The following is a 144179-nucleotide window of genomic DNA, read 5'->3' on the forward strand; positions in this document are numbered from 1 at the left end:
ATCCACCCGATAACGTGACAGGACATCTAAAACAAGGACTTGCCACGGATATCCCTCGCAAGTACTCAAAGGTGTTAGGATATTTGGCTATGATTCGGATATCTCTGGGACCTGGTGTTGTTACTGGGTATGTACTACCAGTACGCTCCATACGACGCTTGGGACAGTTCGGGTGTACATAATACACGGTAGCAGTATATACGCTATATGCTAAAACGTTCACCTTATCGAAAATAGGCAACCTCAGACAGACATGCTGCGGTGCCAGATTTTTCCCGGTAGCAAGATGGGGTGACACTGCCCAGCCCAACTCCTGTTGGATTACTGCAAACGAGGCTTTCAGGAAGGTTAGAAACTATGCAAAAGGACGAGGACAGGAGGTACAGAAACGAATACGACACCACGGACGCGCGTATTGGTTTGTTTACCTCCTGTGCTCGTCCTTTTGCGCAGTTTCTTCCTCTAAAATGAACCAACTTGCCTGAAAGAAGTCCTGCTAAAGGCTTTCAGGCTGGCCTACGTGTTCCTGTTTTCCCTGTCTCCTCCCGCTAGCGCGACTCGTTGATTTGACAGTATCGTGCGCAAAAGTGGAGAGACCACGGCTTCGCCGGCAGGAGCGGCTGCGGGGCCGCACTGCGGCGCTGCTATCTCGCGCTCGCTAGCTCTCGCTAGGGCTCGCTAGCGTGCCTCGCGAGGCAGGAGAGGGCGCGCATCGAGGCACCCTAGCGCTCGCTGCGAGATTGCCTCGCGTGACGCACAACTTTTCCCTCGCTCTCGGGCTGGTTCTTATCATGACTGACAAACTTCTAGTGCGACGTTCGGCTCTTCTGCTGCTGACGATCGCGTCGAACGGGAGCGCGCATCGCAAGGAATTCAGGAATAGCGCAGTGGCGCTTTAGTGGAGCAAGCGGGCGGTGACGTTGCGTCCACTCACTTCACTCCTCAGCGGCAAAGGCCATTCTAATTGTAGTTGCAGCGACGTTTCGTATTTTCTCCCCACAGAAAGAAGAGTTGTGTGTTTTTATGTTGATTTGCGAACACGACTGCCCGATATTTTCCCCTTCTAATCGAGGTGTTAGCTTAGTCAAATCGGAGATGTGGAACAAGCTTTTTCTCCATGAACCGGAAAGCACATTTCAAAAGATGATTTCTATTAGGGTCTTCAGTCATGAATGGCTACCGTGAGGCAGTGTTGCATTTTGCGCTGTGTCATTCGGTGGGTGAGTTCCTGCCGTCCAATGCTGCTTGTCTTGCACAAAGTTCAGTCGCTGAAGCCGTTGCCTGCTGGTCAAATACGGCTTCTGAGCGCAGTTGCTGAGCCCTGCTTCCTTTAGGCGTCGTCGTATTGCCGGTGGCGAGCAAGGGCGTCCGCAGAACTTTTTCCAGGGGCGGAGGTGCACCCGATGTCCGGGGATGGCGGCTGCGGTAGGTTAGCATCAAAAAGGAACTAGTGCATAAATAATATCCGTAATTCCAGGGGGGGGGGGGGGGGGGCTACCGCCTCCCCTTGCCCCCCCCCCCCCCCCCCCTTTCGGACGCCCATGGTGGCGAGACCTCAAGGCCCAAGGCATCCCGTATCTCCCGCGAATTCAGGAACGGGCCGGCGACAACAGCGGCGACGATCAGCCTGTGTGTTTCCTCATCTGTAGACCTAGGTCGACCGCTGCGCTCCGCGTCTTCAAGTCGACCACCTTCATCACGGTATGCGCGAATAATGCGACTGACCGCATTACGTGAACGGCCAGTTAACTGACAGATTGCGCTTTGAAAAGTGCCTTGAAGACTGAGCTCAACAATCCTTTTCCTTTCGGCGAATGGTACAGGCGGCGACATTTTTTCAAATGGCTGATCCAGACATGTGAAAGTGATTGATAAAGCTTGCAGAAAGCAGCCTTATCAGGAGGGAATGACTACCATTAAGGCAGCAGTCGTGCGGTTGTTCAGACAGCTAGTAGAAACCTGCGCGCAGATTCGTCGCGATAACGGCTCACGATAAAGATGGATTGAAAAACGGCTCGCACGCTCAAACTCGCTTGCCAAGCTAGCCTCACACCTCAAAAGCGAAGAGCTGTCCCTGCCGCTTCTGCATACAAAATTTCGTGCCTTATATAAACGTGTCGGTGAACAAGCCAGCATCATTAACAAGATGACACTGGGCATTCAGGCCCGCGTCGTCATATGGCACTAACAAGCAGTTCATCATACTTCGCGTGGTCTCCATTTTTTCGTACCTGCGCTCTGGAGGAGCTCAGTGGCTGAGCGATACAGCACAGAATACATCACGGCGTCGCGGTTGCCATTCAAAACTCAGCATCTTAATCCAGATCATCCTTTCAACTGCCCTCTCCTGTTTATGGAGCAAGAAATCTTGTTCCGAATCTTCGATTGGAATGAGCTATCAGCTCCTTTAAAAGGGGAAACTATCGTGCAGGTGACTTCTCAAATTAAGTAAAGAATTATCAGACGATCAATTGCATTCATATCACACATACGCGAGAGTGCTATTTTTCTGTATCATGCTACATGGATACGTTATCCTCTATGCAAGGAAATGACAGCGATGTTATTGCTTGTTTCTGACTCATTTCGTGTGTGGTGGAGATTTCTTTTTGGGTGACCTATACCACATGGGATATCATGTCACCGTCGAAATTTCAGGTGAAGCTTTCGAGCTCAATGGGATCATCATAGCCTTATGGTAACAGAAGTGGGGATTTCCACACCATCTCCCAGAGACATGCTGGTGATTTTACGAGGCTGCGACGCTTCGAACGGGGGACGTGGGGGTGCAAAGGTACCGGCGTTGGTAAATTTTTCAAGGCTGCGAGGCTTGAAGCGCTCGACGCCGACGACCATTATTTTCGACGTGCGGTTATTAACGCTATTGCGTTAAAATAAACAACTCTTCTTTCTATGGGGAGAAAATACGAAACGTCGCTGCAACTACAATTAGAATGGCCTTTGCCGCTGAGGAGTGAAGTGAGTGGACGCAACGTCACCGCCCGCTTGCTCCACTAAAGCGCCACTGCGCTATTCCTGAATTCCTTGCGATGCGCGCTCCCCGTTCGACGCGATCGTCAGCAGCAGAAGAGCCGAACGTCGCACTAGAAGTTTGTCAGTCATGATAAGCACCAGCCCGAGAGCGAGGGAAAAGTTTTGCGTCACGCGAGGCAATCTCGCAGCGAGCGCTAGCGAGCGCGAGATAGCAGCGCCGCAGTGCGGCCCCGCAGCCGCTCCTGCCGGCGAAGCCGTGGTCTCTCCACTTTTGCGCACGATTACATGTGCACCTTGCCAAGCAGGTCGGGCCGAGTACACCTACCCCTGCAATCACGCTAACTCGGCCTGGCACGGTAGTTAAAAATGTAAAATGAAGCGACACACGGGCTACGGGGGACGTCTCGGTGGAAGGCTCCGAAGTAATTTCGGCCAACTATATTTACTAAGGTTCGGAAAAACGCACGAGCGATTGTTATTCCATCGCTCATCACCGCACCGCGAACGAGTTAAGCTTGCTTTATAACACCGAAGGCATCGGCGAATAAAATGCTCCCCCTCTCTCCTTATTCCCAACCACGTGACCTAAGAGGAATAGAGTACACTCTGAATAGAATACACGGCCTTTTATACAGTTTTCACCATGGAGGAAGGTTTTCACTGACGTCATAGCGGCTGCCATCTTTGGGCCAGAAAGGTCAGCGAAAACCTGGGCGTTTTGCTAGTCCGCTTATCGCCGAACCAGTTCCCGGGTACACTGTATTTATAGAAGCTACAATACTGAAATAAGCTGCGCAAACAGGTTCGCCTCAGTCTTTATTCCATCTGAATTCAGATATACATACTGCAAAGAGCCGACTATGCTGCGTTGGTCGTAAAACTCACTAGAGCAGGAGTAATTTTTTTACCTATGCCCCTTGCACCTCTTCCTTCACGGTACGGTAGTCTACAAATCGCAAGACCTACCACGCTTTTCAATCACTTTTCGCCTCTACGCACACGCGGAAGGGGTGCTCACGTGTTTGTGAGCGGACGTACGCATCGGAATCGGGGAATGTCGCAGATGCAACCACACTGTACCACGGTGGATGGCAACTCTCGCTGCCTAGGTTGCAGCAAATAATACTTGCTTCCATGATCGAAGTATTCAGCTACCCCGCGATCTACCTAGCTGCTACCTGCGAAACTCATTGGAATGCAAGGAGAATGAAACAGCTGCTACGCAAATTTGAAGATTGCTGCAAGGAAACATCACCAGGAATTCAGGAAAAGCACTTCCAATTCTCTTGACTGCCATCAGGTATTGCATGCTGTAACATTAAAAATAGCGCGCTGACATCATGCGATTGATTGAATGAACTTTATTGTCCAAAAGAGAAGAATGGAGTTACCCATCCGCTTAGACGATGGCAAGAAGCTCTTGGGTCCGGGCGGCGTCTTCAGCCAGTTGGATGATAGCAAATTGAGTGGTTGGGTCCGAGCTGAGCATCTTCCCCAAAAGGCCCTTTTCTTACTGATGCGTTTGCTTTATGTTTAGGCATGTACAGATCATTATAACCATGTCTGCTGTGTTTTTGCAATTTTTACATATGGCTTTATATTGTCCTGGGTACCACTGCGACATCATGCGAAAAAAATTGACGATTTAACCATTTGTAAATGCGTTATATGTGCGATAGCAGTTTTCCGCCCCTGTGGAGCCCCGTCAGGCTACGAACTCTGTTGAGATCCACGGCATAAGCATGCGTTTTGAAACCAAGTCCGAAAAGTAGGAAGTTTTGCTAACCATCTTCCGCTTAATGTCTACCAGGTCGGCCTCGATTTTACGTGGCAAAGCCTTGAGCATGGTTTCTGTCTCTATCGGAAGACTTACAACAGGTCTCTTGATCCCTTACGGACCAGAGTTGTACAAGAGTGGGCGAACCTGCATGAACGGGATTCGGGGGAAGATCAGCCGTTCCGTAGGTTTGGGGGGATAGACACCCAGGTAGCACCGAAACATTACATTTTTGTTTCGGTGAAACATTGTTTGAATATTCTTAATGTCCTTTTTTGCAACATTTATTGTAATGTTAAAAATAAATGTTAAAATAATCTTTTCCTAATATTAAACGACATAAATGCAACATCATCGAAAATTTTGAAGCAACCCTGCACGAGCATACAGGCCAACCAGTGTAACAGTACGCAATTTTATCAGCGCTTTCCAAAGACCAGCAACGCTCGAGGGTGGCACTTCATCTGCGCAATAAAGCACAACATGCAATTCGTACACAGTGTACTCGCTTCGAAAGGATGCAATGGAGTCAAGCTTATGTACTGATTACTGAGGGATGTACCGTGGTAGTGGCGAACGGGTAATAAGCAGTTTTCTTACAAAGCAGTGGGGCTGTGCAACATGCTCGCTGTCACTGGAGTTAGGTGCCGCTTGTGCCAGAGTCGGTCACACACAGAACATGCACGGACACAAATGGATTGTCAGCGATATCCTGCTTGGAGATGTTTCCTGTTCTTACTCGCAGTTCCGGCACTGCGTGCGCAGCTTTCCGGTGTTTTCAGGCAGCGGAAGGCTCCAGCGAGCACTTCAAAAAAAAAAAAAATAATAAGGTACTCCCACTTATGGCCAGTGAACGCGCTGAAAAACGCAGCCTTTGGCGCATGTGCACACGGAAGCAGCCCCCCCCCCCCCCCCCCCCCCCCCTTTTTTTTTGCGTACCACAGTCCAAACGTCACCACCACACATCGAAACTTCCGTAGCGCTATCGAGAAGAGTGCCTCCGCGCGTATTGCGATTTACCGCTCGGGTGGTGGTGGTGTAAAACATTTATTTGTACTATTTACAAGAGAGCTATTGCTTTGACCGCGGTTTGATACAGGTAAGTGATCTCCCGAAAAGTAATCGCCGGATTGAAATCAGTAGCCGGATCAGGCAGCGAGAGAGGCGATGCCTGGCGGTTAAGCGCGCGGGTGGTAGCGTCCACTGCCGCAATTCCCTCTATCCCCGCATGTGCTGGGGTCCAGATGATGGTGCGCCGGGTTGGGAAACCCCGGTACTCACATCTATGTAAAATTTCGAAGGCACGATCTGGAATTTGCCCTGTTCAAAACTGCGGCAAGCTCCCCTTTAGTCGGTGATGACTCGGGACGCTGCATCCGCGGAAGGTGAGGCCCTGAACTGGGTTGTTTTGGTGGACGACGGCAGCCGTGTACCAAACCCCATGGTGTGGACCGGCCGCGTCCATGTAAAATATCCCTGGTCGAGCATCATACTGCTCGGAAATGGCCTCCGCTCGCGCGATGCGGCGGCCATCATGGGCATCCTTTGTCATGTTGTTGGGGTGGGGGCGAACCTGCAGGGCGAAGCGCCTGGCCTCGGGCAGGGATACCCGCTCCTCCTGTTGGGTTGTGTAAATGATGTGGAGGGAGGTAAGACGGCTACCAGCACGTGCTTAACCGCAAGTATGAATCGTCGTGATGAGGTGCCGGATACAGGATTCGGCTGGTTATGAATGCATTGGCCAGCCCGTCATGCAAAGAACTGCGACAAGCCTGACACGAGATGCAACACCTATCCCTTTAGAGACTGCTTATGTTTTAAGACACCAAGTACAGCCTTGAATTTTTTCCAGTCTGCAGTTCTTAGCACCCCTTTACTACACAATAACACACACCCCACCATATATTTTCTCTGCTAACCCATCTCAATATTTTGCCACTGGCAAAGCCACAACGATGTCAGATTCTGCAGCCCCATCACCAGAGACGGCAGAAATCCCCCATCCCTACTAAGGGGTGCTTGTGATAACCAGTTACATCAATTTCTTCTGGCTGCTTGTAATGGTACCTCTCATTCCACTAAAATGGTCTATGGGGGTTGTAACGTCCCAACGCGACTCAGGCAATGCGGGACGCCATAGTGAAGGGTTCCGGAAATTTCGACCACCTGGGGTTCTTTAATGTGCACTGACATCGCACAGTACACAGGCCTCCATCGAAATTAAACCGTCGCGGCCGGGATCGAACCCGAATCTTTTGGGTCAGTAGCCGAGTGCCATAACCACTGAGCCACCACAGCGACCGACTGAAATAGCATACAGAGCTGACAGACACTTCATGAAGTGGCCAGTCCATCAAGCAATGTTTCTTGAGAATCCCCCAACAGTGATTATGCACGAAGCAGCCTTGAATTCGCGAAGAGCATGTGGCTGTTACTTGGAGGGCAGCGAAAGGATGCTTAAAAAAAATGTAAGAAAAGAAACTTAAGAAAAAAACGGGAGCAGCTCTGCATTTTTTTATTACTTTTTTTTAGCATCGAGCCTTTATTACTTGGGTGCTCCTTTCTTGGCCTTCTCCTGATCTTTCTTGCCAGCCTTCTTGGCAACAGACTTCAATTTCAAAAATCTGAGTCGAACAACCTTGTTAAACTGCGGACAAGAAACAGCAACAAGTCAGGCATTTGTACAATCACAGCAAACTGGCAAATCATTACAGCACCAAGAGTAAAGCAGCCATGCAATGAAATTTTGGATTGCACATGCAAGTACCCACGTGCTCTTTCTGGACTGCCTAGTGCCTGGATAGAACATGATGACTATGACATCCAAAGCACAGCATGAGAGGCTGGCAGACTAACATGCGGGATGGCAAGCTATGGTGACGGCGGAGTGGCCCAATGAGAATTTTGCTTGCGACCAATTGTTTTATTTCACACATCAGGGCCACAATTGACATGAGAAGGAGATGCCGCCAAATGGCCAACAAATGGCCATCATTACGCTACCACATCAAACAGCTATGACTCACAAGAACACACAAGCCACTGTGTGCACCAGAAAAAACCCAAGGTTACAATCCTTGAAGATACTCATGACAGAAAGAAAAAAATTGGAGGACGCTTAAGCTTCGCCTTTAGGAGTGGAACACAACCGCGTGTTGAAGCACTGCCAGGGAGTCCACGGAATGCCATCGCCTGCTGCCCCCAATTCCTGCCACAAGCTAGGCTCTAACTTAACTGCAAGTTTATGCTGCTCGAAACATGACACCATCTAGAACTTTCTGCGGCAAATGGGTGGCATGACACGATTTTTTTTCCCGACGCGTGGTGCCTACAACAGCTTTTTGGACCGAACGAGCTGTATACGCTGTAGCTTAATAAATTTGCTAAGTTCCAAACAGTGTAAAATCAGAACCTTATAATGTCAGCATGCAGCAATATTAGCAGTGAATTCAGAATGCTCAAAACAATGCAGTGAGGAAACAGAACCACTAGTGTGTACTATCATGAGCAATATGAGGAAGAACTCGGGGGCATGTGGCAGATAGCCTCAAACCCTCCTTGTGGCAACACAGGGCGGCCGCTTTCAGCAAATAAGCGGGAGGGTTGGTCCATTGGACATTCTGCCTGCACACCCTGCCGCGCATCTTTTTCTGGAAACGTGGGAACATTATGTCTGCACCTGAACTGATAATGCTTAAACATCGCTTCAAACACCGATAGCGGTACCGCGAAAAAGGAACCACTTCCAGTGCTTTCATTTATCTGCGCCTGCTTCAGAAATAAACTTCCTTTCAAGCTCGGCCTGCATGCAGCGCTTCTTGCATGCGAAATCAAGCCGCCTGTGAAAAGCCTTGCCAAGCCTCGGAACTCGCGCTGTCATGGCCATTCATCGCGCCCACATCTTCCGGCTGCAATTATGAAGAGCTGTGTAAGGCGCATTGCCAAACCCTACGATGATTAAGCATTATCAGTTCAGGTGCAGACATAATGTTTCACGTTTGCAGAGAGATGCGCGCGGCAGGGGGTGCAGGCAGAATGCCCAACAGGCGAACCGTCTCCATGCATTTGCTGAAAGAGTGTGTCACCACAAGGAGGGTTAGAGGCTATTTGCCACGTGCTCCCGCATTCTTGCTCATGATAGTACATGCTGCCATAGCCATGGGCTTCAGTGTAGTTCTTGAAAACTAGTTGACATTCATTTTGAATGTGATACTTACCGACTGTTTTGCCCGCCTAAGCTTAAACCTGTCAAAGTCATTCATGTTGGCCTTCTGTTGGGAAAAAACAAAGACTAGACTTAGACACAACAGAGCATCAAAGCACACAGAAAGTAATAACAGTGCTAATCAGCATCCAGATATCGTCAAGTACGAGTCAGACGGCACTTCCTGGATGCGTTCATCATATGTTGTATATTACACATTCACTATCACCTCAAGTGATGTCGCGCCAAATTAACAACAAACTGTTCTACAGATAATCTTGTGTTGTCTACCACTAACCATAAAGTCACTATTCGTCAGCCAGAAGGATTGCAAAATAATGCCAACTTGAAATTAATGAACGTCAAACTAATTAGTGCACATCAGATGCTAAGACATGATAAATCAGCACAAAATGAAGGATAATTCAATGCAAACTTGAAATTAATGAATGTCAAACTAATCAGTGCACATCAGATGCTAAGACATGATAATCAGCACAAAATGAAGGATAATTCTTGAGTTGCAGGACGTACCAAGCGACGAGCAGCCAGCTTCTTGGCGAGTGCCGACTCGTTCCACTTCTGGGACACTTCATTTTTTTTCCATGCTTTGCGCACAACCTTTGTGGATGTGCCCATTGGTACTCTGATTTTTTGCCTGGTAAGCCTCATGTGCTTAAATGCCACTGCGTGGCGAGGCACTCCTGTCTCAGGGCCATCAACAACAGCCTGAAATCGAAACAGAGGCTCAGACAACTGAAAGCCCTCTTCACACCTCTTGTAACTACAATAGTGCATGGACACAAACACAGCACCACAGCTCATATCTCAGCATGTACTCTGCTTCAACTGCAAAATATATATTCAAGGTGGAATGTCACATCCAACTGCAGTTGTTACAATTACCCCATACAAACTCATTAAAGCTGCTATTTCTTTGTCTCCAATACTTTTCCATCATTTCAGCATGCCCATGTTGGAAGCTACGAGGCGACACTACCAGTGCAAATTTTACAGATGTATGTCCAACATGCATGCACCAGATCAACCATGATGTGATACATTTTCCTTTTCTGTCCGGCCACATGCAAAAATGCTGACCAATAGTGGGATGTTACAGTGATGCTACAGATGACAGAATGACGCAAGGGCCAACAAAACCGTAAAATTGGCAGGAATGTGGAAAACTTTGTACCAAATTTGTCACAGGTGAACACAAAAAATTTTAACTGTCACAGGAGGGCTTAACTTCAGCACTTCCTAAAACTAAGAACACTGATGTTGCCACATAGTGTACTAATGGGGACAAAAATAACTAACCACCTTTTAACAGGTTTAAAGGTCTGTAGACACCATTGAGTGTTTCCTCCCTTCAAACGATGTGTTAGAGATTAGAATACATGGATCAGGACCCCCTTCCAGCCAATCCAATTCTCATGACCTTGCTAGCATGACAAAGCAGGGAGTGGTAGAAGGGGATAATCCCTTTGAGGTTAGACCCCTCACTCCATTGTATCAGACTATAGTAACCCTTTATCATTTCAACCATAACATTTTGCTCTGTAAACAAAACTCAATGTTCGGGGCACAAAGCCCATATAGGGATATGTAGAGATTTTTGGCCATCAACATAAGGACCGACAGAGAGTGGCAATACCAAGCTTTAAAGGGACCCTGAAATGGTTTCTTCAATCATATTTTATTGCAACAACTCTGTAGAGGTGGTCTCTGCGAGTATTCTAGTCTGATTCAGAAAGCTGCGCGTGGAACCAATAATTTACAAACAATTTTTCAAACTTGCCGCTCACAGCCGATCAGGGCGACACCTCACCGCGCGTTTTTACCTGCCCCTACCACTTGACGTAAACTGGGCAGCCTTGGGCATGGACTGGGCGACCCTTCTCATTGGCTCTGCCAATTGACGTCACGCGCAATTTTTGCAACATTTCATTTGAAACTGAGCACTGATGCTCCTTGAAATATTATTTTATTGGTTGCTTATTATTTTTTAAAAACATACGTATACAGAGGTAAGAATCCAGCGCATTTCTTGAAATTAATGTGGCACTTCCGGTAAAGAAGGAAATCCGTCTGCTCACAAAAGCATGTGTTTTCGTCAAATCTCGGCGCCCGCCTTTGCGAGTTTCCTAGCTGCGCCGACGAGTCGCTGCTATAGTGTACTAGAATTATATATATCGCTGCTGTGGTCGCCCTGTGGGTCTCGGTATGGCGTGTACTGAAAGGCTCGAAGCCCATCTCAGCGGTGGTTGCACGCAGCCGCGCTTCGAGCTCCGGATCCATGCTGTTCGAGCAGCAATCAGGAGACAGATGTGCGAAAACTTGGACGGCGCGGCACCGATCGTCATCAGAAAGACTGCCAGCTATACTCGAGCAGCGACAAAGCATGCCTGCTTATGTTGGGAGCTTTCGGCAACGGCACCGCTCGCGGGCTCTCCGAGCGACGAGCTCTGCTGCTGCCTGGCTGTCGTGGTCGTCGCTAGGCCTATAGCTCGTTTCGCGTCGAAGAGGCAGCGGCCGGCGCTTCGGAAGTCGCCTGAGCTATAATAAAAGGCTTACTCTACACATCGCTTTACAGTCAACAGCATCATCTCACAATAAAGTAATAGTATGGTCACTTTCCGCGACGCCTTCAGCCGCGAAGCGAGCGGGCGCCAGGCGAGCCGGACCCCAACGTCAGGCCAGCGGCAGCTGCAAGGCCGGTTGTGGCCAGAAATTTGCTCGTATCACAGTTGTTACCTTTACCAGCAGCTCAGTATTGGTCAGCGATCCTCAAAAATGACACATTTTTCACATTTCTTGGCCTAGGGTTTATTATTTACGTCAAGAACACTCTTTAGCTCATTTTTTTATGACGCCGGCAGACCTGATCCAGGCCGGTCGGCCGGCCGGCATGCTCGGCGTACTTGACATTCGCACAAGGAAATACAAAACAGCCATTCTACCAGAGATGCTGCTTTCTAGATTCGAGCAACGACAACATGTCTGTTAAAAAGTGGATCTTTCGGCAACGACACCGACTGCGGCAACGCCGGGCGACGAACTGCGCGCTGGTCCCAGGCCTAATGGTTTCGCATCGCTGACGGCGCTTCGGAAGTCGCTTGCGCTATATCAAAAGACCTACTCTTCACATCGCTTTACTGCGAACTCGTCCCATAATAGAATATATATTCGATTTCCACGACGCCTTCAGCAACGGAGCTAGCAGGCGGCAGGCGAAGCGCCAAAGCGGCTATGGGATAAAATTTGCTAGTATCGCATTCATCACTTGTACGATCAGCTCGGTATTGGCCAACGACCGTCAGAAGTGATGCATTTTTGACATGCATCTATCCCAGGGCTTGCTATAAACGTGACAAACAATACTAGCGCGTTTTTCACTTGCCGGCGGCCGGCGTCAAGGCTGGCAGGCCGGCCCGGTGTGGCTCGGCCCCGAGCGCCCTGAGGAGCGCGCTGTACGTCATCACGACGCTGCCGCTCTCCGTGCTCGCTTTCGCTCCCGCTTCCCGTCGTTGCGTCTGCCGCGCGCGGCTTGTCGTTGACATCTAGCAAGTTGCACGCAGGCGACGAGCTGCGATCGGACGTTGCGACGCCGTTCGCAACAGCGCACCGCAGTGAATCGCACTCACTTTCGCACATGTGTCTGCGACCGCCGGAAGTAAACAAGCAGAGCGCCATTGCCTGACGTATGCATGGGCGGAGCATCGGCCCGTCTTTTTTTTTTTCGGAGCGAGCCCCGCGTGTGTGAGTTGAGGGTGGTATGTGGGGGAGAGGAGGAACATCATTTTTAATCGGCGATATCTTCGGTGTTGATGGAGTTCGCTTAACAATTTTTGCGGTGCGGCGACAAGTGATGGAATACCGATCTCTCGTGGGCTTTTGCTAACCTTGGCAAAGAGCTTTTCAGGGTCCCTTTAACATCTCTTTTGAGGTGCAAGAACCTTGCCCTGCCCCCTCTGAACGAACAGCGACAGATATAGAGCACTGGGATCTGCTGAGGAGGATGGACGAGTGGATGAGAAAAGCATGGCATTGACGAAAGGGAGGTTAGAAAACTGATGAGGAAGTCAAGGGAGGGGTAAATTTGGAGAGAAAAATATAGTCAAATTAGACATTTTAAAATCAAAATAGGGGAAAAAAAAACTAATAAGGGAGAATTTATAAGGCTAGGTGCCACAAGCTGCCGCATGATACAAATGGTAAAGCCATTATCCATCCATTCATCCGTAATACTGGGCATTACTAATACCATGAGGATCTGAGATGACCACAGCACAGTAGTAGTAGTTCAACTCATTGATTGCCCATTACAAGGGAATGGGCCACATATATCCATCATTTGATTAAGCACTACAGTAAAAAAACGCCACCAACTTTCCCCAATAACAGATATTCAGCACCTTCAGCCTATTTAAACTTGCCACAGAAGATGTAGTGCATTGAAGAAAAGACAATTTTGAATCAGCGGCATTGACCTGCCAAAGAGGTTTGGCTTAGTTTATGGGGGTTAACGTCTCAAAGTGTCTCAGGCTATGAGGAAAGCCGTAGTGAAGGGCTTCAGAAATCCAACATCACACAGTACACGGGCCTCTAGAATTTCGGTGGAGGCGAAATTCGACCGCCACAGCCGGATCGAACCCGCGTCTTTCGGGTCAGCAGCAGAGTGCCATAACCACTGAGCCACTGCAGTGGCTGACCTACCAAAGAGGCTCTGTGGTTACTGATTAGCTACTGAACACAAGATGCAGGACAAAAGCCCGCCTGAAGCAGACATGGTTCAATGTAGACAAAACTCTATAGAGAAGGAATCTGCATATTGTGCAGTGTCAGAGCTTGTTGAGGAACCCCAAGTGGTCAAAATTAATCTGGAGTCCACCATTACAGCATCTTTTTTTTCACCCCCTCCATCTTTACTCAGTGCACAATTCAAATGTCCAAAGTAAGACGATAACCCCACCATACCCCACAACCAATTATAATTAAGCAATAGCACTGAAATATTTTACACACTATTGAACAAATAACATTTTGAATATACTAAGAGCTGTACTGATTAGCTTCACTGGTAGTCAAATGTTGCTGTTTAAGGAGTGCAAACCAAATCTCGCATAACAATGAAGTTATAAAGACAAAAGTAACCTTGAAATGAAACTTCAGCCTGAACAGTGAGTATGGCTCAAAGAAGTTCCTTATACTTTGCACCATTTGCATCCCAATGGAAAATACAAGTTGCATTGCCTGTTTGCTGTTAGCTGCTTACACACACTTCAGCCTTAACTGCCACATTAAGTGAATTAGCGAAAGGCAGGCGAAGGGCTTGATCAGAACCAACAAAGCCATCTTCAAGTACGTATCAGACGGCTATTCCTATCATGGATACAGGTTCATCACCTCAGCCTCCCCCTTACCTGCCCATTTCTACTATGCCTCTACCCTAAATCAAGAAAAATCGAAGGGCACAAAAGTGCCTGTTTAGGTGTCATGGTGATTAAAGCAGTATCTATTCCAAATGGCTGGTAGCTGGGAGAATAAGGCCAAAATTATACTGACACTTGCCTTTGATTGGCTATTTAGACCAAGTGAGATTAACTTGTTCGCTATAGATAACACGGACTCTATGAGTAGCATATTAGACATGTACAGACGTGTAATATGGCAGCTACGACATCAGTGCAAGCCAGGCAAACAAAGTAAGAGGCTGACCCTACACTTGCCAATCGAAACGAGCAACCACCAAGTACATGGAATCACCAACTATACCACCTGAAACTGCCAAAAGCAGAAGCAATGAACAGGAGCTGTTGCCCAAATGCCCCACAAACCACTCGGCAGTGGTTTGCAGCCTGCACGCTACTACTGAAACTCTTGTGAACTGAACCTGTCCACTGTGCACACTGCTCCCTGTACTCATTTAGTACTAAAAAAAAAAAAAAAAAGTCAATGTGACATGGTTTGATGTTAAATGTGCTGAAATTCCATGCCACACTTTCATCAGTGTTTCAAACTCAGTCTGCACAATCCAGGAGAAGCAGCTGAGTTTACTGAAAGTTCTCACCCCAAACCACGGAACCCCAGAATTACTGCAAGGTTGAATGTTATTTGGCTGTTCTAACATGAAGACCACTTCCAAAGCATCACCTAAACATATCCCTTGCCTGTAGGCTTGCCTGCAAATTTAGCAGCGGTCAAGTTTCTGTTATCAAAATTACTTTGGTGTTGCACAGAACACCTAGAGCAAGTTTCTCCTTAAAAGACGACTATAATACGAAATCCCTTTTCATGGCGAAAAGTTTTGCGGGTCTCTGTAGTCAAGAGGAAAGTTTTGGAATGTAAGACTGGTGATCCCCCGGCTGCCAGCACAATACCCACAGCCTTAAGGTATGGTTTATTGGGGTTTAACGTCGCAAAGCAACTCAGGCTATGTGGGGTTCTTTAACGTGCACTGACATCGCACAGTACATGGGCCTCTAGAATTTCGCCTCCATCGAAATTCGGCTGGGAATGAACCCGCGTCTTTCGGGTCAGCAGCAGAGCGCCATAACCCCTGAGCCACCGCAGTGGGGCCCACAGCCTTAAATGTGTTCATCACTAAGTACAGAACAATGAATGCTTGCAGCCCACGTGCTCTTATTACAGAAACGAAGCAGTGGTCAGACTCTGCTTCATTCAGCAATAAAAGCAGAGTACAGCATGCATTCAAACTTCATGCTTTGCACATATAGTGCTCACAAAAATTGGACACCAAATAATGTTTTGCTAAAGTGTTAATAAAGTTCAAATCATTCAAATCAATGAACTTAAAGGCGCACTAAAGAGGAATCGCAACTCGTCTTTTACCGCGGGAATTCGATCTGCACGTTCCGAGCATTCTTAGAAACTTCGAGTTATTAATTATTCTCCTGAGCGGCCAATTTCCATAATTTAAACCGCATTAAACGTCCAGGCTCCCGCTTTTTTTTTAGCTCACCGCAGACGGTAAGAGTCAACCAACCTTTCAGACAGTTCCATGGCGGCTTGCCGCTGTGCCATCGGCGGAGTGATACGTGGCGATCGCCAAACAAAAAGTCCACGCGCATTTTTTTTCCTTGGGCCTAATTTGCGGCTATGTAGCCGCTGAGTGGATGTATTTATTCACGGAAACCCCAAAAAACAAAAAAGTGAAAGCGAAGCCGCCACGCGACTGCTTGAACGGCACTCCACGAATTAGTCGACTCCTGCTACCGTCTGCGGTGAATAAAAAAAAAAAAAACGAAAAAAAAAACCCGCGGGAGCCGGGACGTTTAATCTTATTTAAATTATGGAAATCGGCCGCACGGGACATCCAAGAATGCTCGGAAAGTGTAGATCGAGTTCCCGCGGTAAAAAGACGAGTGGGTTCCGATTCCTCTTTAGTGCACCTTTAATAAAAAAAATGGCCTAATACCCCGGTCAAGCGCACAAGTTTACGGGGAGTGCGCTTCGGCATCCAGAGTGACACTATGGCCTACGCGGTGCTAAACGGGAAAGCAAAGTGCACTCGTTGTAAAAAAAAAAAAAAAAAAAAAATGGCGTCAGGAAATGAGCGGAATTTCTGAAGAGGTCGATGGAAAAGAAAAAAAAAAGGACTCATAATAATTGATAGCTTAACGTGTTACCGCAAATAAAACAAGGTTCAACAGTTTTTCACGACAAAAAAAAAAAAAAAAACAAGCAAAGCCAAAACCAGCCAGGACTATCCAGAATTGCGGCAACAAACAAGATGGCGACGGGCAGCGATCATGTTTCCTTGTTTTGTTGCTTTGCTTGTAGTTATAACGACCGAATTTTTTTCTGAAAACAGTGTTATAGCACGTAAAATAAAACTAAGGAATTTTTGATGAACTATACATACTTTGCCTTTGAAGTCGCTGGTGGCGACGCTACGCACTCAGCCCTCCAAGTGTGGTCCGTAAACGCACTCCTAGCAGAGTGCACTCTTCCGCGAGTGACACTCCACTTGCGTCGTTTAGATGTGGCAAAGTGTATGTACAGGTGCGGCCAGAATAATACGGAGCACGCGAAAGGCGGCCAAGCTAGCAGAAACTGCATCTAAGCGCCACCTATCAGCACAACAAAGACACCCTGGCTATCCGCGCGCAGCGAGAGTGCCTGCCGCCGAGCCCCCCTCTTTGCTGCAACCCTGCCGTTATCACTGTTCGAAAGATGCTGAGCTGATTCGGGCAACACCGCCAGGTGCTGCCTGCATCAAGGCGTGCTCACTTCAGCCTCGGTGTCGCGCGCCGTCGACTAAACTGCAAAGCGGTGGCTGCGCGGACTGAAGGGCCGAGATATGCCAAAACGGCCGTCTTGCGCCCGTTTACAGCGCGCGCCGCTCCTCGATGCGAGAAACGGGGCAACGAAGCGCATGGCGCTGTCAGCAGAGTATCAGTCGATCATAGAGCAAGGGATTGCATGTTATATGCTGTGATGTTGATAGGCCTGCGGAAAAAGTGTGTCCGTGCTACCGGCGCCATCTCGCCGCGTCCAAATTATGATAGTTCCTGTCGCCACTGCTAGGCAGCGCGCATAAGCATGTTTCCGCTGCTCCGCGACCCTTCCTGTGCTCCGTATTATTCTGGCCGCACCTGTACTTGCAGCGAGTGACTCTCCGTAAGTGCACTTAACTTGCCCGCTTGACAGGGGTATGAGAACCGAACTCACTAGATGTACACACGTGAACAGACTTGTCAAGAGCGCTCGTGCGGTGTTCTGCGGAGCAAAGAAAGATTTCTAACGCAGATATCGGATTTCGCTCGCAATGATAGCACTCGAACGCAGCCGCATTGACAAACATGCTCACGTGTGTCGTACAGCCTCGATTCATGGGACTAGTTCATGCACAATATTCGTCGTACACGCACCCTGTTCTGGTCGACTATATTGACGATACTGCAGAGCCGTCCCCTGTACTTGCCGTGGCTTAGGTAGGCCACGCGGCCGACCTCCACGAATGTCCGCAGCGTCTGGCGGGAAATGAAGCGATCATGTTCACGCGCTCTCAAAGCTGCCAGCCATGCCGTGCCCATGCAGCGTCACAAGGGTCCTGGTCTCCCATTTAAAATTCGTAAGCGAACTCTTCTTTTACAATGCGATCTAACAATCAAGTGCATTCAAAATTAAAACGCGCCCTCCCACAAATGTAATGGGGAACAGACTAATTACAGCAGACCGTGCGAGAGCAACACTCAGAACTCAAGTCGTCATCAAGTACGAATCTGACGGCAATTCCTATCAAGGTATGCGGGTTCATCACATGTTGCTCAACAGCCGCTATATACAGCAATCAATAGACTATTTCCGGCTAAACGAACGAAACGCTGCGCTGTATGTAATCGGCGGCCCAATGCTCGCACAAAGGAGTAAGGCTGTTACACGTGTGGCTGAACAGCCAACAAACTAGCCCCTCACCGCACCCTCCTAGATTTCAGTAAGGAAATGTTCAAGTAACAATACACCCATTATAAGAATAAACGTAAGGTAAAGCAAACCAACTGTGCCCAGCCCTTATATGCACCATGTTAATGCTTCCTGGCGGCGAGGTCGACAACGGATTCAGGGTTAACATGCGCGGCTCATTACCGTTCCAATTGACTCACTCCTGAACATCGTTCTTAAAACTGAAAAAGAGAGCCATACTTAGATTTATAACATCAATATACGCCATAACACATCATAACACTTAATTACACTCATAGTAACACACGAAATGTTCTCATAGTATCACGACAGAAACCAGATGCGACACGTACCATCCTCGGCGGAGTACAGAAAAGGGAGGCCTAGCACCTGGCAACGCCTGAGGAGATCTCACTGCGCGCGCTCTAGTGGACAAAGATCAAACAAGAAATTGAACCATTAAATCAACCAAATAATAACTGTGTCATCAACTTAAATTAGGCGCATTACATTAGAGCTTATTTTTATATGCATATTTGAATAAATTAAATGCAGCAGAGGAAATGTGAACGGTAGCGCTAAATGAGTTTGCAGAGGTAGCGGAGGCATTGCTGTCAGGAGTCAGGTCAAGCCACTATAGGCCAAGCCGAACCCGACCAAGCCAGTAAGGCCACGTAAAATTGCGGAGGTTTTGTGGGTTCCGTTGCCTTCGGGGTGAGGCTCCTTGATGGGGCCGATTTTCCCTTCGCGACCGACGTTTTGACGGAAGTTACCCAAGGAAAGTAGGTGCTGCGTTTTGATCTGGCCTCCGCGGTACTCTGCTGACCTGCAAGATGCCGTACATCAACGAACGTAAGCTTGAAACTCTGGGGGGGAAGATGCTCTTCTACGGTGCATTGAAAACTCCCGTCTCATCATGGTGTCGATGGTATTCCTACGTTTATAGGGGGCGAAATCTTGGAGTCTCGACCTCTGTGGAGAATAGGAACCATCACCGAATTCTTTCAAGGATTGGCACGGATGGTCGCCTTGTTGTGAGTCATTTAGACAAGCTTTGAAAGTTGACATCGCGAAGTATTACTCTTAGAAACAAGTTCATAAAAGCGTCATAAAAGTGCGATTTTTGGTGGCGTTGTTTGCATCTCTGCACTTGATAAGTAATATCACCAATGGCGTATCATCGTTGGTATGGATTTTGGCGTTTAACAAACTAGGCTTTCATCCCTTCTTTGACCCGTGACACATCTGCGGCTCACAGAGGACTACGCCTCAGTTTACCACTTCGCGTCCAACTCCTTGCATGAGATTTGAAGATTTGCAGTGAAACCTTGAGAATGTAAACGCCGATGATGATGATGCCCTCAGGCTGAATGGCACATACCCACGGCGGGGGATTGGCCAGGGTGCATAGCGGATACAAACGCACTCATGTACAGGGAATGGAGTAAATTTAAAATTTTGGGACGCAGAGCTAGAATTTTTACAAAACAAAAAATACGGAGAAATAAAAGTTGTGAATTCACATTCTAGCAGAGGAATCTACCAGATGAAATTATATAATCGTGAATAGAATCGAACATTGGTTTCAGGGCATATCCCTTGGCGCTCGCCCCGAAGGATAAGAGAATCGGAATAGATAGAGGAAGCCCAAGCCGAGCGACGGGGATCTCCAAGTAAATTCTACGGAGAGCAGCGAGCCACCGGCAGGAGAGGAAAAAATGTTCTATAGACTCAATTTCGCCACAAGACTCACAAAGGTTGGATATCGAAAGCCCCGATCGGCATAAATAAAGATTTAGCCGCGGTATCCTGCAGCGCAAAAGGGTCATGGACACCTCACATTGCCTCGAACTGCACATCCGCACACTCCAAGGAAATGCCAGGTGTTGAAAATCCGCTGCAGCGAGGAGAGGCTCATGGCTCAAGGTGTGGAAACGCTGGAATCGCTGAAAGCGTGCTAGAGTCAAGTAAACAGTATTTGGGACGAAAGGGACAATAGGACCATCAAGGGCAGACTTTGCTAAAAAATCAGCCCCGTCATTAGAAACAATGCCACAGTGCCCAGGGACCCAGTGAAAGCGTACTTCTGTAACATGTGGAGGAATAAAAAATTGAAGGGAACGGCTCATAGGAGTATCACTCGAGGTTTCAAGCGCTGTCAAAACAGAAAGGTTGTCTGAGAGTATAATAACCCGAGTGATACTGCAGGGAATCCTTATTAAGGCCAACTAAATGGCCAGAAACTCAGCTACAAAAATAGGGGTATAGTCAGGGGCCCGAAATGAGTAGCTCCAATCAAGAGCCCTTGAGTAAATACCAATAGCGGCCTTTTCATTTTGCTGGGAGGCATCTGTATAGACGGCAATATGGTTAGAAAAATTGTCTAGGTACTCCTCTATGAGCCCATTTAACATATTGGCGGGCAGGTTCTTAGCATTCCTTGGGAGGGTGTTGTCAAAGAAGACTGCTGTGTCAGCCCGCCTGTGGTTGACTAGTACTAAAGATCTCATTGATACAGAAATATTTGACAGCAGGGAGTTAATGAACACCACCTGAGGGAGCTTATACCGAGGCCAGGGAGTACCAAAGAAGAGAGTTGGGTTTCGTTGAAGAATGAAGTATTTTCCTTATTGTCTTCCGGTTTCAAGCTAGACTTACATTGCTTGGATTTTTGAAATATTAAATTCTACTGCACGGAAAGTTGTTCTAGGGTCCCCTCTAAATTTTAAGCTCGCTCACTTGTTTATGCATTGCATAATAGAGGATGTTATGAGGCCTTAGTGCTGTCGAAATCTGCGCGTTTGGCATCTTAACCGCAGAGTATATTATATGGCGAAGTGCAAAAGGCGCCTGTGTGCTGTGCGATGCCAGCACACGTTAAACAACCCCGGGTGGGCTTCCGGAGTCCCCCCCCACACACACACATACACCACACTACGGCGGCCCTCATAGCCCATGTGTCGCTTCACGATGTTAAATGCCACAACTTAATTTAGCATCTCTTAAAGGGGCCCAGAAACACAATCTTAGTTAACTGTTTTGCCTGTTGATTGTATACAGTGAGTTATAATGGTGCTATTAGCGTCGGTAACACCGCGTATATTCCGTTTTTTAAATATTTTAATGTCCTCCCAAAAACAACTTCATGGCTCTGATGGTGTCGCCACACAGTGGCGGGTTTTTAGCAGCGGATATGACATCACCTGGCGCGAGCTTGATGATCGGACAAACAGTAAATATACTGCAAATTGTATGAATAAATAGAGACACATTTTGTCACTTGTCTGCGTTTTATATTAGATCAACAAAAACAACTTGTCTTAGATAAAAGCCCTGCAAAGCAAGTAAAAAAAATACACCACCAGGGGCGCTCTGGCATGGAAACGACGCTGCCAGTCTCAGCAAGAACGAGTTACAGCGAGCAGGCAACCATGGAGTACAAACATCCGCGACGTGCTCTGGCTGGCTGTTTTGATTGGTTGCGCCAGGTGCCGTCATTGGGAGAGCGAAATAGAAGTGGGAAGCCCCGCCAAAATCGAGTTGAGGGCAGCGTTTTGTTTGCTTGTATTTTGAATTTTCTTCTCTGAATAACTTCCGTTCCTGTGCATCGATTCCTGTAATTCTTTTTAAGTCAGCATCTGTGTGGCATAAAGAACCCACCTGAAGTATAGCCGGTATCCCCCCAAGCAGTGTTTCGCAGCCCCTTTAACAGCCAGATACAAGTTGCTTAGTGTTGTGGAGTGGGGCACTGGCAGCTGGATGAAAATGCTGCCTAGTATGTACAGTCTTTTTCAAAAGTAACCAGGCTGCATGGTTTGCTTGTCATTCGTATAACAAAGCCCTCACGGCTTCCCTAAAGATCAAAAAGTTCTTTGAAGGTGAGAACAGGGGTTTTTCTTACCATACAGAGATTTATAGCTTGAGGGCTGGCATAATAACTTTGTAGGATGGGGTTGTGGCTGAGCAGAACCTAGGTCGCTTTGCAACGTTCAGCAAAGGTGCAGGCCTAGCGTTCGGGCTGCGAGCGAGCGTCACACCTCAGGATCGTCGTCTTCTTTCACTACTACAGTTCACCACAGTGAGCGAGCACGGCTGCTACACTACAACTTTAATATACGACTGAGAAGAAAAACGTGCAGCCTGGTTACTTTTGACAAAGACTGTACATGTTGTAAATCAGTATCGTTATGGCTTGCAGTATTTCATTACAACTTGTACAGAAAGACACGCTACAAAAAGAACTTACCACTTGGCGCTGGCTGCTGCTTTAGTTCTGGTGCTATTTGGCGCAATTTATTTTTCTTAGACTTGCTTCAAGCTGTTGTGTTTCTCATTTAAACCTATAATTTGTTGAAATGTACATGTTAATTTTTCAGACACAACAAGGTTAGGTTTAGGTTTGTGATACTGTGCAAGACCTGTACGGTATATGCAAAGCACTATACTATGTTGTTGTGCAGCCTAGCTGGCAATGACAGCACTTGCTGAACAGTGTTGTGAAGGAAGCAGTATCACTGTTGAAAAGCTGACACTGCTGAGAAGGAGACAAAGGCACAGCCACTATTAGCCATTATTGTTTAACAACTTCCTCTGCATGCTGAGGACACCTTTAATTTACATGCCACTTGGAGTTAGTTTCTCTAGTTTCTTTTACATTTATCTCCAGAGAACTTGAACAGACTTGAAGCAATATCGTAGGGTCTTTGTAGGGCTCATTTAAGGCACATTATTTGGCATTCTCTCGTTTAGTGAATTTTCCTGATGCTTCACTGGTGTCGCATTATGTTTCACCACTCTGGAGTTGCCTGGCGTTTAATGATTCATTGTCAGTTGTAATTAATGCTTATCAAGGGCTTGCTGGATTCCTTAACAATATCCCTCTGTGACAAATTTTATGTGCTGAACTTAGCAAATGCAAAGTGTGCATGCAGGTTATTTGATGCGATTGAAGTAGCCAGGCTTACCATATTTACTGAGATTGTAACGTGCACCTTTAAAAAAAAAAATGCCATGCACATTAGGATCGGTTATGGAAATGAAACTATTGCAGTCTATTCATTGCTGCAGCAGTTTTATTTTCGTACTCGCTTCTAATGTGCATGTCATTTTTAGACTATTTTTTTCCGGAAAAAGGTGCACGTCAGAATAGAGTAAATACGGTATATGCTCTCTGCATTATAGTGGTTATGACAAAGAAGCAAGGCATTCGTTAACTGCGATAGCCTGTGCCCTCCATGCTTGTGTGACCAAGTGGGCCACTGGTTCATCTGTTGCATACAGAGCTTCTCTGTCTTGGTGTTGTGCCTGTGTTATCTATTTTGTGCCTGCTTATCTATTTTTTTTTTCCTTGCAGCTTCCAGACCTTGTTCATGGTAAGTGCCTTTGATACGTGCACCAGAAATACCGTAAAATTGATTAGAATGCCTGAGCTTACCACAATAAATGTGCTGCGCAGATGGATTCCGGCAGCTCAAGCAGATCATCGGTGTCAAGATCTGGAGGGACAAATTCAAGAAGGTATGTGCACAGAGATGCAAAACAGAGTTCCAGTTTCTAACTGATTGTGTGCTGGCCAAATGAAACCATTTATACAAGGCATGTCAGAATACTTGCACAAATATGGGTGATTGGAATGTAAATGCTGAATCCCCTAACTTAAAAACCTGTGATCCCTTTGGCTATGGTGCATTGAATGAAATAATTCATGGCTGGCAGATTAGGGATTGATTTGCATTCCACAGAAATGTACCATTCATGCCAAAAGTAAATGGAACATGGTCCCATCGTCAAAATATGCTAGTGTCCAGTATGTACTACCATAGCCTGTGTCGATATTAAGCCCATACTTAGAAAGGTTTGATTCTAAGCGGTGTAGTGGTGCTCTTGTAGTATCTTGGAAAGCCTTAAGTTTTGGAGGGGTGACAGTAAGAGGTTCTCACACCACAAAGAGATTTGGAAAACTGGTGGTGCATAATGAGTCACATGGCGTGGCCCAGAAGCAAACCCTTAGGGCTCAAAAATTTTGACAAAGGCCGTATGTATGGTATTTGAAATTTGGGGTGGTGGTATGTTGACACACAAATGTGACAGTGAAACGCTCATGCATAAACACAGTATATCCATCAGTTTCACAAGAAGTACATTTTGACTTCATGTTTCGTTTACTTCTGACATCACTTATACCTTTAACCTTTCGCTATAGGCACTCGTGGAGGGGTCTGTTGCATAGAGCTGAACATTAAAAGAAGTGCCTGCCGCCACGATGGCTCAGTAGTTATGGTGCTTGGCTGCTGACCCAAATGATGCGGGTTCGATCCCAGCCGCGGCAGTTGCATTTCGATGGAGGCGAAATGCTAGTGGTCCGTGTACTGCGCAATGTCAGGTCAGTGCATGTTAAAGAACCCGAGGTGGTCGAAATTATCCTGAGCCCTCCACTATGGTGTCCCTCATAGCGTGAGTTGTTTTGGGTCGTTACCTCATAAAAGCCGGAGTCAAAAAGAAGTGCCATTGCCCAGAAATGCTGTGCATTGGTAGTGCCTGCTGTTGATGGTATGAAGGTGACATGTACTTGTGACCTAAAGCTAAAATTGCCTTTCATTGACTGTGGTAAAGAGACCATGAGACTGACTTTACGACGTAGGTCTGTTTCAAGACATTTATACTTGGACATGCGTTTCTTGCGCAGGGTACGGTGGCTGTAAGGGGAAATGTGACAGGCACAGGAGTGGGTCTGCACAAGTTTGAGATGACAATGTCAAATGGCACCAGAGGCGTCAGGGGAGCTATGTCAGTATGCTGTAGCTATGCAGCATACATTGAGTGCAGGCATTTTGGTGGCTAGTGCTGTGTTAGTGGTTCTCTTCTTGGCAGACATTTGATTTTCATATATAATGCAAAAAGCTGATGGGCAGCTATTCCTCATGAGAGCAAGAACTATGGAGGTAGCACTGATATTTGGCGAGTGCATGCAGACTGCCCCATTGTTTTCTCACACCTTGCCATGCCTAGAGCCATAGCAATTGAAGTGAAGAAAAAAGTCAGCACCTCGAATGAACAAATATATGTAAGGTTCTGCCACTTCCAGAAATTCTCCATTCTGTACTATTGTTCAGTGCAATTATTTAGCTGCACTGCAAACTACGGTTGAAAATAGTCTGGCATGTTTTGAGGTGGGTAGTTTTCGTGTTTATGCATACAAACTTACGATGGCAGTATTCACACACTACTAGCCCTTTTGTTTCTTGTTTGTTTTTAGTGTGCACTTCTTTCAGAGCATTCGTTCGGCACACGAGGACATTTGTATCTATCAGAAACAGAAATGAACTTCAGAGCAATTATGTTGCCTTCAGTTTTTCAATCTGCAGAGGTTTGATTACAAACTGTAAATTAAATGCACACAGGGTGAACCTGCAAGCCCTAGTTCAATTTATTTGTAGCCTGCACTTAAAAAAAAATGATCAAAATTTATTCCAGAGTTGTACATAACACATTACAAGTAATTTAATATTTGTGATCAGTTACATTTTTTTGTAGTTATTCGATTACCTTTTCCTAGCGGTAGCATTCCGGGTAATCGAGTTATTTTTCTGTAATTGCTTACATGGTAATCGGTTATTTTTTTCTAAAGACAAGTTGTAAGCAGTGATATATAGCTTTGAGAACCTCAACCTGACTGCAAACACTGGTGCTAGCGGGGATGTTTCTTCGTGACAGAGTGACAACAGAGATGCTGTGAGGAGGCATCACATGCTATGTATCATGTCTGGACCACAAACGGGTGACCGCAGTCTTCTACGGACGTTCTTATCCCAAGAAATATCACGTGACCACTCTGTAGGGACCCCTGTCCCGTGAGGTGGCGTTTACCTTCCACGACATCCAACTCGGAGGCCACACAAAGCACAGCGCAAAAATGAAGTCTGGTGCTTCATAGAGGATTTGGACCCTAGCAACAAAAAGTTGCGTGAATACGAGCTGGTGCGTGAGGTATTCATACCACATACATTAAGGGAGTGTTCAGTGTAGGTTCTGATCTCTTCACGAGGGCATGCAAGAAAATTAGATATGAGAACTTTGAACAACTCCTCTTGAAAATTATAATGTGTAACAAATTGCCAAGCAAGCCATAGTAGTTCATTGTAGTCTCAGTAAATTTGTGTTATGGCAATAAAAGTTGGGAAAAAAATAGCGCAGTAGTAATCAATTAATTTCCTGTAATTGTTCAGTTAATTTTCTAGGGCTGTAATTGACCACTGATTTCAGATTAATTGTGATCATAATCGGTTACATACTTTCTCTAATGTGTACAAGACTGCTTTAGCCTTCTCAAGAAACTGATAGTACAGTTCAGTGTGAAATCAAGAAGCTTTTCCTTTGCGGTGAAGTAATGCCAAAGATTGTTCAGAAACCACGCAGTTACTTAAAAGCCCATTGTTGTCTTGGCAGACATAATGTGTCCACTGCGAACTTTTGCACTGCAGTTTGGTGATTGAAAAAGTGAGCCATTTATCACACGAGATTTGTACCCGGTTTGACAGCCAGCCACAAGGTGTTTGTTATTCCGACGACGTCACCTATTTGAAGAGTTTGCTGCATTGCATACCACTTTGAGCTACAGAAAAAAACTAGCAATGATCCGGCAAAGCAGTCAAAAGCAGCACTTGCACAGCCTCTGCGTGCAACAACATAGATGAAGAGGAATGAAAGCCGCGAATTCATTCATCACCATTTATACGGCGGCTCCTCTCCCAACGGCAGCAGCCCCTACTACAGCAAAAAAATTTCCCCGCTCTTTGCGCGCCTCTCTCTCATGGCATTCTAGAGTGCCCATCACACTTACCCTTCCAGCCACTGTACTTAGGGCACCAGCCTTTGTGTTTGCCTTGGTCGCCAGAATTTGATTCCAGTACAAAAACAGAAAACGATCTGCATTTGCTTTCTGTGTAGACCTCCTGGGCCTCCACGTAGGCGCCAGATTGGCGGGCTTGGAGGCATCAGTTCGGGTAAGTTTCATTGAAGATTGAACTTTATAGCTCTCAGAAACTTTCTATGGTAGCATTGAACACATTTGCATAGTGTGTATCCTAGGCAGCCAGTGTTACGCCTTACAAAGCAGGCTTTGTATTATCTGCTTTGTACAAGTACATAAGTTTCTAGTCTTGAATATATATTTTCAGTGTGACAGTAGGTATATGTGGAAAAAGATTTTTTTTTTTTTTTTCAGTCCTCGTTGAAATAGCTATGGAAAGCCATATAGGACCATAATTACCCAATTCTAAGATGCACCTTAATTTCGTGTCGTGAAAACCGAAAACTAAAAATTTGTGCATAGTTTTGAAGCAATGCATTAGTGCTAGTCACTCTGTTCATTAAGATTGTGTAAAATTAGAGCATAATGCACCAAGCATTGACATTCGTCTTTTTTTTTCCTTCAAATGTCAGGTACAATGGACTGCCCTCTTCCTGGAGGAGGATGAGGCTAAAGGGTCTTCTGTGCACAGAAGACCCGTGAACCACACTGCATGCCTTGAAGCACACTCCTCAGGCAACATTATGATGCTAGCTCTTTAAACTCTACTGAGAGTGGGGTGAAGCTGAAGCCTTGTTGAAGAGTTGCTTCTAATTGTATCAAATTATATATTCATACGGCATCACAAGATTGCTGTGCGTATCTACAGTAAAGTTCAGCTGACTTTACACATGGTTTAATAAAGCGCATGACCAAGCCTCAGATTGCCTTTAACTTGCTGTTACCTAATAACTTGGAATTTTGACATTTGTATTACACTTTTCAATGTTATTAGTATTGCTGAAGTTTGAAATGTAAATTTTTGCATGACTCCTTCAGGTACTGCATCCACATTTTTGGATGCGACTATGAAGTCCTCGTATACAAGGCGCAATGTCCGCAAATGTGTGCAATAAAAATGTGCTGGAATATATAAATGTTTATTTTTTTTTTTCACAAATTCACAGAATCGTTTTATGCATAAACAATTTTCCTCTCAAAAGATCTGACACCTCAAGATGTTAATTTTAGTTACTGCACACCAAGAGCATTTTGCACTACAAAGGGCAGGAATTAAACAACAAAAGTAATAGTAGCATAAAAATAAGCAAATACAAAACAGAAGAAAATACTGCAGCTACAGAAAGCATAGAAACCTTGTTAATGGTATGCAGATATTTGAATACAAAAGTAGAAAAGCAAGAAACGCTTTAGAACTCCATATCGTCATGGCAACATGCCTTTGGAGATTCATAAATGTGTAGCGCACCAGTCACAGATGTCCTGAGAATGAGCGAATCGTGAAGCACTGGAGGTAAAAGAGCCTACTGTGTGTGTGAAAACGCTTTACCGTGGTTGCATTTTTGGGTGCCTGTTAAACACTTGTGCTATCGTCGAGTGTCTCGTGTGCCAAAGCACATTGCAGTGTTGTACCTTTTCTGAGCTGGCACACACACAGTGTCGCAAGAATGCAACAAGAAAAAAATTTCCCACCGCAAATATGCAATATGCGCTGGCTGTGTGTGCATTTTTTTTATCCCATCTGCTTCCACTCTACATACAAATAGGACTGCCATCACTTGCCAAATGGGGCCAATTGGTTCTCGGGTAAGACTGTTCAATCACACTTGAAGCCTTTTGCTCTCAATTGACTCCAGGTTGTCTGCAGCAAGCAGGTGCTCATCAATGAGGGCACTGCCGATTGCTTAAAGGATGTGGTGCTTGTGACTACAGCCAATAGGTTTGCAACTGGTGGCAGCAGCTCCTGCTCTTCAATTTCTCCCTCCGATTCTAGATGTTTTACATATCTTTTAAGCTTCCCAAACAGTGCTTTGTAGGAGCATGGTGTAGGTATCAGCACTGCCAGCTGAATGGTCAAAGCATTGCGATAGATGTCAGCAGGGCCTGTATTCTGGACGTGTCCACCAGGTGTGGTCATGTCCAACTGAGGGATGCCTTAAACTGGCCACATTCGCTTGCTTTAGAAAGCACCAAATGCCACTACAGCCATCTGAACCACATCAGTTGTGTAGAAGCTCTCTCCATCCTTAAACACAGCCACCTGTTTCTCCTTTTGAATGCTTTAATGTAAATTTGCAAATATTTGCAGCACAAGTTTTGCAACTTTAACTTTTGCACCACACTTACTGATATATGATGGCAAATGCAGTTTCAGCTGAGATGATGTAACTGACATAGGGGTCAGCTGTCTTCATGCAACCATCGCATCTCTTCCACATTTGGTGCTCCAGCCAGTTGGCATGGACCAAGTGGACATTTTCTTTTGCGGACACTGACCCAGGAAGCAACAGCATGAGGTACCCACATCGCTGCTCCAGTCACGTAACGACACAATTCTCTCTTCTTCTTGGGGTGCAAGTGATATGGGCATGCTGGCATTTTGACAAGGGGGAGAGCGAGGCTAGAGCACTTGCAGTGAGAGAAGCATGCCCTAAAATGTGCAGTGTGCATATGAATACAGCGGAACTGGAGAACCGAGATGTGAAGTGGGTGTATGAAAAGTTGCTTTCAGAATGAAAAGCACGAGACCACACTCAATACTGAGACTGCAACAAGTGCTTTGCAGTGACTTTATAACATGGCTGTGGTAGAGTGCAGTAGACATACATCATGCTAAGGTAGCTTGTGACCGTAGGCGATAGTCTGCAATTGTAGCTTGCACGTTGCTGCGTTAAAAAGAAAAAATGAAACCATGCCCTCTGCTAATCACAGAAGCATATTATGTATGTCCAATGAACAATGGTGCAGAAAAATGTCCAGAGCAGGACCTGTATGAGAACTATGAACAAGTGAAATGTTGGGTGTTATTCCCATTCTGTCTTTGGTCCAAGCCTTTTTTTTTTTTTTTTAAACCTCAATAATTTCATCTTTCATCACTGATGGCACGGATTAATTTAGCCTGCATTCAGCTAGGAGCAACATGGGTGGGCACATTTTTTAGTGTGACCGTTTTCTCTTTGTTTCCGAGAACTTCATTTGCACCTTTCAGTACACAAATTTGATCTGAATCCAGATTTTTTTCACCACTATTTGGCATAATTTGATGCTGGCAAAAATTTTGCTGTCAGCACATGCCTGTTAAGAACACATAAAGACAGGGTTCATGTATTTCACACGGATGGTCCACTCAGAGGTACTGGCGAGCCATGACCCGCAGAAAGTCTCCACGGCGCACATTGGCTGCCTCTCGCTGGATCTCCTCATTGTTGCTAGCGTTGAGCTCAAGCAGGCCTATGCACTGCAGTGCCTTCTGGCGGGACTCCAGCTCACCGCGCCGCGTGTGCAGGTTCACCAGGAACTCCAGCAGTGTTATGTCAAACACATGCTCGTACAGCGAGTCACAGCTGTCCTGGCACTGGCGCTCGTTTAAGGCTTTGAATGCTGCATTGTAGTCTGGCTCCTCCATCAACTGGCAGAAAAGGGCAGCCTGCAGGGTGTGAGACCACATTATTAAACGGCACACCTGGACTGGCAATTTTCAACAGCACTACCATTTCTGTGCACCACAGAATCCTTTGCAGTGCCTTGCCACAGTGGTGACTGCTTCCCGTAACGACCTTTCCACCTAGGTGTATTCAAATGGTGACAGTCATAATGGTGCAATGGCCAATTTTTGAAGTGAACTTTAACCTAAGACAGAGAAGAACTGTTTCCGTAAATGGATGAACCTCAGTTTTGTAATGAAAGGTGTCGTTTTACTAGTAAAACTGGAATTTAATATATTCACACACCTATAGCATTCGCGTGTGAATATATTAAATTTTTCGTTGCGAAGCGAAGCAAATATTTTCGAATATCAGTACTGCTAGTTGATGCTTCTCCACAACTATGAAAAGAAACAGAGATTGCAAACAAATTTTGTTGCCACCAATCAGCATAATTTACTATAGTTGTAAGGCCTACCAGGTGTTAAACAATGAAGGGGGAATTATGTAGTAGTAACAGTAATAAACTTTATTTTACAGACTAATGCTCTGCTTTTAATTCTTTGGATAATTGAACTGAAGCATTGCAAGGTGGTCAGATACCTCCTTACTTGAGGAGCGACGTTAGCGGTGGATTATCACAGCAAGGCCGCCATGGTGGCTCAGTGGTTATGGTGCTTGGCTGCTGACCTGAAAGACGCTGATTCAATCCTGACTGCAGCGGTCGCATTTCGATGGAGGCGAAATTCTAGAAGCCCGCGTACTGTGCAATGTCCGTACACGTTAAAGAACCCAGGTGGTCGAAATCATCCGGAGCCTTCCACTACGGCGCCCCTCATAGCCAGGGTCGCTTGGGGATGTTAAACCCTATAAAACATGTCGCAGCAAGATGCAACAACCTGAGCTGCAACGCGAGTTGCGCCAACCCTTCCACACTTCCTCAAGATGGCTGAAAACACAGCACAGGGTGTGCAAAGCCGCCCCAAACGCAGTGTTCACGATGACATGTAACCCGCTTTGTCCACGTGTACTGCTTCTGCAGGATTGCAAGCCCCATGACAGGCACAAACGCTGTTGCGAACCGAAGGACTGACACTGAAACCACGCTGTTAAATGCCCCAGTGTGCGGGCTGCACCTTACACGGTGTAGTTACGTGGGCCATACATTGTTCACGGGCCTTATATGTGGTTCGTGCACACAGGTCGTACAGTTTTCCTATCGTCTGCAGCTTAAAATATGCAGTCTTTAGATTGTACCTAAATGATGAAAACTGGGAAAATCAACGTGGTCGCCATGAAATAACCGGAGCACCTCAGGCGGGTCACAACTCTACTCCTTTTGCTATCCTCCACAAGCCGGGCCGCTTCTGTGCATGCCACATTCGAGCACAAAGATCAGGAAGTTCGGTGAGAGCTCTGTAAATGCCCCATCCATTTCTATCTCAGACAGAATATAATTTCTTGCATTGTACTATCTGTAGTTGTTGTCTTGTGGGGGTGTCTGTGTGGCAGTGTTTACCATGTTCCTATGTATATACTGCTGGTCAAAATGTTCCACAAGTACAATGTGCGGTGTATTTTTCTGCGCAGTGCTAATGCTGGAATGCCATTTGAAACCATGAGCTGAATGGGAAAGTCAAACTGTCAACATCTGCTAAAAATAAACCTGAGTGCCTTTATCTGTATCTTCTCTAAATGTTCGATACTCTTTTTTTTAAATGTGGGTCCCACATGATGGACGCATATTCATGATCTGATAAAGGTGTGATAAGCAGGCATAAATGAATAGTGTTTTTTTGGTTCAAAGCGAATAAGTAATTTTCTATGAATAATTTCTAAGCAAATATTTTGAATACTTCTGGCACAAAAAAATTTGAACAACACAATCGCATTTTTCGAACACTAAAGTCCATTACATAAAAAAAAGAGAATGCATTGAAGCCTTGTCATGCTCATGGAAGCTGTGTTGATGTCCTGCAAAAATGGCCATCAGAAATTGGAGAAGTTGACCTACATGCACAGCTGACGTATGTGTAGGGTGTGAAACCTATCTATGAGACCCCTGACTGCTGGCCTTAACTGTGATTGTGTTGTAGAGCAACTACTTCTTTTAAGCGACGATTCCATGAACACCTGCTAGGCGTACACACCACGCACCCAACACCCTGCACCACACGGAGTCGGGCGTCGGAAAGGGGCACCCATCTCCATGTGGCTCGTGCTAGCTCCCCTCAGTGCTTGCGCCACTGCACCTGATCAGCGAATTTCACGCTGAGAAAAATGGCTGCAACACCTGCAGTCAGCTCAGACTCATTCTGCAGACATCAAGGGAGCCACGTGTCCTCCAATTAGAAATTTAGCACAGTGTAATATGCTTCTACAGGAAGCCACTAGGCATGCGCAGATCTCCCTGAGGATGCCCCAAGGCGCGAGGCGCTGGCCAGCTGTTTGCATGCCTGCCCCATCAGGGCCAATCAGCGTGTGCACAACGGCGGCGCGTGGAAGCGCATCACACTATGCTAAATCTCTCTACTGATGCACGCCGCCGTGCTGGTTATGGCATATGCGCACTACGGGTAGCGCAGCCGCGGACACCTGGCAAGAGCAGATCTGGGTGTCGCACTTTTGCCTGCCCGCATCTGTTGCCATGAGCATATGCAGACTGGCTCTGGCATATGCGCAGAAGCACAGGCAGATGTCGCAGAGTTGGGGCTCTGGTTGCGCGTACGCTGCGGTGCCATCCCCGAAGAGGTATGCTAAACAGAAACCACATGAAACAAGAGTTCCAGAAATGTTATTCGCTCGAGATGAATACTTCAAGATTTCGAATACAAAATATTCGGATCGAATCAAATATCGAATGCTTTACTATTTGTTCAAATATTTGAAACAAATGTTCAAGCGTGTCTAATGAAAATCTAGAAGTTTAACCTTCACAGGGGTGTCCAATACTTTTCTATTTAAGAAACAGAGCTTTCCAAATGCTAAAGAGCAGATCTGTATGATGTGTGCTCCCTACGAAAGGCCACTGGTGAGAGCGGCACCCAGGTATTTATACATCTCTACTTTCATGTGGGAGTTTTCAACCTTATACTACTGCCACGAGCTACATTTCTTTTTTCCGTGTGATCATTAAGAGGGCCGTTTTAATTGCATGCCCAATATTCTGCACCACTTTGCTACCTTTATTACTGCACTTTGCATTTGTTTGTATCTCTGCCACAACTAATGTTTTTGAAGACAATATAGTTGGTTGTCAGCGAAGAGCTTTACCGATACCAATTCCGGGATTCCTTCAGTTAAGTTGTTTATAAAAATTTTTAAAATGGTGGATGATTTAGCAAGGTTAGGTGAAATGCGTATCAGCGCGCAAGCACTTTGGTTTTCACTTTGGCTTCGTTTTCAAGGTGAAGCAGGCTTCAGACAAAGATCGGTGAAATCCAGTGTTAGCACTGCACAGAAAAATACACCGCACATTGTACTTGTGGAACATTTTGACCAGCAGTATATACATAGGAACATGGTAAACACTCCCACACCGACACCCCCACAAGACAACAACAACTATAGATAGTACAATGCAAGAAATTATATTCTGTCTGAGATAGAAATGGATGGGACATTTACAGAGCTCTCACCAAACTTCCTGATCTGTGCTTGAATGCGGCATGCACGGAAGCGACCCGGCTTGTGGAGGATAGCAAAAGGAGTAGAGTTGCGACCTGCCTGAGGTGCTGCGGTTATTTCATGGCGACCACACCGACGTTCCCAGTTTTCATATCGTAGGCCGCAGACGATAGGAAAACTGTGTACGACCTGCGTGTACGGACCACGTATAAAGCCTATCAACAATGTATGGCCCGCGTTACTGCACCGTGTAAGGCACAGCCCGCACACTGGGGCATTTAACAGCGTGGTTTCAGTGTCGGTCCTTCGTTTTGTGACAGCGTTTGTGCCCGTGATGGGGCTTGCAATCCGGCAGAAGCAGTACACGTGGACAAAGCGGGTTACATGTCATCGTGAACACTGCGTTTGGGGCGGCTTTGCACACCCTGCGCTTTGTTTTCAGCTGTCTTGAGGAAGTGTGGAAGGGTTGGCCCCACTCGCGTTGCAGCTCAGGTTGTTGCATCTTGCTGGGACATGTTTTATAGGGTTTAATGTCCCCAAGCGACCCATCAATTTTGACTGCTTTAACTACTTCTTTGCTTTGCCGCAGAAAAATCCAGAATTTTGGAGGGCCATCTTTATTGAACACGGGAATAGCAACATTAAAATAGTGGGATCTTGCGTCCTTTACTTTAGCCGTTAAACTCTGTACAAACTCCACAGTGGCAGATTTTCTGTTTCCTGAGCCATTTCAGTTTGTGTTTTAAATGAATGATATTGCGACTAACCCAAGGATTACGGCAGCTAGTCTGAACATTCCTAGATGGAACAAAATGCCCATCTGAGTATATAACAGCTAGCTTAAAATGAGCCCAGAGAAAATGGCTGTCGTCAGCACAGTCATTGCCTCACGCAGATTCCAAATGGTCTAAGACAAGGGTATCGTTAGTGTGACTAAAGTCTTTGACATGTAATGCTGTGTTAGAAAAAACATTTTTACAATTGTCACAGTTCCAGGAAAAGAACACCACTATCAGCATCTCCAACTGTAATGATCTAAAATGAGAGGATCGCTGCCAGTCAGGTTCACAGGCAGTCGTTGACTGCATCGTGGCACGATGCAATGATGCGCCGTGTGGTGCTGCACTTTGTTTTCCAAGCCTCGATGCGCAGCAGCGGCTCTAGATGACTGTCAGCACACTGATTTTATGCACACATGCTTTTGGAGTGTCCTGGCAGTCTGTTCTGTGTGAAACAGCAAGTTAACTCACAAGACAACAGCAAGATACTGCCATTTGGAAATGTGATGTTTCGCTGCGAGTTTTGACAAACAAGAAATTTGTAATTTCTGAATGTTTAGGAAGTTCGAATAGTGAAAATACGGTGTGAATCAAATCGAATAATAAAGACTACTCGCAAACTATTGGAAAATTTCAATATTCACACACTCATGATGAATGCTAAAAGCATGATATGTCACAAGAGGTGGAGAGTGGCACTTCATGACTGCTGCAACTCTGACAACCTCTTGTTAACACATGCAAACTCTCTAGTTGCAGAAACTGACCTATTATACATTTGAAAAGAAACAACTGGGCACCAATTTGAGAGCAATCCCACTTCTTCAGTGCACGTTAAAGAACCTCAGGTGGTCGTAATTTCCGGAGCCCTCCACTACGGTGTCTCTCATAGGCTTAGTTGCTTTGGGACGTTAAACCCCATAAACCATAAACTTCTTTCTTTGCTACCTTATGTTCGTTTCTGAGAACTCCATGTGCACTGTGTCATTCCATACTTGTCACATACAACTAAGTTAATTATCGCAAAACTGAGACCGGTTTTTTTCCATGAACACTTTCTCTATCTCATATTTTACAGGTTTGGTTTGGTTTTATGGGTTTAATGTCCCAAAGCGACTGAGGCTATGAGAGACGCCGTAGTGGAGGGCTCCGGAAATTTCGACCACCTGGGGTTCTTTAACGTGCACTGACATCGCACAGTACACGGGCCTCGAATTTCTCCTCCAAAGAAATTCAACCGCCGCAGCCGGGATCGAACCCGCGTCTTTCGGGTCAGTAGCCGAGCACCATAGCCACTGAGCCACCGCGGCGGCTTCATATTTTACACTCGCAGTTAAAGACCAAAAGATAAAGAAAAGAACAAAAACAGAAACAAGTACCTCTAAATTGCACAAAAAAAACTTGAGGATGAATGTACTTTAATTCAGGATTCTCACTGCTTTTCACACTGTCTGCAAAAGAGCAATGATTTCAAAGTGGTCACTTCATTCTAAAGACAATGCTGATATTGCCTGGAGTTCGAAACTTCACAACTTGCTCACCTTTTAGCATGTATTAAACAACCACCTTCAACTTTCTTCACAGTTACGAAACACTGCTACACATACAACTGCGAAAATATGTTGGATCATTTTGTTTCAAGTGCAAAACAAGAAAAAGAAAAATGACCAAGTACGCAGTTTACCTCTGAAACATTACAAAGGGCACACACTCTTTGTAAAGGATAATAACTTTACAGACACCTCGAAACACCATCACAAGAAATGCCTTGAAATGGTAGGCCACATTATGAGCAACATTATTCTGAAATAATTTTTTGTTAAGCGTTCAGTGGTTTCGTCCAGACAACATCCACAATAACAGCCAGTGGTGGATGTACAATATTTCATGGGCATTGATAAATTTCATATGGCTGAATTTGACCAGATAAAGTGTTTTTGCTGTTGCGGTAGACACGTCAGATAGAAATACCCCATAATGCTCTGCAGTGCCAACAAAGAAGCAAGAGGAAAACAGTCAAACCAGTGTATGCTAGCTAACCTGTGTGTGGCACTGCAACTTGCTGCAACAGTGGGACATCTTCTTATACATGAGGTCATCGGCAAGGGACCTTGGGGGTGGTTGAGTGAAGTAGTCGGTGCTCATGAGCAAAGCAGCCAGATAGTGCTTGAGCGCAGCCGAATGGTGGCCCTGAGCTGTTAAAGAGAGAAAAAGAGACAGACAGGGCGAAATTGAGATATCGCCTGCACCACGAGGATAACCAGGAGCTATGTGAGCGCAGTGGTTGCACTCTTTTACTCAACACCCTACAAGCCTCCAGGAAAAGGTGAGTGAGTGTGTATATTTATTTTCCTGGCCACTGACACAATTTGCAGCTTTTCTTTCTGCTTTTATTTTTGCCCTCTAATGACTATGCACATATTTGATGCAAAAATCTTGACAACTTTCATCTGTATAGGAACACCTTTCAGTACCACAAATGATGTGTCAAACAGCTTCAGAAGATTTTCCGTTCAGAGTGAATCTAAAGCAGGTTTCACACAGGAGAAGCAATGCTACAAGAAATGACCTGCAATGTGTCACATGGAATGCAATGTGTTACAGTGCAGGCACACTGCATCACTAAGAAAATATTCATGTGAATAACAGAAAGTACAGCCTTTGAAGAAGCACAGTAAGCATGTAGTGATTTCGTAGCCCATGCCAAAGATATGTCAACAGCTAACTCTGACCTGTCAAAAATGCTATTTAACAATTCAACAGCTCTGTTATCGAATTCCTCATACAGACTTGCATGAGCTGAAAGTACCAGACGCATGATGCACTTTCATTTCTGACAATTCCACCCCAAAGAGTGCGCTCCATGTGTGCAAAAAAAGTGGTAGGGTTTTAACGTAATTAAACTGAGTAGATGTGTGAAAGCACGCATTTAGCCTGATTGGCTCATGGTTTTGCTTAGCTGGGTCATCGACACGTCTGGTGACGATAGTTCGATAGTAGTATTAGTTAATGAGGACGACGACGTGCAATGCACAGCACGAGTATGTGTTGCAGTTTAACATAAGGAATGATTGGCTGCAGCGATAGCATAGCACTCTTCTGCATAGGCCAACGAAGCTGATCTGTTCACGCCACTGCGGGTTTGAAACCTAGTCACAGCAATATTTACTGTATTTATATATTCACTTACTTTGTTTAGGCTCACAAGGTCAATTCAAGGTCAGGCTTTAGCGGTGAAATGGCTTTTGCAGCTTTGGTCGTGAAGTAGAGCTTTTGCTCTAAAAGAGAGCGACGCGACAAGGTGGTGTAACAAGGACTGCCACCATATACTCTGTCACTTAGCCGCAAAAATTCATGCATGCGACGGTGATAATCGCGGGGTGCACCAGTGGAGATGTGCTTTCATTCAATGCCTGCTTACTTCGGCTCAGTAAACACTCCAGTAATGTGTCGCATTGATCTGCTTGTAAGTGAGCAAACTATGCAAGTGAACATATGCGCTGCAAGTGATTCTGCCCTGAACACTGAAGCACAGCAGCACTGGGGATGGAGCACCCGTGCCGAACTCAACACACATCTTGCCCTGCTGTGTGCCTACTCATAGCTCGCTCCAAGTGTGGTTAGCCCTCCGTCACCGACAAGCAGATAGATCGTTCTTTTTATTTAAAAGAACATTGAGGAAAAATTGAAGTTGGCTTGTATCCATAGGATACCAGCTCCTAACCTTTAAAAGACCACTCTTACTGAGAACAAAGCTCTTAGAGGGTAGAAAAAGAGCAAGAACTGAAATACAGGCATCGCCGACACAGGCCAGTCTCGCAAGTACACGCATGATGACGAAATATCCGAATACCACCACGGATCTCAGGCTGACAAACGTACATGAAGGTTATGTATTTGATCAATATTGAAGTATATATAAACTCAAACGAAAACATTTGAAAATTAATTTAGAAGGAAGATTACTGACGCCAACCAAGTTAATTTTGGAAGAACTTGACGTTTCGGGACTGGCTCGGTCCCTTCTTCATGGTGTGACTATGGGCGAGGCGCAGCTTGGCTTTTTAAGCTCTGGTGTGGAAGACTTCCGGGTCAGCGGCCGCAAACCATGGATGTAAGAAGAAGAAAGTGTCCCCAGGGAGCGATTAACATTCTTCCGAGTCTGTTGGATGTGCCAAGACTCGAGTAGAAGCCTCCTGCGCGGGTTAGCCTCGGTTTCCAGTACAATAGTGCCGTCAAGGTCATTTCGGTGGTCACATGTCTCGCAACGACCAAACAGTGCGAGACATGTGACCACCGAAATGACCTTGACGGCTATTTTACTGGAAACCGAGGCTAACCCGCGCAGGAGGCTTCTACTCGAGTCTTGGCACATCCAACAGACTCGGAAGAATGTTAATCGCTCCCTGGGGACACTTTCTTCTTCTTACATCCATGGTTTGCGGCCGCTGACCCGGAAGTCTTCCACACCAGAGCTTAAAAAGCCAAGCTGCGCCTCGCCCATAGTCACATCATGAAGAAGGGACCGAGCCAGTCCCGAAACATCAAGCTCTTCCAAAATTAACTTTGTTGGCGTCAGTAATCTTTCTCCTAAGTATACATAAATTTTGTTTTGAAACCGCTAGTGCACTTTTATCACATCAGGAAGACAGGAAAAAAAAAAAAAGACAACCTGAATGTTGGAAGCCAAAGAAAAACAGGCGGCCAGCTGAGTCTCGGTACGTTTTGGTGCTTTGCGGCTAAGCACTTTGCGTGCCCACATGATTTCATTTTTGACACGCCTTGATTTACAACACATCGACCGCCAAGCGCCCCTCTAAGTGCTCCTTGGACGAAGCTCATGCCTCGACAAGCACCTGCGATGAGAAAAACACCCTGAATAGCTAATTTTGCATGAGCCTCCATGTTAGCAAGCGCAGTGTTCACTTCGTCAATGTACTAAGAAACTGGGTTGCATCTACTAGGGCTATTATTACAGAATTTAAATGTCCATACATACCAGTCTCCATATATACTCATTAGTCGTGAATGGTGCTTCGGCACTGACAGCGACAGTGTTGGCAGCTACACTTGGCTTGCTGCCGACGCTGCCGTCCTGCCAGACCTGCCGCTTTAGCCCTAAAAAGCATCACACACTGTGCCGCATCTCTTTGTAAGAACTTTGTTGTTGGAATCGAGAATGGGATCCACCGTAACGCTGGTGCAAATGTAATGAGCAGCATCCCATGAATAAAACTCTTTGCACGATGGCACCACTTGTTGCTTGCCACTGTTGCTTGGGCCTTTGCGCACATGGAGCTCAGCCTTAATGCCCATGGAAAACCATTTACAACTGACAATGTGATTTCGAAAAAGCACCCGAAATCAATTTTAATGAAGAAAGCAAAATACAGAAATACCTTCTAAAGAAAGCTATTAAGAAAATACCTAATCTATTATTAAAATATGCTCCAATTCTGACTTTTTGCCTGTCCATACATAACTTCTTGTTACACAATTTGCAACTGCCTAGTGATGAATTCTCCGAAAGCTAATATATAACTAAATAAAGTGTCACCACTTATGCCAACAGAAAGGGTGCCTCATGGTAGTCATTCCTTCCTGCGTTCTTTCTCATCATTAACTTTTCTTTTCTCACTCATACCCTTTCTTTTTCATTATTCTGTTTTTCTCTGTTCCATTTCATTCTAAAGCTACGACATGAGTCAGTGACAGTACAAAGTTCATCTCATGCCTTAACTGCCTGGTTCACTGTGCTTCTACCCTGACAAAGAGCCATGCTAGACCTTAATACAAACTGAGCACTAAACATACCATAGCAAAAGTCTGCCAGAACCTTGACCCATCCAGCGTGGGAGTTGTTGGTGGCAAGGCAGTGCTGCAGTGTGGCATGGAACACATCTGTCGCTGTTGCCCTACAGTAGTTTGATGGGCTGCGTGAACCAAGGAGAAAGCATGCACCACAAGACCACCAGCAAATATGAGAACTAATTACTTCACATGTTCCTTTCTCCACAGAAACATAAAAACACAGATAAAGCACCATGATAGTCACAGGGATCATGCCCTGTGGCCCAAGCTAGAAGTTGAAGAGGCAAACTGTATGCCTCCCAAACAGGCAAGTTCACACTCCCTGGCATTAGCATTGGTGAGGCAGAAGCTAAACTAAAATTCACAGCGTTTCCGAAATCTAGTCACAAAACTTTTCACACATGTGGAATGAAGTGGAAATGTTGGTAGTACATACAACGAAACACCGGTGAGAAAAATGCTACCATGTGAATGTGTTGCAATGCCATAAAAAAATAACAAAATGAAGGTGGCGTAGGCTCATCAGCAAAACAGATTTTATCTAATTATAATGTATCAACATACATATCTTAACTGAGGCAGCGGTCTCATTTTGCGGGCTATTGTGGCTTCTGCAATATCCTTTTTTTCCTTCTTTTGGAATTATCGAAACACACAAAAAGAAAGAAGTGTTCACTAAATGGTACTGTGAGCAGGACACAACTTCAGATAGTGCTGCTGTTCACCAATGCTCACGTGCTCCGATTTTAAGAGCAAAAGCAGTTCTCAGTTGCTTTTATTCATTTGGGCACAGAAAATGCAGTATGAAACGACTGGCTTGGTAGCCTACCAGCTAGGGCTTTTGCATAGCCTTCCCGGCAGTGCTCGCTGAAAGTGACGCAGCACAACAGGAGCAGCACTGTACATACTGTCATGTCTGTGATGCGAGGCACGAATGGTGTTGTGTACAAGAGCAGGGCAAGCGGGGGGGGGGGGGCACTCAAATGAGTTCTTTACTGAGTGAACTTGTGCCCTCAAAAACGGAGCTTGGCAAAGGCAGAGATCATCAGAAAGCTGGCTGTTCTCAATTTAAACGTGGCAATGAACTTTTGAGAGACAGTGCTTAAAAAAACCCATGAAACTCTCGAACATCGCAGAAATTGAAGCACGTGCTTACGGCGGTTACAGAGCAATCTGGTCAAGTCTTGCATGGCAAACAAAGTGATAAGGCCACAAGCTGCTGGCAGTAAGCAAAACGTAGAAAAGCAAACAAGGCTTCGTGACACTAACAAAAGAGAAACATCATTTCTCCTCTCTATGCTGTGTCTTTTCTTATGCAACAGTTCAAAGGGCCTTTGCATTAGCCATGACAAAATTCCTTGCAGACAGAATATGCAAATAACTATTATTATTATTACTATTACTACTATGTGTGCAAGCAAACTTCAGGAGAGCCAGCAGCTATGTCACCCAACACACTTCAGCCTCAGATGGGCCTGACTGCGCACATATTAAGAGCCTACCTGCTTATTGCTGTTGGCCACAACTGTGGGTACTCCAGGCACACCTCAGATCCACTGTCGTCCTGAAAAACAATTTTCCACTGCTAAAGCTTTGCGTGCTGGGATGGATGGTCATGAGGAAAGGAAAGGCACAATAACCGTTCCAATCATAGTGGACACCTGCACTGTGCCTCACAGAAAGGGATGAAGAAAGGAGGAGGAAGAGAAAGAGACACTACAGTGAAACACTCCAGATTAACTCTGACCATCTAGGGTTCTTTAATGTGCACAAGTGCTTTTCGACTTGGCCTTTTTTCCAAATGCAACCGGAAATCAATTACATGACCTTGTGCTCAGCAGCCGAAAACCACAGGCGTTAAGTCACTGCAGCAGGTGTTAAAGCGTAAATCATTATAATGCCTCCTTTAGACTCAACCAGGCATGCAAAAAAAAAAAAAAAGTACTGGTTTCATGGGTACAGATTTTTTAAAAACCTGACTTTTTTAAACTGATGATTTTAACAAGTCATGTCATGCACACTGCAATAAAACAAAATCTGCTACAATTTCAATTGAAAACTAACACAAACAATGCTACCAAGAAAAGTATGGCCATTCACAGTTGCATCTACAAGGTTTAATGTCGGTGCTGCAGAGTTGCGAGAACACTGCCATTGATAAGCAGGGTTGGTACGACGTAAGGACACCACATTGGACTCCATGCTCACCGCGATTGCTCTGTGTTAACAGCTTTCACGGGAAGTTTAAAAATACTCCCCTCGTACAGCTGCCGAATAAACTGAATCCAAAACTGAAGTACAGTTCATCTGTAACAAACTGGATGTCGCTACTTGTCCAGAAGCAGCCCATTTCACGTCATCGTTCAAACTGACTGATTTGAATAGGCACGGTAAGGAAAGAGTCAAGCTCTCCCAGTGTCAGGGAACACAAGTGTTGCTTCTTCATTCTTTTAAAGAAAAGTTCTCTTTCAAGCTTTGCAAGCACAAAAATAACACTGTGCAGACGGTGAACTAAATCAAGTCCTGGTTACAATGACAGATTTTCCCTAGACTTAGTATAAGGAGCCGCAAGACAGCGGTAGGAATAGCCAAGAGCTTTTTGGAGAGGGCTGTGAGTGTGTAGTAGGAGAAAATTCTATAGTGGTGCAGGGTTGTAGAAAGCCATCTTGGTCAGCTTTGCATATTGTTTTAAATGCACCCAAATTCACTTAATATCTAACAAATGAAAATAAGCAAAATTTTGCACTCTTAAAATTTGTGCACATTTTTCTGCGCAAAAGCCACAGAGAATGCTGAGAAACGGCCATTTTATTCGCTTTCTGTTATGTCACTCAAGCGTGGTTTCTTTCTTAAAACCTGAAAAATAGCCCCTGAAATTTAAAACAGGCATTTGACTGCACTCCAATTGCACCAACTCTGTTATGAAAGCCAGAATGAGCAGAGAGGCCACTGCGGTCACAGCAATCGTTCCGGGAGGAGCGTGGCCACTTTGCTTCGTTGAAGTGATGATGCTGCATCATGAGTGCAACCACGCCATCGCCGTTTCACGGCATAGCACAGGTTAGTAGGAGGCCATGGCAGGTTTCTAATTTTTGCAGTCCAACATAGCTGCACTTCTTGCGACAAAGTGTGTTCTCATATGTTCTCATATTTGCATGGTCCTCTTCTCAAGGAGCACAGCTACTTTCCTCCGCTGATGGGTTGGTGTTTCTGTGTGCTTCCCATGTGCTCTGCTGCTTCCTCTTCAAGTGTTTGCGATGAAGAGCCTCGGTTCAGACTTCCTCGAATCGTAACATGCAACTCAGGCTCGTGTGGTGAAAGACATCTGGCAACGACAACAAGCTCGATATCACGTGTGCACAATATGGTTACCATATGCCAGCCCACAGAGAATGACGCCCTATCATTGGAAGCGGCTAAATTTAGTCGTAACTCCAATTTACTATATTTAACTAGTGTAATGAACCAACTTGCACAACGAACTCACCCTCACTTTTGTCAATGAGAATTTACTTCTTTTTTTTTTTTTTTAACTTCACGCAAAAAACGCCCACCTGACCATCAGGGGCAGTGTTCAGCATGTCTGCTTTGTCTCGTTGTGATTGGTCGCCGCTGCTGACTATCGCAAAATTGTCTGACCACATCGTGATACAGCAAACACCTTTTGCAGCAAATGATGTTAAACACTGGCCATCCACGAATGCGAATGATGCGGGGATGCAACTTGTTCACTGTGTGCTTTTGTTGATGGATGGATGGAGAGGCGGGCGAGTGGGCAGGCGCCCATATACGAAATTTCGACTCTTACAAAAAAATCTGTAGACACTTTTTTTCCTGTGTAATGAACCCTCCCCCAAACTGATGTAAATTTTTCTGGAAAAAAAAAAAAAGTTGGTGCATTACGCGAGTACAAACAAAAAAGCGACTGATTATCTTTGTCAGTCCCTACAACACCTGCTTTCATTTCATCTGAATGATTATGAAAAGAGGGAAATATACTTTGAGACCTTCAATAGAAAGCAATTGCAACAGTGTTTTGTAACCTATAAAACTGCCTATGTACAGTGACAATGTTCAGGATTAGAGTCAGATTGACATGTACGAATACCGCAATGTTTTCTAGTCTTACTGAATTGAAGCAGAACGCTTACTTAGAATTTTCATGTATAACTATTGTTTCGTTAATTATTGTATTTTGGATTTGTTTAAAATTTTGTTTGAAGACATGAACTTGCACTGTAACTTATTCTGTGGCCACTGCTGCCTTGTATGGACCGCCAGGCACTTTTCAAGCTGTCATAAAACAGCTTTTTTGCCTGAGCTGGCCTTCAACCTCGAGCTGAAAATAAATGAATTGAACTGAATTGAACTGAGTAAATATGGTATATGAGCCAACTCTCTATGCTGAAGTTTCGAATGAATGGGGTCTACTGTACAAACAAATCAGAAGCTCGGATGTTGATGGCTTTGTTACAGCTAGTGAGCACGAATGAGGTCCGTGGAATTGAACTACATCAGCTGGAGCGCATCCGAAACCTACCTTTTTCGTGGCCTTACACTGACCTCATGGGACATGTGACGGTGCTGCACAAAAGCCCTATAAATCTAGCTAGACCCAAATTTAGAATTATTTGAGCCTCTTAAAAGAAATTTTTCTTTTTGCATGTGCATTCGCCACAGAACAAGATGGGGTTGGATTCCATTGATCATCTTTCTTGTCACATATTGTCAGAAGGAACCACTGCCATGCCTCTGCACATAAGGCGGTAGCAGCTGTGCACAGTGGGCAGGAGCCTCTTCAGATTCGCTGTGGTTCTTGGTTGCTGGAATAGTAATTTAGTGCAGCCTTGGCGCAAGTTCATCAAAAACTACTAATTTGTAGCAGCAGGTAGCAAGTTTAATGCAATGGTGCAGGTTGACGCAATTGGTGCGCCATTCCCACCACTGCACAAGGGCATCGAAAGCAAACTTTTTTTTAGGGTAGTATAGACGCCAAATTTTCAGGTTCAATTTTTTGCCGATACAGTACACAGGGCTTGAGGAACAAAGTATGGGAGGAGATATGACCGTGTGTGCTTCAGATATTTCATTACAGCACTGTCTTTCTCCTGGAGTTGCGATTTCAGTTTGCGCACTGTCAAAGTTTGCTTCAAAGTTCAATACACAAGTCACCTGCTCTCAATAAACAGTGACACATTCGCCACTGTACTGTTTGCTGTGAAACTATCACTGTTCTGTGATGTTCTGTGAAAACAGAGCAGTGAAACTATCACTGCTCTGTGAGTGCGCATGACTTGGGCAAGGAACTTCAATGTCATAGCCTGTGGAAACTGAAATACTAGGAGGAAAGCAGTGCTGCAATAAATTAACTAAAACGCACTCTGACATACAGCAAAACCTCGATAACTTGAACTTGATTACTTCGAAATCCTGAATAACTTAAACAATTTCTGTGGTCCCTTGATTTCTAATGTGAATTTTACTGGATTATTCAAGCCAGTGGCCTGCACCAGCCTGAACAATTCGAAGATCAAGGGTGCTATGCAGGAATGCCCAATCCCAATTTTGCCGCAAACCCGGTGAAGCGGCGGCCGTTTGGAGCCACAAGGTGGTGCCGGCAAGGCGAGGCGCCCCCACCACTACTCCTAGCGCAAAAACCGGCCCACGATAGGGCTCAGACAGCCGAAGCTCCCACGTACTCAGAAGACATACTTCACCGCAACGCCACAGGGGATACTGGTTTCAATGTCACGTGCTCACGGTGCTTAGTCAAGGCAGCATCTAGTGGAGGTGCGGGCATCAAAGCACCCCCACGCCTAGCAGCGCCAGTATGTGTCCCACGAAGCAACCATTCTTGCTACGTGCCTGTGGCGGGTTGAGTGTGCACCACACCATCCTGCGTCATTTCTTTGTGTGGCACGCCATGATTAGAGGGTTACGTTAACAGCATTTCTGATTATTTTAAGTAATCGCAAAGTTTGCCCAATAAAACATGTACACAAAAAGAAATCTTTTGCCTGTGCCATTTTTTTTTCACTATGCTTGGTTAATGCAAAAGCTGTTTAATTCAACTATTTTTTGCGGATGTAATGACTTTGAATTGACGACGGTTTACTGTACCCTCTTCTGTTTGGTTGTTTCTAAGACCCCGAGTGTTGTTAGCAGCAAAAAACAAAAAAGACAGCAAAAAAAAAAGCCTGAAAAATTTGTCTATACGACTTTAAGATTCCTATACAGATGCTCACAGAGGTGTTCCCAACATGGAAGCCACAATAAAGACAAATGTTCTTGCTTTGTGGAGGTGCAGTCTGCAGTTGAGGGGTGTACGGTGCAGGTCATGTAGGGGAGTGCGGAGCACACCCTTCAGTTTTTGGCTGCATGCTTAGACTGCCAAGAAATCCTGGCTTCTGTGTTCTGAAAACTTTTGAGACCATCTGTACTTCCCGCACTTCCCATGCAAAGCTGATCAAATGCCACACTGGCAGCTCCAGAAGACAGCAGTGCCAGGCTTCCCTCTTGTATTATGGCATAAAACTCTGAGGACACAAGGTAATTATAAGCCTCCTCCACAATGATATAACAGACACCCCCAAACTGCTATCCTACAAACTGCAACGTGCAACATGTCAAAGCATGTCACCCAAGCTCACAAGAAAAGCAGAGTTCGTCAAATTTAAAATCAAAACAATGACCAGGGATAACGCTATGCACCTTAGACAATTTAAGATGCCATTACAAGATGACACAAAGAACTAAGGACAAAATAGTCAGCTATCAAACTCAAAGTAGACTGATAATATGTTCTATCGAATTACACAGAGCTTGAAGTGAAGGGAGCCTGTTTGACAGGGCCTAACCCAAGCTAAGCGAACACAAGTTCAAACTACACGAGTTTGGCTTAACAAGAGTCCACTATGCGCTACTTTGGTCTAGATGAGTGCCAATTTGACAGAAAATCAGGACAGAGAAAATGTACTCACCCTCAAAATATTATACATCTTGGCAAGACATGACAATAGGATCGTCAAAGCCATGTTGTCCTTGCCCAGACGTTGCAAGAGAGGGAAAAAAGAAAGAGAGGTCAAATGAATTGTGTGCACGGATAAAACAGTGTATAATAGCTAAAAGACAGTGCAATATCTAGCAGCATTTGTATCACAGTTATGCACGCATGGTACAAAAGATACCGCACAAGGCTGTGAGATGTATTAAAGCTGAGAAAAAGAGCAGTGGGAATAATAACTTTCGTTTGGTTAGTTAGTTTATTGGGGCTTAACGTCTAAAAGCAACTCAGGCTATGAGGGACGCCGTAGTGAAGGGCACCGGAAATTTCGACCACCTGGGGTTCTTTAACGCGCACTGACATCGCACAGCACATGGGCCTCTAGATTTCGCCTCCATTGAAATTTGGCTGCCGCGGCCGGGATCGAACCCACGTCTTTCCGGTCAGCAGCCGAGTGCCATAACCACCGAGCCACCGTGGCGGGGTAATACTAATAACTTTCATAACAATACTAATCATTCAGTGAAATTGGGCTCATTATCTTGGGAGAGTAGAGAAAAAGACACCTCTTTTAGTAAGCACTTTTAACAGACACGCTTCAGCAAGTGCCTGCTGCAGCTATTTGGGCGCTATGCATCACATAGGGAACGTGCTGAAAATGCTGCTGCTTTCTGTAGTTGTTTGTGCCCGAAACCTTTTGAGCTTTAATCTGATCCATGCAGCTGCCGGACCTACCAAGGAGGGGGGGTACTGTTCCACTCAAGGTTTTAACAGCAGTGCAGCGGGGCGGCAGGGACACACCATGTTGTGCCTTTCTGAAAGATGCTAAGCTTAGAACAATATGGACCCATGTAGCGCAGTGTTCACGACAAACCTTCTGGGTCAGATTTTTTTATCAGGGCCATTTTGTTAATAGCAACTACGGAACTAATCTTGCTCTTGCGAATCCTCAGCATGTCACTGAAATGACAGTGGCTCAAACCTGATGCTCTGCCGTACATATTATCTATAAAATGCAAGACAGAAAGCCCGACAGCCATGCTTTAGAGATGAGGGGAATGAAACTACATAAAAATTACAGGTCACATAAAAAGAGAGCAGAGTACAGTGAGAAAAACTTGCACTCTGTAGCACATGTTGAGAGCACGCAATTGCACAGAGCATGAAGGATGAAAACATTGCAGCACTTATTATATGTGCATTTTCTTGTCAAGAGACAGTTTGGGAGTATTTTCATTGGTTTCAATTTTTTCATTCATTCAAATAAACTCCAACAGAAAATCATCTCGGATGCGATGCAGACAGGAACTAAATTAGAAACGAACTCATCTCTCTTATTCTGCATTGGCAGCACTTTCACCAAACAAATTGCACGCAGGCAGTATAGATAAATATTTAAACTAGGAAAAAAATAAATATGTAGTGTACTAGTGTTTTCACGCCAGCATGCGCAAATATAAGGAAAACTGAGCAGACAGCTTCTTTGCTCAGGTTCGAGACAGTCGGAAAATAACATTGGCAGTGTCATTTACGTAACAACATTCACGATCTACTAATGAGGCCCATGCCAAAAAGAACTGCATGCTAAGCCGCGTTTACATGAATGCAACAGAAGTAGACTGCAGTCCCCTTTTTGAGGGAAGAGTAGGTTTTGAGAAGGAATGCAATTTCTGAATGCAATTTCAGCGATTTCACAGAATGCCACAATTCTGCTTCAGTATATCTTTGTAAAGCCATCAGGTACAAAAAAAAAAAAAAAAAATCTGCACCTAGCAAATACTGACTTCAGTATATGCAAAAAGCTACCACTGAGTGTACCTTCTTGCAGCTAAAAAATATTTGGCAGAAGAAGTGATTTGTTAACTCAGCTCTACCACACATTTGCTAGAAATTTGCTAGAAATTTCTACTTTGTTTTTGTTTCTTGATAACTGTATCCTTGTATTCTCAATTGTTTCTTTGTCTTTTCACAACGCTGTATTTTGTACAATATTATTTATAGTGGGTTGTTATTCTTGTTTTGCTTGTCTGTTTGTTTTTGCCCTGCTAATCTATTTCATTCTCATTATATAAATGTTACTTATTTAAAATACCATTCTTATTACTGCTAATTGTACCTGTCTGTGATGCTGCTTGTTTTTTAATCAAGTTAGTATTAATCTACCGGGGGTCCCGTGACAGTCGCTTGACTTTGGGACCCTCGCCTGTATACTGAATTTATGTAACCGATTTGTACACAATAAATTCTTATCTTAAAAAACCCTAATGCAAGAGAAAAGCGCACTAAAGACTAAACAACAACCTGGATGTCAGCATTTGTAACTACAGCAGAATTGCCCATTACCACCACACAACCACCCGAATTAAATCTGAAAATGCTGAATGTGCTAATAGTGCCACTGCCAGGGCAAGGCTGCTGTTACACTTAATTCTCACCCTTGTGATGCCTAAAACCAAAGACAAGGCAGAACTGGTCTCATTCACGACAAAAAAAGAAAAAGAGAGAAAAGCCACGTATTACTCTAAGACACTTTATGTTCAATTAGCAGACAGCAATGTTATAGTACTTACAGCAAAAAGTTAGCTACTATTACAGCAGCAGCTCTCTGGGGGCATAGCTGGTAGAAGCACATGCAGCAATATTTTAAGCATGCAATATGGCACGCTGCATTACTCAAACAAAATTAAGACAGCAATCAGCCATGCCACAACAACCACTCATGATTATAAGAAACACTACACTGCTGCTCCTAAAAAAACCAAGAATTAACTGTCTTACCTTCAGTTGTTGCAGAAAAGAATGAAACGTATGCCTGTAAGAGAAAGTGGAGCAAAACATTTTAAGAATACCAGTCTTAAAGTTTCTGCTACAGTGATACAAGTTCTGTCACACATATGAATTGTGCTCATGAATAGAACAGCTTACTCCTTCTTATCCAGCAAAACTACTTGATATTGTGCATGGCATCCCACTTGGACGAGATCAACCTTTTTAAAAAGCTTGTGGCCCTTTTCTGGTCGAAAGTGCTGTAGTACTTAAGCAGGTGTGAGAAACTTGCTGCCAAAATAATTTTTGCAGTGCCATTAAAGCACAGCTACCATATTTACTCTATTCTAACGTGCCCTTGATTGTAATGCGCACCAAATTTTCATGCTTCGATAAAGAAATACACACGTGCGGCCGCCCTACTGCCACTTGCCTCCGTACATAAGTCATCCTATTTTAAAGTGTTAGCTTTTCTTAGCTCGCTCCTTCACGCCCTCGTCGGCGTCCGCAGTGCAGACCTTGGCAGCGCGCCAAGGTGCTGCGCTCCACGTTTATCTTTCAACGGGAGCTCCGGCAGTAGTGGCACACTTGGCGAACTTGGTAGTGCACCCTAGACGGGAGTGCCAGTGGCGGTTGTGTGCTCGGCCAGCATCTTCTAGAAATAGATAAGGTACTGCCTCGGTGCGGGGCTGCCCAGCTGTGCCAGTGTGCACTCAGAAAGCCTCTGCATGCAAGGTCGCCGCACTTTTAAACCCAGCGTCTTAGTGAACTTGGTGCGCCTTCGCAACCAATGTTTCCATGTTGGCTCAAGTCCAGGTCGACGCCTTCGGGACACTTCAGATGCTTGTGAGGTCTCTTAGTATCCAAGACTGCGGTAGGCGATATCGATAATATTGATACGTAAGAAGTACCAAGCCACCATTTTGTGATGCTGAAGACAATAGGGTGTTGCTGATGCAGTTTCATTTTCGTACTCGATTATAAAGTGCATATCATTTTGGGTGATTTTTCCTGGAAAAAAGGCGTGCGTTAGAATCCAGTAAATATTGTCACGCAGTGGTGACTGCAGTACGGTAAACAGGAAACCAGCGAGGATGTCTTCGAAACGTAACTCTTTATTCGGGCTGACTTGCGCCCGCAAAGAACTGAATCACTCGGTGGCGGCGTAGCAACAAGCGTGCTCGGCGGTCGTCGAACAGAATGCCCGCCACTGTCGGCCGTGCTCTTTTTAAAGCCGATAGCGAATCTTCGAGATAAAGCTTTAGAAGTTACTAGAACATTCTGGCACAAACTAGGGTCGGCTCCGTCTGGATGCGATCCACCGAGATAATTCTAGGCGCGTCTTGCGTCACAAACGAAGCGATAAAGCGGCGTGCCGGCAGCCTTGAAGCATGAACAAATAAACACAACAAACAAACGCTACAAAGACTCGCGGCAATATGGTACAGCTATTGAAATCAAACAACTTTGTTCCACTTCTTTTTGTCTCAGCGATACCCCTCCTATATGTTTTCTCTTGCACTGATTGGCAATTACCTAGCCTCTGCGAGTGTTATTCCCCTATTGTCTGCTTTCCAATCATTTTAGTGACATGTCATTCGTCTGATTTCTAAAGCCACCAAATTCCTTAGTGTGTAGTTTTGCCACTTGAGTTGCACTTTTTTCACTCTTTCTCCCACTCTCCTCTACAATGCCACAGCACTTTACAACAAGTCAACCAAACCTCCTCTTTCTCCTTCTCTTTGTATGAGAGGGCGGCAAAAACCATCAGAACTGCAAGTCATATGCGCTGTCTGAGTGGTGCTATGTGTATGTTTTTAATCATGCAGTGCCACATTAGCCATGGTACAATAACAAAACAGTAGGGGTGTGCGAATATTGGAATTTTTGAATATGAATCAAATACGAATATGAAGAAAAACTGGCCTTGAATATCAAACAGAATATCAAACATCTGTTCAGTACAAAAAAAATATTTCAGAAAATGATAAACAAGCAAATGTTGTTCCCCTTATATTTTTCAAAATAGTCTATGGTCTTTTCAACTGAAATAAGCAAAACTAGACTGCCTCAGCATCGTATAAAAAAATATGATGTGAACAAAAATGTATACTACTCGATTAGACAGCATAACAGTATCCAACCTGTAATAAGGTCACGCAAAACGAAATTCATAAAATGACAAGACTGGCAACAGAAAATAACATGATGGCTGGTAAAACCTCATTAATTCTTAGTTCAAGGGATAGAAAGAAATGTCTGGGTTATCGGAAGGTCGATTTATAAAATGCATTAGGTCAAAATGCCCCGTGGCCCCCGAAAAAAAAAAGAACAATACAAAAAAAAAAACTGCAGCAAATGCGAAAATGCGGTAAAGCCTTACGAGGCAGTTCCATCGCGCAAACGCCTATCGTGACGAGTGCATAGTTTCGGTGTGCTGGAAGAACAATGCGAACGCAAGCGAGGAGGAAATGCACAATGGTGCCAGAACAGCGAGACTGCTTCTAAAAAGAAAGAAGACGTGCCAGTCAGCATCCAAAAGCAACGCGGAGCTGGGATTGGGCTACTGGCAAATGTCTGGACCGATACCCGCAGTTGCTGCTTGCCCATGGAGAAGCTCAGAAAGTGAAACTACGCGGCCAGACTATATTTTGGCCTAGCGACAGGGGCGTTTTCACGCCTGCCATTACACCCACTTAATGGGACACTGAGGAGAAATTGAAGTTGACTTGCATCGACAGAATACCAGCTCCTGATTACAAAAACGCCATTCATACTGACAACAAAGCTCCTGTAACATAGAAAAGAGCAAGAACCAAAATACAGGTATCGCCGCCACAGGCCAAACTCGCAAGTACAAGCTTCATGGCGTCATAGCACAAAACAGTGTTGCTAGAACCAATAGTTCTAGCAACACTAGGACACGAGAAGCTACGAATCACTGAGGCGCAGCAAATGCATGCGCAAATCTCCTTGACGTCGCCAGATGGCGCCACGTACCCGATAGCTATGCGCGCTCCTGAGCGCCGGGACCAATCAGCGCTTGCTCTCAGCGGTGTGGGGGCTCCCGGTATTCCGCTAACGGTAACAAGGTACACGTACGGTATGCTAAAGGCGTCTATTTGCGAGAACTTCGTTGACGACTTCGAGAACGGGATCCATTGTAACGCTGGCAAAACGCCGGTGCAAATGTAAACGAAGCGACGGTCGCAATAGCCGATAGATGCCTTCAACGTGCGGCTGGCGGTAGCTTTCTTTTCAGCTGCTGCTGGGCCGCACTGCTGGCCGCCAGAAATCACGGAGTCTGCGTTACGTCATGTGAATGTCATGTTTCACGTCACTTAGTTCTGTGTCGTCATAGCAGAACCCCAAGTTTGAATCAGAGCGGCGCGAAAAACTATTTCAACTTCGAATCCAAATTTCTTAGAAATAAATGCATCTTTCGCTGCCGGCCAAGTGGCAACAAAGCCATGAAATGCCGAACTATCGGATTTTTCTATAAAAAAAAATATTAATAGTGCTCTCCTCAGTGTCCCTTTAAGAGGTGCACTGGTTACAATGCACCATGCAAGAGGTGGGATTTTTACACGACCGCTTGCCCTGTTGTGACGTCTCGACTCACCCCTTCAGGAGCCTTACGCGAAATTCCGCAAGTAGGCTTTCCCGTATGTCGTAGTTGACCAAAACAAGATGGTAGAGGTCACGCTAAGAGAGTTATGAAGGCAATAGGACGGGCATTAAGTACGTAACATATTACGGAAGGGTAAAAAAAAAAAAAAAAAAACGCGGTTTCGCGTAGCGATTGCTCAAAGAGGGTCGTCGGCCTCCTTGTCCGCAGAGTGTGATATATGGGAAAGCCCACTTGTGGAATTTCGCACGAGGTCTGGCCTAGTGGCATCAAAATGCGAGCGGTCCATGCGATAAATGACGGAGAAGGAAGAGAACATGACCTTCGTATTGTTGTCCTGGAGCTCTAAACTCGATCATCAGATAATTTTCCCAGACACTGCGGTTCTGCCATGGTCAAATTTACGAAAGTCGGTGCGGTATACGACCACTGGCGAGTATTCGGGAATTTTTGAATATTTGGAAATTCTCGAATACGAATCGAATATCAAACATATTTGATCCGTATTAGAAATTTCAAATATTTGCACACCTCTAGTCTTTGTCAGACCATTCAGACAGACGCTTGTGGGTGGTGACCAAGAAAATGACCCCTTTTAATGTTCCGTCGCGCAATATATAGTACATATATTAGTGTGGGCAGAGAAAAAGAAAAAAAAAAATGTTGCCCAGATGCAATATATACAGCCAGAACGGTCACATGACTTTTGTGAGAACTGGGTGAGGAAACTAAAGATATAGCGCGTATCTCAGTGCATATCTGTGGGACGGCCGCACGCGCAGTGCTTATCAGGATGACTGTCACAGTTTTCACCTGTCGCCTAGACGTGGTGAATCACAACAGCGGAGTAAATTAACGCACTCGCAGAAAACTTAACATTGTGCTTGGGTTGCACTTGCTACAGAGAGAGTGCATCAGCAAACTTGAGATAAAGTCGTGACATGAGGTGAAAGAAACAAATGCCCAAAGTGAAAGGATGACACCATGCACACCCCTTACAGAAGACTAAATGGACTTGAAGCTAAAATGGTTGCCTTGTGTTTTAATGAGAAAGGCACAGTGAAAAGGTGGCCACATGCCAGGATACATGTTACCTGTCAACTGAGATGCTGGATCAATGCAATGCTTAAGGCCCTTTAGGTATCGCGAATGCCCTTTTTGCCCACAGTGTATACTCAGTTTCATACATCAGATGCAATGCTGTCAAAGCTGGTGCTCTTGTTGGCGCTGAGTACATCCAGAATTCTTTGTTTGCAGGCTTGTCACACGATAAATTTGTCATGACCTTGATAAAACACACTCTTACTGCTGACAAAACACTTGAAATCTGTAAATGTACACCACAAGCCTGTCACAATTTATCACCGTACACCCGCCCACCGCTCATGTAAAGTCCCACATTGGGACCTTTGAGGTATTAATAAATAAATAAATAAATATTGCTTGTGTTGCATGAAGAGTCTTTAAAAATACAGCTCTACAGCTCATCAGTCAGTTGAAAGCAAACAAAGGAAAAAAAAAAAGAGAGGAATCCAGTGCCTCAGAACAGGACCGTGACATCACCTGCTAAGGGTAGGCATGGAAGTTGCATCTCGCTGGGCACCATCTTTGCCAGCCCCTGTGGAAGCCTTTTTGCTCTGGGGGGTTCCCGGTGTGACCAGCATTGACAGCACTGCACAACAGCACAAACAGCAATGGTCATTTCAAGCTGCAGTGTACTTTCCTGCACAGCCTTTGTTGTGTGTTTTAGTAAATGCTAACATGGCACAAGGGAGAGCCAAAAACAGGGCCCATATTCCAACTTCGAATCACTCAGACACTGGCTAAAGAAGCAAAAGTGGCTCCGGAATAATCATTTGAGGTGCCAAAGCAACATAAATTTTCTTGTGTATTTGCATTGCAGCTGTGCTAAAAAGCAGCAATAAAAAATTGTCCTTCTTGCTAATGAGTAAACTTATATTCCCAAATATACTTTACAAGCAAGAAGATGACCTTATTATAAAACATGTAACTTTGTTTTTGCTATTGTTCAGCTTTTAGTGTGAAAAAGATGTTTATGCAACTGCGCTCCAAGTCAGGCTTTATATCCCATGGGTGCACAGTGCTCCTGCACCATTCCACTTTTCTCTGCAACTGAAAGTGACAAACACTTCTTTAGCTTCAGCCAACCGGTGAGTGCTTCAAATTCCTTGAGAATGAAGTTCAAATGTGGGCCCAGAAATGCTGACACCAGGCACTGAAATGTGAACATTATAAAAACAAAGTGTATGCTAAAAGAATCATCACCAATGAAATAGCTGAATATCTCATAATGATTTCCTTTTGCTTATTTTTTTAGTTTTTTTTTTAAAGCGACAATTATTGCCCCAGGTCATAAATGGTGTATGTAATGATGTTTGAAGAAAAGGATGGTTAAATGAGTGAAAAAAGGCTTGCCGCAATGACGTCGAGGAGTGAGCGATAATACGGTTCATTTAATGCACTCTGAATGTCACAAGTAAAATAAAAAAAAACTTGAGCAGAACTTGAACGACAAACTAATGAAGAGTAAAACTAATAGACCTAAGAGGTTAATGAGATCAAAATTTAAGGCACGAGGTCTGCTGCTCAAAAACAGCCTTTGGGAACAGGGATACCCTTGGCACCTCAGTACAGAAAAACCAGCCACATCACTATGGACAGATTCTTGCACACCTTAAGCATCTTTCAACCACATTTTTTTTTGCAACTACACACAAGCAATTTTGATAAGGACATACAGGTGTAGCTTTCAGATTTTTCTCTCACCACAGGCTTGCACAGCTGCATTACTTCACCAAAAATAACCATGCTCACTACCATATTAGAAGATTTTGCAACCATCCTCCTAAAAATATGTGATACATGTACCACAACCAATTTTCCACAGCAGTATACCTCACAGACCATATTTTTTCTCATGAGCACTTGAGTACATTTTATCCAATTAAAGACAGGTGACAGAAAACACAAATATCAATGGCACTCACACAAATCCCAAAGCTCCTGGGCAATTGAACGAGTCAACTTGTTCATGCTGATGTCCTTGCAGACTGCAGCCAAAGCCTTGGACAACTGCAGCATGATGTGAAGTGTCAGTCTACGCACAATCTCCTTTAATCTGATATATTTAAGTAAATAAAATTACAGCAACATAAACTGAAACTTGTATAAACTGTAAAGAGACTTTAATGCAGAGAAATTTTTATTGGCCTAACGGCAGTACAGTAAACCAACTACCGTATTTACTCGCATATAGGTCGACCACGAATATAAGTCGACCCAGCCATATTGGGCTCACCGAGAAATAAAAAAAAATTATTTGAATATAAGTCGACCATATCTTTTGAAAAACATGCACATCCAACCTAGGTCAAGCGCACACTTCATCTGACTTTAATCTCTGAAAAGCGAGCAAATATACAGAAACCTAGGCATGTGCAGAAAAAAAACCTGATGTGCTATCAACAGAACCGTTTAAGATATGAAATCTCAGCTTTAAAAAGGTTCACAGATGTATTGCTGACACAACTTTTTCCTCTTTTTCTTATGTGGTACGCCTCCAAAACCTCCCGTGCTTTACTATCACCGCTCCTGCCCAGGACGCCGAAATATACTGCTTCCTAAGCTGTCTACCACGATAAGACTACAGAAATGAGCGAAAGAGCAATGCGGGTACACACAGCAATTCACTGTGTGCACCCGCATGATGATGATGAAGACCTGCATCACGAATATAGGTCGAGGTTCTTTGGTCACGAATATAGGTCGATAACTAATTATGGGCAGCATTTCTGAAAAAGAAAGGTCGACCTAAATGCGAGTAAATACGGTAATAATAATATTCAAGTGCCAAGGAAATATCACTGTCATGACCTGGTTAGCAAAAAAAAAAAAAAAAAAAAACTCAAGACAAAGATTCAAACATTTTAATCAAATAGGAAGCTGTTTACTGGTTCACAGAAAAGCCACAGTCTGCCAGCTTTGCTTGCTTCACGCAAAGGTGACTGACATTTTTCCCAAGAGCACCTAATTGCTCCACATGGTCAAGTGGAAGGTCTTTTGTGAAAACAAAACCCTGAAAGGATCGAACCATCTGTAGGGCCCCCCAGCTCAGCACACAACTTGGGCAGGCTTAGGGGCACTCCCTTAGCATTAGTGGGGGCAGTCGACTTACAATTATGAAAGGTGGAAGTAAGTCCCACGTGAAGCAACGTGCACCTGGCCTGCGGTCTACTGCGGATGCTAGTATTTTTGTTAGAATCTCACATTTTTTTTTTTTCTGTTAAAGCTGGCTCACAACAGTCAGTTTTAATTGTTATAACAGATAACACGTCAATGAAACATTGTAGTAAGTGGATCTTTTACTATAGGATCAAGAGTAAATTTGACAGTGCTATGGTTGTTCATTGTTATAGCCGATATACTAACAGAACTGGTATTGTTTAAGTGGGTTTGCCCGTATAGTTACATCACATCTTCAACTTTGAACAGAACTGATGCTTTCTGGGTGACCAGTTATACTGCCAACTTTGTTGAAGATATAAGGCATAACTCTACTTGACCAATACATAATGCGTAAAGTGAAGTGATTTAAACACAATGTCCTACACATTGTTTTTTGTCCCTTTTGTTGACTGAAATGTATCTAAAAATTCTAATATGCATTCAGGAAAAATAAATGTGCATCACATATGCTCTACTACAGTCTGTAAGGTCCACACAAACTGTGGGTGAACACAGACAACACATATCAGTGCTTCAAGTAAGCAAGAAAAATGGATACTATCAACACTAATGATACCAGACACATGGACACTTCAGACTGAGAATCAGGTCTCTTTGTGTAAAGGCTCATGACGCGAGGCTACATAGAACAAGAGCTGTGCCTTTGACACAAAGGGCATTGGAGGTAAAATGGTCCATCCAAGACCTTTGAAGCCTAAAGGAGCAGCCTGAGAAGCAGTGATCATAGTGGCATCCAAAGTGGAAGCTAAAAGCAAGTGAGAGGAAATCTAAACAAGCTACAATATTGAAGATCAGTTTAATAAATATAAAGAAAGCCTCTCTAGTCCGGCTGTTTGGTCAGGTTTTTGCACTTCTCTTTTTTCTCATATCTTAAGACTAAAAATTCAGGGGCACTTTGACTGTCTAAAGTGCGTAGAGGCGAAAGCGTTTGCCGCACCACTTTGGCTGCTTCTGTGGCACTGGTGGCGTCACATGTAATTGAGTACTAATTACTAAGTGATGACAAATCACTAATTAATGGTTAATTACTGATTTACGGCAGAATACTAATTAGCTGCTAATTAATGGCGCTTAAGCTTCGCCTTTAGGAGTGGAACACGACAGCGTGTTGTAGCACTGCCACGGAACGCCACCACCCGTTCGGCGCGATACCTTGCCGTTTGAGCGCAACGCTTTTTTCAGAAAAGGAAATGGCGCAGTAATTCCCTGTCATCTCGGTGGACACCTGAACCGCACCGTAGAGGAAGGGAGGAAGTGGGAGTGAAAGCAGAAAGACAAAGATGGCCCGTAATGAAGAAAATGAAAATTGTATTTGAGGAAAGGAAATTAAGCAGTAACTGTCTCACATATCTCGGTGGACACCCGTCAAAATTCAGGAGGGGGGTGCACTTTTTTGACCTAAAGTGCGGTCACTGATGTGTGGTTAAGATGTTAAGCTTCGTTCTAAGAGTGGAACGCGACAGCGTCTTGCAACGCTACCAGAGAGTCCATAGAACGCCATCGCCCATTCGGTTCTACGCCTCGCTCGTCGGTAAATTGGTTTTTGAGGAAAGGAAATCTATCTGTCTCTCATATATCGGTGGACACCTAAACCTCGCCGGAAGGGAAGGGAGGAGGATGGCAGAGAGCGAAGACACCGTATTCACTAGACGCGCCTTTGTTCATTCCAAACCATCGAGCTGGCATGGCGGAGTGGATAGCATGCTCGTCTCGCACTCCGAAGACCGGAGTTCGATCCCGAGCTCGACCAATTTCCTACTCGGTTTTATTTATTCATATGGCCTGACTAGAAAAGTTAATTAGGCTAATCGGGTAATTAAGCAATTAACTAAGCTCAGTCCCACTTTCTTGGAGCATCACTATATGATCCCTTCAATTGGTTGCATGGTTGCTAGCCAAAGTACAATTGGCCCCGTTTGAAATTGGCGCACTGTGACGTCACGGCCGTTTCGACCAACTGAAAAGCGTGACATTTCTGTCGACAACTGCTGCTTACAACGATGAGACATTAAAGGCTTTCGCCTTAAAATGTAGCAGCAATGAGTGCCCATGGTGGCCAGGACAATAAGCACTATTCGTGGGTGCTGACCAGAGTAGCTGTTTGCATTTCTCTTACAGAGGTAATAAAAGGGAATAATTTCTCGGCTCAACCAACGAATAATATAGTACTCCAATCCTGAAACCTCCACTTCCGGCACCTAAACGGCTTAACAGCCATGTAGCTGCATTGTTGCTCCTTTCAGGTGCTGCTCCTTTGGTGAAATGAGATGCCTTTCTAGGAAAGGCCTCTGATGACTGCCATGTGATAGGAGCATAGAATTCTTTCTGTATGAACATCTCAGTGCTCAAAAGTAGATGTAACTGGTCACCTTCACTACATGAACTTTCTCGATCATCTGCACATCTTGGCTAACTAAGCACACATTGGACGCTCTTGTCAAACAGCTGGATAAACTCACCTCAAACACGCCTACTGATGCTCGCTGTTTGTTTTCAATCTCAGAAAAGATGTCCCATTCAGACAAGTTCAGAAGCAGTGTGCAGCACAGCTCTGCCATTTCTTGACATGGTCGATAATCTGAGCACCAGAAATAACAGTAACCAGAAAAGCAGGCAAAAATGATTAGAAATGATTCTTAGAACTGTAAAGAGAGAATAAAACTAGTGCTGAGGGGCACAGCCACTTCAACATACCGTATAATGGTCGCACTTTTTTTTTTATTAAATTGACGCAAATTTAGGGGTGCGATCATTACGTGGGGTAAATTAAAAATAAAAAAATTTGAGCCCCGAAAACGCAAACAAGTTGCAGGTCAGACTACCCTTGTCACTCGGGCAACTAGGGCGTGCTACCCGCGGTTACGCCGCTAAACGCGGCTATCGCGAACCAACCTCGGCGATCTTGGCTTACGTCGTTAACCGAGAAGATAAAAGGGCAATTTCGCGGCGCTTAAGCGCCCGCGCAGCGGGCTACCGCCGAGCGCGAACAATTCGCGACTCTTAAGAGTACGAAAAGCGCACGAGCTAGCCCGCTTCAAGAACGTACTTTCTTCGAACTAAATCACGTTCCAAGAGCAACGCATCAAAATAGGCAGTGTGTATAGTGCTGCGCGACGGCGCTTTTATGCAGCCTTCGATCTCCTCTGATGGCGCAGCAACACCGTACGAGAGCAACGTCCCGCGGCACTCAAGCTACGCATTTTACTGCCGTTACGCCGAAAAATGTCCGGTCCCTGCCGCATCGTTAAAGTAGGCGACAAATTCTGTACGCTCGCAGCACCAGATTCCGCGACCTTACCGCAATGATGCGCCCGCGAGCGCGGCGGACGACGGCGCTCTATACTCCCTAGTCGTCGCTAGGCCTAACTTGTTTCGTATCGAAGCCACAGTGGACGGCGCTTTTGAACTGACCAACGCTATAATGAATGTTCTACTTATAGTGCTGCTTTACTGACAACCTAATTGTTTCGTATTGAAAGAAATATATACGATCGATTTCAGCGATGCCTTCGCAGCGGAGCTGGCACATGCAAGCAGATCGGGTCACTCGCGCTGCAACAGCGGCAGCTGCTACGCGGCTGCGAACGTAAAACTAGCCAGTATCGCAGTTATTACTCCTACCAGCAACTCGGTACAGGCCAGCGATCCTCAAGGAGGATTCATTTTATTGCGAAAGCAATACTGCTCACAGTTTGAGCCTTCAGCGTCGTCCTGGCGGATCCACCATTGACCTTTAGCATGTCCTCTATTATGACGTCACGCCAGACCGAGAGAGACAGGGCCCGTGTGCTTCCGCGATGCAACCGCGAGGCGGCGCTGGCGATTGCTTACACGTCACTTCATATGGGCGTGCTATGCGTTTCGCGCTAGAAATGCGGGTTTGCAGTGGTTCTTTCGGTTCATAAAGGATATCTTTCTACTGTCTTCCTTGCACTATAAACTCTGTCTTCAGATAATATGCCCAGATAATGTGGTTTTGTCACAGTCGGATCTAAGAAAGTCGAAGCGGTGTTCAAATGTTCCTGAATATGTGGATATTTTCGAACATTCTGACATTTTCGAATATCAATTTCTCGAACCAAATATGAACCACACATGAAACATACTCGATTCATATTTGAAATTTTGAATATATTCGGACACCCCTAAAAAGGAAGCATAAATGCAGAGCCTCATATGGCATCAATGACATTGCTGGGGCTCAAGTTGAAAACATGTCGTATTTCACCTTTTTATACATCACTGTCAGACTCTTCAGCATTTTCACTTTGTCAACAATGTAAATTACTAATCCTAACTCTGGAGCTCTTAATTCTGCAGGTTACACAGGTAGAGCTTAACAATCCATGCCTATGTAAACAGTCTGATATGGTTGCTGTAGTCTGATATGGTTACTGTGGTCATGTGGCATCCTGACATGGATGTGGCAGTGTGCTAGAGATTGCATTACTCTCTGCTGAGGCTAGCCTTGACATCCAGGCTGCACCTGCCAGTGGCCTGCCAGTTTGTAGCATCCACCACAATCCAATAAACCAATCACTTCAGAAATAATTGTACCGTACTAAACACCATGCCTCTGGCCAGCACTGATAAAAATTTGAATCATCCCCAAACTTAGATCAACCACGACCATATTACAGAAGCTCTACTACCTCCTAAAACGGCACTCCAAAAGAGTAATACCTCCTAAAAGGGCACTCAGACACAAGTATACTTTCCAGCAGACACTGAGAAGTAAGCACTGGAGCGATATAGAAATGGGAAGCAGCTTAAAAACATTGTTTTGCCCGCAAGCAGGGAAAATTTCCACTGCAGTGCCACTAAAAAGCAGTCACCTTTGTCATCTTCAGCATAGTATGCAAGCAGGGAGGTGTGGGCCAGCTGAATAAAGTCTGTGGGCCGGCGCTGAGTGCCAGCTGGCAGTGGCAGAGTGTCGGCTGCCTGCAGGGCCTCTGTGTAGCGCATCTCCGCCACCAACAGGGCTGCTAGGCGACGCCACTGGGGCAGACGAAGTTCTGCCTCCACCGCATGGAACAGCAGCAGTGAGGGTCCGTACAACTGGAGCAGGGAGAGAGACAGGCGAGGGTGCTCATTACTGCAGCTGCCACTAGACAGACAATGCCTCACAATAATTAGGAGGTGAATTCACTAGGACATGCCCCTGAGCAGGTTTAGTCCATTTTAAAATTTTGGCGAAGGATGTCATGTGGTATGAGTGCCCCTGTTATTACACATGTGAGAATGATATGAAAACTCGCAGATAGCCACAAACATGCTCGCTTTGGATGATGATATATGCAGAGAAAAAGAAAACAATAGACGATGAGCATTTAGGTACAAAAGAACCAGGGCTCAATTGTCTGAGAAAAGTTGTAGTGCAAGCTAATGCTAGTTCAAGTGTTGCAAAAAGCAGTCATCTCGCAGGCATAAATGGCAAGCCACTGCTGTGAGTACAACTAAATGGAAGTGTTCCTTGGAGAATCCCCCCAGGATTTTCTCAAAGCTAATCCTGTGAGTGCAAGCTTGAAAAAAAAATGCATAAATACTACTTTTGAGCCTTTCCTGAATTCAGAAAATAGTCTACTTGCAGAATACTTATCTAAAGGGACACTGGGGAGGAATTGAAGTTGGCTTGTATCGATAGAATACCAGCTCCTAAACACAAAAACATCACTCTTTCTGAAAACCAACCTCTTGTAATGTAGAAAAGAGCAAGAACTAAAATACAGGTATCGTCGCCACAGGCCAATCTCGCAAGTACAAGCGTAATGATGAAATAGGAGAAAAGACACCACAGATTTCTGAGGCTGACAAGCGTGCCTGAAGGTTACGTGTTTGATTGATATTGAAGAATGTAAGTTTTGTTTTGAAACCACCAGTGCACTTTTATCACAGAGGAAGACAGAAAAAAAGACAACCCAAATGTTGGAAGTCAAAGAAAACTTGCAACTGGCGGTGCAACAGGTGGCCAGCTGAGTTTCGGTATGTTTTGGGGTGCTTCACGACTATGTGTTCTGCATGCCCACATGGTTTCGTTCGCGCCTCGATTTATAAGGGCAAAGTGCCTCTAAGTGCTCCACGGACGAAGTTCGTGCAACGGCACGGAACTGCGACAAAGAAATAAAGCTGTGTATAGCCAATGTTCAATGTGCCTCCATGTTACCAAACGCACCGCTCAACGCATTCACTTTATCAAAGTACCAAAACGCTGGGCTGCACAACCAGCCCTATGAGGACTATTATTACAGAATTTAAATATGCTCGCACATACCAGTCATTACACATCAGTCGTGACGGTGGTGACAGCGATGCTGCCGACTCCTTGGCACTAGGACTTCCTTGCCAGACTCGCCGCTTCAGCCCTTAAAAGCATCGCACGCTGTGTGCGGTTGAGGTCACTGAATGCAGGCCGCAGTTCTTTGTGAGAACTTCATTGTCAGAATTGGAAACGGGATCCATCGTAACGTTGGTGCAAACGTAAACAAAGCGACGACGGCTGATAGAGGTCTTCAACGTCTGGCTGGGAGTTTTCATTCCGCCTGCTGCTAGGTGGGAGTGCAGCGCTCACTGCCAGTAATTACGTCACAGAGTCCTCGTTTCCATTTTCTGTTGCTTGACGTCCCTCTTCTCCTATTTCGTCATCAGAGAGTCCAGAGTTTGAATCATAGTGGCGGGAGAAAGTTTTTCAACTTCGAATACAAATCGCCTAGCAATAAATGCACCTTTCACTGCTGGACAAGTGGCAACAAAGCCGTGAAATGCCAAACTATCGGATTCTCCTAACAAAAATATTTGTGATAGCATTGCCCTCAGTGTCCCTTCAATGACACCAAACAATGTGAAAGCTGTGCACTTTAAAAACTACCTAACAAAAAGTGACATTTCCCAATGCTTGCTTTGGTTGCAGTGACTGTTCAATTCTTTCGTATGTATCACTTTAATAAAGGCACTGCTGGAATGCTAGAACACTCAAGGCTCCGAAAACACCAGTGATTACTACCTTGAGTGAACGCAGCTCAAGGGCTTTGGCCAGAAGAACAAACATGCGCTCTTGCCACTGCTGTGGGAGGCCCCGATGAAACTCCCGCAAGTTGGGAGTCAGCTGCCACTGTAAAGGCAAAAAAACTTATTTCTAGCACACTGCTTTTATTTGCTTCACCCAATGGATTCTTGTTAAAGCTCATGCTTCTTTATTGCTTGCACGGAAAATGAAATCCAAAATAACTTCAAATGTGCACATGAATAAAGCGTATTACTACAGTCGATTCCCAATACATTGAAATCGAAGGGGATTGTGAAATAGTTTGATATACTGATAATTTAATACATAAAAAACTGCAACAGATAAGCTTATCTATAACCCTGAAGTGTGAATACGGTGCACCCATGCTAGCGGTGCGCTTCCTGCAGTGACGTGGAGACTGCTGGGTGTCGCTAGGCCTAGCTGACTTTGCATCGAAGCTGCAGCAGACGGTGCTGTGCTTTGGATGAAGCCACCGTGATCATAAGAAGTCCAATTCTGTTAATAATATAATATCTCAGTTGAAATTTGGGTGCAGTTGATTTCTGTGTTGCTTTCAGCAGCGAAGCAGGTCACACAGAAGCCGCCGCAAGCCTTCAGTCAGCTAAACTGGCTTCACCATGTGACAACCGGAGCACTGAACGCTGACTACCCCGCATGACAGCAGTGTCGTGTCGAACATAAGCCTGTCAGACTGAAGGCCATCATCAGGCACATCCCACATCCCCCTCGTCACGTGGTTTCACAGCACTAGTGGGGCCCAAGGCCGCGCAGCAGACCCGGCTCTGCGCGTGAAAAGCTATCGCAAGGGCGCCATTAGGAGAACTATTGCTACTTGCTACTAGCAGGGCTGCTTGCAGAGCTACTTGCAGGGGTGCAGAACGGAGTTTGATATGAATGTTCTGCTTAACGGGAGTTTGATCAACATGAACACTGCTACACTTTTGCATTATGATATTCTGACATATAAGCAATAATTCGGCATATCTAGGATTGACTGCATTCAGACTACACAAAAACATGTGATACAGCTTTATGAACTTTACACTGATACAAGTAACAAACAACAACCACACAACAGAACCTGCTTTTTGGGGTTCTTTCTGACACATAGACACTAACGCTCAATTCAAGCATGCTGCTTTCAAAAACATAAAGCCTCAGTATAAGTGCAAGCAGGTTTACTCAAATTGTTTAAACAACATTATGAAACTTGGGAAAGACAAAACCTGCAACGACTGGCCAATAATAACACAATGAAACCTCGTTAATTTGAGCTGTATGGGAGAGAAAAAAGAACGCTCAAATTATCTAAAGGTTGAATTACAAAATGGCCCCAAAAAAACTGCTGCACATCTGCATCCCGGTAGCTTCATTAGAGGAAAAGCTTAGCTTTGGTCATCTGCTGCTGAGAAGAGAACTGCATGGCAGTGACAATTGAAACAGTTCCACCAAATGCTTTACTGCATGCACACTGCAGGCGATGCCGACAAGCATGCAGCTATGTGGAAAGATCAGATGCAGTGCTGCTACACTAGAAGAACTGAAGAACCACGTGGACTGAAACTCGATGTGTTGTAGACGCTTGTAAAAAGAATAAGTTACATACCAATCAGCATCCGAAATGGTGCACAGCTAGGCTGGCTAGTTCGTTGATGTTTGGTCAATAGTCATCACTGCCGCAGGCAGGCGGTGAAGCTCAGAAAGTGAAACCATGTGGCCAGACTATTTTTCGGCCTACTGTCGAGTCCACTGACCACCGCCATACCAACCATTGCATGCATGTCTGAGTAGTGTGGGTAACAATGCATCATGCAAATCAGTATAAAGGACGCATATTTGGACAATTGCTTGCAGCATCTGAATTAGTGAGCATTCTATGCCACAGACTTACATGCCCATCGGCTGGGACTACGCTCAGTTCAAATTATCTGAACTTCTGCATTAATACAGGTTGAATTAATGAGGCTTTGCTGTATCCAGAACAAGCACTGGACCGGAAATCAGAACAAAAAAAAAACTTACATGTGAGCTCAGCGATGTTAATCGGACAGGAGGTGAAACGCCCTGGAGTAATTTGATGAGAGAGACAATCTCCTCTGGATCATGAGAAGCCACAAGTGCTCGCTCCATTCTTCCTATGTTTGTGGCCGCATTTTCTAGCCATGCAAAAAAACACAAAACTTAATTTTACTTGCAGTTCCATGGTAAGCATCGGTTTCACAAGAAAAATAATATGATAAATGTGAAAAAAACAACAACAAAGTATTCGTGCTGCTTGCATTTACAGAGGCTCGCACGCTGCACAAGTACTAACACTGACAAGTAAATAAACTGAAACAGGAAAAGAAGCAAAAACAAGGTGACTATTTCTGGAATAGGTCATAGCATTCAAGAAGGTGTGCACATAACAAATTCAGCAATACACTTTCCCCTTTCCACTTTAATAATTTGCCAGGCTTCAAGAATAAACAGTACTATTCATGCGGACTACTGCTAAGAACAATGGCTCAGCAAGCTGCTGTAGAAGAAAAATTGCAGTGCGACCTCTGCAGACAAACAGCGAGAGACTTACAGGAAAGCTGAAATGGTTTTTTGAGCACTCAAGGTGATTCAAGGATTCAAATGTATGAAGCTTCTAAGTGAAGCATGCCAAGGTGCTTTGTGCTAGCATTGCCGATTAAAACAGTGACAATGTTCAGGCTTCTCTTCACTGCGTCAAAGCAGTACGGAAAAACTCCTCATGATGTCACTGCAGCTAAAATTTTTTAGCTTGAAAAAAAAATAATCTAGAAAGCATCAAATTTGGCACTTAAAGATTTTTTTAATCATACCCCAAAAAATTTTCCTCTGAGAGCAGCTAAGAAATGACTTTAAAAAATGTTTTTGTGACTGCAAGTACCAAAAAAGTGGCTGCTGATGCAGCTATAGCGCTAGTTTTCTCAAAAATGTTTTTACGGCCAGACTTCCTGATTGCAGAAAGCATAACATGACAATGGCATCACGGATTTTCATGTGGTATATTGCAGTGTGCTCCTTGGTAAATAAATTATGCAGTGGCATTCCTACATTTTTGAATGACTTTTCCGTTTTTTTCCCTCTGCAACTATTCTGATGTGACAATAATTAGTGCATTATGCAAGCATGGATATAATGTTCGGCGTAGAAAAAAATCAGGCCGATAAAAATATATGGAGAATGTCACTGCATGAACCATTCCTTTGGTTAAAATTTAACAGCGACCGCAGGCTATGTTTTGTTCTAATGCCAGGCTTTCTACAAGTTTGGTATAGCAATGAAGCACATAAAAAATTATAACGTAAAAACCACTGAAGATATACCATTGAAAACTTGTAGCTAATAATTTGGTGAACTTCTAAAAAAGGCTGCCAAATTTCATCATTCTACGACAAAAAATAAAAAAAGTCCCCCCCCCCCCCCCCTCCACTTTCCCCCGGAACACGTGTGCCCCTCCCATTTAATTCCAACTGCCTTCACCCACACGCTGCCGCGTGTCGTCCGACACCACACCACCATGCCTCGTGAGCTTTACCTTTGGAGGCTTTGATTTTCTTCCTTCAAGCAACTGTTTCTTCCCTGTAAACGTTGGTTGGTTGATGGGGTTTAACATCCCAAAGCGACTCAGGCTGTGACAGATGCTGTAGTGAAGGGATCTGGAAATTTCGACCGCCTAGGGTTCCTTAACGTGCACTGACATCGCACAGTACATGACGCCATCCTTGCAGCCCCTGCCTAGTGCTGTACACTACGGAGAAGCCTGAATGGCTATGTGGCTTCATTCGGAGATTACATCACATTTTAAAACGCTAGCACAAAAGGACTTTGCATTCTTTACATGCAAGTTCCACACATTCAGCTCCTTTAAGATCACTGAATTCTCAAACCTCTTCAGTTGCCCTTTAATGAAGGGAAAGGCAGAAACATTGGCCTGAGGCAGACTGCTTTTACCAGTCGCTCTAAATTGAGGTTTGGAGAAAAAGTCACTCTGGGTGATGACAAGCGCAGATAGAGAATGGGTGCGAAAATGCAACACAAAAGCTGGTTACTAGTGGACCTGTTCCTAGCCAGTAGACAGGTACTGCACTGTGTAAAAAGCCACAGACTGTGCACAGACTGACCAGCAAAAGAGACTCTTTCCAAAGGAATCTTGGGTGGAACTTCAGCTGGTGGCGTCACTTGCTCAGAGGGAAAGCACTTGCGCAGCACACCTGAGCAGGACAGCACCTTGGCAACATCTGCTGAGGCATTGCACACGTACCTGGAAAGTGAGGTGCAAATGCAAGGCAGCATGCGGCTCGTATGTGGGGTACGAAATTGTAGTATTTACTCGAATCTAGGCTGGCCTCGATTCTAAGCTGACGCCTGAAAGTTGAAGGCGAAATAAAAAAAACTTTCCTCGAAGGTAAGCTGAGCGAAAAAATAACTGAGAATGATAGCATGGACAGCATGCAAATGGAATTTATTTCCATGATCCTGCTCCCGCTCACTCGTCCTCGTCATCGCTGACCTCCTCATCACAGTCCTCTCCTTACAGTGTACAATACTCTGATGCGGTACCGTCAAAGTTGCTTGGCAGCCTCCACATGCGCGCGATGCGCTCTAAAACATTACAAGTCTCAGGACTCCGTTTCGTCTGCGAGTGATTTAATCCGAGACTCGTGCAGCAACGAGTCTGAAGATGCTGCAAAATGCTGAAGATGACTCAGTTTTGACATAAGTGATTATGGAAGCCAGCCTGAAACACAGGCGGCCACACTCCGATGCACAACTATATAGTGTTCCCAGTTTTGTAGCAAGAATACTATTCAAGATAGAACTGATTTTTTTGCAGACAGTGGCCGATAGAATAACAAACATTTTGCACATTACAGAAAATTTTAAAATGTTTTCTTTTTAAATACAAGCATGTCCTCACAAATTTTTTAGAATTTTTTCCTAAAATGTCGTTTTTAGCAAATAAATTTTTTGTTGCAACAAGTAATTTGTTGTTTAAACTTATATGCCTAGAAAGCACCTTTATTTAGCTTTGTTTCTGGGTATTGCATTAAATTTTGAATGCAACAGTTTTTATAGAAAGAAAAATGCACTGGAACCTTCAGAAAAACGGTCATCTTCCCCAAGGCAAGGAAAGAGTTAACAGAACCACTCCACTGGATGAAAAGACCGATTAGAGAACCATATAAAATGCAGGGAGGAGTAAACTTAGGGGCATGCGAATAGTGAAATTTGTACTCAAAAATAACTTTGAATGAATACTGTTTAATAGTGGCAAAAAAAGTCGAATCTGAATCAAATTTGGATTATAAAAATTGCACATGAACATCTGAATGAAGAAACATGTAAACCAAAAAAAAAGCAGCTTACTCTACCAAAGGTGCTCACCCATTTCCTTGTTAGTAGTACATCCATTAAATCAATCACTTCCGTCAACGATTCACAGCCAGAATCATGGGGGACATAAAAAATGGCCCAGCTCTAAGGCCACAGTCTGGGGACAGTGTGCCTGACATTACACTTAGTCACCAAGGCATACTAAGTACATTGTAGCAGTTCACTTTCAATGTTCTGTGCAGTAAAGTAACAGCAGAAACATGTCTTAACTCACAAAAGTGTGAGCTGTAATTGCAAACTGCCCTGACACAACACAAGCCACTTCGTCATTTCCATGGCAAACAAGCAACAGAGTTTAAACAGACAAATATCATATGGCATGCAGCTGCAAGGTGTCCCAACACTGCATAACACTACTGACACTTAAGTAGCTATTTTGCAAAACGATACACTGACATCCTGCACGACACTATTTCGCGCACAAATCTTGCATCAAAATTTGCTCAGTGATACATTCTTGCTTAAAGTGGCATTTTTGAGCGCGGCCTGCATCATGCGTGGGTGTGGAAAAAAAAGAGAGAAAGGAAAACACACAATGCAAGTGTGTCGAGAACAAAAGCACTATAAAATAAATGACGCATACAGGGCCTTTTCAATGCACTCCAAATCCAGGTTGCTTCGCCTTCTGGGCTTATTGCTGGTACGTGCTTTTAACAACCAATTTAAAATGTAACACATTACAGCAATAATGCCTACCACTTTTTATTTTTTTCAAGGTACATTCTTTGCCCAGACCTGAGGTAGCCGTAGCGGCAAGCACGTTGACTAGCGTCGAATGCAAAATTGATTGCCATGTCAACTGCCATACCAAATGCAAGACACACAATGCATCAGGCAGGCACACTCAACAGACTGCACGAAGGAACCTGTGCCACTGATGCACGTGCAGCAACCTTTCAGACATAAAATGTAAGAAAAAACTTACCATATTTACTCGCATAGTTGGCACATCCCTAAATTACGACCCTCATTTATATATATATATAAAAAAAAAAACCTTTCCTCGCACTTTTTACGCTCCCTGCTGTGCCAGACCACCAGCACGCAAGCTGGTGCGTGCAAGGCAGGCTTGGGAAGATCGGCACGGCCGTATCACATGCAGCTGCAAAAGGTGTGAGTGGCGAGAAGACACCGCCGTGTCACCCCTCCACTAAAAATTGGAATTGCATGCTGTTTACCCAGCTCGTTCGCGCCGGCAGTCGCTTTCCCGGATGAACAGTTGCGAGAGCAAACTGCTGGTAACCTCAAGAGTTTGCTGTTCATTACACAGCTAGTCAGCCAGGCCACATGCGAGAGCACTGTGTTATCACCTTTTATCTCCATTTGCCCCTGACTGGTGGCTTTGTGACTGTATCGATTTTTTTGACCAACGAGGGGAGGCATGTTGGAGAGTCAACATACAAGCAGCACTATAGCACTTTAAAGACGTGTTCGTGAAATCTCCATGCAATTTGCGCACCCCATTTATGAAGTTGATTAAAAAAAAACAAGAAACAATGGAAACACTCATATTACACGAGTAAATAAGGTAATAATAAATTATGCAGTACAGAGCAGATTAACATTGGCACAGCGATACGGTCTCAAAAGATTTGAAATGGGAAGCAACAATCTCGACGGCAACACATGCATGGCCAACAGTTTGGGGCTCACATTAGTTGAGAATTAAAATATCAAATATATGAAAGTACTAGCACTACTGCATTATTCGACCGATTATCATTCTATTCAGATTCAAAGTTGGGATGTTAGCACGAATCTAGTGAAAGAAAAAATGGGGGGAAATTAAGATGGACAAATAACAATGGCAACATACCCAACGAAATTCCTCATGAAGCCCATTTCTTTTTCGTCCAGAGTTGGTATAACAGCATTTAGTGCCTGGTAACAGAACACAAATGAACAAAAGTAGGCAGCAAAGTTATTTCCAATAAATAATAACACTGAAGGCAAAAATGACCTCTTACGATGAACAGCGTTCCAGTCAAAAAATTATGAAAATATACTGGCAAGTTCCTACGATTTCAAGTCTGAATTTTTTGTATCAGAAGCCTGAATTTATTTCATGAAAAGTTCCAAATGTATTAAATAGTGTAATGCTAAGGAACTGCCCAGGGTACCTTTAATCGATGCAGCTTAAGAAAAGAAAGAATGACCCATATCTGGAGTTTTCTAAGATGAAAAAGTGTTTTTCAGCAGCTGCAAACAACCATTCACAAGTTGTGAAAGGATGTCAATACGTATAACCCGATAAGGCCATTTTCTGAATATTGCTTCAGGGCCTAATCTATTGGCTTGTGTGAAATTTTAGCCTATCCTTAACTCTAAATGCCATAAAAATGAAGAGGCTGTGGCATCAAAACACTGTAAAGTGCACTCAACTGATAATGACCTGGGCTTGCCATGCGCAACTATGGTGCTCTTGACAAACCAATAAGGGCCCGACAAAGGCTACAGCCAGTAAGCAGTTAGTCAACAAGAGTAAAAAAAAAAGAACCTACAATGAACACAGTAATGATGAATTCCACTAATCAGTTTTGGAGCAGAGAGCTGAATTCATGCCAGAGCGACTGAATCTGCCACACGGCAACCCAATCCTGACCGTTCATTGAAACACAAGCATGCTCCAGCAGGGAGCCAGATGGAAGTTCTCATTCGCAACCTTTTCCCAAGAGCTGGGCCTGGCACCCATCTGCACATCCTCGCCTGACGATGACCGGTAATGATTACACAGTATCTTGCACTGAGCTTGTGAGGTGCGGCGCATTTTTCCATGTTGAATGGTCAACGACAACCCGGGCTAAACACTGGGAATGAAAGTATTCTCTGTGTCTGTGTGTACAACATTTGGTTGAATAGTTATGTGCTGCGATATTGATGTGGCTGAAAATTTTTGGCTGCTTGCGAGGCAATTCAGGAAACATTATTTTAGAGGACTATGGACAACAAATTTTTGCTTGCGTATTTTCTTCTTTCAAACTATGCGGTAGGCACTGGTATAAATGGGGCACCCCGTGGGATTCATCAACGACTGCTAAGTAATTTACGATTGAATTTCTTCTTTACGCTGTTTCAGCTTTGGTTTCACCAAACCAAAGATAGCTGTGAGGTGTAGCTGAACTTTAAGTCACATGAGGCACCAAAAAAATGGCAATATAACTGCTGATATGTTGTTTGTTGTAATTCTAGCTCGTGAAGCAGGCTGGTTTAAGTGCTGTTGTGAAATAAAACTAAACATATCAGCGTTTATATTGCAGTTTTTCTGTGCCACGCGTGACCTAAAGTTCAACTGCACGTCACAGCCATTGTCCGGTTGATGAAACCGAAGCTGAAACACCATAAGAGAAAAAATTCGATTATAGATTATTTATCGGTCATAGGCAAATACCATGCACTGATCCATGTATTCTAATGCGTCATTTGAAAAAAGAAAACACGCAATAAAATTAGGTGTCAACAGTCCTTTAATAAGCATCTCTCTAGGCATACATTTCGCCATCGTTGCTGATCTTTGAGCTCCACCAACTACTTTTTGAATTAATCAGGGTGAGAAGTGCAATTGCTCAACCTGACAACGCACTATGATGCCGTAAAAATATAAACAAACGCCCAGGGTTAACTGATGATGTCTCAAGCTGTGCTGAGAACGGGCAAACACAGCCCTGCCATTCCAGAAGTGGTGGCGCCGCACCCCTGGATTTCCGGCTAAAACTGCCTCTGCTTGGAGGATCAAGAACGTGCGTTCTGCCGCGAAGCAGGCTGCTCCAAAATGACAAGTGGAAGCCACACACTCGATACAGATCAACCAGTGGAACATGCTTTTGCCACTGTGGAGCAAGGAATGTTGCTCTAGATTGACCAGTGGAATTTGTCTTAAGCACCGAGACTAGATTGCAACAAAACAATGACCAATGACTTGTTTGAAAGTAAAATCAGTTTGATAACATCCCTGTTACACAGTTTCATCTGCCGGTCAGCCAATGGAAACTGGCTTCAGTCACAGCTGAGCCATCTAAGATGGTGTTACACACTACTAATGCCAATCTCCAGCTTCAACTGTTGTTGACCTAAATGGCAGCAGACTGCACTTACCTGGCACTTTTAGTGGAACCCTAGTGAAGAGGGGCAGTTAATCTCAAGTGAACTTTAGGCACATGCGAATAGTGGTTTTTTGGTTCAAAGCATATATTTTGAATACTTCAGGCATACAAAAAAGGTTGAATGGCATAATAAGCATTTCCAGTATCATGTGCTTTATGAACACACAAGGCCATTACATGAAAAAAAAAAAAAAAAGGAGTACACTGAAGCTTTGTCACACTCACTGAAGCTGTATAGACTTTCTGCAAAAATGGCGATCAGAAATTGGGGGAGCTGAACTGCATGCGGTGCCAATATATCTGCGGGGTGTGAGACCTATATGTGGGGCCTCCGAAGTGCTGCTCTTAACTGTGATTCTGCCGTCGTGCAGCGGTTGCTTCTAAGCGGTGACTCCATGATATCTGCTAGACGTATTAAACACAAATATGCTAAACGGCATCAAAAAAATTACATGCAAGTGCAAAAGAAAAAATATGCCTTACTGAACTGTCCTGGCTCTGCACATTGTTCAGTTGTGGCAAACATGAAGTGCAGAGCTTGCACAGAAATTGCAATTTAGTAAAATAAAATATGATATGATCAAAATCAACAGAATAACAAGAATAGTATCCTTACTTATTAATGCATCTCACATGGTACAATTACATGATGAAGAAGTTCAACTTGGCTTAGCAAAAAGTGCTGTGCTAACAGTTTAGTTCAGCAGCAGTTGGAAAGCTCAACTGCCAATCACTAGAGTGGCAGCTGACAGGTGTTAGCATTGCCAATTCCACTGCAATTTCCACTGCCAAAGTGCCCTAGCAACATGCTGCAATATAAATAGAAAATGCCCAGTAGGCAATAGAGTTGCAGAGCTCAGCATAGTCTTGAGGAAATGAGGAAAAAAAACAAACTTCAAGGCACATTCTGCTGCTGCATTACTCCCATTTCATACTGGAGCCTATATCTTAATGTTTAGTGCAGCTCTGTGAGCTCCTTATCACATTTCTAAGCATGAAAAGGTTTAGCTCTTGTTATCAGCAATCCCCTCCGAGCTTCAACCACGGCCTTATCTGAGGCCCATCTGCCTGCATCAAGCCAGTTTCAAACCAATGACACAAACGTCCTTACACAAGCTACAAATATGGTCAAATTATGCCAGTTGCTTGTACAAATAAAATTAGCCATCAGACTCTTTAAAATTTCAAAATGCCTATTGCACAGAGTTTGGCATGTTAGCTAATGTCAGTATTTCATTAAAAAATCCATGGAAATGTGTCGTTTTTTGTTAGCGCCTGGATTTTTCACAATGGAAGTAGACAGCTACAAAAGTTAGCAGTGCAAGCAAAGGTAGCACCAGTGTGTGCAAGTTGCCATAAATCTTCCTTGCAGTCATAGCAGTATTCACAACAACAGGCAATTCCGCTAAAGAATAATCTCCTACTGTTACCTGTTTGAATTTCAAGAAATAAATAAACCACTGCTAAGCTGCATGAGGGATTAATTGCTTGCCATTCATGTTTCCTTATCTACGGCAGAAATAGTGTTTCAAACAACAGCTCGCCTTCAACCTGCCTTCAAAACATACAGTAGTAATTTCTCTAGTACTAAGCAATCAGAAAAGGTAAAAATATCCACACTGCACCTGGTGCTAACAAGCAATGAATCCAGTTCAAACTGCTTTCTTTTGTGCAACACATGACAACCTGTGAATCAGGTGCCTTAGCATTTTTCTTACCTCATTAAGGAACATGATGCAGCCTTTGTCAAGAGTGGCAAAGTTCACCTGTGCTCCAGATATGAACAGCTCACCACTGATTATGCGGCGCACAGCATTGCACAGAAACACCTGTGCAGCCACCTCAGTGCTGTAGCCAAAAAGAAAAAAGGAGGGGGATGCAAACATAACCATGTGCGAATAATCATAAAAAAAGGCAGGTGTTAAAAACGGTTGAATACATTCATTAAGCATGGAACTGTACTTGCAGGGGATGTGAAAACAGCCTCAAGTACAGAGTATCACAAGTGCTGTTGCAAGCGAATTGTAAGGATAAATACTGGTTAGTTCTCAAATAAGCATTTCTTACTGCCAAATCAGATAACACAATAACAATATAGAGAAACTGAAATTGCTCCCCATGAGATAAATGACCAGTACTAAGGATGAACACATACGAATATACCCTACACACATTTCACTCAATAGAAAATCAAAACTAACTGCATCTGCTCCCCATGCGGTGACAGGAAGAAGAGAGGAGGAATTGTTACCCTGCAACGTTTTGCTGAACATAGAGTTCAGCCATCTCCCTCTCCCACAGAGGGATCTCCCGCTTGACATTGTCCTCCAGCAGTACGGGCACTGTTGACTGCAAAAGAGAGTCAAGGCCGGTTCCATTACTGCACAGTATGGAGCCACACAGCTTTCAAATACTATAGGTTGATCACAGCATATACACTTAAATAGCTATTGTCTGAAATTCTAAGCAATCTGTTTGTTTGATGCCATTTAAAAATGGGCCGCCCTTAATTACACCTCTGCTTCTTTGCTACAGAAAACTGCTTTCTTTTAGCTCAGGAACTTGTAATAATTAAAGCGGCTCTGAAACACCGTCTGAGGAGAGCACATCTACTCACTCAATCACTACATTGTGTTACCATCAAAACCTGAGCCAAATAATAAACTTCTGCACACAGTCGAGAACCTACAACCGCACGCAAAAGTTGGTGACACATTTGCAGCAATTTTTTCATGCTTGCACACCCTCCTCCAAGAGATGGCTATTGGTTAGATTCTTCCAGATGTCAGGCAGTCAGCCTCAGCCTCATTGTTCCAGTGGGTCAGAAAGCTTCCCGAAAATCCCCGTGCGCTTCGGTGGAGGGGCTGGCAGAGGAGCGCCGACCTTTCAGTGTGCAAAAAGTGACGAAAGAAGACGGAAAGGCCCCCAGACACTTGAATTCAAATTTTGACTGCGATAACTCAGCCTCTACAAAGCGCATTAAAAAAATTCTTGCTGGAGGATATTCACGGAGCGGCATGCTTTAACATCCCAGGAATACCACAGCTTTATTGAGAGCCCGTTTCAGAGCCCCTTGAAATGAACAAATTCGTATTTTATGCCATGGTGGCTCATATCGTGACACCAAGCCTGACGACATCCAGATGTGCAGGCCATGACTTGGCTGTCCATGTGCAGTGATCTCAATGAAGGCTTCTTTTTTCATCATTTTCATGCATGTGTTCGAATGATTTCCAAATTAACAAGGATCGAATAAGTTGCAGTGAATGTTGAGAAATGCCCATTTCAGTTGTTTTATTCAATATCACTTTAGCCAGTTTTTTTAAACTTATTAAATAAAGCCCGTGACATTTAAAAATTGGCACGTGATTGCGCTTCTGCGTTGCGAAGTTAGCACACTCGAATGCACTCCAATTGAAGAAACTCTGCTAGGGAAAGCCAGGATGAATAAACAGGCCACTTGTCACAGGGATCGTACCTGGGTTAGAGCGACCACTTTGCTTCGTTAAGAGTTAATTATGACACTGCAACAGGAGCATGACCATGCTACCACCATTTCATGACGCAGCACAGGTTGCTTGCAGTCGAACATGGCCACACCTCGAGCAACAAAGCGTATTGTTGCATGTGCTTGGTCCTCCAATGCTTGATCCTTAAGAAGCACTGCTACTTTCCTTTGCTGATGGGTTCAGTGTTGCCGTGTGTTTCTGCCATGCTTCACTGCTTTGGAAGAGATGCTGTTCAGACTTCCTTGCACCGCAACATAATTCAAGCTCGGATTGTGGGAGATGTCCAGCACCTACACAAGTTCGAGCTCACGCTTGCACATGCGAATGTGTGATCTGGTCACCGTATGACGACCCACGGAGAATGCTGCTCCGAGAATGCTGCTCGTAGAAAAAGTTGCACACCTGACAGACAAGTACATTCCTATACGCACAATAATTAACAAACCGGACGCTCCTTGGTATAATGCTCACATAAGACGACTATCAAACAAAAAGAAGCGATTGTACAGGTCAGCCAAGCTTTCTTCGAGCGAAGCTCGTTGGAGTGCCTATAAATTAGTTTCCAGCGAATACCTATCAGCACTAAAGATCGCTAAGAATAACTACCTATGCCACACGCTGCCGTCAATGTTAACAAACGATACTAAGAAATTCTGGCGCGTTATAAACCAAAAAGATGATGACACTATAACCCTCGTTGACAACTCTGGAATTGTTATACCTCATAATCAGATCGTGTCCGTTCTTAATGACACATTCGCCCAAAACTTTTCTGTAACCCGCAATGTCCCGCTACTCACTGCACCTTGTTACGACTACCATGATATGTTCCCGCTTACAATTGAACCGTGTGGCGTCGAAACTGTGATTAAATCTTTGCGTCTCTCCTCTGCTCCCGGTCGTGACCTAATTACCGTGAAATTTTTGCACAGCACTGTTGCTTATTCATCCATTGTATTAGCAAAAATTTTTCAGCAATCACTTGAGACGGGATGCCTGCCCCTTGACTGGAAAGTCGGTAAGGTGATTCCACTCTATAAATCAGGCGACAAGCATTGTCCTCTCAATTACCGACCTATATCTCTAACCAGTATCCCGTGCAAAATATTAGAACATATCCTACATTCATATATTGCAAACTTTCTTGAATCTAACTCATTTTTCTCGAACTCACAGCACGGCTTTCGTAAAACGTATTCCTGCGAAACTCAACTCGCCTCTTTCACACACAAGCTAAACATTATTCTTGATAATCGTTCATTGGCAGATTGTATTTTTCTTGACTATTCTAAGGCTTTCGACAAAGTGTGTCATAAACTGTTACTTTACAAATTACAGCTAATGAACATGGACCTCAAACTTCTTACTTGGATTGAATATTTTTTCACTAACCGTTCGCAGTACGTATCAGCCAATAATCAGAACTCTCAGTCAAATCCCGTTCACTCCGGCGTCCCGCAAGGCTCTGTCCTTGGTCCTCTTCTTTTTATAATTTACATTAACGACTTGCCTCCTTCTGTTTCCTCACATATCCATTTATTTGCTGACGACTGTGTAATCTTCCGGGAAATAACATGCAGCGACGACATAACTACCCTTCAATCAGACTTAAACGCTGTTTCTTCGTGGTGTAAAACATGGCTAATGGAACTTAACATCAATAAGTGTAAATCTCTTCGCATATCCAGGACTGACAGAAGTATCCCCACTTATTTTCTGAATCATATTCCCTTAGAATCAGTACACTCATACAAGTACCTTGGTGTGCACATCACTTCCACTCTCACTTGGTCTCTACATATCACATACATCGTTAACAACGCCAATCGTATGCTGGGTTACATCCGCCGCAACTTCGCCAGAGCTCCTTCATCCCTCAAACTGCTATTGTACAAGACATTAATACGTCCAAAACTAGAATATGCCGCATCCATCTGGGACCCTCATCATGAAAACCTTATTCATTCACTCGAAATGGTCCAACATAACGCAGCCCGCTTCATTCTCTCCCACTATAACAGGACCGCTAGCATATCTTCAATGAAATCAAGCCTTAATCTGCCATCCTTAGCTTCACGTTGCAAAATGTTTCGTATCTGCCTATTCCATAAGATCTTTCATCATCCACACCTGCGCAGTGAATTACTCTCTTCCCCGCATCACCTATCATCAAGATTAGATCATGCCTACAAAGTCGGTGTCCCATTTTGCAGAACTAATGCTTTCTTTCAGTCATTTTTACCTCGAACAGCAGCAGAGTGGAATCACCTTCCCACACCAACAGCAACCATCAAAGATTACCAGCTTTTCAAGAACGCCTTAGCTAACATTGTATGATTAGACACATCTGTAACTTTTTTGATAATAGCCCCATATCGTTTATTGTATTGTTATGTTTTTTTTTTCACCTGTAACCACTCCCCTCTATAATGCCAATGGCCCTGAGGGTATATGAAATAAATAAATAAATAAATAAATAAATAAATAAATAAATAAATAAATAAATAAATAAGTCAAGCCCATTTATAACAATACTACTGGTTATAACAATATATCGGATATAACAATGGTCAGTCATGGCACCATCAGCTTTACCATGTGTTCTATGGTAAAATAAACTGCTTACACCAATGCTGTCAAGGCACATTATTGGTTATAACAATTAAACCTGGTAATTGAGTGTCAACCATTATAGAAAAAAAACAAGGAAATGCTACAACCACACCAGCAAAACCATGCTTACAACATAAAAGCGTGCGTGTGTGGGGCCAACCAATGGACTAAGCCGACGCAGTGACGCCACGAAAGCAAAAGAACCCGTGAATGCGTTCTTCTGAGCAAAAGGCCCATGCGGAGAAGAAAGTAGGCAGCATGGTAGGGAGCCTTGGCGGAGCAGTCTATAATAAACGTTTCTGAGGGGTGCGCCGCTTGCAGAAAAAAATGTGCAGACGCGTTTTTCTTCGTTTTTACACTCCGAGCTATGGCTGGCACCGGCAGCGCATACATTGTCTCATTTTCCGCTGTTTTTCGCTAACTTCCCCACGGTCCCCGCTTCACAAATTTCCCGTGTCCCAGGGGCAGGCGTCATCGCGTCAGGCGAGCTGCTGCATTGCCACATTGGCTACACGCACCATGCGTACCCCCAATCAGTTGGTGCAGTGCGCGTGCAGCCAACGCAGTTTTTCTCTTATCAGCTGTCACCGCACCCTTAGTTCTGCATGCTTCTTGAATTCCCCGTAAGAATCACTTCCGGAAAGCCGGCTTGATTCCCGTGACATGGAGGTGCGCGAAGCTCCTGGTGGTGCAGTGATGGCGGTGCATGAGTCGTCGGTGAACGGTGAACATTGTTCCGGTTCCCTGAAGCTCAAATTAACGAGCTTTTACAGGCATTAGAACAATCAAACCCCTCCGGGTATTTACTGTCAATAAATGCTCTGAAGTTTGTCGTCTTTTCCTTTTTTCGGTGCAACCCTGTTATAACAATTATTGGTTATAACAATGGTATTTCCATGGCACTTGAAAATTGTTATAAGTGGGCTTGACTGTAATTGGAAGTGGCTCAATTTATTTACAATTCTTATTTACACAAACCAACTTTCTACACTGAAAGTTTGAATTAACGTGGTTCTACTGCACAAACAAACAACAAGCTTGGATGTTGGCGGCACTGTTAAAGCAAATGTGGATGATGTCCGTGGAAACGAGCTATCAGTTGGAGTGCATCCGAAACAGTTCTTCCAGCCTTGTATTACGCTGAACTTATAAGACACGTTACGGCGCTGCGCAAAAGCCCGATTAAGCTAAGAGCACCCAAATTCCGTCCTGCTTGAGGCCCTTAAAGGCAAATTTTTTTTTTCTGCATGCGCATTTGTCATGTTCGTATGGCACAGTGTTGACAACGCCACCAAAGAAGTGCGAAACATGTGCACACTGTGTACTAAAAGTAGACGGCAAAGGGCTAGAAAGTAAAATGGGATGGGGTTGGGTTTTGTCAACCATCTTTTCAGCTGCACATTCTCAGCCCCTTCACATTTGCCGCAGCTCTCGGTTGCTGGAATAGTATTTTGGTGCAATCTCATCAAAAAGCACAAATCTGTCACAGCACGTTGCAGCTTCACAGTAAGCTCAGCATAAACAAGAACCTTACACGTTATTCAGAAGACTGCACATATGTCAATTCCTTTCAGGCAGATGGCACTTGCAGATGGAAGTGCCACCACTGAATGACTGAAAGAGGAAGCCCAATTTCGCTACTGGAAACTCAGAAAGCTATGCCACTCCAACCTGTGAATTCCGATAATGACTTCGGTGTTCACTTGATGCCAAACACAAATGTCTGGAGAGGCCAGTTGCTTAATGAAGCTGCTGAGCAACACTGCGCTAGATTCATCTCATGGAGCTCACTGTCTTCTGACAACTTGTCTCATACTGTAGTGACTGGAGTCTGCGTTCACTGGATGGAAACCTGTCCTTCAGGAATCAGCTCCAACAGTGTCACTGATGGCCATCAACCTTTTTGCAGCTTGTTGCGCTGCATTACCTGTACCTAATTCCTTTGAGTTGTGTGACCACAGTACAAACAACACAGTGGCTATGCACATGAAGTGAAGATATGGTTCAGCCCACATCCCTTCCCTCATTTTAAAGGGACACTAAAGAGGAATACGAAGCTAAACTATACTGATAGGCTAGAGTTGCCCTTGACAGCAAATATGTCACCGTTACCAAAAACACCGTTACCAAAAACACCATTACCAAAAACACCGTTACCAATGTGTGAGGAATGCAACGCTGGAAGCAGTTTTCAGTTTTTTGTCCGTGTGGACAAATGGGCTTAATAGTTAGTTTTCAAGTGAGTTAACCAGACATACAGTGCCAGAAAACACATGACACACTTGAAAACTAACTATTAAGCCCATTTGTCCACACGGACAAAAAACTGAAAACTGCTTCCAGCGTTGCATTCCTCACACATTGTGGTATCAACCCACATATTAAAATTAAATTTCTGTTGGCCCATTTTCTTTCGATTGTTTGAGCAGACAATGGCATGATATATATTAATATCTCAGGAACTAATAGGCCTATAAATAAACAAATTGCATATTTGAAATCAGCAGAAAAAACTGAATAAGTCTGTGCAGTTTGATTGCATTTGGTCTGTAAATAAAAAAAATTCTCTAAGACCCATGTCCCCCCTTAAATCTTAACTAAACTATGCTACCCTATAAGGGGTTGAATAGACAGGCAACTACAACTAGACCTTACTGATGTGCTTAAAAGTTGAAATGAGAATGGCCCACTGCTAACAATTTCAATCTTTTGCATGCAATGCTTAGATAGACTCAATGCACATCACAACTACCACTGTGCAAAGCCTAACCTTGCAGGTGCCATGCAGGGTAGCCTTGAGCTTGTCCAGCAGGGAGCCGCTCTTTTTAGTGGCAGTCAGCCTGCACGCCATGCTGAAGCCCTTCAGCCGCTCCATGTCCAGATGGCAGACCACCTTCTTCTTTACCTGTCAAAACAGCAACAATAAACCATGGTGTAAGTTTACAAACAACATCACAAGCCATAAAAATAGCTTGCAGCCTGCATGGCGTTCCGAATGACATTAACCCTTTCAAGCCCAGTGTTTCCAATTGGAATCACCAAATTTACGAGTTCACCACCAGTCTTGAACTGAGCAAGAAAGTCCTGTTTTTTGCAGTAGTTTCAACATTTAGCAATTCATCAACATACATTAATGGCCTTTCATCTGGCCGACATATACTAGTCGGCAGGAAAGGGATATAGAAACTGCATATGCTTTGCTGTCACCATTGGCTGGCGTCATTTCCTCTCTTGCACTGTGTTGAAGAAAGAAAACCATCTCTTGGAAAAGTGCAAGTAATACCCCTGTTAAGTGCGCAAAATAAAGTGCACTTAGGAAAAGTGTCACTTGCTAAAAGTACACTTTGCATTCTAGCGCAGCTAATAGGTAGTTTTAGCTGAGCGTTTTTACGGCCAGCGGGGCGGAGCGGGCGAGCGGATACACCAGCAGAGACGCGCGCGAGAAAACAGTTTTAGCCGGGCGGATCGCTCGTCCTCTCGAGCGGACTAGAGTCGAATTGCTCTGCTGCTCCACCTATTGGTCCCAATTCGAGTTAGAGTGAAAAGAATATCAATTAAGGCAGCTAATAATGCGCTGAAACTGTTTAGTAAAGGTAGATTCTGTGTTTTAGTTAATTATTTGGCAAGTGTTGCGTTTTAGATGTACAAAAGAGGCTGCCATGTTGAATACCCATACACGCCCGCGCGCTCTTACGCACGCTCGCGCACTGCCTATCGCTCCGCTGGAGAGGGCTTCCCAGCGGGCGTAAGCTTCGCTCCGTAAAAACGCTGGCTGGCCCAGCGACGTGCGCATGCGCAGTGGCGTCTGCGCTCGTCCGCTCCTCTCCGCTGACCGTAAAAACGCTCAGCTAAAACTGTCTAATAGCGTAACACCAGTGCATTCACCGAAGCGCATGCTCAGGTCAGAGTGCGCACACAGAACACACTTTGCGGTCAAAGTACATAGCCTCGACGGCAGTGACTTTTTGGGGCATAAAAAGTAATTTATAACAAAATGCGCATACAAGATGATTTTACCTGTTACATATATTTTTTTATTTGTGCGACGGTTTTATGACAGTGACCAGCAAAACAACACATCACTAAAACACTCTCTAGTCTGCCATGTTGATTGCTGTTCGGATTCTGGATGTGCTAGGAACTTGCCTCGACCTGCTACACTAATACCATAAAACAAATTTAACGCGTCCATGGCCGAAAATAAGTAAAGTTCATTTTTATGTGCTCTACTGCTCTAAACGAGCATAATTCTGAAAGTTATGCTTACAGATCCCCATTTCGGAAATTTTATTTTTAGCCGGCTGCCATTTTTGCATCTACGAGTGTACTCCCCATAAGTACACTTTGTTTTGCGTGCTTGACAGGGGTATAAGCTTCGCGTTACTCCTTCGAAATAAATTATTTCAGCAAAACAGATTTAAAAGCACCAAAATATTTGGCAAATAATAATGATTCCAAAAGGAATCACTGAGACCTAGAAGCCTTATTGAAGAATAAACAGCTTGGTCTTTTATGAGTTACCTGTGACTGCTTATGCCATGTAAATATCGCTTCTTCCGCAGTCTATATGTACCAATAAATGTTCTTTCCTCCAAAGAATTCTACATTCAGCACAAGCACTTTTCATGCGGAAAACAAAAAGTTTCAAGAGCGGCCCACCACACCTGTTGGTCTCAATTCATTCAATGAAGAAGAAATAGCATTCATCGCAACAACCCAAAGACAATGTGTGAGAAGAAACCATTGAACCTCTATAGAATATTGCCCATGGCATCAAATTAAAAACTGCAGGACGACGTAGAACCGAGTGGTAGCATAACAGTGTCGAATGTTGAAACCCATCCAGCTTTCAACCTCTTAAAAGCCAACTAACTTGCCAAAACAGACCATGCTGTGCATCCGAAAAAATCATCATACGAAATATTGCTGAGAAATCAAGAACACGAACTCCCCACTGGAAGGAGCTCCTTCACCATATGAATACTTGAAAGGTTTCTGCACTGGCTCAATCTTCGAGAATAGCGCATTAAAAATTTTTAGCTAGTGAGCGAGCTCAAGGCTGGATATCTGGATACTGGGAATGCAGTCGCCCCGACTCTCACACGCCACCTCTCACATTAGCCAGTGCTCGTCTTCAACTCACTCAAGAATTCCACTTGCATAGGACCGCACACTGGCTCCTGCACACGGTGAAAAAATAACAAGAGAGGTACAAGCTGTGTGTCATGCCATTCTCGCATATTCTTTGTAAGACCTGTGATATGCACCTATACTTCAGAAAAGAGAAGCGCTGTTTCAATGTACTAGTCGATATTAAATTAAATTCTCAAAGAAAATGCCCAACTAAGCAGTTTACACCTGTAAGTCCAAACGATTCCATTTAGAATCATGCAAAAAGAATGATAAAGAACTAATGAAACTTAAGATTTTTTGATTTTGTTGAATTATCCTCTTCCTACATGCGGTAGTCTTGGGATATCTATTTTTTATATTGAACAAGTTTACAGTATTTACTCGCATAATTTTCTCACCTTTTTCCTCTAAATTAGGACTTCAAAAAGGAGGTGCACAAATTACGCAAATATTTTCTGAACCCCTCCCAAAAAACTCTACAAAGGTCATATATACTGTATATTGCGGTCTTATACGTAGACCCCCCTATCTTGTATCCCTCGCTGGGCAAAAAAAAAAAGACTCCAAATATAAGATGCATAATCCCCCCCCCCCCCCCCCCCCGTCATGTAGTTCCCTGCAGGATGGTGTGACAGTGTGTGCACAAAGCAATAAATGCACAACGATACAATCACGAAGCCAGTGGTGGGAGGCAAAGGAGATAACGGGCAATAAAATGGACCCACGGAGGAAGGAAATGAAACAGAGCCTTTGTGTGCGGCCTGGCTAACTAGCGGCAAACCGGTCAGCAAACGGTTCGGTAGTTTTGAATTTGGGCGCGCATGCAACGGCTCATCGGGAAAAGTGACTGTCAGCATGAGTAAGCTGGGTAAACGGCGCACAATTCGTGCCTTTGCCACTCATGCCTTTCGGAACAGCAGACAGCGACGCGGCCGTGCCAACCTTCCCAAGCCTGCCAGCGCACCAGCATACATGTGGTGGTCTGACACAGCAGAGTGTGCAAAATATGCAAGTTTTTTTTTTTTCAATCCAGGTAAAAAGCTGGGGGGTGAAAATTATGCAAGTAAATGCGGTAAATAGGTCTGCAAAGGGTTAAGGGGCTCGCTAATGCCCTCCGACAGCATGCATAAAAAAGTCGAAGCGCTGTCCACGGAATAAGACACCAGTTTTAGCATCAGCTGTATGTATAACAAGGATGTGGATTATTGGGTCACATAACAATTAATGGTTCACATGACCCATGAGTGTGAACAATGGGTGTATGGGTCACATTTGAATATTTAACTGAACTTCTGGTGCAATATATTCCACATGCTGATGTAAGCAGGTGATGCAGGTGCATGTTGACAAGGTAAGCATATAAGACAGAGGGGAACAACAGGCAGATAGAGCAAAGATAAGACCACACAAGTGCAAACTATCAAATGAAGTCTACTAGAAGGTGAATACACAATAAGCAGTCTTGAGAGGACTTATCTGCTGAGCCAACATCAGTGATGGTGTAAAGGGCTTACTGATAAAAATCGATAAATTTCAACAAGATTCCAGGGTTTAAAACTGTAGTATGAGTAAAGGTTTAAAAGAGAATGACAAAGTACAAGCATGGGCAGTGAATCTGAAGATTTGAAAATGCAGTAAAAAGGCTGAAAAAAAAAAGGGGTGGCTAAAAAAACTAGGCGACCACACTGAAAAGTTGCTGGATGGAAGACATGGTTACTTCATTTCCAAGTAGACTGTCTCTTCTGTAGGTAGGTCAGCTGACAAGTTATTGACACACGTGGCACCACGGTTTCTCATGACAAAGGCTTCATCTATCGCTCATGTGTGTATTTCACTGTGTCTTCTTAAAATCTTCGTCCTGTCGAGGACGGAAAGGAAAGAGATGGAAAGGCATTTCCCCTTCATTTAAGAAGTGCTCTTGCCTTCCCATATCCACCCTCAATGATCATGGGGAAACCACTCCAGAAACCAGTGTCCACTCATAAATGCAGTGCTTAAATACACAAGCCATCATGACAGTGACCATATTGTGAAAGGTCTCAGGTATAGTTTCAGTAGCAATAACACACAGTAGCCCACCTTGGAGTGGAGAGAGAGAGCAGTTTCAAAAAGCTCCCCAGCCCGCCTGTAGTTCTCCTTGTAGAAATGAAATGCACCAAGTTCATATGACACCTGAGGGAGTAAAAATGCATACATTAAGCTGTTTACCAACAAAACACTACTGTGACTGGAAATATAGTGACTCGCGAGAGGATTCCTCAGTAAAACCAAGACAGCATACACCAGACTGTTTTGATCAGCCAAGACAGAATCATTTCCACTTTTAAATTGTGTCGATTACTTGTGCTATTTTATCAGTGTAAAACATCTTGTATTGATCAAATGCTCAGTTTTAGAGGATGCAAAAGAGTGAAGAACAGGATGAAATGTTTGCCCTGCACTGACAAAAATTCACCATGCATGCAGAGTGGCAAGAGAATGTTGCCAATTGGTGGCAACAACTACAGTCGAGTCCACTTATAACGAACTTGATCGTCACGCGGCATTTGTTCGTTGTATCCAAAGTTCGTAGTAAGTGGACCACCTATAATACGGGCAAAAAGAGCAAGCGAGACGAAAGTTAACTTTATTTTTGAAAAAAGTCCGTGATGCATGTCTGCTTCTTCAAAGCTGATCGCATCACTGCCGTTTCTAATTTTTCCAGCGCGGTAATATGTTCATCGCCAAGGCCTCTGCTGCACACGAGTTCCTTAAGCGACGCGATGTAACCGATCGCGGTTGAAGCGTTCACAGCAACCGAACCGGCGGTAGAGCAGCATCTTAGTCATCGTCCTCGTCGGTCTCTGGGCAGTCAGGAAGGGCTCGCACCAGGGGACGCTTTGTGCGCTCTGTGTTCGCGTCGTGTCAGGGGAACACAAAGTGCGCGAAATTCGCCTGCCGCGGGTTCGCAGTCAAGCGAAACCGCGCCAAACACCGCCGGCTCGGTCAACTACGGGGGCCCGACAGCTTTGCGTTCGCTCTAACCGAGTGTTGAGGCCACAACAGTTCGTTCTATGTGAGACACTGTGCCATTGCCCCAATATATATTTTGACGGTAGCACCGCCCTCGTTCGTACTAAGCGAGCGTTCGTTATATCTGCGGCTGTTATAAGTGGGCTCAACTGTAACTGCCAAATGGCCAGTGGAAAAAGCCAAAATATAGTCAGAAGAGTAAAAGAAGAGTCATGAAAAGTGAAACACAACCGAAACATTTCTAGGCTTCCTTACTCACGATTCCTGTCATCAAAAGATTCACTCTTTTTGTGTACATGACACTGCTTGGCAGCTTCTCAAAAAAAGCACCCCATGACAGTTGAAAATCGAAATAAGAGCATCCACCAGCCCAAGTGGCAAATGAGCGGCCTCAGGTGTGCATTTCTTTATTGAAGTTGAAAATCTGGTGCATGTTACAATCAAAGTAATTGCATTTTTTTTTTCTGACCTTGAGAAACAAGTGCAAGTTATAATCGAGGGCACATTAGAATCAAGTAAACATGGTATCTGAACACTTGTGGAAATGGCAAAAGTTATGCTGAGTCAGCACAGTGCCGACTCTTCCATCCCTTACATAGCCCCATCGGATCTCAAAGAACTGGTAGAACTCATTAGATGAGGCACAGCAAAATTTGTACATAAGCCAGCATGCAAGGCAACTCCTTACGGTGGAGGGTACAGGTTGCCAAGGCTACTCCCTTTCTTTTCTTCAAGATGCTAAATTTGCGACTGAAAGTTCTGTAGCATGCTCGTTAACTGTCATTGGCCCATGTTCAAACATGTGACATAGATCATAAACATTATAATTCTTAAAAACCAAGTCTTAAGGTGACACAACACACATAACACTTGCCAGTGGCATATGGCATCTTGTCTCGCAAAAATACATGTGAGCACACCACTGCAGTAGCCATTACTTGACCGCTCACCTCAGCTTCGTCTAGTTTCCAAAGTTCTTATCTTGCTAATATTGCTCTCATTAATGCAGTCGTGAAATGATACTTAGCAGCTGTTCTCTTACACTGTCATGCAGATATTGTAAAGAGCTGAAATAAGGCTAGTAGCAAGTTAGCCATCAAAACAAGGCAGGCTCTGCTCACCTGACAGCAGACATCATCTGCAGTGGCAATTACACCCTTCTCCCAATCATGCTCTGGCTCCATAAGTTCTGCTTTGACAACAGAGAAGCTCTGGGATGTAGGCACTCGCAAGCTCAATCCGCCTGTCGCTCGCCGAGACAGAAGTTTCTCCAAGAAAGCTACTGCTTCTTCCACTTCCTCTTCACACTGCACGCATGCGAAGAAAAAGGAACATCAACAGCCTGATACACCGCACTACCAGCAAACAGCTTAACTCTCTTCTTGCTACACCCATACTGATCAATTTTGAGTGACGGTGTAAAATCCTGCATTTAACATATTAGTGGCACTTTCGTGTAATGCAGTTGTGGTCCAGCTAACTCAAATTTTTGAACAATTTTTGGAGCAGTTTTGTATCTGGGAAAGTCCCAATTTTGAGCAACTTCGCATAAGAACTAAAATTTTGGAGCAGCCCTGGAGTAGCATAACCATGGTAATGGAGCCATTCAGAAGAGCTTTTTAGCAATGGCATTAAAGGTGCACTAAAGAAGAATCTGAAATCATCTCTTTAGTGCAGGAACTTGATCTACACTCTCTGAGCATTCCTAGAAACTGTGATTTATTGTCCTGTGCGACCGATTTTCCTATTAAATCAAACTAAATGTCCCGGCTCCCGCCTTTTTTTTTAAAAATTCGTCTCTGAAAAGAGGAGGAGTCAGCCAACCCGCGGAGTTCCTTTCAGTCAGTTGCGTGGCTTTCCCTTTTATTTTGTTTCTTAGGTTTCTGTGAGTAAACAGTTTCAGTTGCAGACTACATAGCCGCAAATTAGGCTCACGGAAATAAAAATACACATGGACCTTTTCCTTTCGCCGATTGCTATGTATCACTGTGCCACTGGCAGAGCGGCAAGCCGCCACATGGCTGGCTGAACCAGTTGCAAAACCACGTTCACTGCATTTGTCTGGCTGCATTCAAAAAGACTGCTGTATAAACAGTCAGTGCCAAAAAGCTCAATATTACGTCATTGTACTGCATTTTCAGATGATCTCTAAATGTGCAAATTCTACATACAAAATAAGAACATGTTACCTACATGAAAACCTAAATTACAACTCAATTCTCGCATTTTACTTCTGTATAGTTTCACGGTGCCATGAACAGTATAAGCCTGATTAATTTTAGTGGTGTCTATACATGTAACTTGGAAGTTTGAAGCCATAATGAGTCATCCAGAGCTCTTTACAAACAATTAGGACACTACCTAAAGTCTGGACTAAGACCATGACAGTAAAAATATCGATAGAGTAAAGTCTCATTAATGAGGAAATCAAGACAATTCAGACGACCGGTGCGGTCCCGGCCAATGCCCATGTAAATCTATGGTATCACATGCCTGTTTATTTTGACACAGCTGCGATCACATCTGTCAATTGAGACAAATTCCTGGTGGGGAGGGAGGTATGAGGGGTGGGGGGAGCCGAATCGAGGTATGACCGGCAAAGGACGTGATCACCCAAATATCCTCAAGCCTGACATGCATGATGCAATGTTGCCCGTGCAGCTCTGCCTTACGTGCATTGGCCGGTGTGATGTTAGTCCGAGGGGCCAGTCTATGAAAAATAGGCTGGCCATATAGTTTTGCTTTCACTTTTCTGAGCTTTGTACCAGCCCACGGCACTGGCAGCTACGAACACGCAGTTGCACGCTTCTGCTTTTTATTTTCTTTATTCAGAATGAGCTTGTTTCAGTACCGGCGCATTTCTTCTGCTCCTATTCGTATAGTCCTTCCGTTCCAACTGTGCGTCAAAAATGCGCGCTTGTCACGCACTGTTCACAACTAGTGTGATAAAGCCACCTAACGTGTGATGACTACGCTTGTGGGGAGGTTCCGCTACTACCACGTCACACCATCCAAGCAGGCTGCGGAGGCCTTTGCTGCTCTGGAGCAGTTATGCTTTGACACTCTCAGGTGTGTGCACACAGTAAAGCATTGACTGAACAGTGAAAAATCATCGTAGCCGAGCAGTTTTCATCTCAGAAACAAAGAACCATGGCTCGGGTTTTTCACCAAATAAATACGCTTTTATGTGAACAGTTTTTGGTAGTTGTTTGGGAAGTTATTTGTCAATTCCGTCCTTTGGAAAATTCAGATGTTTTTCTGGGTCCCTATAAGTCTGCATTAACGAGGTTTTACTGCACTAATTTTATACTATGCAAGGCACACTAGGTCAGGCATAAGCAAGAAAGTAGTGTTTTTAGGTAAAAGCATACCGACAATAGGACCCCGAACCAAGAACACTAACAACTCAGAAACTGTGCCTGAGCATGCACGACAGTTTATAGCATTAAGAAGCTTGGCAAATATCAGAAATTGGGCAACAGATCTAGACAATCCAGCCTAAATTCTGTGCCAACCGAAGAAGACAAGGTAATTTATTCAAGCTTTCTTTCTCGTCATCTAACCACTCAGTGGTTGAGAAGTCTCCTTTAAAAGACTTATCAAGACAGTCCAAACAAAAAGTTTCCCGCCACTGCCCAAGGGATAGCAGCCGGCGTTTAAGCCGGGGACGACTTTGGATCACTCCTATGTATCCATTGGCAATAAAGTTTCACCACCACCCACCTTTTTTGTTATTGAATCAGCCATTTCTGGAGTCACCACTGTTGGATCCACCTGCCCAGGGCTAAAAAAAAGAAAAAGAAACTTCTCTTCAGCAAGAGACAGGCTATGATTGTACTTCAGAGCGCATAATGCAGCATAGCATTTTCTTTTTTAAAGAGAAGGGAAGAAAACTCAAGGAGCATAAGCACAGTTAGGAAATGTGTACTTATTCCGTACAACAGTACACAGAAATAATCTAAAATAAAATACAAGCTTACAACCTTTCCTGCAGTTTTCTCAAATGACCTCAATGGGCAGAGCTGCTTCAACAGTTAAAGGAGCCCTGAAACACCTTATGAGGAGAGCACATAAACTCGCCCAATCACTACATTCTCTCGTCATGAACACCTGAGCCAAATATTACACTTCTACATGCAGCAGAGAACCAACAGTTGTGCGTGAAAGTTGGCGAGTCCTTTCTGGTGACTTTTTCATGCTCGTGCCCCCCCTCTGTCGCATGCTGCTGCGTAAATTCTGTTCAGACATGGCTGGTTAGATTCTTTCAGGAGTCACGAAGCTACCATGGCCACAGCCAGTCAGCAGCGCCTCTCCGTCAGGTCAGGAAGCGCTGCCCCCTGGGGAATTCCCACGCTGGGGCCGGCGGAGGAACACCGACCTCTGAGCGTGCAAAGAGTGACGAGAGAAAGGGCAAAAGCGCGAAGACGCTGAAATTTAAATTTTGGCTGCACTTAACTCAGCTTCTACAAAACACATTAAAAAAATTCTTGCAGAAGGATATTTGTGAAGCAGCGTCCTTTAACACCCCAGGAGTAACACACCTTTATTGGTTTGGTTTGGTTTATGGGGTTTAACGTCCCAAAGCGACTAAGGCTATGAGAGACGCCGTAGTGGAGGGCTCCGGAAATTTCGACCACCTGGGGTTCTTTAACGTGCACTGACATCGCACAGTACACGGGCCTCTAGAATTTCTCCTCCAAAGAAATTCTAGCCGCCGCGGCCGGGATCGAACCCGCGTCTTTTGGGTCAGCAGCCGAGCACCATAACCGCTCAGCCACCGCGGCGGCACACCTTTATTGAGAGGCCCTTTCAGCACCCCTTTAACAGAAAGGCTTAATTTGCATAACCTCCACATGTACCATTATAGAAATAAAGGTAATATTATGATCACTCTGACTGCAAAACGCATTCATGCAAAATGAGAATGCAGCAAAATAAATGTTGACTTGATAAATTTTTTCACAAGGGTTGCAAATTATTCATAGTTTGCATATTTGCAATGCGATGACTTTCAGATGAGTGCTCTGTGATTTTTGCACCTTATGGCATAACCTTTACTGCTCTAGTATCAGTTTCAACACTATACAATGGTTTGGTTTGGTTTAGTTTATGGGGGTCTAATGTCCCAAGGCAGCTCAGGCTATGAGAGACGCCGTAGTGAAGGTCTCCGGAAATTTCGACCAACCGGGGTTCTTTAACGTGCACTGACATCGCACAGTACACTATACAATCTGCAGCATTTTCACCTTTTTCCTGACATATACATATTTTGTGAATAACTTTGTACAGTTTCCCCACAACCACGTCAAGAAACCTGTAAAAATTTTTTTTCAAAGACCTGCTGACATATATTGCCATACCACACAAATAAGGCACAACACAAAGTGAACAAGGGAAGGGAAAGCCTCCCTTGTTCACCTGTGTTGTCAAGAAGCCCATCTACCTGCATCCTCTCTCTGCCATGGACTCCAAATAAGGTACAAGGTAGACAAGTGGCAGCCTGGCATGCCCACAATTTTGGCAGTTATGTTCCTCCATAAATATTTCAGAAAAAATGCTTTACTTTTAGTGGCCACAGTCTGTTTCATTGATACGTTGCAAGCAAAGCTAAATGCTTTTTGGCTGCTACTGCGCCCTTGGAGAGCCTGTCTTCCCAACCAACATAACGCACCTGCCACCTGTGACCACCTACAACGTCGTATGGAACTGCACACCACCCCATCAAAAAAGTCACGTGATATATTCAGTTATGTAAACACTGCTCTCAAAAAGCAACAACTGTCTCGCATACAGACCTCTCAAATAGCACTATGCAACTTCCCACATGTGGCTGGTTCCAGCTGCTTTTGATGCTCACAAAAACAGCTACCTCTCTTAATGTTTCAGAACACGAGGTTACATAAAATATATACGCAACTCAAAACAACACAGGATATCACAAATTATGACGGTATTCAGCCGACAAATGTTATGCTCAAAATGGGAGACTTTTCATTGTTTTGATAGTCTCGTGCTAATTCAAACTCACTGGTGCCACAGACTCATTTCAGTGATAAAAGTTCTAAACTGCTACACATCAATAATGAAATTTTAAGCCACGAAAAACTACTGCCAGGCTGCAGACGCATGAAGCAAAAAAAAAAAAAAAACTGCAGCAAGTACGAATATATTGGTAAATAGTTGTGAGGAAGCAAAAAGTTTGAGTCGAAATCAAGTCACTTTTAAATGAACTGAAAACGAAATAGACTAGCCAAAATACTGAAATTAGTTTTGAAATACCAGAAGCACACAGTGTGAATAACCACAAGCATACTGAATTCGCCTCAAAGTGCCGGTAGTTTACTAATGAAATCTTAGCACGAGAAGGCTCCTCACCATGTATCTCTCATGCCAACCTCAAAGGATGTACGCAAAGACATAGTGACACTGAGTTATGTGAGGAACAGTTCATGGATTAAATTACAGTTGAAACTGGTGAGCAAACCCAGCAGTAATACATCGTAAGCGAATCGGCTGTGCACAGAAGGTTAACCAAAGCACAAAGTGAAATAAAGAATACAGCAGCACCTTGATTCACAGGAAGCGTCATGCTTAAAAGGTCTAACTGGATGGAATTGAACCATATCTACTACACACTGATATCAAGAGCCCCATTGCAGCTAAACTTACAGCTGAACAGCAATGCCTTTGGAACTTTTAACAGGCACCGAGGAACGTATCAGTGTGTGCACCACCCAACGGGACTTAATCATGCAGGCAAAAGCCGTGTCTGGGTTGCCGAGTCTCTCCTCCTCGTTCAAGTCGGAGCAACCAGCTGCTTTCTGAAGTTCTGCAATCAATGTTTGCTGCATTGTCAACGGCAGTCTGAAAAAAAAAGAAAGAAAAAATAAACATACAGTGAACAAAACAACAATAAAATGATGATGCCACACCCGATGAAGCAGCTCCTTTCTGTTGCAAAAACAAAAAACAAAGATAAAATAAATCTCGGAAATATTTTCCTTTCAAAGGAAGCTCACTCACACAAGAGAGTGACTCAGTGCTAGAACATTCATTTGCATGTCGTCGTTCATTCTCTTACTAGTGTTTGCATGTGCTTTCCTGTATATAGACCTTTCCAATGAGGGCTCTCTGAGCATTGCCACATTGTTTGCTGGGCTGCTGTAGGCACATGGTGCTAGTGCGGTGGAAACGGCAGCGGAATCAGTTTTCAACAGCCAAAAGAGGAGGCATTTCGACCTCTCCCTTGCCCGATGGAAAGGTTTATAATACTTAAACAATCGCTATTTCTTTCCTCTACTCTAGCTCCTTCTGATACCTGCCTTTTATTCCTTGTCTATAGGCAGTACACAAAGCGACGGCCGTGCTGCCAGTGGCGGGTTTGCCAAGTACACTCGGGAAGGCAGTCAGCCGTGCTGGCCGTTCTCCGTTTGGTTCTATGTAGTTGTCTCCTAGCAAATTCCTTTTTTTATGCAGTGTTTGTGTCATGACATAAACAACATGCATGCCTAGAGCACTGTGATGCAAGCTTCAGTGCATGTCCAGCTATACAATGTCTTTTGAGGTGAATGTTCAAACATTTACAAGCACTGGAGACAGGATTTTACTTTTTTCCAGCTCACCCAGAAAAACAACCGAAAATGCTGTCTGATCACTTTTCATTTTATTATCTTGCTCGTTATTCCCATCTTTTATTTTTGTTTTCAAAGAGTACTGAAAGCAAATGTCATGCCATCATGAATTGTCAGATGTTCCCGGCTACTCATGTTTAGATATAGGTAATGAAATAGGCTGAATAAAAGTAAACACGCCAGTGCAGGAGCTGCACTAAGCCCGCTATGCAGAGGACCTAAAAACGAAGGACAAGATGGCAAAAAAAAGCTGGTAGAACTGCCATATGCCCAGGAAAAATATTCCATCCATGTTGGCCTTTGTTACTCGGCTTAGCAGCATTTCAGAAACAGAAAACTAACCTTGAAACCGGTAATATGTTATTTATACTAGCTGTGATGGTTCATGTACGATTAGAGGTGGAACAGTAGCTACAGTTGGTACTGTGATAAATAAGCTGAGACTGTGACATGCTCCTTTGCAGGTGCATGGTCCTCACTGTGAAGAGTACTGCCAGTTTTTTATGTTCTCGGTCTCTGTGTAGCCATATGCCTCCCATGCTCTTTGCTGCTATCTCCTTGCATACTTGGCACAGATGAGTATGGTAAACGAAAATGCTCCTGAAGTTGGTGTGGTGGAAGATATGAGCTTACAATCTCATGCCCACAATGCACTAATCCATGCAGAATATCAGCATGACCATTTAAACAGGTTGCATTTTAGTTTGAATTCCACTTTATTTAAAGCAGTTTTCGAACTCCTTTGAAGTTTGAATTATTGAATTTCCACTGTACACTTAAATGATGGCTTCACTACTGCTGGCGGTGCTGTGCTGCATACGGACGAGGTCCGAAAAATTAGGCAACCAGTTGAGACGTGTCTGAAATTTCAATTGCCATTATACACCAACTCTCTGGGGCGAATATAATGTGACAAAATTATACAGACTTGAATGGTATGGCAAAACAGCGCTGACGGACGGGACGGAAGAAGATGAGACAAACACATGCGCTGAACTAACAACCAAATGGTTTATTGCGAAAGAGGGGTGCAATATAAAGCATAGAAGAGAAAAACTGCAGTGTAAACATGACAAGGCATACATTCCGGATATCATCAATGATTAAGAAAAGCGATCTCCTGTGGGAATAGAGCCACCGATGGTTGGCTTACACATGAGTTGCCTAATGTGTGAATGTCAAAGGCCTCCGATATCAGGCGTGAGGTGTGATCTCTATACTTGGCGATGATAGTGGTTTGGTCTAAAAACGCCTCACATTTGTCGCAATCTGCGAAATGAATGACCATGTTATTTCGGCGTGACTTGTTTTCTATGTCTTTCGCGTGTTCGCGTAGCCGAGCATTGACGCACCGTCCGGTCTCCGCGATGTAAAATCGGCCGCATGACAGTGGAACCTTGTAGATCACACCACAGCAACAGTTGACAAATTTGTTTCTGTGTTTCTTCTGACATGCCTTCTTTCCATTTTCCTGATTCACTCTCTTGCACAGGCCTCCCAACTTGTTCCTGGCAGAGAAAAGGAGCTTTACGCCGGCTTTGTTCACAATCTTTTTCAGGTTGTGCGATACTTGATGAACATACGGAATACATGTTATGTTCTTGTTGTCCAGTTTGCGCTTCTCCTTCTGAATTCTGCATTCTTTTAATATCGACTCTGCTATGCCAGATAAGACCTTCGTCGGGTAGCCTGCAGCGGTAAGCCTAGTAACCTGCGCGTCAAAGCTGGCTTGGGTTTTATGCGCACATGATCTAAACAGAGCGGCTTTCATGCATGTTTTCGCTATCCCGCGCTTAACTATCTTAGAGTGGGCTGACCGGAAGGGGAGCAGGCTCTTCTGGGATCGCGGGGAGTACATCCAACAGATATGGTCACACGATAGCTCAAGTTCCAGATCTAAAAACCTTAGTTTGTTGTTAGTAGGTAGCTCTGTGGTCAATTGTAGGTTGTTAAGTTCAGTACTGAACACGTCAAAAATCTGAGCAACAGTTTGTTGGGCGTCACCTTTGAGATAAAATACTAAAAAGTCATCTACATAACGCATAACCTCAACAACGGTGCCATCAAGCTTGGCTTGAAGTTGTCTATCGCACGAAGCTAAAAACAGATCGCTGAGAACGGGAGCGAGGCTGGATCCAATACAAACACCTTGTTTTTGGATGAAAAAACTATCGTCAACTCTAGCAAACGTGGACTGTAAATAAAAGTGGAGCATTTCTAGAAACATGCTTACGTTCATACCACTAGAGTTCTGGAACTTTGTAACTCCGTGACGGTCGATGCACCTGCTGATTTCTGCGATCACCGCGCTTTGCGGCAGGGAGTAGTATAAGTCCTTGACATCCACCGAAAACGCGCTAACGTCGGCAGGACACTCGTTTTGAAGGAATTTCGACACGGTCTCAGGCTTTCTGATGAGGAAAGGATCTTCGACCTCAAGGTGCGACAGGCACTTCTGCAGGAGCACCGCTACCTCGCGCTGCCACGTTCCTCGTTCAGATACAATGACACGGAAGGGGCAGCTTACTTTGTGCGTCTTGGCGCTGAAGAAGACGGTGAGGCTGGATGCCTTCGACGCCTTGACAGAAGAGGCCAGTCTTGAAAGGCCAGCACGCTCACAAAGCTGTACTGCCTTCTCTTGCACTTTCGACGGCTTGACAGTTTTCACTTGTCTGAAGTTGGCAGCGACTGCAGCTTGAGCCTTATCCTTGTAGAGGTCGTTTGCCACGACAACAAAACCACCCTCTTTGTCCGACTGCAGGAGCTTGACGCCAGCGTCTTTGAGGGCCGATACTGCAGCAGTGAGCCGGCGCGTGCTTCCTTTCTTCACCTCCGGGGGGAGGGAATCCACGCCTTCCTTGATGCATCTCCCAGCTTCATCCGTTCTTACTCTTCTAGCAGCGGTCCTAACAAGAGAGAGGAGCTGCGTTTTGTCGAGTCGCGGATGCTCGCAGTATTTTGGCCACAGAACGAGCAGGTTATTCACCTTCGGGGGGAGTCTTGCGTTCCCCAGCACGACGACGTCTTGTTGACGCGAGGTAGGAGGCGCTCTTCGGCGAGGGAGCCTAGGAAGAACCTGTCGCCACATGAAGTCCGCCATCTGCCAAGCTTAGGACCGCTGCTAGAAGAGTAAGAACGGATGAAGCTGGGAGATGCATCAAGGAAGGCGTGGATTCCCTCCCCCCGGAGGTGAAGAAAGGAAGCACGCGCCGGCTCACTGCTGCAGTATCGGCCCTCAAAGACGCTGGCGTCAAGCTCCTGCAGTCGGACAAAGAGGGTGGTTTTGTCGTCGTGGCAAACGACCTCTACAAGGATAAGGCTCAAGCTGCAGTCGCTGCCAACTTCAGACAAGTGAAAACTGTCAAGCCGTCGAAAGTGCAAGAGAAGGCAGTACAGCTTTGTGAGCGTGCTGGCCTTTCAAGACTGGCCTCTTCTGTCAAGGCGTCGAAGGCATCCAGCCTCACCATCTTCTTCAGCGCCAAGACGCACAAAGTAAGCTGCCCCTTCCGTGTCATTGTATCTGAACGAGGAACGTGGCAGCGCGAGGTAGCGGTGCTCCTGCAGAAGTGCCTGTCGCACCTTGAGGTCGAAGATCCTTTCCTCATCAGAAAGCCTGAGACCGTGTCGAAATTCCTTCAAAACGAGTGTCCTGCCGACGTTAGCGCGTTTTCGGTGGATGTCAAGGACTTATACTACTCCCTGCCGCAAAGCGCGGTGATCGCAGAAATCAGCAGGTGCATCGACCGTCACGGAGTTACAAAGTTCCAGAACTCTAGTGGTATGAACGTAAGCATGTTTCTAGAAATGCTCCACTTTTATTTACAGTCCACGTTTGCTAGAGTTGACGATAGTTTTTTCATCCAAAAACAAGGTGTTTGTATTGGATCCAGCCTCGCTCCCGTTCTCAGCGATCTGTTTTTAGCTTCGTGCGATAGACAACTTCAAGCCAAGCTTGATGGTACCGTTGTTGAGGTTATGCGTTATGTAGATGACTTTTTAGTATTTTATCTCAAAGGTGACGCCCAACAAACTGTTGCTCAGATTTTTGACGTGTTCAGTACTGAACTTAACAACCTACAATTGACCACAGAGCTACCTACTAACAACAAACTAAGGTTTTTAGATCTGGAACTTGAGCTATCGTGTGACCATATCTGTTGGATGTACTCCCCGCGATCCCAGAAGAGCCTGCTCCCCTTCCGGTCGGCCCACTCTAAGATAGTTAAGCGCGGGATAGCGAAAACATGCATGAAAGCCGTTCTGTTTAGATCATGTGCGCATAAAACCCAAGCCAGCTTTGACGCGCAGGTTACTAGGCTTACCGCTGCAGGCTACCCGACGAAGGTCTTATTTGGCATAGCAGAGTCGATATTAAAAGAATGCAGAATTCAGAAGGAGAAGCGCAAACTGGACAACAAGAACATAACATGTATTCCGTATGTTCATCAAGTATCGCACAACCTGAAAAAGATTGTGAACAAAGCCGGCGTGAAGCTCCTTTTCTCTGCCAGGAACAAGTTGGGAGGCCTGTGCAAGAGAGTGAATCAGGAAAATGGAAAGAGGGCATGTCAGAAGAAACACACAAACAAATTTGTCAACTGTTGCTGTGGTGTGATCTACAAGGTTCCACTGTCATGCGGCCGATTTTACATCGGGGAGACCGGACGGTGCGTCAATGATCGGCTACGCGAACACGCGAAAGACATAGAAAACAAGTCACGCCGAAATAACATGGTCATTAATTTCGCAGATTGCGACAAATGTGAGGCATTTTTAGACCAAACCACTATCATCGCCAAGTATAGAGATCACACCTCACGCCTGATATCGGAGGCCTTTGACATTCACACATTAGGCAACTCATGTGTAAGCCAACCATCGGTGGCTCTATTCCCACAGGAGATCGCTTTTCTTAATCATTGATGATATCCGGAATGTATGCCTTGTCATGTTTACACTGCAGTTTTTCTCTTCTATGCTTTATATTGCACCCCTCTTTCGCAATAAACCATTTGGTTGTTAGTTCAGCGCATGTGTTTGTCTCATCTTCTTCCGTCCTGTCCGTCAGCGCTGTTTTGCCGTACCATTCAACATGAACCAACCAGCCCGACTCAGCCCTCTCCTTGAATTTATACAGACTTGCACATTTGGCAGCCGGACTAAAAATTCCTCTGTGCAAACTGCTGACATATTTATGCACAAACATTGCCCACAAAGCAGCATTTATATAGTCTACATTCTTTGAAAAGTAATTTAACATCAGCACTTGCCTGGATTGTCTGTAAATAATAAGAAACTGCTTTTGGCTGCAAGTACCGTTTTCGACCAGGCTACATGAGCAACTGGTGAAGATGAAGAAGCGTCTGTTTGCCTAGCTTGGTGGATGGGCGAATGCCGCTGTTTCTTTAAATGTCACTCTCGCATTGTTCTTACAGCGAGAGAGGCGATGACCCTTCCTTGCGACTAATTTTAACGATCGGATGAAATGGCATTTTCAAAGTCAGCTTCTGAAGACATCTAAAAGAATGTAGATGATAATATGCTGCTTTTTGTGCCATGTTTGCGCTTGAATAAGCCAGAAGTTTCAGCAGTGAAATTTTAAAAATCCAGCTTCCAAATATGGAAGTCTATGTACAGTGACGACATGGCTGACACAAAAAGAAAGCTTGGAGAGCACGTCAAGATGAAGAGAAGACTTACTTCTGCTCAAGGAGGTCCATGTTCCAGCCAAGAAAAGCTGCTGCTTTCAGAGCCAGCAGCTTCAGGGGCAGTGATTTTCGATTGCCTGGCTCTTCCTCAGGGGAACCTGAAATCATGTGCACACAAACAGAGCGGCCTCAACCAATAACAGTTCAACGGTTTTTCTTTTGAGTGAAATGTTAACTGGTTGGTTTGGTTGGTTTATGGGGTTTAACGTCCCAAAGCGACTAAGGCTATGAGAGACGCCGTAGTGGAGGGCTTCGGAAATTTTGACTACCTGGGGTTCTTTAACGTGCACTGACATCGCACAGTACACGGGCCTCGAATTTCTCCTCCAAAGAAATTCAGCCTGAAATGTTAACTGACTTGCTTACTGTTGCTATATTAACTGACTTGCTTACTGTAGCTATATGTGCCTATGTTGTACAGGAAGCCACACTTTCAGTAAACATGTAGGAGGCTTACTGGAGCACAACCTTTTTGTTTTAACGATGCGAAGGAAATGTAACTTATTATTCACAACAAAACATCACACATGTGAATGGTTAAAGATAACAAAATTTGAATCTAATGCAATGTACAGTGGGGCTAAGTGACCTAAAAAAATGAGAAATGCATACTTCATAGTCTGACAATGTACCTGAATATACTTCACTAAATATACAAGTTCAAAATAACGTGAATAAAAATGCAAGCATGGAATTTCTATATATGCATGAACATTAATTATATGCATGAACAGTAATTGAAAAGAGTACAAATAACCCTGGCACCAGATCAAACATGAATATGAACTGAACATTCTTCAAATCCCTTTCCAATAGTTTTCAAGTACCAAAAATAATACTCCTGCAGGGTGCTTCCAAGAACTCAAATGACAAAGAGAATTTTTGTTTTTAGGGAACAATTTTTAGGGCCTCCCTGTCATGTGGCACCCTTAATGGCCATTGGATCTATTAGAATATGGGTCAAGCTGATTATTAGCAGTGTTAAGCATTTTACATTTCATGGTTAGATATACAGGTGCATTTTTTTTTTTAAGAATAGTGCTTTTTTCACATCATGCCTTTGAAGTAGCTTTAAGTGCTGGTCCCATTGAATTCCTATGCTCTTTTAACAAATCGCCCTCACACAGTAGCCAAGTGAAGTGGAGAACCCACAAAAAATATTAGTGACCCAGACAATGGTTCTACATGCCAAAAATGCAGACACTAAAGACTTATGTCACACCTACACGTAAGCTCTAGGTGCAAACTAAGTACCACACAGTGTACAATGGTATTTTCCTGAATAATTTTCAGGTCAGCTGGCTACAGATAGAGACACCAGACGCCATCTTGTGCCACATGCACCGACCCTCCCCCTGCTCTCATCACCCCCATCCTTCTGGTCTGTTTACTTCATGATCCTCTGTGCAGAATATCCAGCTAGAACAGCCAGGCCAATCTCTCCCTTTCCTTTAAAAAATTCAGTCTCTCTCTCCAGTTCAGCTGCCACTGTCAGCAATTTGCTTCTGGTGGCACACTTCTATTCCTGTGATGTGCTAATGTAGCGTACAAGGCTTCACAAAGTCTCAAGACAGTTCCGTTTTTCTTTTTACTTTGTCTTGGCCAAAATTGCTCCTTGTGGACATACTGACAGCCACCCTGTTATCCTGCACCTTATACGAGGGGATGTAGCAAATCTCATTAAGTTTTGACAATTGGACTGAAAACACTACAACCTTAACGCAGGTGGCCATCAATAAAAAATTACACAAAAATGTCATGCATTCTGAAGCAAAAGCAGAAAAAAAAACTAGCAGTGCCTGAATCCACCACTGCAAAATATGAACTTGCATGGGCTTAAAAAATTTGCCTACTGAAGGTAAGCTGCATTCATTCGCTCATTTAGTACACCTGATATCACAAATAAGTCAAGCTAGTCCACGTGAAAAAAGGAAAGGTGCATTTTTCCTTATAAAAAACTGGCTGAGCATGTCAACAAGGCCAGTTCCACTTTTCCTTCACGAGTGGCACAGGAAAGAAAACGGAAATCTGGCCGGAAATATTTTTAATGCTGGCAGTTGGCACCCGAACAAAAAGACACCTGCTATTCTGGTCAGGTGCCAGTACTTGTGGTGGCATTTCGTTAAAAGGAAATGTAAAGAACAAACATTTCAAGTTGGTTCTTAAGATTCCGAGAAATAATTCAACTTCAAAGTCAGCATGAGCAAGGGAAAGTAGCTGCTTCAGTTCAATTCAGAACCATAGAGTGAAGAAATCTCATTGGACGGATAAGGGATCCCTTATGTCCCAAGTAAATGTGAACGACCTTCCACCTGCCTTTACGGTTCGCATTCCCTGCAGCGCCATGTATGGTTGATGCAGGAAGCAACACAAGCTGCCTTGGTGATAAGGAAGCTTTTCTGCACAAAGAAGCCTACCTTTTATAGTCTAGTACAAGTTCTTGTTTTTGCAGTGTGTTCTTCAAATATAAAGGCTGTTTTCAGATAGCCACACAGAAAACAGCACAAGAGACAACAACAGTCTAGCCATGGCAAACTGGCCCATCTCAGAAGCTGACTTGTTTTCATATCATTCTTGGTCGTTCTTTCAAGTGTCCAGTGCAATCAGCAAAAACAAAACAAAATTGGGAACACTTTTCAGAATCAAAACTATTAGGTCACTTATGCAATCGTGTGAGGCATGAGACAATGTCACCAAAACTGGCAAAGTTGACAAAAAGCACAGCTGCACCATGGGCTGCAGAATGTGCTTTTAAAGCATCCGCGGCATGTAAGCTTCTGCTACGTGTAAGAAAAACACCACACTTGACTAGTAGCGGCCAATGTCATAAACTGGTGAGTGAAATGGGAGACAGGATGTGGCTTTTGTTTGATATAAAAACTTGTTGATACCAGTAACATCTGGACAAAGCAGCTCACCACTCCCACTTCTAATCTTTTGTTTTGCCTTGTGTATGTCTGCCCTAGTACAATTTCCTTTAAAAAAGGTGGTCCACATTCCCTGATGCACCCTGTACAGGGTAACACAGTAACTACAGAAACTATTCACAATATGGTTCTCAGTGAAGACAAATGACTTAAAATTTGGTCATGGACACATATTTATCGGTTGCATTATTAAAAGAATGAAAAATAATATCACCCAACCACACTGCCCACGACACATTGGGCTACATGAACACATTTGACAGGCTGGGACTACCTAGAAAGATTAAATAATAAGCCATATGGACACACAGCACAGTGAAAATAAGCAGTATTCTAAGCATTCCGCTGCTATAATTCTTTCTACATTATTGTTCACAGCAGTCCCTAAAAGGCCACATCGCCTTCAAACTCTGAGCAAAGTACAGGCAAAGACTAAACTGCTCCTGAAGAGTCTAAACTACCAGTGTAATATACTGAAAATCTAAAAAATATTAGGACCATATACATAAAATTGAAAAAGTGTCCATTCATTGTGCTTTGAAAACTGAACCCTCAAATTCCAATCAGTTATGTAAAATCTGCACACTCCCACACACTTGAAATGCCACTTTGGTTGGTTAAAAGCTGACTGTGATAAAAAAATTCTTAATAGCCGAAAGCAAAACTGCAAAGTCTGCTTTCAAGCAACTTAGCTGGTTTCTGCAGTGACCAAATGGCTACAATTAAGTAGACAGAAAATATTTATATTCTGAAATGCCCTACATATTTGCTTATTTCTTGCTTTTACTGCTACTTAAATTTACCAGGCTCATTTGAGGTGCCATCCAAGCTGGCTATGCCTTGAAGACCATTGCCTGGGGCCATGGAGCCTCCATTGGGTCCTTGGAGTGGTGGGTCGGTAGCATTTGCCAAAAACTGAATGACAAGTTCAAATGGGGATGGATCTGCGAAAAATGAACACTGAATAACTACACATGTTCACCTCAAATCAAAGCATCGTTCCTTTAGCCACGCTTGTTAAAGTGCTGTTTCTTTTTCAGAACGCGACTCAAAATCGCATCGCATGTGAAGCTTGACCAAGTTTCCACATGCACTGGCCCTTGCACTCAGGCAATTTTAACTATTACCATTCAGCTTAACTGCAGTTATAGCTTTGTGTATTAAATAGCTAGCACAGAAATTCTTTCAGCTGTCTGGGAACAAATGGCAACAGGAAATGCCGCCGAGTCGGTCAGCACCTACCGAAAATTCGGGCTTTGCACGCGACATAAAAGCATGACAACTGAGACTCAAAGAGCAAGCAGAGGGCACACCACTGAGCTATGAACGGTGAAATCAAGCTGGAAAGTCATACTCGAGACTTACTTTCTGTAATAACAAACTGCCACCTGATAAATACTGTTGCAGGACAAAAAAAAAACAAAAACAAACTAAGACAAGGAGATGAGTGGTGCAAACCTGGTTTTTCGCTAGAGAGGTGCTTCTCAAGCAAAGAGTCGTCAAGCAAAAAATCTAGCCAGGAAATAACATGTGAGTCGTTGGGCCTTGAGAATGGCAACGGGTGCTCACAAGTTTCCATACTAAAGCTGGCAATGCAGCAGAAATTGCTAACAACAATTTGCAAACCACAAGTCAAAACTGCACGAACGCAGCGCCGGCCAACAGGGTTGCCAGGCGCCGAAGCCCCGAACTCAAAAAGGGAGTTCTCGCGCGCGCATCGAGGTATCTATAAAAACTTTTGTCCTCGTGTTACTAGCCCAACTATATCTCCAAAGCACCTAAAAAAAAACACGCGAAGTTGTCGAAAATACAAATTGCAAATCTTTTACGTGGAAGGGAAAAGCAAATTGGTTTTATAGACCAGATTTTTGAGCCTCTCCTGGGCGCGGCCATTTTGCACCGACTGGCGCGCCGCGGTGCGGGCGTTTCTTTGGGGACTGCGGGGCTGCGGCAGTTCCGCGGCCGCGCCTGCATATAGCCGCGCTTCGGGCGCTAAAAAAACATTGTCGAGCATACTTCCGCTGCGTGGCTGTGTTGCAGGAAGTATTTACGTTATCACAGCGATAACATTGACGCGTTTTAATGACATTTAGTTTGACATTCAGGTTAATTGTGCCGGCGCTTAGAACGCGCTCGTGCTTATATCGAATTCCGTCTTGGTGCTCCACCGCAAAGAAACTTTTTATTCAATATCAAGAATTAGGTGTGCGGCTAGTATGCAGTTCCAATTCCCATGCACTCTTATTCCTTCCTGCCGGCCATAAAGCCCCCCCCCCCCCCCCCCCCCCACTTCCACAAACGGCTTTCTTGTCGCCGCGCCAGTTTATCAACAAATTACCGCTGTGAGCTCAACTGAGTCGCAGCGCCAACAGAAAACAAATTTTGTCATGGTTTATGCAACCTTGTGCATAAAAACGTACTTTCGCTTAATTTATAAAAGCTTGAATAGATATGAGCAGCTAATCCAGCTTTCACTAATTCTGAGGTCCGAAGTCGCGTTATGTTATTCAGGAGCTCTCGCCGCGTGTGAGAGCGTTGCGTAGGCGTTTGGCTAAGTGTGGAAAATGTAATGAAATCGCGCATATTTTCCTATGAATAATGTAGATACCGCACCGCTGCGGTGGCTCAGTGGTTAAGGCTCTCTGCTCTGGCCCAAAAGACGCGGGTTCGATCCCGGCCGCGGCGGCCGAATTTCGAAGGAGGCGAAATTCTAGAGGCCCGTGTACTGTGCGATGTCAGTGCACGTTAAAGAACCCCAGGTGGTCGAAATTTCCGGAGCCCTTCACTACGGCGTCCCTCATAGCCTGAGTCGCTTTGGAACGTAAAACCTTAATAAACCAAACCAAGCTAAGGTAGATACCAACAGCAGAAAGATAATATAGATAAACCTTTACCCCCCAGATACCTCTGACATGTGTGCGGAAAAAGCAGCTGGATTCGGTAGCGGTCGTGCTTACAATCCTGTGCATGAAATGTGTTTAATGGGAACAAGAGCAAGCTCAGCGCAAGGATGCCGAACACGTACTAGTGATCGAAAACACGCGCTCCGTCGGGACAACCTTCAGTCTGCAGCTCGCCTATCCAGTTACTATTCCACTGAGTCAAATCAATAGATCTATATTCTGATGCATAAAATTATCATAGATGATATCGCACATAAAAGGCGACAACAAACGACACGACAGCGCAGAAATCTGCTTCGAAGTGCCGGTTTCCAGTCGGTACACTACCTGGTCGACTACCCTCGGATGTCACGTTAACGAGTAACTGCGCACAAGATAACCGCAGCACTGTCTGGAAGAGGGCAAATGTGAGTAGTGACGCACAGCACACACCCTCATACGTTAGCTGATGGAGCACAAAACGGCAGAAGCGAACACGTAAACATGCGTTCTATGCGCGGCGCTGGCGCGACCCGCAGTCCCTCGGGCCGCGCGCGCCGACAGATGGCGACTGGCGTAGAGAGTAGGCGCGCGTCCGCAGCCTGCGTGCGAGGGTAAAAAAATCTGGTCTATAGGAAAGGAAAGACGCAGTAACTGTCTTCCATCTGTGGACTTCAACCGCGCCGTGATGGAAGGGATGAGGAGGAGGGAAAGTAACCTGGTTTGGTTTGGTTTATGGGAGTTTAACGTCCCAAAGCAACTAAGGCTATGACGGACGCTGTAGTGAATGGCTCCGGAAATTTCGACCACCTGGGGTTCACACTGATCGCACAGTACACGGGCCATCTAGAATTTCGCCTACATCGAAATTCGACCGTCGCGGCCGGGATCGAACCCGCGTCTTTCGGGTCAGCAGCTCTGTATGTCTGTCTGAAAAACTTTATTATTGTTGCAGCCGAGAGTGTCTTTACCGCTGAGCCACAATAAGAAGGTGAGAGTGAAAGAAGAAAGAGAGAGGACATAAACTTTTATTGTATAAGAGGAGACCGGAGCGGGTTTTGCGACGCGTGGCTCTTTCAATCTTTCCTCTCACTACTCTTTCAACTCTCCTCTGTATGCACGTGGCAGCGATCGTGGGTCAGCTCGAGCCAGTGGGCATGGCCTTCAGTGCCTTAATTCAGTCACAACAACAACATTGTGGGTGGGGTTGGTGAGGTCCTCAGACCACAACTCCAGTCAGACTCCAGTAGCTTCCGCCGACGCTTTGGCGATGGCGGATAGATATTGTCTGCAGTGAAGCTCCGCCCACATTCAGGACCACAGCACATAGACGATATGCGTAAAGCATGCGAAATGCGCGGCTAGGGTGGCTAGAAAAAGTTCTAGCCACCCTAGCGCGGTGCTAGAGTAACTCTACGCGGCGCCATCTCTCGGTTATCTCGGTGCTCCGAGAACTAAGTCCTCCATGTTGGTTCGGTACAGAAAACGAAACCGCGGCCCAGCGTTGGGTTAAAACGGTTGCGCTTCGTTTGAAAAGTGAAATTCCAATGCATTCTTGCGCTATGCTGTCCACTATGCAAAGACACTACGATGCGTGCTAGAACCAGGTGCGTTTCAGCTTTTCGCATTTATATTTTTGCCCCAACGTTCACCAAATACCATGCGATCGAGGTATCGTGTCAACAACGCCGATCAGCGCACAGGTTTCTCTTTCTGCGCTGATTTTCAGAAAGCTTTCTACGTGATTTCCGTTTAAATTAAGACAGGTGTATCGTTTCATGCCTGTCCGAAGTGAAACGTGGACGCAGCCAGGGAACAGTGAACGAACGGCTTTATTGAGCGAATGTTTTTATAGCACACTCGGTGCATAAGAGGGCGAGTGGGCTATCGCGAATCAGAAAGCGGCGTGCTCCTCACAGCTTGGCCGCTGTTTAGTGCGCATGCGTGCGTCACCAATTGAAGATCCGATGTATCTTCCCTTCTCACGGAAAATAAATGTTTCAGCGTCTTGAGCTGATTTGCTCGAAATTGACGTCATATGCAAGACGTTCTGGTGGCCTGGCTTGTCTCTGCAATCTCCTCGGTAGCATTGGGGGAGAACTTTGAGGACTCGCCAGTGGGGATGCAATCCGTGGTGTCTGTGCGCCATCAGATGGTCGAGTTTGTTGGTCATCTTGTTCATCGTCCGACTCACTTGCCGACAGGTCTGGATTGAATGATTCTTTTGTGGCCAGCAAGTGCTGGTGGTTGCGGCGCAGTATTTTCCGTTTCTATGTGCGGACGTAGAACGATCGTGGTGCAGCTGCGGCTAATACCTTGGCTCTCTCTGACCATGACGCCCCTTTGACTCGTATAACGTCGTTGCGTTGAAGGGGGGGGGGGGGGGGGGCAAGAACAGCGGCTTCAACTTGTTTGCTTATGCTTCGTCACAGGAACCGACGTCTGGGGTGCGAAATCAGGTAGAGGGGTGCGCAGACGCCTTCCTTGTAGCAGTTCGCCAGGAGACCGACCGTCTTCCAAGGGACTGACTCTGTAGCTTAACAAACCCAGCCAGAAGTTTTCATTTGCTTCGTTAGATTTCTTCATGATCCTTTTCGCTACTTGCACACCTCTCTCGGCGAGACCATTTGAACGCGAGAAACGGGGACTTGAAGTCACGTGCTTTTATAAAAGGCGTACAACTTGGCAAAACATGGAAAACTCTTGACTGGAAAACTGGGGGGCCATTGTCGGTACACAGCTCGGTTGGGATGCTGTATCTTGAGAACATTGCCTCGAAAGCCTCAGTCACGGAGTGCGTTGTCAGGTCACGCAACTTTTCCCACTTCTGGAAAGTTAGACATAGAATCGTAAGCACACACGTAATGGCTGCCCCCGTGCTGAAAAATGTCAACACCAACGCGCAACCAAGCCTGTGAAGTTGTAGATCGAAACATGAGTGGCTCAGCTGGCTGGTTGTAAGCATGCTGTTGAAGACGGAGGGGTCCTGGAGTTGACTGACTCGTTCAGCCCCGCAGGTCCCGGCTCCGAAGGACGGTGTCGAACTCCGCTATGGAGGAAACTGTACAGAAGGTTTATTTTACATATTTACAGTCGAGATGGAAGTGCTTCGATCACAAAACAACATCCCGTTAAATAGGCTTCGGATTGCCCAGATCCCTGACTGAAGAATAAAGTTTGGAGATCGATATCTAATCAGATGGGCACATGTGGACACTGGTGGTACCACCCATGGCAGGGGGCGGTGCTGGGCTCTCTCGCAGCTCGGTCGATGGCAAGGAGAAGACAGAACTCATAAAACACTGATGCGTCACCTTGACCACTGCGGCAAGTCTTCTGTGCGTTGCCTCCGCGGGAAAGGAGTCTCCCGCAGTCTCCACGCAGGTGAATGAACGTCCTCGAACTTCCCCGCCGGATGACCGAAGCACGAGACCTCTGTCGAGGACACAGCCGCCTTTCAATCAACAGCAACCGCTTGTCCTTGCGCAGCACCACTCCGTCCGGCGACCCGAGGACAGACTCGGCCACACCACCACCGCCGCCGTCGTCTCTGCTTCCGCCGCTGCTGCCGCCGTCGCCAGCCCTCGCCGCATCTTTTCTTTGCGATGAGCCACGTCCGGCACTAATTCTTCCCAGGCAAAATATCACACCGTTGTATTAGCATTTCAATATCAGAGTTCATGTTTGGCCAGAGGACTAACTTCCTGGCTCTTCCTTTGCACTTTCCGATTCCTAGGTGTCCTGCGTGAATTCTTTGTAAGATTTCCGCTCGCACCCGCGCCGGAATTACAACCTTTGTTCCAGTAAATTTCACAGGTTCTTTATCTTCCTTGCACCAGAGGTGCCCCGCCAGAGACGGTTTGTTCACTAGAAGACTGAAGCTTCTTTCTTCGCACCAGGGGTGCCCCGTCAGAGACGGTCTCTCGATGAGTAGAGTGCAGAGATAAAGGGAATACTTATGTACAGTTTATATACAGCAATTTACAATAGATACAAGTTCAGGCACTAGGAGGCCCAGGAGGCCGAGTAGGAGGCCCCTACTCGGCGTAGCCGAAGATGCGTAGCATCTCACCTTAGCGCAGAACCCATATTCCGGCTCTGGGGCCCGGTTTTAAAGCCCTAAAGGCCCGGCCCACATTTGGTGGCTTCCAATCATGTAACAATGTTCACATGATTGGTTTATCGAGAGCCTGGCCAGCCCTCCAACTACTGTAGGGTAAATCACCCTCTCCACCACAAAATAAAAATAAAAACAAACACAAATACACATTCGTGCCAGCACGTGCGCGAATCGGTACCGCGGGCGGGGGGACACCCGTACTGCCCGGCGCGTTCGCGAGCGCCCGCGTTCCAAGAAATACGCTTCGCTTTGAGCGCCCCCAGCCGCGTTCCAATGACCCCGGGTACACTACCGATCCCTTACACGCCCTTCCTAAAGATTCTACAAAGGGCTCAAATGCCACTTTTAGAATTACAACAAAGAAGGGATCGGTGTCGGTCACGAAACCACCCTGTGGGTGACATACCGCAGCTACACAAGCACAGGCATCAACAAAACCAAAAGTAAGAAATGCACACGGGCACCAACACAACATTACGCGAAATGCTTAAGGGCACCAAGAAAACATAAGCAAAATGCACTCACACACAGTGGCATGCCTGCCGTGCGCCGTAACATGGCGTCCAAGTTGGTGGGTTGCACCCAGTTCACCACCTCCAAGTACACACCCTCGTCCTGCTCGCGAACGAGCGCACACACACACAGACACTCGCAACTGGAGCGTTCAGTAGCACTGATATGGGGTCCGTTAGCGGCCACGCGAGCGTCCTTGGTCGCACCGAGCGTCCCTGTATGTGTTCGAGCCCACCCGTGTCTCGATCGACACGATTAACGCCTAATGGCCGCTACGCTCATTAGACTGGTGCCACAGCGGGGCGAGAGCTCAAAAGCTGGTGCCCTCCAGGATCAAACACGTCCCGGTCCTCGATGGGTCCAGATCCCTGACCACACGACGCACCTGAGGGCCCGCTCTCTCTGGCGCGCCGGTACGAACCGCGTGCTGCGTAAGGAGCATAGCCCTTGCCCCGTCTAACCATACCAATGCGGCCGGTCTCGCTACGCTTGATTCGGCGACCTGCAGCACGGAACGTAATGTTCCACGTACCGGCTTTCAACATGAAAGCCACGCATCTGTCTCCTGGTACTTCGCCTCGCTTAGAGCCATTTGCCCCATTCCTGCACGGGCAAACATCGAAATTTCCGCTCTCTGCATTGTAGGAGCTTGCCGGCTCCGTACCATCGTTTAACTCTGGGGCTGCATGAGCCCTCTCGCCGTCATTCGACCTGAATTTGCCTTGTGGCAAGTCGCCACGCATTCCCTTCTCCTCGAAGGACCTGGTCGGACGCCCATCGGGTGCGTTCGACAATTGTGCGGCGCTCCACCCGGTAGGCGCAACAAGCCCACCTCCGTTCTCTGGCTCGGATGGAACGCTCCTGCCATCACTAACGCTACGAGGCACTTCCTGCCACCTTCCCGACACCGTCTGCCGTTGCGGCAACGTTAGACTTCCTCCTGACACTAGCTCCGTGTCAGAGGTCACACTCTCATTCATAGAGCCTGCCGGAATTATATCGCTGCCCGGATTGCTATCGGACAGCTTGGTCTCGATTGCCCCCGGAACATCGGAATTTGGTTGTCCCTTTTCGCTGCTAGCCACTCGCGGTGGCGGAGGAGCTGTGACATTTTCGCGCCCTTCAGGAATCTTATTTTCACTTCCTGCGCCTTTCGCCGCCTTTCCTAGCGAAGAGGCGTTCTTGCATATCGGCTGCTTGTTTACAGCCACCTGGCTGCTGCTTCCTTCACCTGTGCTTGACGAGCACAAGCCTTCGCCTTCCAGCGCAGGCTGTCTGGACTCGGAGCAGTTCCCCCTGGCTAGTTCACTAGCTCTCCGAGACTCCTTGAGCTCAGCGAGCTCTAGCGCTAGCTGCTGGCGCTTTGCTTCTAATACCTCCAAGACGCACTTAACATCCTGAGGTTTTTCCTCGCACAGCGGCGCCTTTCCTCCATTTACTTTTGCAAGTTCAGCCTGAAAATAAGCTAAACGCGCCTTCGCCAATTCTACTCGGTACCTCACATCGAGTGTGGGCCGGCATGGATAACTCTCCATACCGCCGTCTGTATCCCTCAACTGTCCTACCAGCTCGAACACATGCACAGGGACGCTAACAATGCGACGCAGGAAACTCACAGTTTCGATGCGTCGATCCGCATTGCCAGATCCTTGGCGTCGCAGTCCACCGCCACTTTCACCGGACGCTGCGATGAGCTGTCGCACGCCGCTGGTCCTGTGCACGTTGTCGTCACTTGCTGTGACCCGCCGGTGACCGTCAAGTTCTTGACGCGCTGCTTTTCTTGACCGGATGCAGTCCCGTGTCGCTGGACTACTGCCGTAGTCCTTGCGTCCTTGCCGCCGTCTCTCCGCAGGTCCTTTCTCGAACGCTGCTGTTGCCTGACCGTCGCCTTTCTCCCTGCCTTCAGTCTTCTTCCTGCGCCGTCTTCCGATGGCCGCAGGATCCTGTCGACTGCGCCAGTAAATTTCACAGGTTCTTTATCTTCCTTGCACCAGAGGTGCCCCGCCAGAGACGGTTTGTTCACTAGAAGACTGAAGCTTCTTTCTTCGCACCAGGGGTGCCCCGTCAGAGACGGTCTCTCGATAAGTAGAGATGCAGGGATAAAGGGAATACTTATGTACAGTTTATATAAAGCAATTTACAATAGATACAAATTCAGGCACTAGAGACAAATTAAACGGCAAAGAGATACACAACAACAAAAAGGTGGAACTGGCTAACACTAGGGGAGGCCCCTACTCGGCGTAGCCGAAGATGCGTAGCATCTCAACTTAGCGCAGAACCCCATATTCCGGCTCTGGGGCCCGGTTTTAAAGCCCTAAAGGCCCGGCCCACATTTGGTGGCTTCCAATCATGTAACAATGTTCACATGATTGGTTTATCGAGAGCCTGGCCAGCCCTCCAACTACTGTAGGGTAGATAACCCTCTCCACCACAAAATAAAAATAAAAACAAACACAAATACACATTCGTGCCAGTACGTGCGCGAATCGGTACCGCGGGTGGGGGGACACCCGTACTGCCCGGCGCGTTCGCGAGCGCCCGCGTTCCAAGAAAGACGCTTCGCTTTGAGCGCCCCCAGCCGCGTTCTAATGACCCCGGGTACACTACCGATCCCTTACAGTTCCCCTGAGGAGTATTCCCTTCACGACCGAAAGCTCAGAAGCCGCTGACGCGAGTCGTCCCTCTGCGGCTTGTCCTTCTTCGATGTTTTGAAATAACAGTTTGAGGCACGGGTCGCATGCGGACTCACGTGCAAGGCCGTTGTGTCGCTGACCAGCGTTGACACCACGCTGACGGCATGTACCTCGACTTCGGTGGTATCCACGGGGGTGCTGTTTCCAGGAACGGGTGATCTTGACAGCATGTCCGCCAGGACCATCTGCGTTGTGCGTCGTGAGTCGTAACGAGTGGCTGGCCCCGGATGAGTCGTGAGCCGGAGTCAGTCCAAAGGAGTTGTGAGCCTAAGCGAGTTTGAGTTCTTTAGTTCCAGTGGGTTCGGGCAGGTGTGATTCTGAGTTTGAGTGAACCCGTCGACTGACCAAAATTGTGAGTGAGCCTGAGTGAGCACTCGTGATTTTGCCGAGGTATGATGTCCTGCCGCCTGTTGTTGTCGTCCTGCACCAGCTGCGGTGTGTCGTGCTTCTTCTGTCTTTTGACCCATTTCTCTTGCGTGCTCCTGAATTAATAGCACCCGGGAACGACATTCCCGCCTACCCTGGTCGATCGAGGGCCTTTAGGTCGATCCTCTCCGCGTCCTTCCTTCTCTGGTCCAGTGTCCTTGCACAGTCCGTTCCCCAGAGTCCCGTTCATAAACCCCAGGTTCTGAGCAGTGCTCCTTTCAAAACGGTAACACAACTGTTTGTTGCCCTAACATAATCGCAATACTTGTCTCTTAGTCGCATGCACGGGTATATGGCATGATTTGCTACGCGAGTCTGTCCGCTTCCGTCTTCTTGTTGTCCGCGTATTTTCGCGTTGTACAGCCCTTACAGCCATGCACAATTTGCTTCTTTAATCAAGTCAACACGGAATGCACTATCACTTTTGCTAAGATAATTGGTTCGCCGAGCTTGTGTAGTCTCTTCGCCTTTGGGATGGGCAGAGTAGGCGCGCAACTTTTATTTGCATTTGGACCGGAGCTGAACTGACAGCGGCAACTACTTTTAGCGCGCTAGCACTTTAGTGGCCATTCCCCGAATTTAGCCGTTGTGTTTTGCTTGTCTGAAGCCTGGTCTCGCAGTGAAACCAAGCATAACGAAGTGCTGCTCGGGAGGAGCAACCTGGGTCGCGCAATCCCCACCGGTGGCAGCACCTGCCATCTCAAGGCAGCGGCGCACCGCTTAACCGCTGCACCACTGCGCCAGGAGTGGTATGAGGAATCCCAACGATCTATGAATGTAAAGTAGAGAATCCTCAAGGCGGAGATTAAGTCAGATTTCGGCTATCTTTGTCTGAAGCCCGTTTGACCTTGAAAACCGAACCTCGAACCGAATCCGAAATGCTAGCGCACCTAATTCGCATTTGGCCTAACCATGATAATTCATCTGCCCTTTTTTTCTGACTGACTAAAAGCCGCCATGTTGGCACGCGAAGCAGGGTATGCATCCAAGATCTCATCAATACAATTTTGACACATTTCTTTGCGCGCTTTTAGCTTAATTGTTCTATTTTTGTGTTGCACCCTATTTGTCAAGAACGAGCCTAGCGGCTTATTTATTGAGAAGGCATACCACGGATGAAGGAATCATCGGTGTGTCACGCAGGCTATGTAAGAAGGCGGTGAAAGTCGCGTTTTGCTTGTTTCACGGCATTACAGGCATGCGCATACATGTGTTAGTGCGACTGCAGTAAAGGTATAGCAGGTCTCAGGAAATTATGAGCGGTATTTTAGCTGCGTGGGTCGTAACGCCGCTCTTTTACTGTGCTGCACCATTAATGTGCGTCAGATGCTTGTGATATGATTTTTAAGGCGAAAGCCTTTAATGTCTCATCGTTGTAAGCAGCAGTTGTCGACAGAGAATGTCACGCTTTTCAGTTGGTCGAAACGGTCGTGACGTCACAGTGCGCCAATTTCAAACGGGCCAATTGTACTTTGGCTAGTAACCATGCAAACCAATTGAAGGGACCATATAGTGATGCTCCAAGTAAGTGGGACTGAGCTTAGTTAATTGCTTAATTACCAAATTAGCCTAATTAACTTCTATAGTCAGGCCATATAAATAAATAAAACCTAGTAAGAAATTGGTCGAGCTCGGGAATCGAACCCCGGTCTTCGGAGTGCGAGACGAGCATGCTATCCACTCCGCCATGCCCGCTCGATGGTTTGGAATGAACAAAGGCACGTCTAGTGAATACGGTGTCTTCGCTCACTGCCATCCTCCTCCCTTCCCTTCCGGCGAGGTTTAGGTGTTCACCGACAAATGAGAGACAGATACATTTCCTTTCCTCAAAAACAAATTTACCGACGAGCGAGGCGTAGAACCGAATGGGCGATGGCGTTCTATGGACTCCTTGGCAGCGTTGCAAGACGCTGTCGCGTTCCACTCTTAGGGGCGAAGCTTAACATCTTAACCACACATCAGTGACCACACTTTAGGTCAAAAAAGTGCCCCCCTGAATTTTGACGGGTGTCCACCGAGATATGTGAGACAGTTACTGCGTAATTTCCTTTCCTCAAATACAATTTTCATTTTCTTCATTACGGGCCATATTCGTCTTTCTTCTTTCACTCCCACTTCCTCCGTTCCTCTACGGTGCGGTTCAGGTGTCCACCGAGATGACAGAGATTTACTGCGCCATTTCCTTTCCTCAAAAACCGTTGCGTTGAAACGGCAAGGCATCGCGCCGAACGGGTGGTGGCGTTCCGTGGACTCCCTGGCAGCGCTACAACACGCTGTCGCGTTCCACTCCTAAAGGCGAAGCTTAAGCTTAAGCTTAATTAGCAGTTAATTAGTATTCAGGCATTAATCAGTAATTAACCATTAATTAGTGACTTGTCATAACTTAGTAATTAGTACTCAATTACATGTGACGCCACCAGTGCCACAGAAGCACTGAAAGTGGTGCGGAAAACGCTTTCGCCTCTACGCACTTTAGACAGTCAAAGTGCCCCCTGAATTTTTTAGGCATGCTCTTTTTTTTTTCTGTGATGCCCCAATCAGTGCATCCATGCAGCTCAGATGCTGTTTGTGCCGTTTGTCTTTGATGTAACTTTTTATTGCACGTAATAAAGAAGAGCGTTTTGCTATTGTTTCTTTTAATTTGCGCGGAACAGCAGCAGTTGACGCCAACATTAAGCCTGCATTGTGAAGTAGGGCTATTGTGCACTGCACAGGGCAAGCTTGATGTGCGAACACAGTGCTCCTCTTTCGCTGAAAAAATAAAAAAGGAACAAAATTTGTGCGTACAAAATGAGTGCTAGCTAAAAATCGCTTTGCGGGCGCCTTCTAAACTATCTGCATTCGTAGAGGAAAGTTGCTGCTTTCGCTAATTTCTAGGCGTTTTGAAAAAGGTCCTCCTATAGCCAATGTTTTGAAGTCTCTTGATCTTTTGACGACGCCTAGAAGACGGATTCTGTATCGTCTTTTGACCCGGTCATCACACGAGCTAAATATGAACAACTTAAGACGCCTGAGAGCTGAAGACGAATTTTCTCCAAATGTTTCCTAGCCGCTTGTTTCGAATCTGATACTCGCTTTAAAGACGTCTTTCTCATTTTGTGCTACCTGGGACAGGGCTGTCTTCAATATACTTTGCAAGAGGTATTTATTTATTTATTTGTACCTCATAGGCCCAACAGAGCATTGGGTGAGGGGGGCATATCAAAATAGGAATATACAGAAATAATAAACTGTCAGGGATTCTATGACACTTTATGCAGAGAGCTTGGCGACGCTGGTAGACAAGTTCGTCAAGCGTATTTAGCGAAGTCGGAGGACTCGACTACTCCGACTCAGCTACTGAGTCGGAGGCACCCTAAATTGCGCTGTGAGGGAAAATATATAAAGGGTGTGCAATGAGAGAGAGAGAAATACAGCGTAGTTGGAATAGTGAAGGCTTGTGACTAATTTTAAATTCAAATTCAGTTTATTTCCGTCAGAAACAACAGAGGAGGCTCAAACAAAAAATGAAGCGAGTTCAGTTGATTGCGGTCAAGCACCTCTTTCAATCCTTGGAGCTCGTTGTGTGCACATGCCCACGGCCCGCCGCGGTGGCTCAGTGGTAAGGCGGCCGTCTACCGAGTCGGAGTACCCGGGTTCGAACCCGACCGCGGCGGCCGCGTTTCGATGGAGGCGAAACGCAAGAGGCGCCCTGTGTGCTGTGCGATGTCAGTGCACGTTAAAGATCCCCAGGTGGTCGAAATTATTCCGGAGATCTCCACTACGGCGCCTCTTTGTCACTTTCTTCTTTCACTCCTACCGTCCTCCCTTCCCTTACGGCGCGGTTCAGGTGTCCGCCGAGATACGTGAGACAGATACTGCGCCATTTCCTTTCCTCAAAAACCAACCAACCAACCCACTGCCCGCGGGCGTTTTTTGCATACCGTTCCCGTCGACATGCGGTCGCTGCGGCAGGGATTCTATCACGCGACCTCGTTCACTGCAGCCCAACTTCATGGCCACGCAGGAGAATAAAATGTAATGATTACGCAGAGGGACCAGCGAAGCATAGCCCGTAGTGCCAGCTACCGATTTCATAAAATCCAAAGAAGAAAACTTCATTTAGGTTTCGAGCCCCACCTGTGGCCCAAGCTGTAGCTCATCAAAAGACATGGGACGAAGAACGAGATGAACACACACAGCGCTTTCGTTTTGTCTTCCCTCACCTTTTGATTCGCTACAGCTTGGAAATATGAACCAACAAACCCAAGTCTCGACGTTACTGCGGATCTTCCTCAACCCATTTAAAAGTCAGCGCTATTGTTACATATACTTTAAGAATGGCGCTTTGCGTCTTCGCGCCGAGTTCTGCTTTCTGGTATTGAACATCTTTGCTGTCTATGACAAAGGGAAAGAAAGGAAGAAACAAACCAGCGCTGTCGCGTAAGGCGCATGTCAGTGACAGACATGTGCTTCTTACCGTATCGTCGCACGTTAGCGAACGTCACCATGAAGAGGCGGTTTGAGTGCCTAATATGGTGACGCCTGCCGCAGCACACACAGCCGAGATGGCGCGTCGTATCGTCACAAATACATGAACGTGTTGGCCTTTGGATTGACACAGTCGCGGTGGCTCAGTGGTTATGGTGCTCGGCTTCTGACCAGAAAGACGTGGGTTCGATCTCGGCCGCGGTGGTCGCATTTGATTTTGATGAAGACGAAATGCTAGATGCCCGTGTACTACGCGATGTCAGCGCACGTTCAAGGAGCCCAGGTGATCGAAATCTTCCGCGGACCTCCGCTACCGCTTTGGGACGTTAAATCCCATAAACCAAACCAAACCAAACCAAACCTTTGTATAGTACAGGCGGGATGCGCCTGCAGACATTGACTTAATCTACTATCCTGCAAATATCTTAACAGGCAGCAAGCTGTCGGTTGTGAAGCGTCTTGTATTGCAAAAAGGGTAAAAGGGTACGCACTGCTGAGAGTGTAAACTAATCGAACTCACCGATTAACAACCTGTTGCGGAGCCAGTTAGCCGAGTTCTAACGTACGCTGAATATCGAGAATTTGCACTGTGCTTCAGTAGCTCATCAAAGACGGAACGGAAACACAGCTGTACTTATTGAAGAAACAGAACACATACATATCATGCGTAGGTATACAGTGGAAAACATTAAAAAAAAATTCGCTGGCGGTTTAGCATTGTTCAGCATGAAATACTGTGCGAAAGCATAGTTTTTTGCAGGTGGACGCCACCGCCATCTACCTGAAAGAGCGATTGAGGAACCCACTGACCCAGGGAGCCGGTTATGCGCGTCTTCAACTTTTTCATCGTCATTGCCAATTGACCTAATGTACGCCGGCGGCCTATGCTCCAGTGCCGCGTTTCTGCAGCCATGTTGTCAACGCCAACACGTATTGCTCTTGTGCCGTGTTTCTGCCACAACGTTATCCATGCACACTCATGCAGCACACATCCCTCTGTCACTACCGCCACGTAGCTAAAAGCGCGAATATTAGTTTGATAGTAGTATCAGTTGATAAAGAAGACGATAATGTACACTGCACAGTGCGAGAGTGTGTTGCAGTTTTACACGAGGTGTGATAGGCTGCGGCTATATATATAGGTTCTCGTGCTGCGGCCAGCAAAGCTGATCTATTCGCGCCGCCGCGGGTTCGAATCGTGGTCGTGGCACTATTTATTTTATTTATGGATTGCCCAAGGTCATCCTCAAGGTCAAGCTTCACACAAACCGGTGACTGGTTTGACCTCGTGAAGTAGTGCTTTGGCACTAAAATCCAGGCATAGCCTGCTTCACACACACACGCACTTTAGAGTGAATTATCTGCAGTCATAAAATGGCTGCACTACTAATTTGCCATTGATCAATCCACAAATTAAAAAAAAAAAGACTCCTATGCTTTCCTTGGTCTCTCATCCCTACCCTTTTCTGATCATTTCTCAAATCAGGTGCGTTATAAATCAAGCATTCAGCATACTACTCACTTACTTTTTTAAAGGCCAGTATTCGGTGGTTTAGTAATTTTTCCCGCGTATTCCTCCGTAGCCTGGATTCAAACGTCAAAATAAGCGCGCATCATTGGGTGGTAGAAATTACCACCCATCATCCGCCGTGCTGCTCGATCTTGAGCAGCCAGTGGGGGCAAAAATGTTCAAGCGTTAACTCATGGCGATATTGCGTTCGAAAAGAGCGCACATTTTCAGCATGCACAAATCCACCTTGCAATAATATGCATAATGTGCTTTAGTTTCATCTAAAAAATCTCCAGATATTTTTCTGAGTTTGGGACCCTTGTTACGCTTGTGGAAGTACCGCTGCACAGATACTGCCTGCTCATTCCTGAAATAATTTGAAAGCTCTTCTTAGTCTAACCAGGGATGTACAACAGCTTGGGGAAATGGCAAGCTTTGGATGGCCTTGAACGGAAGTATTGCACACTCTAACTCACGCTGTCGCTACGACCAAGTCCTGCTATATGGCGGTATTGCCTATTGCTAGTGACAACTGGTGTGTTTCGGTGACACTTCGTCAGTCTGCAATAACGACATTTAGAAAGCACCTAGAGCTTCTCCGATCATGTGCGTGTGACACTGTAAGACGGAATGCGTGAGCTGTAGACGTCCAACGTTTATGCGAGCTGGAAAACGCTATTTTGTCCTTCTCTCTCTGATGCCCCTCCCTCCTCTTTTCCACAATTTATTGTTGGTGTAATTTAAAAATATTGAAACAATTGTTGAATATTGAAAATGGTTTATGATGCGTAATATTAACTTCATTCGCCCCTACCTTTATCGGAATATGAACAGGGAGTTCGAAATACCCTGAAAAATTATCTTCGAACTCGGCCCAAACATGTAGCCTTTTAAAAACACAGCCAAAATTTTAACTTTTGAGACTCAACGAATTGGAGGTTCGAAAATAGGCAGTCAGAGTTAATGAGATGACGCTATGTTTGGTCGTCAGCGCTCTCTTTCTGGTCAAGTCACTGTGCATGCAATCGTTGGTGAACTGTGCGAAAAATATCGACTATTGATCGCATCGTTTTTGCGGTTGAGTTGCCTCTATGTTCGGGTAGTTCGTTATGCTTATTGGTACGAGCCTTGTAGACCGTGTTTCAGCCAAGACTTTATACAGTTTTTAAAAATAGTATTTTCAAGTTAGAAGAGCGCTTTTTTTGGCACAGCATTGTCAGCAACGTAGTATATCAGAATAAAGCTAAGGCGTGCTGACTAGCAGGCTGATTAACTAATATTGTATAGTTAATATTTAAACTATTGCTATTAGGCTCCTTAATTATTCAGAAGCGCGGAGCCCACCGTGAGTAATACCCATATCAGTTTTTAGAATTCCGAAAACGCGGTTACCCTCGGCGAAAACTTTTGGCTGTTTCGACGAGTTAGATGCATTGTAGAGATTGCTTTGCCTGCAAGCTTCTATAAAGATCATGTATTTTGGCGCTATGCAGCCAAATTATGTTGTACCACAGCACCGAGGGTAACCGCGCTTTAGGATTGCTAAAAACGGATATGGATATTATACTTACGGGGCGCTACACGCTTCTCGATAATTATGGAGCCTAACAGTAATAGTTAAAAAGTTACCTATTCAATATTAGTTAACCTGATTGCTAGTTAGCACGTCCTAGCTGTATTCTGACGTACTGCACCACTGGCAATGCTATGCCGGAAAAAGCGTTCTTGCTCAAAATTCCTATTCTAAAAAAAATTGTGTAAAATCTGAGGCGAAACACCCTGTATTGTTTCTTTTGTCCCACCATATTACATATTTGTATATTCGATGCCGCCGCGGTGGCTCAGTGGTTATGGTGCTCGGCTGCTGACCCGAAAGACGCGGGTTCGATCCCGGCCGCGGCGGTTGAATTTCTTTGGAGGAGAAATTCTAGAGGCCCGTGTACTGTGCGATGTCAGTGCACGTTAAAGAACCCCAGGTGGCCGAAATTTCCGGAGCCCTCCACTACGGCGTCTCTCATAGCCTGAGTCGCTTTGAGACGTTAAACTCCATAAACCAAACCAAACCATATTTGTATATTCGGGTGAGTTCTCCCGTCACTTCATCTCAAGGATGACAACCTTCAGTATTCTATAGCTCTATATCTTCCAACTACAGGTGGGCGCGATACAGGCGCATGAAAGTGTCGTGCAGCCGACTATTTGTATTTCGCCTCATTTTTTCTTCGTATGCGCTCATAAAAATGAAACCAATATCTGCCGTCAGGCGCGCAGCCCATGCAGTGTCCAAAACGGCTGCTGCTTTATTTCACCTCTAGCAATTGGCGACTTGATTTGAGGCCTTGCTCGTTTGCTCGCAGATACAGTGCCGCAGTTGGCGCAGCAAGGGCGTTTTGCATGCGCACACCCTGCAGTATACTGTAGAGTCTACAAACAGTCACACAAAACGAATGTTTTGAAAGAGTTCGAGCAGGGCCGTCCGCACTGCAAACAAGCCCTAACGAGACTCGGCGAATCCAACGCGGTCATTGCCCCTGTCGAAAATGGTGTAGTAGCGGCCGATGAACACATCTCCCAGGATCCACAGGGGCCCAAGAGGAGCCGGCACGTCCAGGCCGATGAAGCCGCTCAGGCACAGGGGGATGCCCGCCTGGCTCACCTGCGGGAAGGAGGAGGCAAGTTGCGTAATTGCGAAGAACAGCGTCTCTGTGGCGTCAGCCTCAAGGAATCAGGACACGCTAACAAAGCAAAGTCGCAATGCAAAGCAGAGAGGTCTGCGTTTTAGCGGTCGGTTCGACAATAAAGAGAACTGTGCCGTTGAGAGAATGCCGCCGCATTTAAATCACATATCGTTGCCTGTGCTGTCGGTCTGAAAGCTGCCGCTAAAAGCTGCCCGACACAGAGAGATCTGTTGTGTTCATAGGCACAGGTCAGTCAGGGAGAGAGGCGAGCGCGAAATACACGCTCGAAAAGCGGGGCAGAAAACGAGTTAATTGGTAGCAGAAAGCGATGCCCCAATTACGGGTTCTCAACGGTCCACGGTGTAGTGAAAAACTGGTGAAGTATTCAATGACTAACGGTAACGGAACATCGCGCGTTGGTTTGGATGATGTACTTGCCTGCAGAACGTAGTCCTTTCCTTCCAGCACGAACTCATGGCCGTTGAGGTTGAATGTGATCTTTGGCAAAGTCGGTATGGATTTGCAGCTGACGAGGTACTGCAGTGAGAGAACAAATACAAATTGAGCGATGCTTTCCCACATAGGTGTGCGGAAAAGGAAAATGGGTCAGAGAGTTATGGCAGCCCCCTCGGTCCCCTTTAGTTACGGCGCCAGTGTGCTAAGCATGAATCGCAAAAGTAGGGAAGTTCCTGGAAGAGGCTCCTTGTACAGATTGAGGTTACAGTGTGTTACACATTAATGTATGCAGCAAAAAGTCTGTTTCACGCACGGAAATGATGCAGCCAGCAAACAACTGTGTTTGAGAATTACTTCCGACCGCTAGTAGTACTGCAACCGCCATTATTATACCGGCATCGCATCTTTTTTTTTCTTTTTCACAATGAGGTAAACGATACCAAAAAGAAATTATTGCCATTTATACATCCACCTTCAACCTCCATTTACTTGAATTCTACTGCAGATTAGCGATTCTCCTTGAACATGTTGAAGGGAAAGTGGAGGGAGTTCAGAAATCTAGAAGCACAAACAAATCGAATAATATTTACAGTAGAAAAAAAAAGTCTGCGTTAGGACTGACTGTTAGGCAGACTACAGGGCGAAAAAAGTAAAAGGATAAATAAGAAGCATACTAAAAAAAAAAGAACTAAGAGGAGAGAAAGTACTCTCGATGTTCCGTGTCCTTATACCCCTCTCATTTGCGAAGGTATTCGTTCTTCTTTTGAAGCTGGCGGAATTCCAGCATCCTATCAACAGTGCTAGTAGGAGCTTTTACATGACACGTCACTTCCGAAAAATTACGAAAGTCACTTCCTGAAGGCGAAACAAGAGTCCTGAAGTGCAAGACTTCGTATCGTGGTCGTCAGGACATCGACATTAGCAGACGTGTTTTTCGCATGCTTCCACCACGTGCACAGCTGAGAGCTGTTTCCGAGCTCAGTGGGGCGGATCATGCCAGCGGCGTATAAGAACGCGTTTTTCTTTAGGTGTGCTTACAAAAACTATGCAGAGTTAAATGGTTCAAGGAGAAAATTAACGCTTCGCCTCCATCACTTGGCGCTTGGCGTTTACTGAAAACTTAACAACCGACTAATTTCTCGCTATGCTTACTCAGGTATATCGCACACACGAGGCATTGAAAATTTCTATAGGGTATTTTCAAAGAATATTTCGATTGCTGCTGCTGAAAGTAAGCCTTACTTTCGTGTCAGACTGCCTTCTCATAGGAGGAAGGAGAGATAGAAAGGCTGTATATATAGTGGAAGCTGAAGTAGGAAAGGAGGCTAGCACATTTAGTGTCGCAAGCCGATGCGAACGTTGCTTACACGGCGCATGGCCACACGATTTCCTGATGTCCAACAAATGCACGTGTGACGAAGGGTCTTCCTTGCCGTACCCCCGTGACATAAAAGAGGCCATCCATACTCAGACTGGAACTGACTTCGGCAAGGAGGAAGGAGGAAAGGAAACATCACCTCTCCAGCTGTGAAGGGAGCGGCTCCGATGGCCAGGTTCAGCTTCTCGATTTCAGCCGTCGGTCCAGCGATCAAGGAGGTGCCAGTGTCAGCGATGGCTTCGCAGCCACCGTTGCAGAAGGTGGCGTTGTCGCCTACTTTCAGCCTGCGTAATTAAATAGACTCTCGCGTGTTCTGAAAGTTGCAGCAAACGTTAATATTATGCCTGAGAAGTTGTTTGGCTTATGGCAGGGTAATTTTGCAACGAAGTGCTGAAGACAATCCTATCCAGAGTGCGCGTGCGCATGTTTGTCTTTCAGCTCTGTTTGAGGATCCGTTTCAGGTTGCGTTACGTCGTTCCGCTTGGTGTCCAAATGATTGACGCTTATTCCGCCTTCATTAAGCTAGAGCAAAAACCGCCAGTGACGCATTGTAGGGTTGGGCTTTTGAGCTATGAGAAATTATTTTTTCCTCATATTGCATAAAATATCTTCGCTTCACCTGATTTAAGCAAAGAGCATATAAACTTAGTGAACACATGGTGCGGTAGCTCAGTAGTATAGAACAATAACCGGCGCAAAGCCGACTGAGGACAAAAAAGATTCAGGGAAATCTGCAAGCGGGCTAATATGTCACGAGCGCTGCATAGCAGCCCTTGTGATATATTAACATATTTCGCAAGCGCAGCTACAGGTTTTAATGTAATTGAAACAACATCTTTTAATAAGTGCGCATTTTTAGCACATTTAACCTTTAACGCAAGCTTTAAGTAACGAAACAGAATGAGAATGCGCAGACATTCTGAGAACGCCGGCCGCCACTTTGGGGAAGAGCAACGCGCGCCATGAGATACGCACCCGTCCATGTGGAACTGCCAGTAGCCCTTGCGGGTAACGGGCACGTAGGTGATGTTTCCGGTGTAATGGGCCTCGTCTATGCCTCCGAACAGCACTTCACCGCCGTTGGGGTCCGAGGCGTTGCGGTCCAGGTAGACGGAGAAGACGGGTTTCGCGGCCACGCCCTGCGCAACCATGTTGTCGAACACTGGCGGCACGCCGAGCACCGAGATCTGCGGGTAACCCAGGCCAAGGATGCCGTCGAACTTGGCCGCAATAAAGGCCAGCCCGGACTCGCGCAGGATCTCCGCGAAAGTCTGGCTCTGCACCCGTACGTCACCCAGGCCGAACACGTCGGTGCTCAGCTCGCCCTTGACGCTGCCACTGCCGTATCGGATCTCGAATTGGGTGCCGTTCTTCACGTACGTGCTGGACTTCTTGCTGTAGTACTTGTGGTGCAGCACTGTGCAGGCAGGAACATGCGAGCAATGAGTCACGCCATCCCTCACACGAGGGCAGGGGCGCAGCCAAGGGGGGTGTTTCGATGTCAGACCCCCCTAGAAATTTGCTGAGCGCTGCATTCCCCCTCCCCAACTCCTCGCGACCTTTTTTCTCGCACATGCTATTTGCACACCACATCGATATATTAAAATGTAAAAACGAAAATCAGATGTGTGGTCGGTTTGTTGACAAAAATGGTTCCTACTCTAAAAACCGGATGGGACCACTAAGCTGAAATTTTCGTTAACATACACTGTCGGGGAAATGAAAAGCGCCTCTGCGGCCGGGCGCAGGTTCACATGCATGGGGTAGAAGTTTTGACAAATGCCATTCGTTCGCAGTTGCTGACTTCGTTGTAGAGCAGCACCTTTTATGTGGTTGCATATTATGTGAAAATATTGTAAATATCCGTAATTTTTCGTACGAGTCCTTTTTTTGTGAGAAAATAAATGTTCTTTACGAATCAACTCGTCGGAGTCCTGTGTGCATTCGTGCTTTTATGCAGACATTACAGTGAACGAAACAACTAACCTCTGGGCTTTATTACAGCAGAAAAATGACTAAGATCTATTGTTTTGGCACAGGATCTCTTTTTATTTTTTTCCGGTGGCGTATAAAAACCCCTGAAAAGTACTTCTGGCAACGTCACTGCACAAGGGCGCTGGCTCTCGGTGTCTTGTGCAGGCCTAACTTTGGACAGTTGCGCTCTCGGCTTTGGCTGTACGACACGGTGGGACATGGAGTTTCTAGGAGGACAAGAGATGGCTGCTAACAGTGCGGGGTGCTGAAAGGGTAGAGGCCGAAAGCTTAAGATTTGATCTTCTAGCGCACGCTGTAGACATTTGTAGTCTGGTAACGATAATTGCCCTTGCGGTCGAAAATAAACGCGCATCCGCTACGTTATCCTGTGTTGATGTTTCAAGCTCCCAATCTACGTAGCTGGCCTTGTCTCTTTTTTTTTAGAACAAACGCTGCTCTGCTGTATAACATCCGTAGCAAGAACTATACACTTCTGTCACTAATTAGTCGGAATAGGCAGCATGCAAAATAAAACTGAACGATACAAGCTAGGAGCTAGCTGCCTCCTTTGACAGGGAGTCAGGACAGATGGTACTCGCAGCAAGAAGTGTGCGGGTATTCAAGAACCCCTGGACTACTTGAAGTATCAACAACGAATTCGTAAACTTAGGGTTCCACTTCTTCACGTGTCAGGCTTTGCATTAACGAGGGCGACAGAGGATAATTTACTCACTACAGGCAATGTTGGTGAAGGGGCATTTGCTTGAAGGCACCCACAGGTTGGAGGATCCAGTGTCGAAGACTACTCTGAAAACTTGCGGTGGCGTACCAAGGGTGATATCACCATAGTACTGCGCCTGCACACGCCGCATAAATGCAGTATTATGAGTTTGCACTCAAAGAAAAATTATGTACTGCAGCAACGCTGCTAGAGACCGATACAGGCGTCTATGAGGAACATATTTTGCACAAACGCGAAATATTTTCTACCATCATCTTACAACAAAGGAGGTGGGAGGTTTGCTCTCGAGCTGACGAACTGTAACTTCAAGCTCGTAACAGGCAACAACAAAAACAACAACAACAACAACAACAACAACAAAAACCCTGACGTTCTCGGTTCAACATTCTACTGCAGCGTTCTTTTCACCGTCGCTGAACATCGCCAGCTCAAGAACAGCGGAGAGGCTCTTACAGAACCCTTGGCGAACTTGAGCGTCTTGCGTTGAGGAAGCGTTCGCCGCGGGAAGGACATCCGTGTGTTCCCTCCACCGCGGCCCACGCAGCATCCGAGAACAGGCGCTAGTTAGCGGAAAGCACAATTGCCTGACTTTTGGCACTTTCCTCTTTGAGCGCACACACGTCACAATGACTCCCAGTGAGCCCTAGCAGGCGGATATGCGAGCCTACTGCTAGGCAGCGAGCGCACAGAGATCTGCGCGGGAGAATGTGGCCTTCGCCAGACACGGGGCGACGACTTGGTTCTTTGCCCTGACGCTGCAGCAGCGCAAGAGGGAAAGTCTTTAAAAGCTATGCAGCAGTAGCCTCAAAGCAAGCTCAGCTTCAGCAGTGAAGCGCGCCACGGCTGCTCAAAGGACGGCGCGTCCACTTTGCTTGCAGGGTCACAGACAAGATCCTGGGGTGCGTTTACACAGTTGCAGATGGCGGCCATTTAAGACAGCTGAAGTGTTCAAATGGCAAAGGCGGAAAGACCCTATCGGCTGTCGTCCAGTGTCTGGATAGTGGCCCGGCGAGCTGTGGCTGTCAGCTTGTCAGCCACACGCCGCGGCTATCTCCATGTGATACGTGAGACATATCTGAAGCCTGCTGAGTTGATCCTTCCCACGTTTCTTCGTCAACCCGAGCCATGTGCCGGTTCCACTTGGGCATCGAAATTACTGGGGGCGGACGTCAAATATGTTTGTATCAGACAGCAGTGTGCAACGGTTGGAATGTATTGCAACTTCACTTGAGGCTTTGCAGCGTATGCGTATATCGAAGCTAGCGCTTACACTCCAGCCAACCTTGTCTGCTATTACGCGACGGCGTAAGGCTCCCGTTCTACAGAAAATCCGGCTTTGTCGTCGGCGTGAGCGAGAACTTCGGATTGGCCTAAAAAGTGGCTACGTCATACGTGGAGCGGCGTATTTGAAAAGTTCTTCAGACATACAAAACTGGGGATTAGAAGATTGCATCGTGACTCAAATGTCATTATGACATGTAAGTATAGAAAGTAAATTACCTGTGCTGAAAAGAAAATTGGGGCAATTAGTCGGGAATCGCACCTCTGACCCTTGGATTGCGAGTTACACAAGCTACCACTAGTAGTAAAAGTAGTGGTTTATTATTACAAAAATACAAAAAGGAAGGAAAAGATTCTGCCACGCGCTCTTATGCACAGGAACTGCGGCAGGCGGAAATAAAGGAACAGGTAAGGGATAGAAAGGAGAAGTACAGAGGGGAGCGATAGCGAGACAATCGTGTGGCTTGGTTAAAGCGGGGCTTTATATGTACGCCGTGTGGTCTTTCACACAATGATTACGACTCTGTAAAAGGAAACAGTGCCCGTGTCTGCGTTAGAAAGAGGAACTGCTGACGGGACCCACTAACACGCTGTCGCGTCATACACTTAAGGCGGAGCTTGAGTGTGCCCCAAATTTTTTCACCGGTGATAGCCACCAGTTTGGGGCATCGAAATAATCAGGGAAGAAACCAACATAAAGATAACAGTGGCAGAGCTGTTGCAACATTGACCACATGCAGCCTTTGTAGTTTCGCGTACGCGTCTTAATAGTTTAAATACATTTCCTATTCTAAATAAATAAATTATAGATAGATAAATAAATAAATAAATTTCCTATTTTCAAAACAAAAAAAAAGGGTTGGTCACGTAAGATTTTTTTTTATTAGTCAAAAATTATATGGAATCGTGGATCGAAAAGTTGTATTGCTGTTGTCACTGCGGACGCGCGGACCTCACTGCATGCATGCACGGCGTACCTTATGACAGCACGTGAGAGAAAACGAGAAGCTAAGCTGAAAGTGAACACGCCCAATGTTACTACGGTTAACTAAAACATGAAGTAAAAAGCAAGATAATGTATCTTAAAGAACCAGCGCTACTAATTTATTAGTCCAAACTTTGAAGACTGTGCTTGTATGGAGGCTAGAATGCTTGGTATCGACTGCCAATTAATCATTAATCACACGAATAGTAAATAAACTCTCAGACCTATAAAAAGTTCGCTTACAGTTGCTCGAGATTCTACATCATCGACGCAATTTGTAATAGCCACAAAGGGCTCGTGCGTCATAATTAACTACTATTCACTTTGTATCATTATGTAAAGCCTGTTATTTATGAGAATTCTCCTCACGCTGTTTAGCTCATAACTCTTTCTGGCGCGTTGTGCCGGTACTCAACTTGATGTGAGCCTTCTTTATTGTATAACATGCCTTCGCGCTCAACAAGCCTCAAGGCTTTGGCTAAGCAATGTCAGACGCCCTTCTTCTGAGATTGCTAACGTGTAGTGAAAATCCGTCGCCAGGTTGTTCACAAAGTTCAAGTTCAACGGATGCCGCACAGGCCACCCTGTTTCAACGAGTACACTCATCAGCTGCGTAAACTTTCAAAAAACGTAAAGAAACTCTGGTTTCTAGGAGAGCAAGAGAAGAAAAGATAACATTTCTGCCAGAACAATCTCTAGAATGGGGACGGGAGCTTCAACATGCTCAGTTCAAGTACCAACAAGGTATTCATAGTTAACAGTGGCAAAAAGGAAAGGTAAAAAAGTAGGAAAAAGGTTGGTGGGTGGACGCTCATAGGTGGGTGATGCATTTTTACCGTTGTGTACCCTGATATGCCCCCCCCCCGCCCTGTAGCTTCCGGGCCCGGAGGGTGCTGTGAAGGTGGAGGTTTTCGCTGCTGGCACGTGCTTTCCTCCTCTCCATTCTCCCTCCCTTCAGTCCACGCGGCTCCTCCCTCCTAGTCTGGTCGCCACTCTCCTCCTCTTCACATTCTACACAGCAGGACCACACAACACCAGACGGACAGATTTTGCGAAGATGGTAGTAGTAATGCTAACTCGCTAAAATTTTTTTTTTCCTAGGAGAGTTTCCCCGGCCCGAAAGACACCCTTACCTCACCCAGATATTTGTCCTTGCCGATTCGACCAAGAGGGCTCTCAGTGCAACTTCCATCAAACCTCTCTCTCATTGTATGGACTGGGGAAGTGCAACGGCCGTGTTCTTGTGTCAAAATGGACAAAAACTAACATAATTAACATCTGTGCGTAAACTGAGCACGATTTCGTGCGCCGCTGATACCTTTATTTCTTTTCCTGCGTCATTAAAATGTCGCCATCCTTCACGCAACACAGAATTTCAGCAGATAGGTCAAAGAAACGCCAGCACTGGTGCTCCATGAATCAGCCTGACTTCGTCCCCGTGCATGAAAGGCCCGCCAATGTTACCCGGTTTGAATGGAAAGCTTGTGTAGAGGAGTAGACCAGAGCGAAGAAGTGCTTTCTTAGGAGATCGCGCGGGCCGCATAGTGCAACAGTATCTCTGACGTCTGAATAATACGACAAGGGTGAAAGGCAGACACATTAAATCAAACTGATTCCACTTGGTTCCAATGAGTACGGATATATGTTTTCCATGAATATGCGGGTCATATCCCATTCAACATAAACATTCAAAAGAATCTTGCAGACACATATAAGGTGCGCATAAAGTTTTCTGTACTTTGCAAACGTGGACACATAAAAACTGATGTTAAACAGATTCTAACTCGAGAAGGCGTCGAACGCGGCAGCTTTGACAAAGTTAGGTGCGCACGTTCAGTGACATCATCACATGTATACGAGTACGTGCGACCCACGCGCCACCGGTCATGAGAAGAGCTGCGTACGGACGTACATCGAGGTAGTTCTTCAATGGCTCCGGCACGGGTCCTCCGATAGCAGAGCCTAAGGACCAGCCTCGAGTCACGTTGATGGGTGTACCGACCTCCCGGAAATGGTCCCGAGCGCTTTTCATCTTCATCAAAGGCACCCTGCGGGAATGACAGAAGTCGAGCGTGAAAAGCAAGCCACAGCCATGGCATCGCGGTAACGCAAAAGAAGAACGAGGACAATGGACTAGTTCGCGCCTGAGCTTCATGTTTGATTCACTGAGCGCTTGTGAAAGACACAACACGAACGATATGAAATGCGTGAGACGTTACGCAAACCGAAAACCTCTCTGCTTGCAAAAATGTCATGTACGTGGCCTTGTCGACAGCAGGAGAGCTCCAAGATATATCCCGACTCCCATTTTCCACGTCCATGACCAGAGTCCATTATCAGATGGGTTAACTTTAGCGATAAGCGAGCATCGGCGTTCACCCCAAGCGAGAGCAATACTATCTCACAACGCGAAGTACAAAAGCATACATTAAGATTCATGAATTTCATATGTGACTACTGAAATATTTTAATTCTGAAAATAATAAAGTATTAATTATGTGAAGCGAGCAAAAATGTAATTACCGGCATAGTGATGCATGTTGCTATTGAAAAAGATGAGATCTGCACTCCCCGCTCACCCGAAGCGAGGTGGGCCACATTGCACACAAAATATCAAACCGGATCTCGAGTTACATTTGTTGCTCTGCCTGTAGCGCCCGGAACTCGATTTCGTTTCGAACATGTTCGAAAAGGATGCCACTGACATTCCACTAGTGGCCAGAGGGTCTGTGGACGCAGCATCTGGCTTCGCACAATTATTTTCTGCACGGAATGGGCAGTATCAATAGTGCAGCAATTTCCCGCTCAAGATCTTTGTTCCAGTCAGTGTTCCAGTTGTGTTATAGGCAATAACAAAATTGAAGTGGAAACATACGCTCTTCCGACCAGAGATCGTTGGGCACTGGATGAAATCTAATTGGACCATTACCGTCGAGGGCATTACGCAGAGCATGAATTAGCATGTAAACGATTTTATAAAGGTCCAACATTTACTGATAGTGTTAGGTTCATTATCGGTGGCATGTGCTGGTCTTTATTTACTGGTTTTGTTTACGGGATTTAACGCCCCAAAGCGACTCGGGCTATGAGGAACACGGCAGTGAAGGGCTGCGGATAATTTCGACCGCCCCAGGGTTCTTTAACGAGCACTGACATCGCATAGTACACGAGTCTCCAGCATTTCACCTCCATCGAAATTTCGACCGCCGCGGCCGGGATGAACCCGCGTCTTTCGAGACAGCAGCCAAGCGCCATAACCATGCACTGAGCCACCGCGGAGGCTTTTATTTAGTTTTGTGTGTGTCCGTGATCTGAACGCGCTGATGGCGTCATTGTTTGTGATTCTCTCTGTGTGAAGAGTGCATTCGAACTGTATAGGAACATGTCTTGTGTGCACTTCTTGTGGAAAGACTCATGAAACACGAGAGAGAGAGAGATAGAGAGAGAGAGGACGCTATTTGAGGTCAGACTAAAACCTATAGGTCTTAGTACTCCACCACTAGGAGGACAGCTGGAGTACTTCAAACATGTTTTCGTAAATTCACGTAGTGACGCATTACGCTTTGATTACTAAAGAAAGGCAAAGAAACATCAAGTAAGAAAAGCGGCTGAGTCATTATGGAAAGTGCAGTCGTTGTAGAGAAGGTTAGGCTGAGAAGAATTGTCACTTCCAGAAAAAAAAAGTAAGATAGGCAAGGCTGTGCATGTCACTTCTACATGACAAGATAGTCTGTGCTGATTTCAGTGGCTGGTGGCACTGCGCTCGTGGGCTATAGACTAGCCTATTTCATGGTTATGAATGCGCAATGTGGTACTGGTGAAGGCGCTTTTTTTTCTTAATGAACTGGCAATCTTGAAATAAGGCATTAAAAACACCAATGTATAAGTCACGGAAAGAGGAAACTTATCAAGCGCTGAGTGTTGCCCAGAAGTGTTGTAATGGGAATAATTTCGTTCGTGACCAAATATCGCAGGCAGAAGTCCCATGGCATGCAAGTGTCGGCAAAGGCGTGCCGGGTTTGGGTTCCCCGGCCGCAAAAGAAGCGAAGAACCGCGTCACGTTTCCAGCTGCCCACCAGTGGCACGGGCGCTGCGGTCGCAAGCCACCGGTAGATAGCGCGCGGCTACGTGCATAGGTCACTGTGCACACGTACCGACAAAGTGAAAAGCTGACAAAGCCTCGCACTGGTTTTGTCGCTAACAACAGGCAAAGAAGCTCGCGAAACATCGCAAGTGAAACTCGAGACTGCGTAATTCGTGCCGTGGCTGCGCGCCCCAGAATACGCCGGCCACTGTGCGCTTCCGAGAAACTGACTATCTGGGGAGGACTATTTATGCGCCAGCTGACTCAGCCCATGGACGGGAAATGGCGACGAGAAGACCCGCTCAATCCACGGGCCGTACCGCACTGCGCGGCCTGCGCAATAGCCTGCGTCCAACGTGAGTGCTACAGTGTAACAACCTAGTGAATTATATGTGAAGCAGTCTAATATAGTGATAATATAGCAGAATAAACGCGGGAAAAAATCGACCAGCGGCGTAGAATTTTACAGCCCTGGCTGTCAGCGGAACGCGTGGCGGTTTCGCGTCATCCGAAGCGATGTGTTTCTAAGACGTCAGCATCACTCAGTCACTCGCTACCGTGGCAGAGGTTGGTTGCCCAAACGGAGTATACTCGAGAGGAAATTCGCGAACATCGCCGCGAACGGGAGCGCAAGAGAAGACTGCCTGAAGATTCAGAGTAGCGCGCCCGTGGAGCGGGGGGAAAGTAGTGAAAGCATCAGTGCCGAGATGATGAGACAACGGCGCCATGGATCAAGAACTGCGGGCCCGCGGAGCCACCGGACACAAGAAACAGGCGATCCACGATGGGGTCTCTCGGGCGTTTTAGCGTCAGTTCAACGCGAAACCCTTTCGGCTTTGCGTGCTTGGTCATCGATAGACTGTCAAAGATGGTGCGAATTTTAGTGGTATAGATGCACGCTTAACTGCCTCAACTCAGCAGTCACATCACAGGGAGGCGGGGTTAAACGAACACCTGGCGCTGAAATTCGCCGCATTAATTTTTCATTCCTTATTTACTAATGAGATGTTTAAATAAACAAGATAAAATATCGGGAATCTTTGCTGTTGACGTCTCATAAAAACAAGGCACTGCAGGAAATGACACCGCACACGATATTTTCTTGACTGTTTTGATTATATTCACGTCTCCATCTGTTACTCGGTGTGGCCCGCAGCTCACTCGTATATCCAACATCTCTGCATGGAACCCGAATACGCGCATTCTTTCGCAAAACACTCTTCGTGAAAAAAAAAAACACAAAGAAAGAAAAAACAAGAAGGAAAGGCAGAAAGTTGGAGAAGAAACACTGGGTACGAGGAAGTTACGATAATTTTGTACAATGGAATTTCCATCTGTCGTGCATTTCTGTCTTTCGTACTGCTGTATATCTCAATGTCCTTCCCAGTCTCCTCTTGTTATCTCGTCTTCTTTCTCTTTTCAAACAAAGAAAAAAGAAACTTCCTTCTTTATCGCCATGTCCATTTTACGCCTTCGGTTCCAAGTACCACTGATAAGGGCCTCAGCTATCCTTGTACTGGGCTTTTTTGTTTCGCCTCTGGCCTTTTTGAATTTTCCTTACAATAGTTACTTCCAATAAGGACAGTCGGCATTATACTGCGCCGTTCTTTCAAGCATCGAGAGATTCGAAACACTTCACGTTGTCGATCATTACTGCTACTGTGCTTACCTTCGGAGAAAACTCGACAGTTCTGCACACAAAAAGCACGAAAATGTGAAATCGTGCGCACATGCTAAGTCCACTGTGGGACACAAGGGACGCCTCGTTTCCGCTGTATATTGTCCGGATGTAGGGCTAGATCACTATTTGGTGCTGTCTGAGTTGCGCGCAAACGCCGGCAAGCAGTCGTGTGTGCACTTGAAGCTCATGTGATATCACAGGCCGTGCTGACCAGGCTAGAATGGCAGAGCAACCTGTCCGGGGATCTATCGCATCGGATGCTAATCCCGTGGGAGAAGCGCTTTTGAAAACCAGCAGTGGAATCTGGCTGCAGTTGCTGACGAAGCGCTACTTTCCGCTCCTTCTTTATGTGAGCTAGCTTACTCAGACTATACAGGCCTTTTCGTGTCAATGATGCCCGGGTCAACATATGAGCTCGCAGCTTCGCGAGCACTATATTCAGTAATGTGGATTTGGACTGGATTGTGATTTGCATCTTGTCTCGTCACCCATGAGGAACTCGATGACGTCGGGCTTTCGTTCTGCCATGCAGCAGCTTAGTTACCGCTGTCTAATCAGTCGACGCACCGGGATATCCAGTGCACTTTCCATGAAAGTATTCGGAGCTGCGATGCCTTCCGTTATAACTCGAGCAGCTCACGTTTCTCTGCGGGAACGGCGGAGTTAAGTTGAATAATGTCGTAGCACAGAAAGATACCAGAAATCGAGCTTATGAAGAGAAAAACCGCGTAGTTTGACTGTTCATTTATAGTCTGAACGGTACACTGCTCTCCGGCAAAACGTCATCAAAGTTTCCTACTGCAGGATTATGAATAGGAGTTCAACCAAGATTTCAACCAATAGTATTTCATGCCTTCAAGGCGTGAAATTATGCATAGAGGTTTCCACCGAATTTTTCTTTTCAGTCAGTGTTCCTGGGCGAGTTGGGCTGCGTACTTAAAAAAAAATTTCCGCGTTACAGGAAGAGCATAAAGGGGACGGGAAGACTTTCACGGCACCCGTGAACGTCGTTCCTCGTCCCTTTGTCCTATCCCTATAACGCAAAATTAAAAAAAAAAATCAGTACGGGTCTTGAACATCTTGGTCTTTTCATGCACTTGCGGTGCCAGATAAAACCACACCGCCCAGCAGCCTTGCACGGTCCTCAGATTATCTACATCAGTACTATATAAACGTGCCATGGAGGTTTTACACAGCAGAAAACGCATTGCAGAAAAAACAACAACACTGAATTTTGAAACCTACTTCTGCAAGCAACAGAAGTACAATGATATGAAATATTACCAAAATTATACTTCGTGAGCTGCACGAGGAACAATTAGGGAGGTGCGATGCGCCACAAAGGAGGAAAAAAAAAAAACAGGGCGCATCAAGAGTCGTCGACTCCTTCATTCATCAACCCAACTTCATTTTCTTCACCTTCTGCACGAGCACGCCGACCTAGCCTCCGTTCGGTCGCGCGCCACCTAGCCATCTTGTCGAGTGCACGGAGGCGAGCGGGGATCCGAAGCGGTTCGAATGGTCTCAACTCACCTGAGCAGGGCCGAGGCGGCCCCGGCGAGGGCCAGGAGCACGACGATGGCCGACAGCCTTGCCTCCATGTTGTCCAGGCGCGGTCTGGCTGGAGCAGGCGACGATGAAGAACCAAACCCCTCGTCGGCGGTGTCCGCTTGCAGAATTTCGATAAGCGTATCGCGATATTTATCGGGAGGCTGGGGGGGAGCCACTCTTGCCGTCCGGTTTCGCGAGCGGGGACCCTCTGCTCCTCTTCGTCGGCGCAGTTGCGGCCTCGCGGGGTGCCGCGCTCTATCACGCCACTCGAGGAGATATTGAAAAGGCGGCGAAAACAAGGAGTCGGGCCCCCCAACCTCCGAGGCGGCCGTATTCTGCGGCGCTGGCCACTGGCGTTTGCATCCCCCACCCTCGCGACGGCCTGCGTGATGACGACGTCCGGTGAACCGCCGTAGCCACGTGCGCAGTCACGGTAGCACGCGGGCTCTCTCCTGTTCCACGCCATCTTCTTCTCTTTCTTTGTTTATCACGTGCTGTTTCCTCCCGTCCAGAGACGCACTTATTCGTTCCAGCGACGAAAATGCGCCTCAAGCGCTTTGAAAGCCGACGCTGAGTGAGCCCGTTCCTGTCAGCATCATTTACTAATTTTGCTTTTGTCAGCGTGAACACGTGGCTACTGCGAGGTGCTGAGGCGGGCGTCTGTCCGTCATCAACTATGGCTACGCAAAACTGCTGTTACAGAAAACTGACAGACAGCAGATATAAGACAGCGCATCCGGTGTCTCGTGACCTCGTTTCAAGTTCACTTATCGAGCTTTATGACGATGATGGTAAAAACGTTTGTCAAAGTAAAAGAGTTTACGACGTCTTGCCAGGTGGTGCTCTTAATCCAGGGCATCATAGGCAGTTGTTGCTGTTTCCGCTCGCTGGACCAGATCTTGCTGGTCCGTGGCGCTGGCGTTGACCGGTCGCTTTCCTAGAAGACGCTTTCCTAGGAGACTTTGGTCGGGTTAGGTATGGGTTGGATGTTAGAAGTGGCGTGCGAGCTCGGGCCCCTGTGCAACACCGCCTATAGAATACCTCAGGTCTGCACGTTTCGTGTCGTAACGTCAGCTACGACACCCGACCACCGTGATTATTTGTTCTAGCAGCATCCCCGGTCGTTTCATTTCCTCAGAGTGTCGCAGTATCTCTGTTATTTGAGGCTATGACTCGTGTGTTACGTTTGTGGGTTTTCGTCCGCGTTTTTTGACGTAACAGTGCCGATAAATTCATGTGAGAGTTCCATTGGTGTGTAAACAGAACCCGTGATAGTATGATGTTCGGTATGTTATTATTAAGCAGCGACAATTACGCCGCTCTTTCGCATGCGCGCTTTTATGACGCCACCAGAAGGCCCTGTAGGAGTGCACGAGTGCATAGAATGCTAGAAATCCGCGGAGAAATAGTGACAGGTCAGCTAACTTGTTTTAAATGCAGTTCCAAGAGTGGAAGTTAATTTCAAACACTGATTGCCGAGAAAATCAGTGATTGTTCTTGAAACCGCTAAGTAAAATGTTAATTTCATCAGAAATAAAAAAAAAAAACGAATAGTTTAACTGAGGAATGAAAAACGCGACAGGAGGAGTGGACGAACTCGCCCCGAAGCCTGCCACTCGAAAGCATGTATATTAGTTACTTCAAAATGCTACGAGTCAAATTTGACGCATTACTCTTGTAGCAGGCATATATTTGGCTTCAAGTTGAGCAAAAACAAAACGCATCTACTCAAAATAACAGAAAAGTAATGATGTAAAATGGAAGCAAGGATGTATGGTTGAGAACTGCATGCGAACGTTGTTATTTGCTGCATGTGCACTGCGCTAAAACTGACGTGCAGCTAGAAGCGTTGCCAGGTTTCAACACATCAGAACATGTACGCTTACTAAATGTATGTGTAAACATTCCTCTAACATCTAAGTATCTCTATACGACGTGTTTACATAGCGATGCTGAACACATGTAATGTCGTATCTCGACGTTCTTTGTCGGTTCATAATCCTTCCACACAGTTCCCTACAGGTCTTTTCCGTTATTGCACTCTTGTTCCAGTGGTGTTGTGTGTGAGCCTCCTATTTCTTGTCCCGCGTCCGTTTTCGCTGGTAGCACCTTCTGTGCATTGCACTCACTTGGACAGGTCGGCCACACAGCACTTATTTGGCGTATTAGTGTCGTGTCGGACAGCTCTCAGACGGCGTCGTAAATCTACGCAGCTGGTTGAGATGTCGGCGTGCTACTGTGCCATGTATGTTGACGAGCCAAGAGCGCAGGCCTATGCGTCTGACAATTGTAGCTTCCTCCCAGCGTGGCTTTTTCAGAAACTGTCGGGCGAGGACGCGCTGCCCCTCATTAAGCGTGCCGCAGCGCGGAATTGCTTTTTCTTCCCGGAACGTCTCTGCCTTTGGCTCGGGGAGGATGGCTGTGAGCTGGGTTCGCATTTCACGCTCGAACATCATTTTCGAGGGGGTCTCGCCTGTTGTGCTCTGAACCGTCGTGTGCTGCTTGAAGAGAAAGCGCGCAAGGCGGCGCTGCAGCGAGCCTGTCTGATCTCTTTCAAGGGCGCGTTTTAGCTCGGCTACGTAGCGCTCGGCTTGTCCGTTTGTCGCTGGGTGGTAGGGGGCCGATGTAACTGATGAGATCCCGTTGTCGCGATAAAACTTGAGGATCTCCGCAGACACAAACGGTGTTCCGTTGTCCGACACTACCTTGCGCGGCAGGCCGAACGTTGCAAATAGTGATCGGAGGTTGTCAATGACTGCTGCCGAAGTCGTCTGTCCCATTTGCCTTATCTCAAGCCACTTTGTGTAGGCGTCTACGACCACAAGGAAAGTGCAGCCCTCAATTGGTCCTGCAAAATCAATGTGCAATGTGTGCCATGGTGTGTCTGGCTTTTCCCATTCTGGGACAGGAGCTTTCGGCGGGGCGCTCCGGCTGCTCTGGCAAGGCTTGCATTCTCGCACCACTGTTTCGATGTCGTTGTCAATGCCAGGCCACCACATGTAGCTTCTGGCACACTTTTTCATTGCAACGATGCCCCGATGTCCGGCGTGGATGAGAGACATAGCTTGTGCGCGTAGTTCTCTCGGCATCACAACTCGGGACCCAAATATGATGCAGCCGCGATGGGTGCTCAACTCTGTAGCTCGCCTGCGGTAAGCGTCGAAGTTGTCCCCTTTGAGTTTATGCACGTTGCCTTGTTGAACAGCTGTGTAAACTAGCCGGAGAGCTGCGCACTTCTGCGTAGATGCTGCAACTGTGCCTGCTGTAAGCGGAGGTTCTGGCAGTGCTTCGAACATCAGAACGTCTCCTGGTGGAAATGGTTCGTCAACAGTTGCGTCTAGTGGCAGACGGCTTAGCGCATCGGCGTTTTGATGTTTACTCCCATTGCGGTAGACCAGAGCGTAGTCGTACGCTGAGAGTTTGATGCACCAACGTGTCATTCGCGGAGACAAAGTTGGTGGCATAGGCCTTTGTGGTCCCAGAATGCCCAATAGCGGTCGGTGATCGGTTATAAAGGTCACCTTCCGGCCGGCAATGTACTGGTGAAAATGTGTCGCCGCGTAGACGATGGCTAGCCCTTCTTTGTCAAGTTGCGCGTAGTTGCGTTCTGCTTGCGACAACGTACGTGAGGCGAAGGCGATGGGAGCTTCCCTTCCTTGCTCGTCAGTTTGCGATAGAACCGCGCCGACTCCGTACGGTGATGCGTCGCAAGCCAAAAGCAGAGGCTTCCTTTCGTCGTAGTGGCGGAGGACTGTACATCTTCGAATCAGGTCTTTCAGGGCATCGAATGACTGCTGATGGCGTGGCGACCATGTCCATGTCACATCTTTCCGAAGGAGTTGGTATAAGTCGTTGGCCACGGTAGCTCTTTGTTCCAAGAACCGGTCGTAGAACGTCAAGAGTCCGAGAAAAGCCTGTAGCTCCTGCTTGTTTGTTGGAGCTCGTGCTTCTGTGATCGCTCGCACTTTGTCCTCGGTAGGGTGAATGCCTTCCGCATCAATTCGGTGTCCCAGAAATTGCACCTCTGGCACCGCAAAACAGCACTTCGATTTGCTTATGCACAAATTAGCGTTTGCTAGCCTTTCGAGAACGAGCTCTAGGCGCACTGCATGCTCTTCAGTGGAAGTGCCACTGATGATGACATCGTCAAGGTAGACACAAACTCCTGGGATGCCCTGAAGCACTGTCTCCATGAATTTTTGAAATATGGCCGGGGCTGCAGCTACGCCAAAAGGCAGTCGCTTGACTTTGTACAAGCCTTTCAGTGTGTTAATTGCCAATAATTCAGCAGTTGACTCGCTCACCTTCAGCTGCTGATACGCCTGGGTGAGGTCCAATGTGCTGAAGACTCTTGCGCCACGCAGTACACTGAATACTTCTTCAGGTGTCGGTAGCGGGTAAGAGGACGCTTTAGTCGCAAGATTGACGGTGCTCCGGTAGTCTCCGCAGAGGCGTATGGTTCCGTTCTTCTTGCGAACTACGACAAGTGGTGTGGCCCATTCTGAATGCTGCGTCGGCTCGATGACACCTTGCTGCTCCAGTTTGTCCAACTCTTTTTCAACTGAATCTCGGAGAGCAAACGGCACCGGCCTGGCCTTCAGAAATTTGGGTTGCGCGTTGTCCAACAACTCCAGTGTGACCGGGGGCCCTTCGTTTCCTGGAATCTCTTCCGAGAATACTCTTTCGTATTTCTCTTGCAGTTGCTCAACCATGTTCTGGCTCGGCGTCTGGTGTATGCCGCATATCATCACGCCTAGTGGAGAAAACCAGTTTCTCCCTAGAAGGCTTGATCCTGTGCCCTTCACAACAAGCAGAGGTAGCGTATGGGTCTGGCCGTTGTAGTTAACCTGCACGTTGGCAGAGCCCAATAGTGGCAGATTCTGTCCTGACCACGTTCGCAGGTGCGTGTCGTCTTGTTGCAGGGCGGGTGCGTCAGATGGCCATGA

At 45.6% G+C, this 144179-nt stretch overlaps 5 protein-coding genes across 6 annotated transcripts; 1 reads left to right on the forward strand and 4 right to left on the reverse strand.

Moving 5' to 3' along the window:
- Positions 1-7270: 7270 nt before the first annotated feature.
- RpL14 (ribosomal protein L14) lies at positions 7271-18052 on the reverse strand. Its single transcript, XM_089581694.1, has 4 exons — positions 17873-18052; positions 9510-9704; positions 8989-9042; positions 7271-7418 (listed from the first exon to the last, which is right to left on the reverse strand). The coding sequence occupies exons 1-4, from the start codon at positions 18035-18037 to the stop codon at positions 7317-7319; spliced, it is 516 nt and encodes a 171-aa protein (XP_089437820.1). The 5' UTR covers positions 18038-18052; the 3' UTR covers positions 7271-7316.
- Positions 18053-19051: 999 nt separating this feature from the next.
- On the forward strand, positions 19052-28137 carry LOC149352496 (selenoprotein K-like). The gene is made up of 6 exons (XM_089581695.1): positions 19052-19259; positions 19354-19441; positions 23761-23779; positions 23863-23924; positions 27354-27409; positions 27849-28137. The coding sequence occupies exons 1-6, from the start codon at positions 19241-19243 to the stop codon at positions 27881-27883; spliced, it is 279 nt and encodes a 92-aa protein (XP_089437821.1). The 5' UTR covers positions 19052-19240; the 3' UTR covers positions 27884-28137.
- A 1832-nt stretch (positions 28138-29969) lies between these two features.
- LOC149352497 (integrator complex subunit 8-like) lies at positions 29970-107503 on the reverse strand. Of its 2 annotated transcripts, XM_089581692.1 has the most exons (24): positions 107265-107503; positions 106610-106750; positions 102872-102977; positions 96210-96404; positions 93264-93324; positions 90662-90847; positions 88608-88700; positions 84166-84300; positions 77525-77622; positions 76992-77121; positions 72990-73054; positions 69901-70040; positions 67787-67920; positions 65741-65848; positions 63576-63798; positions 61200-61318; positions 57483-57567; positions 56038-56146; positions 50859-50892; positions 48058-48117; positions 42580-42641; positions 41081-41199; positions 37307-37461; positions 29970-30862 (listed from the first exon to the last, which is right to left on the reverse strand). In XM_089581692.1, the coding sequence occupies exons 1-24, from the start codon at positions 107383-107385 to the stop codon at positions 30563-30565; spliced, it is 2979 nt and encodes a 992-aa protein (XP_089437818.1). In that variant the 5' UTR covers positions 107386-107503; the 3' UTR covers positions 29970-30562. The 2 variants fall into 2 exon arrangements, with proteins under 2 accessions (XP_089437818.1, XP_089437819.1); XM_089581693.1 differs by lacking the exon at positions 65741-65848.
- LOC149352498 (uncharacterized) lies at positions 97948-100271 on the reverse strand. Its single transcript, XM_089585119.1, has 2 exons — positions 99219-100271; positions 97948-98031 (listed from the first exon to the last, which is right to left on the reverse strand). Exons 1-2 carry the CDS (start codon positions 100269-100271, stop codon positions 97948-97950), a joined length of 1137 nt encoding a protein of 378 aa, XP_089441245.1.
- Positions 107504-124675: 17172 nt separating the features above from the next.
- Positions 124676-139515, reverse strand: LOC149352499 (lysosomal aspartic protease-like). Its single transcript, XM_089581696.1, has 7 exons — positions 139216-139515; positions 133830-133965; positions 129643-129766; positions 127911-128352; positions 127075-127219; positions 125540-125638; positions 124676-125079 (listed from the first exon to the last, which is right to left on the reverse strand). The coding sequence occupies exons 1-7, from the start codon at positions 139281-139283 to the stop codon at positions 124918-124920; spliced, it is 1176 nt and encodes a 391-aa protein (XP_089437822.1). The 5' UTR covers positions 139284-139515; the 3' UTR covers positions 124676-124917.
- Positions 139516-144179: the final 4664 nt, after the last annotated feature.

Source organism: Amblyomma mixtum, chromosome 3, assembly GCF_055824585.1.
Source record: "Amblyomma mixtum isolate Tamu chromosome 3, ASM5582458v1, whole genome shotgun sequence".
NCBI classification, from domain to species: Eukaryota; Metazoa; Arthropoda; class Arachnida; order Ixodida; family Ixodidae; genus Amblyomma; species Amblyomma mixtum.

Coding starts and splice junctions, on each gene's coding strand:
- RpL14 (XM_089581694.1), bottom strand. CDS start 18,037: ATGGGCACGGCATGGCTGGCAGCTTTGAGAGCGCGTGAACATGATCGC. Junction 9,043..9,509: donor AGCTGGCTGCTCGTCGCTTG/GTACGTCCTGCA, acceptor TTTTCCCAACAG/AAGGCCAACATGAATGACTT. Junction 7,419..8,988: donor TTAGGCGGGCAAAACAGTCG/GTAAGTATCACA, acceptor TCTTGTCCGCAG/TTTAACAAGGTTGTTCGACT.
- LOC149352496 (XM_089581695.1), top strand. Junction 23,925..27,353: donor GGAGGGACAAATTCAAGAAG/GTATGTGCACAG, acceptor CTTTCTGTGTAG/ACCTCCTGGGCCTCCACGTA. Junction 27,410..27,848: donor GCTTGGAGGCATCAGTTCGG/GTAAGTTTCATT, acceptor TTCAAATGTCAG/GTACAATGGACTGCCCTCTT.
- LOC149352498 (XM_089585119.1), bottom strand. CDS start 100,271: ATGGCGGACTTCATGTGGCGACAGGTTCTTCCTAGGCTCCCTCGCCGA. Junction 98,032..99,218: donor TTGATGGCACCGTTGTTGAG/GTTATGCGTTAT, acceptor TTGAAATTTCAG/ACACGTCTCAACTGGTTGCC.
- LOC149352497 (XM_089581692.1), bottom strand. CDS start 107,385: ATGGAAACTTGTGAGCACCCGTTGCCATTCTCAAGGCCCAACGACTCA. Junction 102,978..106,609: donor TGGCACCTCAAATGAGCCTG/GTAAATTTAAGT, acceptor ACATGATTTCAG/GTTCCCCTGAGGAAGAGCCA. Junction 73,055..76,991: donor GCATCATGTTCCTTAATGAG/GTAAGAAAAATG, acceptor TTCTGTTACCAG/GCACTAAATGCTGTTATACC.
- LOC149352499 (XM_089581696.1), bottom strand. CDS start 139,283: ATGGAGGCAAGGCTGTCGGCCATCGTCGTGCTCCTGGCCCTCGCCGGG. Junction 133,966..139,215: donor GCCGCCTCGGCCCTGCTCAG/GTGAGTTGAGAC, acceptor TCATTCCCGCAG/GGTGCCTTTGATGAAGATGA. Junction 125,639..127,074: donor CTCCCTTCACAGCTGGAGAG/GTGATGTTTCCT, acceptor CTCTCACTGCAG/TACCTCGTCAGCTGCAAATC.